Source organism: Dryobates pubescens, chromosome 16 (assembly GCF_014839835.1).
Source record: "Dryobates pubescens isolate bDryPub1 chromosome 16, bDryPub1.pri, whole genome shotgun sequence".
Lineage (NCBI taxonomy): Eukaryota > Metazoa > Chordata > Aves > Piciformes > Picidae > Dryobates > Dryobates pubescens.
Window position 1 is genome coordinate 22,359,329 of NC_071627.1, and position 131,939 is coordinate 22,491,267.

The 131,939-nt window shown below is 44.4% G+C and overlaps 5 protein-coding genes across 13 annotated transcripts; 2 read left to right on the forward strand and 3 right to left on the reverse strand.

The window, feature by feature from the left end:
• Nucleotides 1-454: 454 nt before the first annotated feature.
• CANX (calnexin) lies at nucleotides 455-20,376 on the reverse strand. Its single transcript, XM_054168316.1, has 16 exons — nucleotides 20,318-20,376; nucleotides 18,193-18,277; nucleotides 11,997-12,182; nucleotides 11,493-11,566; nucleotides 10,962-11,020; nucleotides 10,481-10,622; nucleotides 9,145-9,226; nucleotides 7,619-7,811; nucleotides 6,586-6,775; nucleotides 5,730-5,843; nucleotides 5,109-5,265; nucleotides 4,576-4,791; nucleotides 4,086-4,205; nucleotides 3,849-3,984; nucleotides 3,620-3,708; nucleotides 455-3,005 (listed from the first exon to the last, which is right to left on the reverse strand). Exons 3-16 carry the CDS (start codon nucleotides 12,177-12,179, stop codon nucleotides 2,952-2,954), a joined length of 1,809 nt encoding a protein of 602 aa, XP_054024291.1. The 5' UTR covers nucleotides 12,180-12,182; nucleotides 18,193-18,277; nucleotides 20,318-20,376; the 3' UTR covers nucleotides 455-2,951.
• An 18,409-nt stretch (nucleotides 20,377-38,785) lies between these two features.
• Nucleotides 38,786-48,159, forward strand: LOC104310331 (leukotriene C4 synthase). 2 transcript variants are annotated; one of them, XR_008462645.1, is made up of 6 exons: nucleotides 38,786-38,874; nucleotides 40,227-40,326; nucleotides 40,771-40,841; nucleotides 41,066-41,147; nucleotides 41,515-41,752; nucleotides 45,856-48,159. XR_008462645.1 is itself a non-coding variant. In XM_009911753.2 (5 exons), the coding sequence occupies exons 1-5, from the start codon at nucleotides 38,817-38,819 to the stop codon at nucleotides 41,639-41,641; spliced, it is 438 nt and encodes a 145-aa protein (XP_009910055.1). In that variant the 5' UTR covers nucleotides 38,786-38,816; the 3' UTR covers nucleotides 41,642-42,126. The 2 variants fall into 2 exon arrangements, 1 of the variants encoding a protein (XP_009910055.1); XM_009911753.2 differs by lacking the exon at nucleotides 45,856-48,159 and having other exon boundaries at nucleotides 41,515-42,126.
• A 3,055-nt stretch (nucleotides 48,160-51,214) lies between these two features.
• On the forward strand, nucleotides 51,215-68,109 carry HNRNPH1 (heterogeneous nuclear ribonucleoprotein H1). Of its 7 annotated transcripts, XM_054168673.1 has the most exons (15): nucleotides 51,215-51,337; nucleotides 51,902-52,012; nucleotides 59,368-59,427; nucleotides 60,428-60,565; nucleotides 61,360-61,515; nucleotides 61,715-61,858; nucleotides 63,344-63,482; nucleotides 64,492-64,670; nucleotides 64,897-64,968; nucleotides 65,048-65,181; nucleotides 65,335-65,470; nucleotides 65,597-65,680; nucleotides 65,817-65,867; nucleotides 66,944-67,036; nucleotides 67,593-68,109. In XM_054168673.1, exons 2-15 carry the CDS (start codon nucleotides 51,964-51,966, stop codon nucleotides 67,715-67,717), a joined length of 1,560 nt encoding a protein of 519 aa, XP_054024648.1. In that variant the 5' UTR covers nucleotides 51,215-51,337; nucleotides 51,902-51,963; the 3' UTR covers nucleotides 67,718-68,109. The 7 variants fall into 7 exon arrangements, with proteins under 7 accessions (XP_054024648.1, XP_054024649.1, XP_054024650.1 ...); XM_054168674.1 differs by lacking the exon at nucleotides 51,215-51,337 and having other exon boundaries at nucleotides 51,732-52,012; nucleotides 67,478-67,711; XM_054168675.1 differs by lacking the exon at nucleotides 51,215-51,337 and having other exon boundaries at nucleotides 51,732-52,012; nucleotides 67,490-67,711.
• On the reverse strand, nucleotides 54,196-58,511 carry LOC104309902 (deoxycytidine kinase 2). Its single transcript, XM_009911287.2, has 6 exons — nucleotides 58,412-58,511; nucleotides 57,377-57,492; nucleotides 56,781-56,974; nucleotides 56,408-56,555; nucleotides 55,779-55,894; nucleotides 54,196-54,310 (listed from the first exon to the last, which is right to left on the reverse strand). Exons 1-6 carry the CDS (start codon nucleotides 58,509-58,511, stop codon nucleotides 54,196-54,198), a joined length of 789 nt encoding a protein of 262 aa, XP_009909589.2.
• A 1,260-nt stretch (nucleotides 68,110-69,369) lies between the features above and the next one.
• RUFY1 (RUN and FYVE domain containing 1) lies at nucleotides 69,370-86,205 on the reverse strand. Of its 2 annotated transcripts, none has more exons than XM_009911275.2 (18): nucleotides 85,900-86,205; nucleotides 82,392-82,565; nucleotides 81,967-82,084; nucleotides 81,227-81,328; nucleotides 80,801-80,924; nucleotides 80,315-80,373; nucleotides 79,551-79,616; nucleotides 78,879-78,948; nucleotides 77,926-78,027; nucleotides 76,941-77,057; nucleotides 76,186-76,353; nucleotides 74,703-74,800; nucleotides 73,937-74,056; nucleotides 73,067-73,196; nucleotides 71,453-71,547; nucleotides 70,958-71,006; nucleotides 70,711-70,788; nucleotides 69,370-70,083 (listed from the first exon to the last, which is right to left on the reverse strand). In XM_009911275.2, the coding sequence occupies exons 1-18, from the start codon at nucleotides 86,165-86,167 to the stop codon at nucleotides 69,940-69,942; spliced, it is 2,082 nt and encodes a 693-aa protein (XP_009909577.2). In that variant the 5' UTR covers nucleotides 86,168-86,205; the 3' UTR covers nucleotides 69,370-69,939. The 2 variants fall into 2 exon arrangements, with proteins under 2 accessions (XP_009909577.2, XP_054024297.1); XM_054168322.1 differs by having other exon boundaries at nucleotides 85,949-86,152.
• Between the last annotated feature and the right edge of the window lie 45,734 nt (nucleotides 86,206-131,939).

Sequence of the window (131,939 nt, forward strand, 5' to 3'; positions counted from 1 at the left end):
AATCTTAAAACACAGACATTCACAATGCATTTTACGGGTCACAGCTTCAAGCTGTGGTTAATTCACCATTAGCCAGGCCCAGAAAGGCTAGATGGCACATCCACCAACACTTCTGGACCAGGCTAGTTGGTTAGCTGCATCTCCACTACCTCCCTTTATTGAGCATGACCTCTGGAAAATCCATTTTCTGCAGGTCTGCTGCCTTGTGTTTCAGACCCTGTCTGCACCCACTCCCCTAGCATTTTGGTTTGATTTGCCATCTCAGTCTAACCTTCCACCCACATCTCCAGACACAGCATGTTAAGTAGAGCACCCTTTTCAGAAGCTGCCACTCTTGGGTACACAGACACAAAAGGCCCAAATACACCTTCAAGTATTACTAACAGTTACCACCTAGTTCACAAGTTATAACCAGGCAGAGCTAGAGGATTAAACAAAAAGCTTCACTTATTTAGAAGCACTCAGGATAAGCAGATAGCTATTTTTCTTTTTCTCACCAGGACTTTGAAGATAAGAGTGATTGTGAGGTTAAACTGAGCCAACCCAAGTCAGAAAACAGGATAAAAAGTAACTTTGGAATTGTCTATCCATTTTGGAAAGCCTTCATTTATTGTAGTGATTATTTAAGAAGCATACACTATGGTATCAAAAAAAAGAAAAGCCATAACATGCAGACAGGAGACCTTTTCAGGAGATTTAGCAGAAGCAAATGTAAGTTTACAATTAGCTTTAATATAATACTATTTAAAAGCTGGTAGCAGATCTTAAGTTCACTTTTGATGCTTCGTATGAACATGAATTGTTTGGGAATTTAAGGCAACTTGCATATCAAGATTAAAAAAAACCATTGGATTAATAGATTGTGTTGTGCTCAAAATGAATTGAAACCATTTACATATACTTCATCTCAAAGGACTGAGTGTCATAAATAGCAGCTGCTCCTTGATAAAAATACAGTCCTGAGAACAAGCTAGTAGCAATGCTTAAGCTATGACATCTTCCATGTCAGAGTATAAGCTATTTTTGCAACAAGGAGCAGTATTTACCAGGTGTTCAACAGGCAAAGGCATTCTAAACATGCAATAGCTTCCAACAGAAGTCTGAAATTACTTCCAGTATCTTGCTTACAATAGTTTATTTGCACACTGCAGAAAGATCAAGAAATCCTGCTATGCACTTGTGATCACTAGTATTTCAAACACAACAACCAAAGGATACAACATAAAGACAGGCAGCAAAAGGTGTTTTACAAAAAAACCAACCCAAAAAAACAACCAACCCAAAAAACCAAAACAAACCCAAACCAAGTCTTTTAGTAATGGGTTAGATTGTTTGCAAAGGTAATTGGAACACTCATCCCTCCCCAACCCCTGGGAATTATTCCCCACGCTATACCTATGGCATGAGCAAGCAACACTGGAGTGTTTAAATTCAGTGCAAGAAGAGTTAATTTCAGGACATTTAATTTCACTCTAAAACAAAAGGCAAAAAAAAAAATTTCATCTATATAGACATCCAAATGCCAACATATTTGGTACAGTGTAATGGAGTTACATAGATTTCACCCTCAGAGGTATGCTCTTGTAGTGATGACCTGCATTCCACAAAAGAGGTGTTTGCAACAGGATAATATGGTAGACTCAACGCTTCCAAAAAAATTTATTCAGATGGAATTGGAACTCCCTAACATTCACAATATAATTGAGGATGCATTTGTTACATGAAGAGCAGATAAAAGACTTCAACAGTTTCACATACCAGTTAAGATACTTCACATGCTCCTTCCCTGCTTACAATACTGACATCTTGGTTGGTTCATTTTATTTCTCTTTAGGTTCCCTTCCCCCCCTTAAATACTCAGTTTAACTTGTCTACCTGACTACCTCCACCCATTTCTACATGAGTAGACATACAGTGATAACAGTGAGAGGATATGGGACACTGTTTGGACCCTGGAAAGGAGTAGGCCTAGCTATAAAAAAAAACAATTTGACAGTGAGCTGAACATGAAGCACTTCAGCAACTGAGGCAGAGCTGCACTCTGCAAAGGCTGTGCAGTCAGGGAAAGGAAAGCATCAGTGGCTGAACAGAAGGAAAAAGGGGAAGTAGTCTAACCCCCACCCCCATCCCAAACAACCCATTAGCTTTACAAAAAAGATCAAAACCCAAATTCATTGTCTGCAAGATCTGCAGGATTAAATGCCACATTAAGATGACCCACTCCAAACTCTAGATCGTGTGTCAACACTTAACAGGGCTTTAGCCATGCACAGGATGCATACTCTATAGACTAACCCACTCCTCCTCCACCCCTTCTTCCTCTTTCCCCTCCCCTCAGAAGAAATTTGATTGATTTGAGAGTTTCACTACTGGTTTCCCTATACATCCTCTGAGGAGAGAGGGGTTGTCAAAAACCCGTTGACAACTTTTCTTTAGGCAATTACCAAATTAAGGGATATAAAGACATTGGTGCATTTAGGAATTTACAGAGCTGTTTAAAAAAAAACAAACCAACACAAACTAGTTATAAAACTGCATTTTTATCACCTAGCACTTTCAAGATTGATGACTAGTTTTTCCACTAATTAATATATTAAATTAAGCCAAGGTCTGAGACTGGAAAAGTTCTACTCATCTACTTAAAAACAGAAAAGGATATTTAAAACCAAAAATGAAGAGGTTAGTTATGTTACATTCCAAAATCCACAGCCCATTGTATTAAATGCATTCTTTCTACAGGAATGATGCTCTTTAAAACAAACAATTGCCAATATTTTACTGCTAGACACTCCATTACATTGGATAGTGTGACTGGAACCTGTGGATGGTGAAAAATCTTGAGGTTTGTCCAAGTTTCAATGTAAGGTGTCCAAGGTCCTCTCCCAGAACCACATTTGAAGGAAAAAAAAAGGAAAAAAAAAAAATCAGATCAAGTTCTTATGACTTTGTTTTCAATCTTTCCTTGGCTTTCTGTTTCTGGGTGATCTATTCACAGTTTCCTCCTCCTGCAAGAAAAAAAAAAATCAAATAATCTGTGTAAGCAAAGAAAATTTAAGAGCACTCCCCCCAAAAAATAAATGAGCAAACCTACAGCAAAAAAAAAATCTACTTTCTGTTCAATGTTAGCATTTCATTTGTGAAAAGGACCTACTGCTGTTACTGCCCTTCCTTTCCAACATGGCAAACAAATCCTCCTGTTTTTACAGTGATGTACACTATTTGCTGAGTGGTCAACAGCTTCTGCAGTGAGAGCCCCTTTAACTTCAAGCAACACCCCACCCATTTTTAAGTCAGCCATTATGTCAGTGTGGAGCAGTTAAGAAGTCACATCCTGACTGAATACAAAGCTGAATGTTTGCCTTAAGATGATGTGTTCCACACAATCCCACTCCTCCCACAGCACAGAGCCGACAGCAGTCCCTTTAGCAAGGTGCCCAGCCTCTACTGAAGTTTGCCAGAGCAATTCCTATTCTGCAGGGTGGTTAAGTTTTCCGAAGTCCTGACACCAGGGTGAGTATCACATGAGTCAGGTTAACTTTTAACCATTCAGTAAGGTTTGTTCTGCAGGCCTTAAGGAAAAACACACACAACACTTTCCTCAAAGATTAAGTATTCTTACCTCTGATGCAGGTTTCCTGTCCTCATCCTCATCCTCTTCCTCCTCTTGACTAGCACTTCCTATATCAGCATCACTTCTCTGCTTCTCTTCTAAGAAGAAGAAGAAAATTCTCATTCTCACTTCTGACTTCCCCTCACTTCACCATTAGCTTTACTCCATGACTGCCAACCCTCCTGTTTCAGTCTGTCAAAGAGAACTCAAAACTCTTTCACAATTATCTGTTACCTACCTAGCTTTTCCTCATTTGCTTCCTCCTCATCCTCCTCTTCCTTGTCCCCTTTATCTCTTTCTTCCTCTTTGTCCTCATCCATCACATCAGGCTGAGGAGCATCAGTCTTTTTGTATTCTGCAGCACTTGGCTGTTTCTGAACACACACAGGTCAAAATCAGGCAGTTATTTGTAATAGGCATATTGTGCTGAAATCTTGTTTTAAACATTATACAAGTTACAGAAGGAAACAGGTACCTTCCCAGAACAGCAGAAGAGGACAACAAGGAACACCGGCAAAGCCACAGTAAGGATGTAGACTACCCAAAGCCAGGGACGCTCTTCAGCAGCTGCCATCATCTGGCCCACAACACCAGGCTGGAAGATAAAGAGAACTGTAAAATTTCATTCCATACAGCAAGCTGCAGCAGATAAGTTTATGCTACAGAATTTTCATACAGCCTTTTTGGGACTTTAAACATACATCAAAACCATTAAAGCCATCCTGCACAAGTTAATAATTAGGCTAAAGTTAGCAGAGTCCAATTGTCAAGAGCAAAAACCTCACAGAAAAGTAGTGAGTACTCATTGCTACCCAGAGCCACCATTACCAGATTATAATTAGGAATGGAGGTTTCAGTCTGGGTTAGAATAACCCCTCGCCTTGATACATATAGGTTTGTACTGATAACTGTAGGAAAGAACAACAACAATGTCAGAAATGCACAATCAAACCTTCATTACTCACCTCTGCAGCACCATCAGCTGCCTTTTTCAGTCCCCATCCATCACTGGCCCAATCATCAGCCACAGCTCTCTCAGTACAGATGATAAAGTTGTCAAAAAAGATGTCAGAAGTCATTGACCATAACTCAAGTCCCACAGCACTGAAGGGAGTCATCTTGAAAGGTTCCAAGTCCTCAAAGAAATCTGGGTTTGGGATCTTCCTAGGTTTCCATATACCCTAAGATAGACAAAAGGCATTTAGTCTCACCAGCTATAATACAGCTTTTAGTTCTCACCCCATTTTGAACAGAGACACCAACCCACCCCACTGAATTCCACTATCTATGGGTGCAGCTCGTCTCGTTTCGTGAATCAGTTTTCATTTACGCCACAAATAAGTGAGGCCAAGGAAGAAAGCACTTTGAATCTGTCCATGTGAAACCTTGCAGAGTCACAGCAGTGTTTGTACTCTTGAGTACCTCTGCTGAATCTAAATGTGCTTTTTGTAAACAAAAGGCTGCACTGGCCAGCAGTTCAAGCAATGAAAACACCAACCTGATAGTTCACATTATCAATCATAGGGGGCTTCCATTTGCCTTTGTAGTTTGGATTGTCAATCATTGGTCTTTGCCAGGTACCACAGCCAGGGGCTGTCTCACACTTAGGGTTTGCAATCTGAGGTGCCTCCCATTCGCCATCCATATCCTCATCCCTGGAAAGGGAAATTCCATTTAGAGTCTGCCCCTTCCCTTCATAGAGAGCAAGCACTGCCTGATTTCTGTAAACACTGAATTCCTAACATAACATGGAAATACTGAAACTTTGTAGAGCATAGGCCTAGAGATAAAGACACTGTAGGAGGAATGAGCATTTCAAGAAGCAGCTTGGAAGCACAGAAGCTCAATGAAAGTTGGTCCCTGGGCAACCTCCCCTGCCACCCCAAGCATGGTACAGCTGCAAGATGTCTATCCCTGTCCTGGTCAGGTTACAATCACACAAGAGCTGAAAAGTGAGTGGCTGAATGCAAGACAAGACTCCTCAGACGAGCTCATAACCTCTAGTTTGGAAGCAAGCTAGTCTGAACAAACAACTCTGTTGGTGAGCCCCAGCAAACTGGATATTCTCATACTTGTAAAGCCGTGCAATGTTGTCATTCACACCAGGCAGTAAGCTTACCAATCCTCAGGCTTCTCAGCATCAGGATCTGCTACGTATTCTGGTTCATCATCCAGCCAGCCCTCTGGTTTCACAGCATTTTCATCTGCTATCTTCGCAGGTGCATCCTCATCCCTTAAGAAAAGAATGTCATGTATTAACCCACAACATACAGAAGTTCTTCACCTCAAGGCATGATTCTACAGACACTGCATGAGCCCACTGATTCAGACCACCAGCTTCACTTCTTATAGGGTAAGCCTAACAACATCCTTTCAGGAGAGAACTGCCTTGTGATCCGTTACCTACATGTCTGCCTCGTGGCACAGTCATGGTGCCAACTGTAAGGTGGTACTTGTTATTTTTTAAAACCAACCTAGCAAGGGCATGTTACAGCAAATCTTTTATCTTAGTGATCACTGCAAAAACACATTTGAGCTTGAAATCGAGTCTGTGGATCACAAGGCACGGGTTCAAAGACAGAAACCCAGTTATCAGTTTTGATTTAGGATGTCACATGTCACATTTCAGTTACTTATAACTGTGCATTACACAATCAACTACAAGCATCTCCCAGTTACACCTTCTGCAGCTCAGCTTTTGATCTCATCAAGGATGAGGGCGTCATCTAGCACAGATACTGAAGTAAAAGCTTTCTGTGGCCAGAACAGTAACAAGAGCACTAAACACTAATTACCAGAGCACAGGGATCCTCTCTGCCTTTCTCTACCAAACTGCTGCTCAGATGCCTAAACTGGTTGTGTTCTGATTACAAGGCTAAGACTCAAAACCCTCTGTAAATATTATGAGGAAGATCTTGATCAAGGGCAAGCAATCAGGCTAAGGCATCCCTCAGTTCCACCCTCTAACATCTTACCAGTCATCCGGTTTAATAGCATCTGGGTCTGGGATTTTTGGTCTCTCATCCCAGTCCTCAGGCTTCTGGTCATTGGGGTCCTCAATCTCTCGGGGTGGATTCACAGGAGGAGACATATCATTCAGCAAATTTCCACTGTTGACAACATTCTGATCAACCAGTATTTCAAAACTATTATCAGGATTCAACACTGTAAGGAAAAAAGTTGATGTTGCCATTAGATACGACACAAAACACGCACCAGACAGTATCATGTACCCCACTGTACAGCAATCCAAACTACCACTTACTCAGTAACTGTTTTAAAGAATTAAGAACCCCTTACACCAAAGTATAATCAGCAGAGATGTACCACATCTCACCTTCTAAGAAAGAAGGCTCAGTGCAGGAATCCTACTTTTAAATATGCTAAAAGCACAAAAAGCAGCTTGTAGAGTGACTTACTAGTTACCACAGCAAGCTGACTTTGGTACAGCAAGTACTGCTCCAGAGTAAAGACTCTCTACTACCAACTCACAGGATTTTCATCTCGCTCATTTACTCATTCTTTAGAGCTAGAGATCCTCCCAAGTACTCACTGAAAGTATACCTGACTGCATATACTGTACTTCAAGAACCACAAGAGTTTGTCTGGTGGTAGGAAGTCAAGGGAAACCTAGAATAAGACTATCCCTCTAGGTCTAAAGCCCAGTATGCCCCAAATTACTAGAGGGTAACAGGTAAAAGTTTATAAATGTTGATAATTATTTTGGATATACTTTACATATCAAGTTGCTCATGATTGCTCTGAGATTAAGCCCTCCTTTAACTCTTCTGTTCAAGGTCTCATAACCTTTCCTACATGAATCAAGGCTTTCTACAAGGAAGAAGTAAGCCTTCATACAGAAAGGCCAAACGTTTGCATTCAGAGCTTTCAAGTGCTTCTTAGTTGTATGGTGTGTAGACACATACTTGTTCATCTGCCTCGTTTTATAAGCTTTTGATTCAGAACACACAGCAGTAGTTACTAACAAGCATAGTTAAGTCACCATACCCAGAGTATAAAGATGAGTCTTCTTGTCAGTGAAGTAAGTCTTCAGGTCTGCATCCGGGCGCTTGGCGTGCTTCTCCTCGTATTTGCCGGTCTTTGGGTTTTTGTGCCGGAAGATGAAGTGCAGTTTGTAGTCCTCCCCACATTTGTCAGGGCCAAACATGATGGTATATGGAGTTTTGTCATGGAACTGATCCTTTAAAAGCAATGCAAAACTTGTTATTTCAAAAATCAAATCAACTTCAATCACTGCCTAGCACAAGAGCTCCATTAGAAACTCTTCTGCAGGCTGGATATCAAGCCAGTGAAGTACCCACACTGCAGCTTGATGAATGCAAGCTTCTAGAGAAAACAGCAGAATTATTCCAGCCTACTTGATTTTGCACCTTTGGTCTCACCATTCCAGATGGGAACAACTATTTAAGTGTTATCAAAAATTAAACATTCTGTTGTTGCTTAACACTAAGTATATCTCTGCATTAAAGAGCTTTAAAAGCTATCAATATAGAAATATCAGGTACTGATAATCATGAACAAGTGATTTTCTTTCCAGTCCAGTGTGTTTCTTTCACACAAAGTGATAAGAAGCGTTAAAAAGTGAGGCCAAGTTGTATTTAGACACTTAACTAGTGCACTGCCTCAATGTGAGAGCTAGCTGGATATAACCTCACCACTGAGCTCTGCAAATGTCATTGTTCTTGCTGGTATTCTCTTACAATTCAATGCCTACATGAAACTGGCTGGACAATCAAGTAGTCATTTGAGTGTCCTTTTTTGACTTGAGTACTTTGCAATCTCTGCTAACCATACAACTCCAATGAGACTGCAGAAGGAAAGGATGGGTAACAAAGTTTAGGAAGATGGCTACAGAAAACTCATGGGCTACACAAGCCTATTCAAGGTAACTGAACAGTTAAGCATTGTTCAAATAAGCTAAACCATTTTGGGTAGATTTATCAATGAGAGGAGAGAAAATGAATCCTTAGGAGCTCTAGCATGGTCTTTCCCATTGAGCACACTTTTAAGACAATACATTCAAGAGACATTTCTGAAGCAAGTGGCTCTATAGAGCTGGCATGTGCAGCTGACATGCAAGGCTGTAACAGCCTACCCTCAAAACTTTTTAAAATATACCCAGTAAATCACAAGTGAGTTCACAGGTCAAAGATTAATGCAAGGTGTATTTTTGGTCATTTGCATTAGAAGATGCAACATGGTCTCTTCCTCTGGGCAACAGCTTCCCAAGGAGGTTTCTCTTGATGTACTCTCAAGATACTTCCTCTTCGGTCCTAGAATCTAGGGAAATCCAAAGTATTTCAGATTTTAGCAAAGGTCTAGAACTGCTCAACTACTAGGAAACTCCAAGAGTTTTTACTCAAGAAGCTAGAAACTGCTGAGTAAAAAGTCTTTAGAGGATCAAGCCCAAAATACATCCCACTGCCATCACTGAAGAGGTTTCTTCAGGAAGAAACAAAATGAAAAAACCCTTTGCTTTCACAGCTAGTACTCTAAGCAGCAGCTCTACTCACCAGGTTCAGTTCAGGGGTTTTGGAAAGCAATTTCACATAGGCCCCACCACACTCTATTCCATTTTGGAAGTTTACTTCATACCTAATTTTAGTTTTGGACAGAGAAGTGGAGAACACATTATGCATGAGGAAAAACTACACAAGTACAGTTTTCAAGTACAAATTGAGAGTGAGACTGGGTGGGGGTTTTCTTGTTTGCTTTAAATCACGAGCTCAGCTATTATTAAAAATACATGCTGCACTCTAAGAACTAAGCAAATATTCACATGGACCTGGGCAACAAGGAAACTTGACAGAAAAGATTAAAAGAGTTGAGTACTGGTCTAGAGTATTATGATCCAGAAGTAAAAGAGCAGGAAGAAAAAGCTTTCCTATGTACAAGACACTGCAAAAGAGATTAAGCAAGCCAATTATTTTCCTCACAACTACCATGGCAGACCGACAACTCAATCTGCAAGACTACCCAAGCAACAACTGGATCCTAGGAGAAGCCCCTTTAGGGTTATAAGCATACAACAGTATATTTAGGATGGCAAGGAGGCAGAAAAAGGCAGCCCATCTGTTAGGAATAGGGTAAGAACGCTTGATCTTCTCCCAATGCCAGCAGCTAGTGTAACGACCATTTGGATTTATTTTTAGCCTTTTATTTTGAGCCAAAACTAAATAGTCATGCAAAGCAAAGTGACCAATTCATTATCTTCTGTAAATACAAATTATCTTACTCTTTGTTTAAAACTGATAGAGTAGGCAATAATCTACAATTCAGCTGTTCTCACTGAATGACTTTTTTTCCCTTCAACTTGCTAGCCTAACACACAAGTAGATTCTACTACATCACTTGTGGCCAAACAGAGCTAATCAAGCTGTTCATCTTCCATGACAGATGGACTAACACAAAAGAATGAAACAAGTGCATCTTTACCACTCTGTCCACTCCACCTTGGAAACAGGGATGGTTTACTGCATAAGGAAGTGCACTGACCTACATACAGAACAGCTTTTCTCCAAAACAAGGACTTTCACAATTAGCAGTACAAAAGTCAGTTGCCTGACCTTGTTACTACAATTACATCAAGTGAATTGAAGTCCCAAGACAGGTTACCAGGTTCAGCCCTCGGACTACCACACTTTTCAGGCTTCAGAGGGACCCACAGCGTTCCTGCCTTCCCACTTTGGGAACATGGGCTGCTATTTTATTCTTAAACAGTGTAATAATAGGTTACAGTATCTTGTGTCACCTAGAGCCCAGTCAACAAAAGGTCAGTTTTGGAATTAACCTCAGCCTGCTACCATGTCACCCTTGAAATAACATAACACTAATTTATCCTTTACTTACTGTATAATAAGGGGTTTAGTATCAAATACAAAAGGCTTTGAAAGTTTGGATGAAATTGCATGATGCTTGGCTCGGGTTACCAGTACAAGCCCTTTGTCTCCTGGAAGCTTAGTGTCCTTCATGTCTTGGACTTCCCATTTACCTGGAAAGAAATTAACCAAGCACTATCATAACTTGTTCAAGACAAGTTTGTTTTTCCTAATTTTGAACAAGAGAGTCAAGTCTGAAGTAAGATCCTGCAGGGTAGCTTACCAGATTGCTGGTATAACACCCGTACTAAAAATGCTCTTCAAATGTCCAAGCGGATTTTGTCTAAACCAGAACTATACCTGACATTCTTAGCAAGGTATAAAACACTTCTCCCATTTTCTTCTGAGGATACAATTTTAACTAGGAAAGAAAATAAAGGCTTGCACCTCTTGTTCAGGTATGATAAAAGACATCAGAAGCATCTATCATCCAAAACCTGGGTTGGACTCACCATCGTATTTTGCAATCTCATCATCCGTATCATCTTTTTTCGCTCTGGAAAGGATCCACCTAGAAGACAGATATCCAACAGTTGAAAGAAACTTCCCCCTCCCCTCCACTACAAATTCTCTTGCTGTCCTATGACTACACCTCAGTGTATTGAGGAGCTCTATTCCCAAGCCTGCAAAGTTTTCTGCGTTTGCCACTTCCCACCCCCAAAGTAGCATCATGGTCTCAGTGTCTTACTCTGCTGGGAAGGACAAAATAAAGACAGACTTTAACACCCTTACATTACCTGAAGAAAATGGAAAGTCAGGTAAGGATTAAAACATTGTGCATATGGCTTAACAAGAACTTGAGGAAATAGCAGCTTAGCTCGACCCTTTAACAGCCACTCATACCTTCAGTGCTATAATCCTTGCCAATCACTGGCCTCTGATTCAGTTTCAAGTAACTCAGCCTCCAGTGAGGGTTGTGTTGCCTTTCAGCAAAATTTTACACTACTTGCTATATAGTGAATCATCCTTCAGATTATACTCACCCATCCAGAGTTCCTTTATCAAAGGACTCTGCAAAATACACCTCACCAGTTGGGACTGGGGGCCTGTAGGTAACCTATGGAGAAGAGAGGCATTTATGCACCTTCCAAGGCACATTCTCTAAAGAGGCACAGACATACCCAGCTCACAGTCCCATTACACACTCAAGCACATCTTACCTAAAACCCTTGCAGCATAAATACAGAAGTTACCTAAATAGTGCTGCCTGTGTAAAGCCATTCGATATAGTCTGGATCTAGCTAGAAACATCACTCATGACAATCACACCACAGATTTCAAGGGTGGACCTAAGTTTTCAGAAGTCCATGGGGCACATCAGAATAGAAACAAAGCAGCTGGGCTTAATTCCAAGCCCTATTCCCAGCTAGCATCTTTAATAGCATCTCAACAATATCTCGAGTGTTAGTGAAAACAACTCCAACCAAACTTGCATCAACCACAACACAAAAGGCAACTCAGTTTTTAAAAGTACTTCCATGCCAAACCTTTGGAGTTGGAGGAGGAGTGCTTGTTTCAGGTTTTGACTCTTCCACCTCCTCAATGCCATCATCCAAGTCATCCTCAATATCCAATACATCACCATCACTGTCATCATCCACATCATGAGCCTGGACAGCAAACATCCCAAGAGCGAGCAGGGTCACACAGAGTAGCCATTTCAGCTCCATGATCTGAGTAAAGACAAAGCAGAGAGGTCAAGCTGCATGCAGAGTGAAGCACTTAAGTGCCCAGTCATACCACTGAAAGAAAAGGGCAAATTTATCTTTACAGCTCATTTACTGCATCTGGCTGGTTAAGACAGCTCTAAAAACTGGAGAGGAATACAACAGAAAGTTAAGTATTCAACACAAGACAAGTGTGTGGAGGACCACATGTGCAAGCCCTGCAGATCCTGCTGCAGAAAGCATCAGTTTTGCTCTTACATGGCCACAGCCCATGAGCTGACCAGCAGAGACAGGTTCACAACACCACAACCTGTGCACCTGCAAAAGCCTAAACAGAAAAACTCTTTCCTGCTTATTAAGGACTTTAAATGCATGATGCAGAAACTGAAATGTCCATTCAGTCCAGGAGCTGAATGAAATACAAACAGCTAGTTCTAGCAAGTAGAGAGCAATCTATGGGGTAGGTAATCAGTCCTCTGTCTCCAAAATCATTGAAGTGTGGGATACTGGTGTTTATATTTAACAGTCCCCTTCCCCAGGTTTTATTTTGGAATTGCTGCCAACCCTCATTAACACTACTGGCAGGTGTTAAGGCTACTGAGATAGACCTAAGAGAAAATTCCTTACTATTTAATAAACAGTTGATCTGGTTCTCCTCTTTCAATCACCAATTTAACAAGATGACCAAGGAAAGTCTCTGTTAACAGAGGCTTTACAGAACTAAAACACCACACTAATTTTAAAAGGTGCCCAGCACATTGTCACATCTAATAAATGGTAAACCTTGGCAAGCCACAGCTCAGATCTTGTAAGTAAAATGGGTTTCAATTTCACTTTCTTGCCAGAAAAACTGTAAGATCACTGCACCTTTAGGTTGATGTAGAAGGCAACACTCCTAGCATGCTTGCTCAGTTATTTGCTCTACCACCCCACCCCCACAAAAACCCCACATAAACAACTTCTCTCTGCCCCTTTCTTGTCTTTCCTCCTCTGAATCACAGTCCAATTTTTTTTCCACAACCACCCTTGTAACAGACATCTTTTATTGAGAGCAAATCTAAACCCAAACATGCCTCCATCCCTTCCACTCTTCCCTCAGGCTGCAGCCCTGGAGACTTACAAATGTAATTCAAGCAGAGTTAACAGTGCCTGTAGGGGTGCAAGATCATGCTAGAAAACAAACTTCCAACCTCCCAAAGCATGTTTAGGCAACTAAAAATTCACAGTCTTAAAGGCTTATCAGCACTATCCAATATCCTAAACCTACCCTGCACACCAGATCTCCTGTTCTTAGATTATTCTTTAACTTGCTTCTAATGACAGAGGAGATGTTTTATAGCTACAATAAAATTGTATTTTAAAGACCTGTGATGAGGTCATGTCCAGCTTGTCACTACAGCAACATGCAACTGCAGCCAGTTTTCTAACAATAGTGATGGCCTTGAGGATTATGGTCTAAATGCATGTTCACAACCCAACTCCCTCCCCCCAGCTCAGGCAACTGCACTGAAACACCCCTGAGCCAAGAGGACACCATTCACCATGTGAGCTGACAAACACTTTCAAACGTTGTTACATGAGCAAAGCTTGTTTGCTTTATGCACAGTGCACAGCCAAAATTGAAAACACCTACAGGCCTTGTAGCACCTCACAGCTCTAATGTGGGAACCACAATACACAACCAAGTAATGGAAACTGTCAAGCAAACATCGGTACCCTTGGAAAGTTCAAGTTCCTCTTGCACAGATAGCACGTTCTCTGAATAGATTCATGCCCACCAGCATCAAAACACCACAGAAAACAACTATGGGAAACCTCATTTGGAAAAGTGATCTTTAGAGCTCTGGATGTGTCCTGTGTGACTAAAGCCAACTACAGATGAGCTGGCACAAAGCCACCTTTCCATGAGAAGGGATTAATTTTACCTTACCAAGAGGGCCTCACTAAATACTACTTTAGCAGAGCTAAATTCATGGAGACTTTACCCCCAGCTTTCTAAGTTCTTTCAGCTTATATATATTGGCCACTGGAATGTGCTGCCCAGGGAGGTGGTGGAGTCACCATCACTGGAGGTGTTTAGGAAGAGACTGGATGGGCTGCTTGGTGCCATGGTTTAGTTGATTAGATGGGGTTGGGTGAGAGGTTGGACTTGATGATCTCAAAGGTCTCCTCCAACCTGGTTAATTCTATTCTATATTGTTCAGATGGAATGACCACATCATGATTTGAAAAGTTATGAGGAAATTAATCTTAAAATACAGAAAGGTTAAGAATAATTCAATTCTCCAAAGAGGAAGGAGTTTCTGCACACCACCTGCCCAGCCTGAGAAAAGGATATTAATGATTTAGCATGCAAGTAATCCCTTAAGCAACCTCACCACTAGCCAACCAGCAATAGTTCCGGTGAAAGAATTAAATCATCCCCCTAATGTTCATGCCAGTACCAGTGCCACATGTAATAATTACCTGCTTCACAATCCCACTCCAACCACAACCCTTGGGAAGTATTTGTCAGAAGCCAATGGGCTTTGGCAAGTTCTAGCACCTAAGTGGCAAAGCTGCACAGCCTCATGCTACAGGCCAGGCTGCTCCAGAAGCGCTTCCCATAAAGCACCCCAGTGAAACTAAACAACTCAACCAGTGACTCATACAGAAAGGGCAGAAGCTCTGCCACTCTGCACATCTGTGCTCCTGATACAGCCATGGGCATCTATCATGCAGGTCTGCATTTATCACTTCATGCTCTGTCTTAATATGAGGACACACTGACCCTCCAGTCCAGGGTAGAAATACTACTGGTTTAAGCTCCCAAGACAATTTCTTTTTCTCTCCAAAAGCAAGCTAAAATCACAGAGAAGCTAATCCAGTTTCATGTCCTCATCTCTTTATAACCATTGGCAAGCTGCATTTACAGGTTTACATCCCCACAGAAAGCTGTTTAGAACACCTCCTACATATTAAATCAGTCCCCAAATTTAACACAAGCCACCATTCGTACACCTCAAATACAGACTGGTAGCATCTCCTGCAATGGCCAGTGGCCCTGTCAAGCTCCTTACTCTGTTCATCTGCAACAACACACAAACTACCTCAATTATAGGAAGAGACACTTTTCTCAGAAGAGCTATTTAGATGAAGCACACAGGGTTTTTTTAATATTTAAAAAGCTACTTCTGTCCATAATGGATGCTCTGCTACAGGGGAACATTTCAGCCTCACTTCACACAGTCCTTAGGGACACAACATAAACATGGTTATGCTCTAGTAAATTAGATTATTCCTAAAGATAAAAAGGGAGGGGAGGAGAGACAAGAACCTCAGATTCCATACAAGAGGCATAAACCAGTTTTTCAGTGGAGCTTGAAGTTGCTACCAACTACAGGTGTTCAATTAGTCACCTACCATGCAGCCTAACCTCCAGACACAGCCACCCACTCTGTTATGATCAGATATCTCCTTTGAAGTGTCCTATTTCCAAGTAAGTATCAGCATCAGCCATTTCTGATTCTGCCTTCACTTCCCTTCTTTAGGTTTAACTGTGTAAGATTTCTGAAAGTTAGCATATTTTGGATCATGCAATTGCCAAAAGCCTTTAACAAAGGAACCCTTTCATAATAGGAGAGAGCTTGCAAAGTCTCCACTCCAGTGTAACCCACATTTTCTCCATAACACTTACAGCTGATATTTAAGCACTGTTCACCTGAATGTCAAAACACTGAAGCATTTTCCCCTGGAATTTACAGGGCCTATAGCAGAGCACTGAAAATAGACACCTGCAAGAGCCACACTTCTAGTTTAATTTTACTAAGTAAAAACTAACTCAGATTGGAATGAGGTTTAGAGATAGGGTCAGCTTCTTGCTACAGGAGTGGAACTCTTAAAATGAAGGGCTAAGTGATTGCTACATTTGGATTTCAAGGCTTTCAAGAAGTCATGCATCTTCAGAAATGTGTTTTTATTTACACTGGGAATAAAAGGGAAAGGTGGCTCATTTTTGGCCTGACACTGGAAACATTTGACCCATACAGCAGATAGTTGCTACCATTCTCCAACATACATGTCCTGGGGATGGACAGACAGTGGAAGGGCCTGCACAAAGGATGTGTAACTTCTTTGCTATCACACTTCCAGAATGTACTATTTAGAAGGTAACTTTGCTGTCAGGTCAAATAAAGCCTGCAAAACCAGTTTAATCATCTCCTTGGTTACTAATCTAATTGAGTGGTTCATCAAGCCAGTCCTTAACACTGCATATTTCAGAATGTATAACTACACTTGAATTGCTACTGGCTATCTAGTTTACTGCCTTTTTTCCCTTTAAGAATTAACAGTAAGATTAAATGTGTCTTACTAGAAGTCACTTAGTATGCACTACACCTCAATTTCACTGAAAGAGTATCAGTGGTTTCTACTCCAGCAGCATCTGAAGTAACAGATGAATGACTTAAGTATAGGAAGAGCAAAATTTGCTAGCAAAGTCCTGTGTTCCAAATACTGGATTGCAGTGTAATACTTACAGTGGAAGTACACCAGTAAAAACAAGCACAATGCACTGTCATTCGAGGCAAGAATCAGGAAAGGAAAATTTAGACAAAAGAAAATTCATCAGAAATGCAAGGAGACAAGAACAGAAAGGCTGAGACACAGATACCTATTTTTCCTCTCAAATGAGATTCTGGTTTCTGAACAAAGGCTTAGCTACCATACTTGCTAGTCCACTGGCTTCTTAAAGTCAGAACGACTGAAGAGCAAAGGAAATCTCGTCTGTATCTCACAATCCCTCCACCTTCCACATCCTGGCTCCTCTGTGGTGCCAGGGTAACTGTTTACACAGCCCCATGATGAACTAGCAGCTGGTTTAAGATGGCTCAAAATCCTTCTGCTGTGTTATTTTAACCCTGAATCAATACCCCAATCCAATCCAGCATGCAAAGGCAAAAGGAGCTGTAGCAGGACAAGTGAAAGTACTGACAGAATGTAAGTAGCCAAGGATAAAGGAAATAAAGCTGTTGGCAGCAGAGTCAGCTTAACGTCAATTTCAAGTGCATCCATCACCTGTGCTTTTCTGAGGCACCAACCTGGTTTAAGGCACGCTTGGGAGACTGACACTATGGCAAAGCTGAACAACTGTGTGGCCAAACACTACAATATCATCAACCATTACATTACCTCACCAACCTTCCAAGGACAGATTCAAATTATGTTCTTCTACATGCAACAATTTTTATGATGCAGCCAACACTTTACCCCCTTAAATGCTTCATTTTGCAGCTAGAGAACTTCCAGTGCTGTGGAGATTGTGCTTTTAATGTCATAACTTGATCAGCAGATACAGCTAAACAGAACTGCCTGGTTTACAAAAGACCAGTGGCAGGAACTCTGTACAGAGTTTGTTTGTCCCCCTTCTTTTTTCCACAGATGAGAGGGTGGCTTGCACAGACTGCTACACAAGATTTGAGGGAATTCTCCTGGAAAGGATTAACCAAACCTCTCCTGGAGAGCTCGACAGCCCCACAGAAAAAGCTGCCTTCTGTTTGGGTTGTAAGGAGTACAAATGAGGCAAGAGATTAGGTGTGAAAGGGGACAGCAACAAAGCTTGTTTTTAATAAGCATTTCAAATATGCCAGTTCCTAAAAATAATGTCCAAGAGTGTAGAAAAAGTAAGGGAGAAAACACCATGTACTGTTTGTCAGCAAAGAGATCATCCCCACAGAACTGGAAGTCCTTGGAGGGCAAAGACAGAACTGCAAGGCTTTTTGACCATAAAACAGATGGTCTGCTAAGGGAAATGATTTTAGGTGGGGGAGATCTGGAGGTGCCCCAAGTTCTTTCAGACCATCATGTTTAAAAACCAGTTCAAGTTTGCCCTGCCACAGAATTGATTCCAGCAAGAACAGGCTGTCATCACGATTACTACTTGGGGCAGAAAACTGAAAGGCCAGAGATGGCAGTGAAAAACAAGGCCAAGCACCAAGTCAGAGCATATGCTCAGTAAAGCATTTATACATCTACTTACAGGGAAGTGCTGCAGCACATCAAATGAGAGGGCAATCTAACGGAAGCTGTAAGTTCTCTTACTCTTTAGCATTAGGCTTCCCTTCCTAAGGCAAGGAAATAGGAGGGCAGTTAATACCAGGAAGCAGTTTACATCTTACACAGCTTGTGATGTTGGCTGTGAATTGTGCAACCATTCCTTTCATACTACTTAATTTTTAAAACTGGAAATACTAAGACTTAATATAAGCAAAGTTTACCCCAAAGCTTTTCCTAGTTTTAAGGGGTTTGGATAAGCCTATGAATCATGGCCAAACCAACTGTGAAAAGGTTTTGAAGTGACTTCAAGTCCAGAACCCAGACTGACATATTTCAACCTGTATTTAAGCAATATCTTATCTCTTATCTTATGATTATAGTTTCATTATCTCCCTGAAATATTTTAGCCACAACCCAAACCACAGTGGGAAATGTGTCTCATAAAACCTGTGTGTTGGCTGTACTTAACACCTAACATTCACAGTATCACAGTATAACTAAGGTTGGAAGAGACCCCAAGGATCATTGAGTCCAACCTGTCTCCACAGACCTCATGACTAGACCATGGCACCAAGCCCTCCTCTTGAACACCTCCTGGGACAGTGACTCCACCACCTCCCTGGGCAGCACATTCCAATGACGAATGACTCGCTCAGTGAAGAACTTTCTCCTCACCTCGAGTCTAAACCTCCCCTGGTGCAGCTTGAGACTGTGTCCCCTTGTTCTGGTGCTGGTTGCCTGGGAGAAGAGACCACTCTACATAGAGTTCCAGAGAGTCTTCTACACTGCTCTACAGAAAGACTGCAGCATTAATTTCATTAACACTAATAAAGTCTGGACTTTTACCATTGCTACTATTAACAGACATCTGCTTTCCTTCACAACCAAACCACCTGCAGCATTTCTCTTTCTACAGCCTAGAAAGTTCTCAACCACAAAACTGTCTGTGAAAGTTCACTCTTCAGAGGCAGCACAGCCAAGAAAGCAGTAGGCCGTGCATGCTTTAACTCCAAGGAGGGGTTTTGTTTTGAAAGCACACATGCCATCCTCAGCCTAAAAATGAGAACCAAGGTGTCATACGGGTAGAATTAGACGACTTCTGGAGATCCTTTCCAAGCTGAACTATCCTATGACTCTATGATATGTTATTTTGAAGACACTCAACATCAATGATATCTGGGTGGTAAATACCAAAGCATGTGTTTTAAGTTCCCAAAATTCTCAGACCTTGCTGCAGCAGTCTCTTCGTCTGTACTTCACCTTTGGCCTCCCTCGCTGTCCGATTACCACATCTTCCCCACCTGTTGGGCCCTCAGTTCTGTGACTTCACCTCCCCCTTCCAGAGGCTTCTAATTCCCCTCACACAACCCCAACCAGGCCGCACGCTATGTTTCTCCCACCCACCGCCTCCCTTAGCTCCGCTCTGCGGGGCTTCCTACTCATGGCGAGCATTTTTAGGTGGCTCAAGACTACTTCCACACGATAGCGGCCGACATTAGAACAGGCACACAGACAAACCCCAAATCACACACCAAGCCATACCCATCTCCTCCCTCCTCCTCAGAAGCCGCTCCTCGACCCACCCTATCAAGGAAGAGAGCAACCAAGCACCCCATCGGTCCCGCTCCAGTTGCGGCCATGCCACAAGCCGCTGCCCAGCCCTGAGGTCCCAGAACTTACTAGAAGACCCGCCGCTCCTCACCAGGCCTTAAAGAGGCCTACAGGGGCCCAGCGGGCGCTGGCGGCGCCTTGCGATAGCCCCTGGCCGCCCCCAGCTGCAGGGCCTCCACAGGCACGGCCGTCTTCTTGCAGCGGCTGCAGGGGGTCCCCACCTCCCCCTGCCTCCGGGGTACCCGCTGCCCTCCCCGACCCACGGCGCACGCAGGGGGTCCCCGCCGCCCACCATACTCGAGGCCGAGCAGCACCCCACCGAGCCCGGCCCGCCGCGGGGCTCCCCAGCAGGCCCAGATCCCCCGGACTGCCCCCCGCCGCCTCACCCCGCCAATCCCCCAGCATGCCCTGCGGGTGGGCCTGCTCCTCACTCTCCCACCGCAACGGTCGCAAAGCTGCCTCAGTTGGACGGCAAAGGGGAGAAAAGCTGCACTCACCCTCCGCAGCGCTGCAGCCCCCGCCGCCCCCAGCCTCCCCTCCGCGGCCCTCACCTCCGTCACGTGTGCGCGCACCCAGCGGCGCCGCCACCCGCCTATCTACTGCGCGCCAGCCCCACCCCCGGCCCACCTCGCGTCTCCTTTCTCATTGGCGGAAAGCATGCGCGCCCGCCCCCTCCGACGCGCATTTCGTGCTTTCACTGGCTGACTTCGCCGCCGCTCAGCGATCAGCCCGCCCCAAAACACGCCCCAACGGCGCTGCCCTTCGTGGAGCGCTGTTATTGGTTGGTGGGCTTGCAGGAAGTGCTGGGTGATTGGTTAACTGAGGGGAGCCGTTGAGAGGTGGGTGGGGATTCAGCGGGTCTGGGTCCCCGGGCGCTGCGGTGGCTGACAAGGCGGTGTGGCCGCCGGCTGCTCGGCGGGAGGGCTTAAGGCGGCGTCCCTCTCACTATTACCTTACGGTCTCGCCTCCACTGCTTCACAGTCATCTCTCCTCCTTCGGCTCACGCCGTTTTCTTCGCGGTGACGGCGGAGCCTCAAGCGGCCCCGGTGCTGAGGAAGGGCTGAAGGGGGCTTTCGTCCCACTGCTGCTGCAGGCTTTGAGGCGAGGCCCCAGGGGGTGGACTTGCTTCAGCCCGCGTAGCGGAGGAGCCCTGGGTCTGCCCGTGCAGCTGGAGGTGCCGGGGGGCGTTCACCCAGGAAGTCTGTCCGGGGAGGCACTGCCTGTCCCAGTGCTTGAGCACCATGATAGTATTAAACAGCACAGTCACCTCTGCGTCTGTTTTCTCATTCCTGAGGCCCTTGGGGTTTTCACATTTCCCTGCCTGTTCGGAAATTCAGCATATCCGGTGGTTTTTGCTCAGGTACAAGCAGAGGGTGAAGAACACTCTTGAGAACTGGCATGCTCTAATGTGCGTAGATCATGGCAGTGCTGTTCAGTCAGGCGTTTATTTAAAGGCCTTGTGTAATAGGAGCTTTAAGCCATGCTGGATTTCCAAAATTAACAATGTATTTCTGAAGAGGTGAAATACTCTGTAAATGCTCAACCCCTAGAACTCAGAACCTAAGTACAGAGAAAGCAGAAATAACTGTCCCTGCTGGACTGACTGGTAAGGAGAGGGCAAAGCAGGTAATTCTTTGCATGGGACAGCGCAGATGTCAGAGCAAGATAAAACTTCAGGAGTCTGCATCTCCTGCTGCTCACATGGCAATGAAAAAGGCCCCACACTAGGGAAAGCAGACTTCTGTTACCCTATCAGTATTACCACTTTCAAGCTGTATCTCAGCTGCTCCAGCTGGGAACGGTTCTATGGAAATCTGTATCTGAGCTACCCAGTTTAAAAGCCAGCTCCTGTGTGGTCTGTGGGCTGCAGCCTGTTCCAGCAGATAGGAGGTATTGTGTAGGAATACCAAATTCAGTTTGCTAAGAGGGGTAGGAAGAAGTGGTCTGGGTTGAGGTTTGTTTGGGGGTTTGGTTGGTTGGTTGGGTTTTTTTGTACACACAAATCTGTTTTGAGTTGATGCAATGAGTCAGCAATATAAGTCTCCCCACAGAAAATTCCACCGTGTTGGAACAATGCAAGCAGGGCCTCAGCATTCAGATCTAAGGCTCAGCATAAATGAAATCACCAAAACCCTGTTTACACTGAAGTTTAGAATCAAACACAAGCTGGCTCTTAAACCTCCCTGTTGACTGAGCTACACCCAGGTCTGAACAGAAGATGCAGAAAGACAGGCAGGGAAACAGCCACAAAAAGGCAGCACAGGAGATACCAAGAAATAAATAGGAAACTAAATAAATAAGCAACTAACAAGCCATGGAGGAGTACTTTAAAGGGTAACAAAGCAGTATCATTTAGTAGGCTCCTTCCTCAATCTAGGAAAAATCCATTTTTCCACCAAATATCTCTCAACCTCCTCTTTTGAAACAGATTATCAACTCCAACATAACTCACAGGACAGCACAATACTACTGCTGCAGTCACACAAGCACCAGGAAGTCAAATACAGACACACACACACACACACATGCCTGTCACATACTTCCCCTTTCTCTCCCACCCTTTCCCAAAAAAGAAGACATTCCTTCCTTTTACAACCTGCTGAATCATGGCACAGGCAGGCAGCCTTGAAAGCTGCTCCTGCCTGTGCTGCTTTGTCATTGAGGGCAACAGAACAGCCTAAGTTTAAAAGAAAAGAAAATAGAAGCTGCTAAAAGCATATCCTACACTGTCATAGTCAAGATGTTTGAACTTAGATAAAAGGACTACAAAATCAACAGGAGAGAGAGAGATAATCCAGAAAGGGGGAAAAAATGAAAAGGATAAAGGGAACAGAAGAAACATGCACAGAGATTTAACTGCCTTGGCAGCCAAGGAGGTGATATTTTTAGACAGAACTACAGGGCAGGGACGATGAAAGAAAGAGGGGACACCAGATACCAACAAGGCAAACGTGACATTGTCAAGGAAAAGCAGGCAGGTGTGCTCAGGCTTTGCTGCAGGAGCTTTGCCTCCTTTCACTGATAAACACTTGGGGAACGCTCTGTTCTCCCAGTTTGGCATCAAATTGTGGAAAGGCAGAAAGTGGGCAGTGTGGTGAGGCTGGCAGAGCCTGATCATGCAGAACCATGAGGTGAGAGGCAGTCCTGAGTCTGTAAGTGAACAGCTTTGAATAATTGTATCTTGGGGAAACTTTTCTTGCCCTGTCTGATACTGGACAGAGGAACTTCCAGTGCTTTCAGGTGGTATTTTTCCATTCTTAATTCCCTCTAACCTCAATCTATGAAGAATTCCTCCTCCTTTAATCCCTGCAGGGCACTGCCACTTTGCTAGTGCTCTCCTTGCATTTCAAGCACTAGTAGTAGATCTTTACAGGCTCATTCTCCTCTGGAAAACTGGCAAGAAGTGAGTGGAAAATCAGGCCGGTCAGAGTGGCAGGACATTAGTGACACCACACTGGCAGATAGCAGGCAGTCAAGGCAGATGACCAGCGGGAGAATGCTGACTTTTGCTCTTTCAAACTTTGAACTGCAGGAGGGAAGGCAAGCTCACATCTCTGTATGGGGCAATGTCCATGTGCCCTGCTATGCTTTTCATGGAGTACACATTTCTTTACAGTGACATCTCTGGAGAGCATGCCTGTGGAAAGATACACTGACCTTCTTCAAATGGGGGCTGGGGCTAAGTGTCTAAAGGAAATGATAAAATTCTGCTGTTTTCAAAGCTGTAAAAAGTGTTATGAATTGGTTGTAATAAGAAGAGGCAGATACCTAGGGGGGAACAAAAAAGCACCAGAGAAGCATAAGCAGAACAGTAGAGATGGGTGGGAGATGGGGAGACACAGTTCTGTGGTGGAAGAAGATTCATCCACCTGATACCATTTGCACAAGCTGGGAAGTGCCCCTGGCAACAGGAACTTTGCAGAGAACTTCTGGGACCTAGAAGCTCAGGCTTACCTAAGACAATAGGTGCAAGTTGTGTCTGGACATAAGCTAGGGAAAGCCTGATGGTTTCTGTGGGTTGTACACAACTTTTGTGGCTCCCTTAGGCATCGCACCAGTTTGCTGGGCATTGTTTGGTTCCCACTGCACCCATTTCCATCAGTTCTTTCACAGACCAGATGCAGGTTTGCTTGAAAGTGGCCTTTAAATGCCCTCACAATTATGCCCTCCCTGAGGGTCTTGCACTTGAGGCATTTTTATCTTCATCACATGCAACAGGACTTGGCCATCAGATGGATTAAAATTGTGCAGTTGTTCCCTCACTTAGGGCAGTGCAGATCACCCTTCAGATGTAAACACAGCATCACCCAACCAGCTAAATAAAGGCTTGCCAGCAACAGCCACATGCTTCTACCACCTTAGCAGCCTGAGCACATCAGCAAGGCCCTAAGTGTTTTGCAAAGGACAAAACTTTAGTTCCACCCAGCTGTCTGAGAGCCGGGCACAGAGGGCTGTTGTGAGTGTTATCAGCAGTGAGGCCAACAGAGAGAATGTTGTGCTGAGACAGTCCTTCTGCTTTAGCTCACACGTTTCAGATCAGCTGGGGTCAATGCTGACTGACAACAGCTGCTCTCCCCCAGCTGCTCATGGCTCCATGCTAACTCCTCCATGACCAGCATCAGTACCACCTTGCATGTGCCCGCACAGGGGCTGACTAGCTCAGGGCTTGCTTGGTTGTTTAGTTGTTTGAAAGCTGTTGTCATGCCAAAGAAGCTTTTGTTTGGTTGTTTGTTTTGAAGAACAAACAAACATTTTCAGGTTTCCAAACCTCTAAAGTTTTGACAGACTGATTGGCTGTGATTAATGGCAACCAAAATGGCATTAAAATGCAGAATACCAGAGGAAGAAAGGAAAGAGAGAAGTGGGTTTATTATTTAGGGGGAAAGAGTGGCAGAATAATGTCCAGACTGGCTCTACAAAGGAAGGAAGGCAGGATATCACTTCTTCCATGCCAACTTGCTTACTTCAGGCCATGGTGAGGTCCTGGGCAATCTTAACCCAATCCTGCCCAGGAGGACTCCACTCATGAGTGCCTCCAGCCCTGCATAAGAAGCCAGGCAGCTGGAGCCAGTGCAACCCTGGGGTAACTGGGCAAGCTCCAACAGTGTCCCCCTCGGCAGCTGCCTGCCTTCCCCACAGCCTCCTCTTCTTTAAAAACAGCCCAAAACCGTGGTAGAGCAGCTGCATTCCTGACATGCCATGTAAACAGCACAAGGCCAACTTGCACCCGGCATCCTAATCCCAATTTGCTGAAGTCAATAAACAGGGAATTAGCAGCACTTAACTCGCTGACCTCTCCAGAGCCACTCTCCTGCTTACAGCCATTAGGTCCTGAAGCTGAAGGGGCTGGATCGAAGGAGACAAACATTTCAGTCATTCTAGTGGGTCTTTGTCTGTGTTTAACCAAGAAACCCTCTGCACTCTCTTCTTTGAAGGAAGACAGAAACCAAGGTGTGGTTGGTGCTCTGAATGCTGTCTTCTGAGCCTTATTTTTTTACATTTCTCTGCCGTTTTCACTTAAATCTCCTACGTGGACTCACACTGAGCACATGTATTACCAGCCTGCCACCCTCCATCCAGCTTCCTCCTTTGTGCTCATGTGGCTGGAGCCAGACCCCTGTCCCAGCTGAAACCACACCAGCTACAACACACATGGCTGGATCTCAGATGGATTAGCAGGACTGGCCTCTTTAGGAGCAGCACAGGTGTAGGTATGCTTGAAGAACTTGTGGAATTGAATCTCTGACACCCAGTGTAATTACTGATGGTAGGTTTGTGCTGAAATACTCCACTATCAGTCAGAATGGCTGAGGTGGGACATACATCCTACTCAGTTGCCCTTGCAGTGGAACATCACGTTCTGGTGGATGGCTCAGGTGGAAAATTGAGTTTGGCAATCTCTTAAAATGCCATCAAGGTGCTCTGTAAGTCAGTGGCATGGAGGAAATGATTGCTTCTGAGAAACAACCCTCACAGGGCAAAACTCTTCCTAGAAGCAGCATGCACGAGATGCGAGGAGGAGCAGATGCCCACAGGGAGGGTCACAGCACTGCTGTACTGTGGCCAGGGTGGCTGCCACCGCCCCACAGGAATTTCATGTGCACTCCACTGTGTCTCTAATCACCACTCAGTCATACACTGGAGCTGCAGGGCAGAGTGACTTTGCACTTTCAGCTTCTCCTCCAAAAACAACAGTGCTGGAGAAACCCTGCTCAAAGGGGTGGTCCATGTCAGGGGTGGTCCATGCCTGTGCTCACCCCAGGAAGGGCCAAGTTTGTGTGTGCTGAGGATTTATGTCCATTTCCCAGTTAGATGTAATTTTGTCATTAATCAGGTAAAAATATTGCCCTATAAATGGAAATTACTTGAGAGCCATTTCTTGGTGCCTGCTGACAAACCCACCAGAGTCCCTGCAGAAGCTGTGATCATCATCAGCTCCAGTCCTTGCACCTCCCCTTGGCCTGGCCAGTGATGCTCCCTCCCGGCTGGCTTGCTGGGACTGATTTCAAGTCTCTGAACCGCAGTGGTGTCTGCATTTCCTTCCACTGCTTGTGGTGTTCCCTGACCTAACCATGCCTGGCAGGAAGGTGACCTGTGCAGCTGCAGAGGTGTTTTGCCTGTTTTGCCCCAGAGAGTGCCTGGAAGATCTCCAGCATGTTCATCCCAGGCTGAATCCCTCCCTTTGCAGGCAAGACACCTCTTGCTGTGCTGGGGAGGCTGCTGTGCTCCCAGCTAAAGCATGGCTGATGTATTTGCTGTCCTGTGGCTGCTTCTGCATTCCAGCTCCTGGAGACACCACACCACCCCCCACCACCCCCCCCCCACTTCCCATTTTGATGGTTTTATTTTCCTGTCTTGTGCAGCTTTTATTCAGAAAAAAGAGGCCGATGCACATTTATTTTCCACAGCAAAAGCTAACGAGACTTTCACTGTAAGCTGCGGTCTCATGGCCTCTCCTAAGGACTGCAAAGGGGCTGAACTAGAGGACTACAAGCAGGGACAGAGGAAGAAGAGGCTCCTCCTGCTGTTTCTCCCAGAGAAAGGTCCCGATGGACACCCACTGCTCGCATACGCAGCTCCTCACTGCCTTCTGCTGGCAAAAATGCATCGAAATCTCCCTCCCCGCCTGGGCTTCTCCCAAGCCGGCGCCAAACACTTGCGCTGGGTGTGTGGTTTGTGGCCCTGCCTCACACCCTTCCTGGCATCGCCTGGTCCTCCCCTCCCTGCAGAGCTGCTCTGAAATGCCTCTTCTATTCTGCACTCAAAGGCTCATTCTGTGCCAGAAAGCAAGGTGTGGAACAAACAAACTCTCTGTTCCTAAGGGTCCAACTCTGCCTCTGGGGGTGAGATGTGTCTCCAACATTTCCTTGCCTCAAAAGGGCTCTCATGTCCTGGCAGCTCTTTGCCAAAATCCCCAAGGAAGCACAGCCATCTCCGAGGCTCTCTGTTGCTCCAGCTGCCCAGCAGTAGCTGCTTGGGAATGGAGCATGTATTTCTATCCCTGGTTGCTGGGAGCAAAGCATCCAGGAATGAAGGGTTTATAGGATTTGTTGCTGCTTGTGTTTGTGATACTCATCTCCTAGGAAAGGATTAGCTGCTGGGTCTGGAGGTGGTCCTGTGTCTGCCTGGCCTCTGAAGTCCAGCAGGAACAAAGGGTGTGCTGCGGACTTTGTCACCACTGGAGCAACCAGCTGCCAAGCTGTGCTGTAACCAGGAATGGCAGTGAAGTCAGCACAGCTGTGGAAGCAGGGCAAAGAGGAGGACCACAGCCATCCCCTACTTCCAGATCATTGCGTGGAGTTGTGTGCAGTGAAAGCCACCTCGACAGGTCTAACCTGGTGATCTGCTGTAGGTTTCTGTGGTAATATGCTGCTTTTTCCTGCATTGCTGTGGCTGGCAAAACCCAGTTAACATTATGGTGCTGAATGTATTCCCTCTCTCGTTTGAATGGGTACAGAAGAAAATTTCCTTTCATTCACTTGCTCTTGTCAGCCTGAGCTCTTGCCTGAAAGCACCTGGTGGTGGGCAAAAGGCATGCACCCTGGAGAGGTACTGGGGATTCCTCTTATGAGAATCTCTGTATTGTAGCTGAGCCAACTGCTCCCAAAAGCTCCCTCAAGCATAGGGTGAACCTGAGACACAGCCTGCAGTGCCCATCTTGTCTTTGCAGACATCTGAAAACCCTTTGGATAAGCAAAGGCTGTCCACATGGGCAAGTGCCCATGAGCGCTCTGCAGTCCTCCCCCCGCATCAGCCTGAGGGCTCTGCTTTGGAGCTGCTTGTGCATGACAAAGTGAAGATGAGGGACATGATGACTGTGTTTTCCCTTTTATTAACACCACACATTTCTACCCCTTCTGACTAAGACCAAAGGAATAGTAGAGCCTGTCCTCTAGGCACTGAGTTTGTGTCTTGCTGCCGTTGCTGTTGATTATGAGGGAAGGAAAGGAAACGATGTTCACTGTTACTCAGACACCAAACAACGTTTTCTAAAGCAGATCTAGGCAAGAGCATGTCAGGTAAAGAACAGGTAGGCAAGAATCTGGAATCCACTGGGGTTTTTTTTCTGGTTTGGAGTAAGAAGAGTGATTAGCATGACCCTAAGGGTGTAGTGTTCTTGCTGTTCTTTACAGTCCTGAGCTCAGATTCACCCAAGTTTTCAATGAAGCCCTCTGGAAAGCTGGAGATTGTTAGAAACCCCTGAACATAGCTGTTCCAGTAATGTTTCCAGGGAAAATGGTGAGTCACAGATTGAAAAGCAGCACTGTGGCTGTGTGCACCGAGCGTGCAGAATTCTCTACAGAGTTAGAAGATGCAGCAGCTTTCTAATGTGAAAACCAAGAGAGTGTGGAGGTGGGGATTTATCTCAGAACTGGCTAGCTATTACAAAATCAAACAGAAGTGGGGAGATGAGAGGCTTCCTCCGATGTACAGGCTGATAGGAAAATGAAGGTAGTATAGAGTCAGTCACAGAAAATGTCTGCTGGGCACAAGGGAAGGAGTGGTTAAGGTTACACAAGGGAAACATGACCACCTTTGCTCTCATTTTCAAGTCAAATAGTTCAGAGCTAGATCTTATCACTCAAGACTTGAATTAATCATGGGGTGAGTACTATAAGTGGAAGAAATAGATCAAATTATAAAGGCAAGCTGCTACCAAGCTCAGTGGAAACTCGAAAGAATGGGGAGGAATGAAGAGAGAGATGTGAGTAAGACTAATAAAAATATCAGCTGTGCCTCAGGGAATGTTGCTGTTCTCAGTCACAAATTTCAGAATCCAGAAGTGCTGCTTTAGTTTTCCATCAAGTAACCAGGCTAGGTAAGAGCTTAAATTCTTTCTGAGGGTGCTAGCCCTGCTGAGATTGAAGAGGCTTGCAGCTGAACTGCCCCCTTGGGCCTCTGAATTGTAACTGCCTGGTGCATATCAGACAAACTCACTCTTCTGGTTTTACATTTCCAAGTCATTCCTTTCATTTATTCTGAACGTTTCCCCCACTAGACTATTTTTGCAAGTGTCTGTATGTGGAACTGAAATCAGTTCTGACTTACTTCATAAGAGCACATCATTAGCTTCCTGTCTTATTTTGGGACGTTATAATCTAAGGCTTTATCTTGTGAACAGGCACATTTTCAATCTGTCCATCAGCTCAGGGACAAGAGTCTTTCCTTTTGCTCCCCAAGATATAAGTGGACTGAGCTGCAAGCTTTCTGTAATCCCAGGCACACTTTTGTCAAAGGCTTTTTTTTTTCCCCCTTCTGGTACCTTTGCACAAGGTAGGAAAAAGAATCAAAGAGATCCTCCTCTCTTTATGAATATAAAGATGTACATCTGAGGCACAGAAAAATCCCCAGAGGAAATATAACATGAAACCTGTTTCTAATTCTGTTTTCACAGAATCACTGAGGTTGGAACAGGCCACTGAGATCATCAAGTGCAGCCCATGACCTAACACCACTATGCTGACCAGACCTTGTCATGTTTAGTTTATAACTGATTAGTAAGCCAAGGTACTTTACAACTCTTCATAGGTTATTTTATACACACAGAGAGGTGTATATGTATTTAAACCCCCTGTAACTATATGTATAATAGAAGTCTACTAAAAATATACCTAATGGAAAGTCCTTTATGTATACAGTTGGTTATGGAGCCATATCTTTAGGGTTAAGAAGATCAAGAAGGTACAAGAAATGTTAAGTACCAGAAGACTTGTTCATTAGAAGACTTTGGGAGGAATTTGAACTCAATTTCACTGGAGAGAAAAAAAAAACCCCAAACCAAGAGTGTTCTGCAGACAGCAGGTGACTGTGTTAATTAATGGTAAATATTGAACTTCTGGAAATTACAGGAGGTGATATTTCTGTTTGCTTTAGTGATAACCTAAACGCTGGTCCCTGATAAGTCCTGTGCCAAAGCCACCTCCTACTTCAACAGAAACTAAATGTTACAGAAACAAATAGCATTCTAATCAAACCTCCCACAAAAACTTGAATTAAGGATAGCTCTTTAAGGACTTTATTGTCTCTTGACATCTACCCTGCTATTTATCAGACTAAATAAAAGGCTTTTCCTTGCAGCACAGTCTGTTGGCATTTCTTTATAGAAAAGGTGAGGCTGATCTTTAAAGTCAGTGTAAGATAAATGCCCTTGCAGGTGAGAATCAGAGTTCTCCTCCAAACAGGCTTTTCCAAGTGGAGGGTCAGGCTGAAGTCGCAGCTCTCTCACTGACCTTCCCTGGCTCCGAAGAGGTTTCACTTGGCTGGTTGGCCACAGCCAGTCCCAGAGGCTCTCTGGTTTGTTTTGTAACTCTCACTTCTCATCTTGCCTGCACTAGAAAGTCTGGCAGTCAGGCAGCTGTAAACTGCAAGCAATTACTGATTTGGTGATGAATTAAAAATCCTATTTGGCTTCCTTGGCCCAGGCAATGCCCTTATAGCATTGGATTAGAGCAGCAAACGATGAGTAGCCATATGGGTTATTGCTAATTCTCTTTCTGTGGTACATGGCTTAGTGAATATCTTCTAAACAGATTGTGAGACACCAGTGTTCTTCTTGGGCAATTGCAGGAATTTGAGATTGAGCTCCCATAAATCCCTTTCTTATATAATCTGCTTTTATTTTTAATATCTAGTGTCGTTTTCCTGCTGCCAAATGCTTAGTTGTCCCTCATGCCAGAGCTCTTTTGCCCACCCAAAAGGCAAAGCAAATTATTCTTTGCTATTTGCAGAACTATAGTGGCAGTGGAAAAAAAGTAAGAGAGGTGACCAGGGGTTGAAGACAGCGAATAAAGAGGGCATAGCATCTGCTTGGGATCTCTGCAGGTGCTAAGCAAAAAGACTAATTTGTGATGTACAACTGCCATCACTAGCACTGATGTCACAGCTTTCAAACACCAAAGACCACGCTCCTCTGTGCTGTCTTCAACTCTGCCTTGCCACAGCAGACCCCAGATAAAAGCCTGCTCCGTGCAGGGGTAGGGGATGAATGCTGTCCTGCAGACAGAGCACTGACTTGGGCATTGAGAATGTGCCTAATGGAAGTGGCTACTGTCAAGACATGCAAAGTTATTGGGCAGCATCCCAGTTCTGTGCTGTGTGGAGCTGATAGATGGGTGCTGGAAAATGGGTTTCCTCAAGTGTGGTGCAACAGGCAGCAGGATCCACATCCCAGTTCTGTCCATCTTGCTCATTGCCATCACAGGCACAAATTGAAGAGAGTATGTCTACATGGTTTGCAGACAATCTAGTTAAAGCATGATGGCTTGTGAGGGATTTGTATCTCTAAGAAAGCAAGTTTTCCTTAAACACTGAATGCACCTCACTGGAAGAGGGCAGTGAAATTGTGTCAGGGGACTGGAAGCTGTGAGATATTTCTCATGTAAGGGTTACAAGAAATCATCAGATTACAGCAGGTTTTCTCTGCCTTTTCCCCCAGCAGAGCTCTAACCAGAAGCTCAACAACTGCCTAGTGCCATTCAATACATCCTCTTCTTGTCAGAGCACTTACAGACACCCCCTCCAGGTTTTGGGAGGCAGACAGCCTGCAAAGTAACATCACTTCAATTGCCAGTTCAGCCTCCCAGTGATTAAAAGCAAGGTTGTGCAGTCGAGTTTGGTGGTCAGCACTGTTTCTAGTCGTTCTATTCCTTTACACAGTTGCATCATGCAACCATTTCACACCCTGAAAATAAACCCAGCTGCTTTTAAAGCAATTCCTTTGTCCTGTTGTGGGATTGGTGACTGCTCTGGGACTGCTGAGAGGCAATTTCTCACCTTTTGCAGAAGCTCCCTGTTCACAACAGGCTCATCAGCTGCTTCTCAAGGCCTATGGGAAGAGCAAGATTTCCTAACTTATAGCCCCTGTCTGTCTTTCTGTCCATTGATGACTTCCCATGACACAGCCCCTACCTGCCTATCTCTGTGAGAGAGCAGCCTATTATCAGGCTGAAGTTGCTCAGAAGGTGTTGGAAGAAGGCTGATGCCAGGGATGGGTGCCTGGTCCCAATGGAACCTCCAGAATTGCTCTTGGCTCAGCTTTGCAAGCCAGGAATGGTGACAGGAAGGGAAATGCTCAGGAGGAGCTTCCATTTCTGGTACCTTGGATGATGCCTCCAACTTGGGACACTGAGAGTAGGAGTTACCTGCTCTTGCTGGTGCAGAGCAGAGCTAGCTCAGCCTTCATGTAGCATCAGGACTCTTTGTGCAGCCAGAGGAGTTGTGCTCCTGTGGCACCTCTCCCCAGGGACTGTCCTTGTCCCTGCTCTCCCTGTAGCTGCCACCACTGTTGAGCACACCCAGGTCAGCCTGACCTCTGCCAAGCTCTGGCACACAAAGGCTGCAAGAAGTAGCAGCCAGTAACCAGAAACTCATCCACTCCCAGACTCCTGTCTTGCCCCTGTGACCTGTGGCTGCTGCTCTCTCCCTGATCCTGTGCCAGCAGAAGTGACGGCGGCCAGCTCTGTTTAACTTCTTTGGAGACAGGAGTAGGGACAGAACTTGGTCTGTTCCTCTGGGCTTAGCTGTTTACATGACCTGGGCAGCCTCTCCACACTGCTTGTGCTGCACTTGGAGCCTCGCAGCTGCAGCACGGTGTATGTGTCCCTTGCTGGCAGCATCCCATCCCACATCCCAGCTCTATTCCATGCCCAGTTGTGCCATCCCCTTGGGCACATCACTCTGGGCATCTTCTGGGAGTAGGAGAGTGAAAGAGATCAAAGAACAACAGTCCAAATGCTGACCTGCTGTCATCTGCAGCATCTGCCTTTGGCTCCTTCCAAAAAAATGTCTTTCAAAATCCTTTAACACCACTGACGTCAGAGGAGCTTTACAGAAACATCTGTCTGGCTCCCAGCACATCTGGCTGCACTGGCTCCACCACCTTCTGCCCTCTCACAAGCTCTTTCACGGGTCTTGTCCCTTGTCCCACGCTGATGGCTGGAGACTCTTTGGTCTCACTTTGTGCTGTGTCCCAGGGTCATGGATGAGGTGACACAGGGCAGGATGCTCAGCAGGATGTGGGTCCTACCAGGCACAGTCCTGCAGCCCCAAGGAGACTCGAGCTGCTCTGATAAAGGCTACAAGGACCCACAGAGCTCAGAGATGGCCATAGCAGCCCAGTGTGATGAGTGTCATCTGAGGAAGCCAAGCTCAGGATTAAGTCAAATGGCTGAGTGCAAAGGGACATGGCAAAAACTGAATGCAAGGGCTTGAGGTTAAATGCAGCTCCTGGCCAAATAAGGAAGTCCCCACAGAGCATTTTTGCAGCTCAGACATCTTTCCAGCCGTGTAGTCCCTGCTTACAGAGCTGGCCCCCCAACACAGACAGCCCATCCTGCATCTCTGTCCACATCACACTGCCTCCCACAGGTCTCCCCCTAGACCACCTCCCTTGTCTTCCTGAAACTCCTTCTTTCTCCTAACCCCTCATGGGAGAGGACTTTGGTGTGGAAAGTCACCATAGCAGCAGATGGAGCACTGCCCTTCCGGCTGTCATATCCCTGCAGCAACACATCCCCAGTTCAGGAAAATTCCCCCCACTCTTCCCCTGGGCCTGGCCATGCCAAGGGTCTCTCCTTCACAGGAATGCCAATCTCTCCCCTGGAAAATGTGATCTTAGAGCTGCCCTTGATCAGCCTGCCCTTGATGCCCAGCCCAGCTCTGTCCCAGAACTGGGTAGGGCTGGCTGTAATCTGTCCTTCTGGCCCAAACAAGAGAGAAAAGCTTACCAGCTCTATTTCTTCACCCCTGTAATTTAGGAAAAGGGAAGCTGAACTCCATGACCACTCTTTAGTCTTTGATGTTTTCCAGTGTGCTCTGCAGCCTTGCAATTTTTTCCCCCCTGCATCATTATAGGATAATACTAAGTGCATGTTAATGTAAGAGCTGCCAAAGATGTTTGAAAGGCTTGTTTGTCCCTCTGCAAAGGGAAATCCTCCCCCTCCCTGCCATATGCACTTATTGCTCCCAGAGCTCCATTCTTCTCTGTGCAGTTGCCTTTCTGGCACTGTTCTTTTTTGTTTATTTGCTATTTCTGACATTCTGCTGAAAGGGGAGTAGGCAAATTGGCAAAACACATGGCAAGGAGTTTCCTTGTGTGACAACACCACCAGCCAAGGCAGGACAGCAGAGAGACTTCATTTGCCTGCTTAATATTTTAAACAGCTGTTGGCCCTAGAAGGGGCAGTATTCATGTGCATGTATCAGTGCCTTTTGGTGGTGGGTTGAGGGGAGAATTTTGGCATTGCTTTCACACTGATGTGCCCTCTGCTCAGATTTGATGTGCAGACAGACAAAGCTCACCAATCTCCTTCAGAAGAAAGGTTTAAATAAATTATCCACAGTATCCCTAACTAAATGATTACTGATTACACACACACATATACTCATCTATGTTGTTTCCCAAAGCCTCACATTCATCTTGCTCTTTGAAAATGGCTTTGAATGTTTTCCCCATGTGATCTTTGAAGTGAAGCCCTTCACCTTTACAGAGATAAGCACTGTCAACAGGAGCTCCTGGCCAAGGTGCTCACCTCACAGTGTCATTCAAGCAGAGGGTGAAAGCAGACCAAAGAAGATCAGTTTGGCCCTTAGAAGTGTTGCTGTAACTAATCAGAAGGACATGGACCTGTTGGAGTGGGTCCAGAGGAGGGTCATGAAGATGATTTAGGGGCTTCAGCACCTCTCCTATGAAGACAGACTGAGAGAGTTGGAGTTGCTCAGCCTGGAGAAGAGAAGGCTTCAGGGAGACCTTAGAGCTGCCTTCCAGTACTTGAAGGGGGCCTATAGGAAATATGGGAAGAAACTTTTTACAAGGCACAAGAGGTGATGCCTTGACAGAGAAAGAGGGTAGATTTAGAATACATGTAAGGAAGAAGTTCTTCACTGTGAGGGTGGTGAGGCACTGGAAGAGGTTGCCCAGAAATGTTGTAGATGCTCTAATCCTGGAAACATTCAAGGCCAGGCTGGATGGAACTTCGAGCAAGCTGGTCAAGTGGAAGGTGTCCCTGCTTGTAGCAAGGGGAGTCCCTTCCAACTCAAACCACTCTATGATTCTATGACTTGAGAACATTTACATGACCTCTTTGACATGCCATGAGTATGGCCATCTCAGGAACATCCATCTGAAATCTGTGTGGGTGAACAGGCTAACATTCACCCCCAATATACACCGAGTTTGAACTCCGAGGGATGCTTCACGTAATGCCAGCCTGGATGTTACTGACAAAACTAATCACCTACTATTTTAGTGTCTGAAAGAAGGAGCCCCTGGATAGATGCACATTTTAGGAAGACATGGTAATTGCTATGCATGGTTATTGCAAAATGCAGATCCCAGGACACATTTCAAAATGCTCAGCAGATCTGAGCCCTCTTGTGCCTTGCTGGGAACCCTGGTGGAAACCACAGAGCAGAAACTGCCTGCAGCTGGCCCAGCTTCCTAGGAAAGGCCACATATGGCAACTGTGTTCTCATAAGGGGAGAACTATTCATGAATTGTCCTTTGCTTGCCATGTTTTCAGGCTATCCTTCCTCTAAAAACTGTACAATCCAAGAATTCGAGGAAAATCTAAACACATGGTCCAAGTTAACTGGAGTGTCTGCAGGCATGGGAGGACAGGAAAGCGTGCCCCACCAGCCCAGCCTGAAGGAGCTGCTAGTTGAACAGATGGAGGTGCTCGGGACTGAGCTCTCTTTTGTTCTCTTGAACTAGAAAAACTCTTTTTCCTCTGTGTGGCTTTTAATTCTTTGGAACAAATCCCCTCTCTTTTTTGCCACATGGCTGTTAGAAAGGCACTGACTGTTCTCCCACGCTGCTCCACAGTCATGGGTTTGGATGTGCACAGTAGCTGCAGAAGAATTTGAAGGGAGTGGAAGCACAAGCTTTCCTCAACTAGATTAGAAAAGTCTTCCTTATTTCTACAACACGATCGGAAGGACCAGCTGCCTCCATGCCTCACAGCAGAAACGTAAGTTGCTCAGCTGCCAAGTGTTCCCTCTTCCACTATCAGAAAGCCCTTGGCTTCTTGTAGCCTAATGAAATAAATTTCTAGGGGGGTGTTATTGCCTATAATGCTGCTGGACTCATTGCTGTTGGCTTCTCCATGCCCCACTGCTCCTGGGAAGTGATAGACACTGCAGACACTGTGGCTGCTTAAACCTCCCTCGAGCCTTTTCTGTTGCTTATTTTTCTTCTCAATATTATTTTGAATCCCAATCAGTGTTGCAGTCCAGTTCATGGTGCAGCCCTACAGTGGTAGTTAGGAGGCAGAAAGAATTAATGGCTGTGGGAAGAGGTGGCAGAAGCAACCCTGGGCACAGAGAAATGCCTCTAGTGATGACTCAGTGGGAGGTGTGAGGCAGCTGGACCATGGCACAGGGCCACATTCACACAGTGTAACTCAGATAGCAGAGTACATGCTGGGGAGCACAGAAGGGGACAGCATTTTGTTAGCTCTCACTCAGCAAATCCATCCTGATGAGTCTGGGGCCACATAACTTGTCTTTGCTTAGAAGGAATTCAGGCTGCATCAGCCTTGGACAGTGAAGTTTTGCAATATTTAATTCTGTGTCTTTGCAGGCTGTCCACTAGTGGCAGTCCCATCATCAAAGAGCATTTGCTGCTGGGAGGAGACTACCTGTGTCTGCTTCTTGCAGACACCAAGTGAGAACAGAAAATAAAGTGAGTTCTGTCGCTGACAAACAGGGACAAGAGAACCACTGTGCCCTTCAGGAGGTAAAGATAGCTTGAAAAACTATGGAGGAGCGAGGAGGAGAGGAGAGACATCTGTGCTTGCTTGTTCATTCATGTTTCTACCAGCTTTTATTATATTTAGACTACACAAGCTGCTACTAGAAATATTTTGCATCTAACAATGATTTGTGGAGCAGGAATGCTCTATGGCAACCTTCACAGCTCCTCCTGGCCCAGGTCTTTTTACACACATTCGACACTTTTGATGCAGGTCTCCTGCACTGTCATCAGACAGAGATGGAACCTTGGATCCTCTTTTGTTCAGTTCTTTTGCTTTATATTTTCTTTGTCTAGCAGGCTGTAACCAGACAGGAGCAGAGGGAAATCAAATGTCATCAAGCACCGCAAGACCTCTGCCCTTTCTGAGCTGACACAGGGAGATCCTTCATTGCTTTGACAGCTAAATGGGAGAAAAGGAAACACAATGTTCCTCCTGTTTCTAAGCAGTCACTGGAATGAAAAAGGAACAATTCTGAGAGGAAAGAATTCATGTTAGAGCTGGTGCTTGAAAAATAGTGGTGTCTGTGTTTGGCATTTGGAGAAATACTAAGCGGGGACATATAGCTTCTTTGGGTGCCTTTATCCCTCAGAGACAGGCAGAAAACCAGAACCAGCTTATTGCTTCTTAGAAAGTCTATCAAGGATGTCAGGTATACAATGTAATTTCTATAAACTGCTTTAATCTGGTCTTATTTTCTATAACAGTGACGTTTAATGATCATTTTGTATTAACCTGCTTTCCTCTGTCCCTGGTCTGAAGGGAAAATTCTTCTAATGGAGAGGAAGGAAACAAAGCCGGCATCCTCATTAGCTTGCAGCCATGCTCAGCTCTTGCTCTCGGACAGGAATTAGCTGAGCAGGCCTCTCCTGACATACGAAAACATTCCTGATGCATTGTGCAGGTTTTTAGCCACAGAGAACTCTCTCTGGTGTTTACAACGAGAGCTCATCTGGCCGAGGATTGATCAGAAGCCTCAGATGCATGGCTCCCAGTCTTTGCAGTACAAAGGCTGGCTATGAAATCCATTTGATATCTGACAGTCATTCTGCAGGACCCATCCCCAAATGAAAGATTGCCACACAAGACAGATCTGTACCTTTTATACTTTGTCACATCCTGTCTTACAGCTGTGGTGGGTTTTTCACTCAGAGGCTGCCCCACTGCTGTGGCTGTAAGTTGTGCTCCATGCCCAGCTCACGCTCCCCAGGCTTGGTGCACGCAGAGCTGCAGACCATGAAATGCTGCCTGTCCTGATGCTGGAATGGTGCAGAGCAGCTCCAACAAGCCTGTGGGTTCTCCTGCGGCATCAGCAAGAGGAACATGCCTCATCCTTCCTTAGGAGTGGGTTTTAAACCAGATGCCCCCAGGGGGGCATTGATGGGCTATTGAGATTTGTTCAGCTTCCAGTTCCCCTCTCTTATCTCTCACATTAGCTCTCTGCTAGCATGTAAGAGATGTTTCCCAGTTCCTCGTAACTCGTTCCTGGAAAAGGGAGGGTGGGAACAGAAATATTCCATCAGACCTCTCTCCCCGGCCTTACGTTTCCGCAGTGCACACGGCAATGGGCAAGCCAGACTCCTCCCGGTTAGAAGCATGACATAGTGATCTTAGAAGCAGGTCTGTTCGAGTAGAGCAGACCTGTGCTGCCAGCTACACTGCTGACTGCCACATGAGCAAGGACAACACCAGGCCAGAGGAGCTTCTGATCAGGAAATTAACTTTTCTAGGGTCTGGAAGAGGCGATATGTTGGATCAGATTCATCTGCTGGCTGCTGTGACAGTCCTGGGAGTCCTGGAGCAAGGTAGGGACCGTGGGGCACACATGCCCAGATACTTGCTGGGTCGATCTATAGTACCGCCACTGATTTCATTTTGCCTCTGTATTTCATTTCTGCTGCTGGACTTCTACTTCTCTGCTTTTCAGCCAGTGGACCGATACTTTGTCAGTGTTCTGAAAAGTATTCAACAAAAGGTGTTTCCCAGGCACCTACCTCCAGAGTTTGGAAATTTTTTGGTAGATCTTCTCTGCAAACATGTAGAATTTCTTTCTTTGATAAATATGTTTACAGCAGTCCCTGAGGTTAAGCATTAGCATATGAGAGGAAAAGCCCTGATGGAGGAAATACTTTGTTGATGTTGAGTTGCTGGAAGGTGTCCAGAGAAGGGCAACAAAGCTGGGGAGGGGTTTGGAGCACAGCCCTGTGAGGAGAGGCTGAGGGAGCTGGGGTTGCTTAGCCGGGAGAGGAGGAGGCTCAGGGGAGACCTTATTGCCATCCACAAGTACCTGAAGGGAGGTTGTAGCCAGGTGGGGGTTGGTCTCTTCTTCCAGGTAACCAGCCAATATTTTCAACCAGGTGGCCAGCCAAATGGCCACTGTATGCTCTTGGGTGCAACTGTAAACTTACTTTCACTACAGTCTCAAACTGCACCAGGGGAGGTTTAGGCTGGATGTTAGGAAGTAGTTCTTCATAGAAAGAGAGATTGGCCATTGGAATGTGCTGCCCAGGGAGGTGGTGGAGTCACCATCACTGGAGGTGTTTAGGAAGAGACTGGATGGGCTGCTTGGTGCCATGGTTTAGTTGATGAGATGGTGTTGGGTGATAGGTTGGACTTGATGATCTCAAAGGTCTTTTTCCAACCTGGTTAATTCTATTCAAAGAGCACTGTGGCATGGCTAGGTGGAAGAACGGGCTGCTGTGGGTCACACTGAACACCTCCCAGCCACGGTTCCATATTGCATGGCAATTTAATTCAATGTCTGGCTGGCTTATCTGAGGCATCAGTTCCCTCCCTACTCAGCTATCAGGATTTAGAAGGGGGGAAAAAATAGAGATTGAAAACAAAAATTAAAATGGGCAGTAACAAAGTGCATCTGAACTGTGCAGAAGCTTCTAAAGGTAATTGATGGTCTGTTAATTAGGCAAGAGAGAAAGCAGGTACAGGACTGCGTGCTCCTCACTTCACTGTTGCACTGAGTCGTTCCTTTTCCTTGCCTCAAACTTGATCTGTGATTTTCATCCAGCTTTTCCTGATATGGGGGTTACAAGTTTAGGAGGAGACAACAGATCTTTTGCCCTTGCCTCTGACAGTCTCCTGACCCCACCGTACCCAGCCAGAGCACTGACTACTGCTACTTATTTCTCTTTTGCTGCAGCCTACTTCTTCCTCCAGGTGATCTATGCCAGGAGAGCATTTGGCATTTCTCCTCCAAAGATCTCAGGCCCACCTGAATTTGAGAGGGTCTTTCGAGCACAGTAAGAAACTCCTCTTAAAAGATACTTTCCAGATCTCACATCTAACGGCACTGACCCTCCCCTGCTTTGCTGTGTATTCCTCAGGACTGTGATTCAGGAGTTATTGACCTTCCTCAGGGTGAAGTTAATGGGTTTAAGAGTGAGCATCAGACTGTGTTTGCTCACAAGTCCTAAACACACCAACTATTACCGAGAGAAACCTGTAATGGTTTGATCCCAGCCAGCAATGATTTCTTGCGCCCTGCAATCCCTATTCCTTCCACTGTGATTCTTGTGAATAAAAGTGGGATGGGAACTGCAGGGAAAGGTGCAAGCCTGGAGGCTCTTTATGGTGACATCAGCTCTAAAAAGCAGCAGTCTCCAACCTCTGGAAGCTGCATGGGGAAGTGGAAAAGGAAGACCTTCCTCCTTTCGCTTGCTTATGAGCTTTCTCTTTCCTGCCAGGGTGAACTCCTCTGAGTATTTTCCCATTTTCCTGGCACTTTTGTGGCAGGCTGGACTCTTCTTCCATCAAGGTGAGAGTGCCCATGACCCGATTTGTCACTGGATCTGTTCCTCTGAGTGCTACCTCAATTCTCATGTCCTTCTGAACAATAAATGAGGCAGTAATTCTGTCTCTGATGGGGGGGTAGAGCCAGGAGGACAGAGCCTTTATTCCTTCACCTTGGGCTACCTGCTTGGCTCAAAGTAGCTCTAAAAGGCCTTTGGAGATGGTCACTGTGATGTCTCTCAACTACAGGTCTGGCTGCAGCCTTGGGTCTGCTCTATCTCTGCAGCCGCTATTGTTACTTTATGGGATACAGGACATCGTCCTCAGAAAGGTAAACACCTCTGCCAGAATGGAGCACCTGCTAGCCCCTGGAGCTTTCCATCTGGGAACATAAGGTGCTTTGGGGAAGCTTAGGGCTCCCTCCGGCTCCTCCGGGGTCCCTGCATGACCCAGCCTTGCCAAGTTCTCTCCAGGGCAGGGGTACAGGGCTGGGGCCAGATATATGGGTAGAGGGCACGGCCTGGGCTGCCCTGAGTACTTGCACCTGCTCCCTTGAGGCAGAAGCTGGGCACGGGTCCCAAGCAGGGGACAGGGAACAGCCAGGGGCTGCCTTTCCACCTCCCTTCCAGGAAGGGAGGGACCATTCCCGGACAGGAGAAGAGATGCTCATTCTGAGCAGGCTCCCTCTCTCCCACCAGGCTTGCCCCGATGTACTTCAGCGCTGGAGTTCTCTGGATCCTCCTCGCAGCGGCAGCCCTGGGCATCTCGCGTTTCTTCCTCTCTCACTACGTGGGACTGGACGTGCTCCAGCTTCTCACAGTGTGACCTGCTCCTCTGTCCCTCAGGGGTGTCCTCACCTTCAAGTCCTGCTCCCTTCTACCCACAGGAACAGACTGGCTGTAGCTAATACAGCACCAGTGACAAATCCACCCTCATGTGAGTTTTTAACACCTCCCTCCTCACTGCCCAGCACCAGCACAAACTGCTGACCTCTTCAGGAGGCATTTTTTCCCCCATGGCATTCTGTGTGCCAAGTGATCCATATCTGGCAGCTCCATGGTCATGCCTAATGTGGAAACAAGGAGAATTTTAGGAAAACAAGACATATCAAGGCAAACTCATCTGAGTCTGAGCTCCCTAGTGAGCTGCTGCAGGGAACTGCCATGTGTTCCCCTTCCTCCAGCAGCTCTGCCTTCGGCCCAGGCACCAAACCAGGGTTCGTGCCAGTTTTCCGAGGCTCACACCTAAGAAAGGCATTTGTTTGAAAACAGATGTGAGCTGTGGCATAACAAAGGAGGCAAGGTACAGAAAGGAGCATGCCACCAACGTGTGGTCTGAAAGCCTATTGGTGCCCTTGTAATGGCTGTTAGCCATCGCCCGTGGGTGATATCATAAATCAGACTGCACAAATCAGAGCCACTCCTGCATGTGTAACTTTGGATACTGCTGAGCAACAACGTGCACAAATAGAAGGGCACTGAGCCTGCAGTGCTGGGTGTCTCCCTGTGGGTCTGCAGGTGGCACAGAACAAAATCCTGGGTGTCTGAGTGCAAGGCAGCTGCCTCAGTTTCCCTGACGTGCAGTGCAATGCAGCCTCTGGCCCTCCATCCCACAGGAGGAGAGTTGTGAGTAGGGATAAGCTGATTGTCAGAGCTGCCAGGCTCCTGGATTGGGGCTGAGCTGCTCAGCACCAAAGAGTGGTCCCCACTGGGTAGTTTGCCCAGTGGTCAGGTCTGCCTCCAGGCATGGCTCTGCTGTGGCAGGAGGGGCTGGGTTTTCACAGCGCTGATGATCTTGGCTGTTGGTCTGTTTATTTTTGAGACACATCTTGGGAAACACCATCAGTTCTCTGTGCCATCATCACACAGGGATTTCACACTAACCCTGGAGAGCAAAAATAACTCCATTGCCATGCTGCCTATCTAAACTGTTGCCCCCAAACCGGGCACATGACCAGTCAAATCTCCTTGTTCCTTACTTCAAGGTCCATTTGTTTCTTTTTTTTTCCCCCTCTCTGTTTTGAAAGGCTCTGCTGTCTTCTGCAGAATTCTTTAGCCTCTTATCTCTTCCCAATGCCTGGTCTTGTGAAATGTATCATTTTGTTTTAATTTATAACCTTTCATCATAACCACATTTTAAAGCCTGCTGTCTTCCTCTCTCTTCCCCAGCAGCAGGCATATCTAGATTGTGTAAACAAAAGGCAGGGGCTGGGGTGGGAGGTGGGTTGGTGTGTGTGTGTGTGTGGAAGAAGTGATTAATTTTTAACGTTGTTTTATTTCCTTTCTTACATTCTAAACCGGCTTATTCAGCAAAGCCCCCAGTCTGTGTCCCTTTTGGCCCCTTCCTGGAGTCATGCTGCCATGTTGAAGTTGGCAAACACTGCAGGGAAAGGCTTAAATCCAAACAAAAATAAGGGTACAGCACTTGCTTCTGCAAAGTTGTCAGCGCATTGAGGCCCCATCCTCACAGCAACCCCCGGGGTGCCACAGCAAGATAAGCAACAAAATAATTTGTTTTCCAGCAGCTTTGGTGAAACATTTTGGAAAAGGCTGAGCATTGTTTAATCCAGTCTGTGCCTTAGCAAGGCCAGGGAAGAACAGACAGGCCAGCTGCTCCCTGAGAGGTTTTACTCTAACCTTCACATCCACACGTCCCACCACCTCCTGAAGTGAATTTTCAGTCCTCGTGCTTTTACCAGCATAACCAGTCAGCTCCCAGAGGGTTAATACAAAAAGACTAGTTGGCTCTCTGTGAAAACCTTGCTGTCTTAGGTTAGTCCAAGGGGATGCTCACCGTATCTGTAGACACAACCTCCATTTTCTACACTGCAACCACTTTTTAAAGCCCACAGTACTGCCCTGGAGTCACTGCCCACCTCAGCCCTTATTTGTCTCAGCTCTGTGTGTGACAGGGCTGCAGAATGACTCAGAGGGGAGAAGTTAATGATTCAGCAGTGAGGCTCTGGCAGACTAGCTTCTCCCCCTGGATGCAAAGGACCATTAAAAGTCCTGGTGCAGTACAGCCAGGCTCTGGCCTTAGCTGCCCGCTGTTGCTAGTTCTGCCAGAGAAAAAACACCTGGCACGTCAGCCCCCTTCAAACAACTGTCAGAGGGGTCATTTCAGGTGCCTCTGCAGGAGGAAAGCTCCCCTTTCACCCAGGGATGCTATCATTACTCTAATACTTCATAGCTGGAGCTCTAGTTGGAGATGTCCCTGCTTACAGCAGGGAGGTTGGACTAGGCGACCTTTAAAGCTCCCTTCCAACCCAAACCATTCTACAATTCTACAATGGAAGAAAATCACTTTGCACTGGACCACGGTTCAGTGATGCAGTCGATGCTTTCAGGATGCTGCTGGCACACCACATGCACTGGTACCATATGATACCTCTTTGACTACCTGTCAGTTGCTGCAGAGATGCTGGGGAGCCAGCTTTGGACTAACAGCCTGTGTGCTGGGTGGGACAGGGTCTGCCCCTTCCACCCCAGGGTAACGTGAGCTGCAGTTTGACGGCAGCCCACTGCTCCTGATGCACCGCTGGCGGCAGAACAGCAGCTTCCAATGGCCGGAGAGGTTGAGGCCCTTCCCCAGCCCCCGCAAACCCGGCAGCAAGCCCTGCGCGCCCCACGCCGCTTCCCTTCGCTGGCTTCGGCTCCCACCGCTCGGTAGAGGGCGCCCGTGCGACGCCGCTGCCGCTGGCGGGGACTGGCGGCGGAGAGGCAGCAGCACCGGGGCGATCGGCAGCTGTCTGAGGGGGGCTGGCAGCTCGGAGCTGTGCCAGTAGCATCGCGCACCGCACCCAAAGTGGCCAGGGCACCCCCGGCTGCACCCGAAGGCAGCGGTCGCGCAGGCTGCCTGCACGCAGTGCCGTGCTTCGTGCCACTCTTGCACAAAACTTCCTGTTTCAAGCTTCGTCTGTGCTGGGCCAGGCTTTGGTGTTAAAATTATTGGGGTGGGGGAGCCCTGGAGCCCCACAGAGGTCTCCTGGAGGCGCCTTACAACAGACACAAGAGCCTCCTGCAAGCGCTTCACGGATTCCCGAGCTCCTTGCTGCACCCTCCCCTTACAGCCAACAGTTCAGTGTCAGCAACGGGGAGGGGAAAAAAAATGTTTGCTGTGAGATATTTGAAAGCAAATCCACTCTGTTACTACCATAGTCTCCCAGGCAAGGCAGCCAGCTGGACAGGAGGCCAGCAGAGAGCAAAGGAAACCTTCAGAATCAGCGAGAACTTTTTTATCACAACAAACATGGAGGCTGAACTTGTAAACAAGCCTCTGTGCCCTGACAGGGCTTGGTCCAATGTCAGCAAACAAGTCAGAATGAAACTGCACAGCTCTGTCCCGCTGGTGGAGCAGCTGCCACCCACTGCAGGGATCAGCCACTGCTGCAGGCATTCCCCTTCCTGTGTTGCTGGCAGGAACCCAGGCAGGTGCCCGTAAGGCTTTTGTACCACGTCACAGAATTTTGTGGCTTATTTTTATCTTGAAAACCTCAAGGGCACCCATGTGTACTTTCCTCCCTGTCATGTAGGACATCTGCAGAGACAGGTCTGGTGCACTGACAGCTGCAGATTTACAGGTGGCTCCTAGCACCAAAACACTGTGCCCTGGGACTGGGGGAAAAATACATTCAGGCACAGGAACCCAAGCACCTCAGGAATCACAGCACCCCACTCCCTCCAGGGCACAGCTTGGTGGGGCGGGTGAAGCATGCCCTTGAATTTCCCTGGGAAAGCAGCACTGCTAACTTTCTTCAGGGGTGTGCTTGGAAGAGGAGGGGAAGGGCCTATGAGGCTGAAAGAGGAGGCTGCAGCTGGTGGTCCTGACTGTGTAGTACTGGCATGTCACCCAGGTTTCCATAGCACCAGCATCCATAACACAGGGCCAAGGGGAGGGAAAGAAGTAGGTCAGACTGGGCTAACAATACCGAGTCGAGTCGTGTCATCTCAGCCTGATTTGGGGAAGGGGGAGGGGGAGGTGTGGGGGGGAAGGAAACCACAAAGTATTCATAGCTTGAGTAATGCGTTTCTTTCCCTCAGAAAAATAAAGAGCATTTAAAGCCACCGCTGTGCAGTACTGAGAAACTAGCACCCACCTCCTGCCCATCTGACCAGAGACTACAAGGGAATTCAAATGCTAATGTGGAGCCAGACTGCTCAATGAGTCTTTATTTCTGCAGCAGCTCCAGGATCAGAGCTCTGGGGAAGCAGCCGGCTGGAGCTGTGAGATTAGTCTGCAGACAGTACTATGAGGACGCTTTCCTTTCCTCACTCCGTTCCTCATCCCGATTTTGTAACTCCTTGTCGTAGTTTTACTTCTTTACATTCGAGGGACTTCAAGAGCAAGGAAAAAGAAAGGCACACTGGAGTTTTGTAACTGAAACAAGCTCGGTAGTGACCCATTTTATGTGCTGAGTCTGCGGAGGCCTCACTGTCAACCCAACAGTGTTTTGGGGATTGCCTGTGCACACCGCGGTCGTTTTGGATGATGTGTTTGTCACTGCCAGAACTGAGGATGTTGTGTGCAGTAGGATCCAGAACTCTCTTGATCTGAGTAAATGTATGGACACACACATCTGCTGGGTATGCAACAGAGCAAGATCAGAGGAAGGAGGAGTGCTTTGATTGGGGTGAATTTGAGGGTGCGGGTGCAAGAGCACTACCCTCACAGGAGAGATGCAGATGGGCTGTGAATGACCCATGCCATACCTGCAGTTTGAGAGCAGTGTGTTTGGTTTGAACACAACGACATCGCACTAGAGATGCAGCTGAGGTGTGTTTTAAACAGGCCTGTGAGAGCAGGACCATTGCCTGCAGGCAAATACTCTCTTTACATTACCACAGTAAAAACCATTGCTGGGTTAGATAGTGAGGTGAAATGCAAGCAAAACCAAAGCTATCTGACACTTTTTATGTTAGCAGGTCGAGACAGGGAGGCCAGGAAAATCCGTGCTCTGAGGTTACAAGGTTCACCTTCATCAGTTTTATACCTCCAAGCAAAAAACACTTATAAGAGAGCAGCAAGAATTAATCTTTCCCCTAGTGAGGGTGGAGCCACAATATGTACAAGGTGAACAGGGTTTAATGTGCCCTTTTGTGAATGCTCCCCCCTCCAAATGAAAACTTAACACGTTTGCTGTGATTGCTTAGGAAAGCCCATGCCCTGCTCTAGCCCCTGGCTCTGTGTTTAGGGACTTCCAGGGTCTAAGAGCTAAATGTAACATTTTGGTAGGAAGAACAAAAGTAGGGTCAGCATTCAGGAGGACTCATAGAGCACGTTCAGACTGAGAAAATAAAAGAGGATCTGTGTTGCGTTGCTTTGACATTGAACTACTTGAGAAGAGAAAGCTGGGTGACCCCAAACAGCTATAGCAATGTTACCTGCAAAGGGTGGAAGTCAAGGATCATGATGTCAGCAAGGACGAAAACAGCGAGCAACCTGCAGTTGGTGAGCGCTTAAAATAGGCTCCCTCTCATCAACACGGGTGGCTAGAGTAACAAGAGCTCAGGCATTGTGTAATCTGCCTTGATACAGATACTGCAGCACACTCTTGGAAGAATGGATTTGGTCACCCCACTGTGAAGTATTTACAGCTTTACAGCTCTTTCTGCTTATGGGAGGGTGCAAGGAAATGCAGACAAGGCTTGTGGCAAAGGATGCCAATGGACACTTGCCCACCCTTCTCCTGGCAGGTACACCGCTGAACTGCCAAAGAGCTGTAAATGTTCTGCCTGAGTGAAGCAGAGCAGCTTGATGAGCTCAGTACAGCACTGCATGGCCAGATGGCTTCTGGATCAGAGCTGACTCATGCCCACCTAGCTCAGAGTCAGGCTAAACATGCAGATACCTAAAATATGCTGGTAGAAGACACCTCGTCTGCTGCTGTGATTGCAGTCACAGCAAGGGAGCTAGCTGTGTCGGTAAAAAGAAAAGGTGTTCTGCCAACTGCCAGCATTACAATGCTGCAAAACTGAAATGGTAACAGGCCTGAGTTACACTAATGAGCATCACAGAGGTGAACTCCCAACTGAGCCCCGAGGGGGTGTGATCACTGAGGAAACAGAACAGAGCCAATCCTTCCATTTCCTTTTGACAAAGGATGGTGAGCATAAGCTGTGGGTAAGCTGGTGGTACAAAGGGGTGGGTGACCCATTCGAACTGGAGAGCAGTGGTCTCGAAGGAAGGACCTGGGTATTTGCTTTTCACTACAGCAGTGCTGTCAGCCTCTCCAGTTGGTTTTCAGGTGGGCTTGGCTTCTTAGTGAACTACATTTTAGGAAAGCTGGAAATGTGAGCTCTGCAGAGTCTCTGCTGCAGACCACCATGTTCAGAGTAATGAACAAAGTTAGGAAGGGGAAAAAAAAAAAAAGGGGTAAAAAGAACTAAAATAAAGAAATGAAGAGTAACCAAAAAGTCTCTTAAACTGCCCAAAGCAAAAGTGGGAGAGAGACTGCATTAGCAAAGCTGTGAATTGGCAGCATTAGCAGATGATGAATGTGGCCACGTTATCTAATATGGTGGAACACACATCATGCATATTTAATAGCGTTTTTTAGCTCGTGTTTGTCACAATGGCCAGCTAGAGGCTGTTTCTGAAGCCATGAGTAGGGACAGAAAGGTTATCATTGAATTCCAGGGCTTCTGACTGGAGGTCACACACACAGAGGAGATACCTCCTTGGTTAGTGTGTAAGACTTCCATGCATTCCCTGTTTTAAGTAATAAATCAAACCAGCTGCTAGCAGTGTTTGATGAGAGTCAGTCGGGTTTGTAGATTAACTATAAGATCCTGAATTATAGATGCTTATATGCAAATGCAAGAAACATGAAGCATGCAGCTGAAACATGACAGATGAAGATTATGATGGAGGTAGAACATCTACCTAGGAAAGAGAGAAAGGGAAGGCACATACAGCCATAAGCTCAGGATGAGTGAGTTCTGCCAGCTGTTCAGAGCAGGCAGTTAATATCTGCTTACTATTTTCTTCTCCATGAATTGGCAGTGCTGATCCATAAAAGATTTGTTTGTTGTTTTGGTTTGTTTGTTTTGCATTGCAATAATATCCCCCAAACCTACTCAGAAAACAGCTTCTGTACCACTTCCAGACACACCAAGTGTCTCCACATACTTAGATGACTATAAACCCCTGGAAACAGAGCTGCAGATTTTCTCCATTGTTTTGTTGCCCAGGAAAGAACCATAAGCAAGGTAACAAATAGAGATTTATGACTGGTACCAAACAGAAATGCCCTGAGCAGGTAGTAGGCTTCAGGGAAAAGCTTTACTTTGGTCCATCTTAACACTTCCCATGTCTACTCAGCCCTGTGCATCTCTCCATAGGTGGGACTGCTGTTCATGCTGTGCTGGTGCAGGTCTCTGTTCCCGGCACCATTCACTATGAACTCTGAGGGATGTTGCACAGACGTGTTACTATCTGGCAGATAATTTCTCCAGTAGATTTACACCCAGGAGGCCTCTTTGCCCAGTTTCTCCCAGATGGAATACAAAATTCATCAGGATGACCTTGGCTGGGATTACAGCCCTCCCCAGGCTGATGTGAACAAGGTGAAATTTATCTTCTGGCTATGCAAGTAGGAAAAGGAGAGCAGCTCCTGTTCCCTGCAGTCTGGAAGGTGGGTGTGTCTTTCCCTTTGCAGGAACAGACCAGTGAAATCCTCAAGTAGAACAAAGCCCTTTTGGAGAAAAAACACTGTACCTGAAGCTGCAGCATGTTGCCAGACACACTACAGATCAGCAGTGTCTGCTGGGAAGGAAGGTACAGGTATCAGGCTGGCACCATAGAACAGAAAAGCCAGGTAATGATGATGTCTAAGTCTTAGAAGACATCACAGAAGCAAGGCCTGGGAGTTTACATGTATAAAATATAATTGTTTCCTTGCTCAATAAACATTTAAGAATCCTGTATGGATGCTTGCAGCAAGTTTTTTGTCCCCATCTCTTTCTTTGCAAGAGCTCACACAGCATGGGACTACGCAAACTTGCAAAAGCAATTATCTGAGATGGCCTCTGAGGCAAAGGGCTGCTGCTGTTAATAACAGCTCCACTTGAATTGTTAATTATTTTGGTCTTTCAAACACCACATATATATTGACTCATTATGACTCTTCTGACAACTATTTATGTCTTTGCCCCTGCTGTTCAGTCATGTTCTTCCCCTACAAGTGGCTGCACCTAACTTCCTGTTGGCTGTGTCACATTTCAGGGCAGGCAGGTATTTTGCCTATGCTTAAAAGCAATCACATATTTGCAAAGAAGTCATATGACCTTCCTGCCAGCACTGGGTGAATGTGTGCAGCAGAATTTCTTGCCAGTGTGTACATAGGATGATTTTAATTTCCTAGGAGACCTCTAATGAGAAAACTTGTGTCAGAAAGCTGTTTGAGTACAATAAACATTCAATCAAGATGTATTTGGCAAATGAGGTTTTTATTTATTACTGGAAATTATAGAACAAGAAATCAGCCACTCCAAAACCATCAAGTCACATGGATCATGATGTGTAAACAGAAAACTGACTTCCATCATTATTCAAATGAGTAACAGGGACTAAAAAGACCAATCAGACTAACAAAATGACACATAGTGAACGTACCCCAGTGTATAATTATTAATATACATTACAGGGAGGCAAAAATTGTCACTAACTCACTGTTAGGCTTCAGTAAAGATTAGCAGAAGGATCTTCTTTACACTGGCTACTCAGAAATAAAGCTGTGAACAGATGCCACACCTCCAGAGTCCTAAGGTCACCACTTATCTTTTTAATCGCACTGACTCCCTTACACCTATTTTAATCTAGAGTTATTTTAGCTAATGATTCTTTCTAACACTATTTTGCAAAGGGAATTGGTCTGGTTAGACACAAAAGCAAACGGACTGCAGGGTGCAGAGGGCAGGTGGAAGAGCAGCCCTTTGTATCACCCTGCCAGATTACTGGTTGAGTTGTAGCTGGAGATACAGCAAATAAGCCTGCCTGTATCTGAGCCCAAATAAACTAACAAGTCACTCTCAAAACACGATCTGGAAAGGTCGGGGTTGGCCGCTTTTCAGCCGCTGCGGTTGCTCTCCCCATTGTTAGTGTTTCTGACTCCGGGCCTGTAAAAACCGTCATTTGGACGCAGCGTGGGCAGCCTGCCCAAGGCCTTTCCTCGCAGCCCAGGCCTCGGCCTGCCCGGCTGCCATCTCGGCATGGAGCCTTCCGCAGGCCGCGCCTCATCCCGCCCGGCAGTGCAGCGCCCCTCGCTCCTTCCTCTGCCGCCCTCGGGGCTATCAGCGCGGCCTAACATCCCTCCCTCAAGGCCTGCGGCCTGCACCTCCCCGTTCGAGCCCGACCAGGCCGCTCGGCACCCGCACTGGCAGAAGGGGGCCCGCGCCCCGTCGTGTCCCCCCCGCGCCGCGACGGGAGGCGGAGCCCAGCCCACCTGACGGCGACGGACGCTGCTGCAGTGCGCGGAGCCGTCGGTCCCCGCTCGTCACGGGAGCTCCGCAGCCTCAACCTGCCGTGAGCAGGGGTGCTGGGGGGTGGTGTGGTGTTCGAAAGGCGGGGAAGGGGAGCAATCGGCGCGGCAGGCGGGGAGGGACAAAGCCGCCGCCATGTTTGGGATTTGGGTAGAAAATCAGATAAGGCGGGCCCTAGAAAGGGGAACAGTGAGGGGTGTCAAACCCAGTGCAGGGGCATGTGGGGGGTAGTGTGTGCGTGCGTGTTAATTTCACCGCCCACCATAGCCATTGCGCGACCCCCCGGGGCGAGCACCCTCCTCACCCCCCCCTTACCCCCCCGCGTGGCTGCCGGACGTGACTGGTTGGTTTAATTTGTCACGCTGCCATTGGCTATCGGGCGCTGCGTGACGTCATGGCGCTGCGCAGCGCGGCCGCGCGGCTATTTATAGGAGCGGACGGGCGCTGCGCAGAAGGAACCAGCAGGCGGATTGGGCCTGAGCAGGCCGGTGTTTCTATCGCGCCTCATCCCCGTGGGAGCAGGGAAAAAACTGTCTGAAAGGCCTCGATCTGTCTTTGCTGGAGCGTCCCTTCAGTGGCCGCTGAGCTTTTGTTTCCATTTGTGCAGCGCCCGAGCGCCTCTACCGAGCTTTCTCTTCTCCCGGTCCCTGTGGGGAAGGCGCGGTCAAGATGGATCCTTGTCACACCGAAGAGACTGAGGGCGAGATCCCCGGCCTGGGTAAGGCTCGTTGGCGGTGAGGCGGGAGGAGGAGGTGGGGCGCTAGCGAGGAGGAAGGAAGCGCAGGGTGGGGGTGGGGTGGTTGGGTCGCAGCGGGTAGGGGAGGGGGAGGGGTGGCCGGTCCTGCCCGATCCGGGCCCCTGGCGCCGTTGAACCCCGGTTTTGGTGCCTGCCGGCCGCGGAAGCTGCAGTGCGGCCGCGGCCCCGGGCGAAGGCGGCCCTGGTGGCAGTAGGCCTAGGCCTAGCCCAGGTGGAGGCCTTGCGGCGCGGGCGCGTGCGTCGCTCCCCCACCCCTCCCCCCGCCTCTGCCGCGTGTGTCGTGGCGGCTGCGGCGCTCGGTGGAGCCGCGGGGTGGAGGCCGCGCTGTGAGAAGGCGGGAGCGGTCGTGGTAGTGTCCTGCCGTGGCGTCCGGTACGAGCGCTGGCGGCTCGCTCCCTGCCGTTACCCTGGCGGGAAGGGTCGAGGTGGCGGTGGGAGGCCGTAAACAAGATGTACATAAATTACAGTTTATTGCAGGTCTAACCTTTGGGACTGCAGTTACGTCTAGCGTATGCTAGCGTAAATCCTGTGAAAAGAGCCATTCAATAAAGCAGAAGTTGAAAGTAAAGGGTTTTGGACGCCATAACAGTCTCGTCTTAAAATGGTGAACTATGCCAGTTATTGCAAAACAACCCTGCCTCAGCGCCTGCTATCGTTACCGCCTGGCTTGTCAGCCCTTGATAACTAGTTAGCTCCTCCCTCGGTAAAGCCAGTTATTAGCATTAATTTAAAAATCTTTATTAAAGGGAAAATATACACACATAACATTTTCAAAGCACCTCGTATTGGTTTGTGTTAACAATACAGAAAATTACCAAAGTACCCTGGACAGGCAAGCAAAAATAAACCTCCTCGAACTCCATATTATGCATTTCATGCTTGTGAGTATTTTTATGCAGGTAGTTAAAACAAGTTGTTTATGAACACATTGATCGTTGAGCTGTCATGTTCTTAAGAAGCCAGGAAAGACTTCACCTGTGAAAACAAAACATATTTGCTGCATTAAAAAAAAAAAAAAGCTAAGTACTTAGTATTTTCCTTTCTTGGATCAATTGTTTGTTTTTTTTTACTGTACAGACTCCAGTGCTATTCTGTCTCTGCATGTAATACATGACCTGAAGTGCTTTTCAGTAAAACAGATGGCTGTAAGCTAAGAAATGAGTAACTTAGTTACTCAAAACAGTACTTCTGAAAGAGAGCTTTATAGTGCTACTGAACTGAAATAAGATGGCTTTTCCTTCATTTAGGTAGCTCCTTCTAGGAAGGGATGGACTGAAAGCTAAGCCAAAGACCTGATAGCACTTTCAGCATGGTGCTGTATCTGCTAACCCAAGCTGGAAGTAGAGCTGACCTCTTAGTTTACTAGATGGTAGAGGGAGCTTGGTAGAGAGAACACTGGGGGCTTTTCAGTGGGGCAGTTTGAAAGAAAGTTAAAAAGGAGGAGTGAGGAAAGAAATACTAGTCTCCCAAGTGAGTGCAGTAAGTAACACAGCTCTTCTTGGAGGGTTGGGGTGAGCCTCATGCCTTTTAAGTGTTAAAAATGTTGGTTTTTTTTTTTCTGTGGACTGGGTTAAAATGACTCCAAACAAAATTCCTTTGGGTGTTCCCTTCCCAGATCGTGCCTTTCCTTTGTAAACACCATTTGGTCTCAAATGACCTAATACCACCTTGTAGCCTGAAATGGCTCTTGACTCTTCAAACTCTGCTTACAGATACCACTTAATACATTTAGAACTACATACAAAGTTCAGTTATTTCTGCACTTGTCAGATGTGCTCTATTTTCTTCCAGCAGAGCCTAGATCCCCAGAACATGAAGGGGCATGGTGACTGCAGGATTTTTCAAAGGCTGTCATGGCTGGCACGAATTGGATAGTATCATTCTGTGAAATATTTAACAGTGTGGCAGTGCAGACCTGTCAGCAGTCTGACTGCTTCAGCTGCATCCCCCACAATTGCCCCTCTTTGAAACCACTGCACCCCTTTATCGTTGCCACTTTTTTTTTAAGGAAAACAGAAAAGCCTTTCTGCAGTCGTGTAGCTTCCTAAGCCTATGGAGACTGTACTAGCTCCAAACAAGAACTTAAGAATATAAATTGCTTTTCTTTTGCAGTCATAGTGTAAATTACCAGATGTGAGGAAATACTATTTAATACTTACCTTCCCAATCAGGTACTCTTGTTTAATCTTGTCATTCTTGAAATCTTCACTAACATCCAAAACCAGAATGGGAATATCTCTAAGGTTCTCAAAATCAACTCTGTTAAATGAAATGTGAGGGCTAGTGAGAATGGTGTAAAGTACTGTCTAAACCAATCCATCTCTTCAGTTGCTTTCCAAATCATCTTAAGTGTGTGGAGCAGCATTATTCACATGACCATACTCACCTGAGATCATCATGCTGATGCTTATGATTTGGGTATAAAGACCTTAATTGCTCTTGTGTAACCCAGTCAACATTGTATCACCCTTCAGTTTATCTCAAACTTGACGACCATTTTACTGTAGATGTGTGTGTAAAGATAGTTCATGCCTCTAACCTTGATTTCTTTCACTTAATTTTCTGTTGTGGAATCAATTTTCAGGAATGTGATACTGGTAAGAGGAAGTTTTTTTTTAAACCCATTTGTCCTGTCTCCCCCACCCTTTTCTAGTTAACAGTTAATCCATTTACTAAGATGCAGTTTTAAAGCTTCCTCAGTGGGGATGACCTCTTTAACAGGTTATAAGACTGGTATTTAAAATGGCTTGGAGATAAGCAAGACCATTTTGGCTACAGGTTAGGAGAAGATGAGAGCTGTCGTTGTGCTATTGGATGTAATGTTCTCAAAGCAGTACTGAAAAGCATTTCTAAAATGCAGAAAGGGTGTTGGTGTTTGCAAACTTAAAATGCTCCTATGAAAAACAGAGGAAATGCTTTCTCAGAAGTTTGGAATGAGTACACAATATAAACATTCCCAAGATTCCACAACAGGCAGTGCTTTCTTGTCTCCTCAGTATTTGGGTCATCCCATGTGAAACTGAGGATAATAGATGTGACTGATAATGTACTTATCCTGGAATTGTTGTACTTCCCATTCAGTAGATTAGTTCAGGTTCCTCTAGGGGAAAATTAAAAGAGGCTTCCACATTCAGAGATTTCTTAGATGGAAAAAGGCAGTAAGGAAGGTGGGAAGATAGGCAGAGATCACTTAGTCCTTGACTGGGTTTCTTGTCTGTAACAGTATCTGCTGAAAGCCTTTCCAATACTTCTTTATTTTGAAGTTAGGATTAATATTTAAACCTCGTTGAAATAGTCATCCTAGTTTAAAAGTAGTTGGGACCTTGCCCTCCCTTACATTGAAACGGGAAGCTGTTCAGTAGATAACTTCTGTGATTAGCCACTGAACACTTCTGTGTCCTATTCCTGTGGAATTCCAGATAACAGCTCCTAAGCTTTCTGGAGTTAGAACTCTATGTAGCTTTCTAGTTGAAGCTAATGTTTAACTGAGGCTTTAAATTAGGTGAATTCCATCTCTGAGCAATTTTTACTTTCCTGCCAAGAAGTCACCTTCCAATTGCATATAATTGTCTGTGCCAAGAAGCATGGAGTGGGTCTGAAGATAAGCCCTTCCCCCTTCCAACTGTGCCTCAGTGAAGATAAACTTAAACTTTAGTTTTATCCTTAATCAACTTTGGCATAAGGTAAGAGAAAAACCTTTGTAAGGCTACAGAAAATGGGTTCATACCTCATAGTCCTTTCGTGAAGCCAGGCTTCGTGTTTATAGTGGAGGTTTTCCAAATACTCAAGTTCAATTCCTTGCTCCTCTTCTCTACCCCTCAGCTGTAGCCTTTCCATGCATTTCTGGAAGACAAAAAGCCTGGACATTAATCATGTGCTGAAGGCTAAATCGGCTGAACAGATCAAGTGGTCCTTAAGTCAGGACTAATGCCAGACATTAGTGAGCATTAATTTTAAATGCTTGGCTGAACATAAATCTAGAAGACCTTTTCTTTAAAAAAAAAATAAAAATCACCTCTATGTAGAATTAGTAGCTGTTGGGGGGGGAAGACAACACCTTTAACTGTATGGGAAGGGAAGTCAAACTTTATTCAGAAATCCATTTATGCTTTGTCCCCTTACTGAGTGATGGGTGCTAGTGAGTGGCATTTGACGTGAGAATAGCTGCTCAGAAGGGACTGGTTTTAACTTGTCCCTGAAAAAAAAATCTGAATTTACAATAGGCTTCTCTTTATGCTGGGGGGGGGAGGGGGCAGCTGTTTCAGGTTAGCCATTGCCGTATTATGTCATAAAAACTTAGATTTTAATACCTTTTAAACTGCTGGAAACAAATGTAGCTGGAAATTGTGGACATACCTCAGGTGTGGTTCTTAGGTAGATCATGCCATCCAGTTCTATGTCTGATTCAAACTGGGTCAGAATCCATGTGTGCCAATCCTGATAAACAGCCCACTCTGTTTCATTAATATTTCCAGACTCAAACAGGTTAGAAGCAAATACATATCTGTAATGGAAGACATGAGTGTCATGTCAGGAATGACCAAAGCAAACTGTTAAAACACTCCTTACTAGAATCAGAATCATGGTATTGAAACATCTGTAAAATCTTAATACCCTCTGACTCTTACCTGTTGAATCAAATGTGCCCCTTACAGATTGTAGTTCAATAAAGTATAAAGACCCAGAGCTTTTAACGTGAATGCTCGTTGCACTATGAGTAATTAATTACCTGTCACTGTATACAGATCTCTCAAAAAATTGCACTGGATGTTCTGCTTCACGTAGCTTAGCTGAGACAGGTTTTAATTGTGCTCTTACACGGCTCATGCAAGCATAAGTTTGGAATGTGTAAGCCCATCTCGTGGGTTTATCATACAGCATTTTAAGTAGATTTCCTCCACTCTTCTGAGATGTTGAAAGTTCCTAGGGGACAAGAGAAAAACCTTAATACCAGCATATTTGTAGGCTTTTTTTTTTGTTAAACTTTGAGCATAGCAGAATTTTGGATTAAGAAAGAATTAGTGGCCTTTTATTTATGGTTTAGGAAAATGCTTAGGCATGGGAATGAAGGGATTTGTTTCCCAGGTGATAATAGTAGACTTTATAGCAGCTTCTTTAGAACAGATTGATCAGTTTCAGACTTCAATGTGATTCTTGTGGAGTAGAGGTGGTTATTTGGAATATACAGATACTAGTATCTTAAGTAGCATTTACAGTTGTTTGACCAACTGGTGTAATGACTCTGAAAACTCTAGACCCAGCTAATTTTTGGGATGACTTTCTGGCCATAGTTTCTTATGTGCTTCCCAAATCTGGTAGACCTACCTCATGCTCATCTTCAGCGGTCTGGATGTTGCACCACTTGGCGATGGGCTCAGGGATGACCTCCCACTCATCACTGTGTTTCTCTAGTAGCCTGACAAATGTTGACTTTCCTGCGGCTGGAGAAGATTTGAGAAGTTTACTGATAGTGCGTATTGAACTGTTCTTACGGATACACTGGCAGTTACGGAGTTGCTTCAGAGGATACAGTGGCAGTTGAGGGGTTTCTTTAGGAGCTGTAGGCAATGTTGCTGCGGTGTTTGAGAGACGCTGGGAGCGGGGCTAGGCGCTGGGGAAGGGTTGGAGGGGGTCGCCTGCGCGGTGCTAGCGCGCCTTCCGAGAACGCAGTTGTAATCTGTAGCGCCAGAAGGCCGTGCCTAGGCCGGGCGGCTGATAAGGAGCCGTCGGACGCAGCGCCTCCATTTTAGGAGCAGGCTGAGTCGGGGCGGGGCTGAGCGCGGCTTTGTTTGGGAGCCGGAGAAGGGGGAGGCTGCGGCGCTTGCGCGGCGCTGGGCTGAGCGGGAGATCCGCGGCGCGTGCGCGGCGCGGGCAGGAATCTGGCGCCGGCGGGCAAGTGTGTGGCGCAGGCGCGGGCTGGGTCCTGGTCTCGGTGCTAAGGGTCGTACGTTTCGCGGGCAGGGAGCCCGTCGGAGAGCCCGGCGGCTGGCCGAGGGAAGGACGTTCACCCCCATGGCCGCTAGCCGCCGACGGGGACGCTGCGTCCTCGCTGTAACGGGCAATTAGCGTGTCCGGCCTGGGTGCGCCAGGGGCGGTGGAGTTCCCCGTCCCTTATCCTGGTCGATCCCATCAATTCCTGAGCATTGCCAGGAGAGGATAAGCGCCAGCGGCGCTTCTCGTTCAACGAGATCTCCCTCCTCCCCCCCGTCTGCTTTTAGAACCGGTGAAAAAGGCTCCTCAGCTGCCCCGCTCCCGCAGCGTCCCTATCGCCGTCCCTGCCACTTCAGGGTGCTTCTGTCCCGGGGCCCCAACCGCCCACTCCGGCGTCCCTCTCGCTTCCCTCCCCGCCGCTGAGCTCACCGATGTTCCCCTCGATGGAAATCTTCTTAAGGCGTTTCTGGAAGCTAGAGTCGAGGGAGCTGACAAGGCCGCAGCAGTGCCGCTTTGCAGGGGTAGACATAGCAGCGGTGAGCAGGAGCAGACAGGGCCCCTTCGCCTGCTCCAGCCCATTTAAGTCTCCCGCCAGCTGGTGGGCGGGATGGACGTTCCCGCCACCACTCCCCGGGTGGAGGTGCTGCCCCCTCCCCCGCCGGCTGCAGAGTGCTCCTTTTGCCGCTCCTGCCTGGCCGGGGAGCGGGGCTGCTTTTGCCGAGCTGCTGCCTGTGGGGCTTTTTAAAATGGATGTTTAGCAAGTGAAATGAACCAGAGCTGCTTTGTTCAGGAAGTTACCGTAAAACGGTTCAACTTCTAAAAAAATTTGCATTAACGTAAACAGGTTTTCTGCTCTTTTTCAAAAAGTCTCCACCTTTAGGGGTGGGGGAGGTAGCTCTTAGTGGTCTGTATCGGTGTCTGTTAGAGGTTTTATATAGTTCTGTAAAGAATGAGGGTATGTAGGCCTGAAGGCAGTGAAATGGATCAGCCAGGGGCTGGCAGTGGTGGTATGCAGAGGAAACACGCAAGGGTTAGACGCTGTGCTGAGCAGCTTTGCTTCTGAGCTCCAAAATTCTTGGGACTGCCTGGGGCTTTTTGGAGTCTTTAACTCTCAGCGTGGCTCCCCTGTCGTTTGGGCAAGTTTGAGACACGTTCTTCCCAGGGTAAAGGGGATGGAGGATTCTTAGATTATACTTTTATGGGTACAACCCTCCGAGGTTGTGCAACCATAGTTACTCCTGTTGCCTGTGTAATAACGAGGCTCATGGTGAAATCTAGCTAGGTCTGGTGTGTTTGGAGGAGATGGGAGGGAGTTATATTTTCCTTTCTCTTATGATAATTGTGACCCATGTCTCTTCTTTCCCCATCTCCTATAAACACACCAGGCTTCAGTGACCGAAGCGAGCAGATTGTTTCACGTGGGGTAGCGTCAGCATTTGAAGCTGGTAAGTGCTAGTTCCCACACACCACTGTTCAGCTAGATCTCTCACTCCGTACAACGCGTGCCGTGATGCTGCTGCGCGGGGGGCGAGTGTCTGTAGCGGGGACACGGAGACAGAGAGGGGCTCGGGGAGGGGGAGAGCAGCGTGTGGGCTGCAGGGCACGCGCAGTACGGAGAGCGGCGCTGAGGCGCATGCGGCAGGCTCGGCCCGCGTTCTGGCGCGGCTTTGTTCGCAGAGGCAGGCAGGGCAGGCATGCGCCCACAGCAGCGGGGCTGGCGGGCAGGGGAACACTGTAGCCTAGCGAGGACGCATGCGCAACCTGGCGGGGGTGGCGAGGCAAGCGTTTGCGTGCGGGAGTGTCCCGGGGCAGCGGAGTGCAGTGGGCAGGCGCAGGCAGGGTCCGAGCCCGCCCGTGTTTGTGCGCATGCGCCCCGCGACTCGCTCTCAGCCACGCCGCAGCTCCTCGGCAGCCGGTCGGTGGCCGGGCAAGCCCGCGCTCTTCGGTGGCCGCACGCCACACGCCGCTCTCTGGCTGTCTGCGGGTGCTGTACGCGTCGGAGGGGACTGCGAGCCGTCGGGCCTGCCAGGGCGGTGTCTGGGATCGGGGTGCTTTGTGTGGCGGGAGGCCCGGCCCAGCGGAAGCGGGAGTACCCGCCGCCATTTCCTAGCGCGCTCTCGCCACAGGCTCGCCCGCTCGCTGCCGCCTGACTGGGACTAGGCGCTTTCTGGACAGCGGATCAGGCTCGGAGCCCTAGAACCACCGCGGAGCCCCACCATGTGTGCGTGCGGGGATGGGGGCTGGGCGCGGGCCGGGGGGCGGGCCGGGCCAGGCCAGGCCAGGCGTTCGCCGGGCGGGAGCGGCTCTGTGTGTGTGAGGCGGGCAGTGGTCCGAGGTAGAGGAGGCTCGGGGGAGGGTGGGCACAGGCCAGGGGGGGCCGCCGGGGGGTGTGGGTGGCGGCCGTACAGTGCGGTGCCTCAAAGGGCTTGTTTTCTTCTTCTCCAGCAACCACAGAAACTGAGACGGAGCAGAGCCTCACCCCCAATGTGATGCTTAACACGGAGAGCAGCGAGGGATATGTGGTAAAAGTCAGGGGGCTGCCTTGGTCCTGCTCCACTGAGGAGGTGCAGAGGTTTTTCTCCGGTAAGCAGATTTGTTTGAGGGGATAGGGGTCTGGGAGAAGGGCTGAACTCTTGTTGCTTCTAGGTTTCCCCTTTTTAAAGTGGGTGTTAAGTGACAGTGGTAATGTTGTACTAAACAGTTCCAGGAAGATTTCAAGGCACTTCATTAGCAAGTAAAGCTTGTGATACAACAAGTGCCACATCTAGGTGCTGATGTAGAAAGCTATGTTTTTGCTGTAAAGAGCTTAGTCGTGAGTTGGTGGGATAGCCACAACTGCCTTAGTTTCTTAGCCAGCCAGAAAAACAGAAGTTTCAATTCTAAAGAGCACTTCAAAATTCCTGCTTCATTTTGAACTAAATCAGTTCTTGATATTGTCTTAATAGGTTCTCTTTAAGTGGTTAATGGGTCATGTTCTTTTCTCGGATTATTACCTCCTGCAGCAATAAATAGTGGTTACAGGTACATGCTTTCTTCAGTAACTAGAGATGTTAAAGCTGCTTCAGGGGCTTGGTGTATTGAACTTGGTTCTGATTCAGTTCATTATGCTTATACTAATTACTATTGGTCCTTATTTCACTAAAGTCAGTTGAAGCAATTAAAACCACATCGTGAGGCAATAAAGATTTGAGAATAGTAAACCCCAAGATTTACCCTTAGTGTTTTGTTAACCTGAAATTTCCCAAGAAGAATAGTTTCATTTTTAGGTAGTCCTGCAGGTCAAGAACTTGGTAGTTGATTTTTTCCTTTTGACTGTCTGATGCTTCTGAAGTCTCAGTGGTCCTGTAATTAATTCTGTCCTTTCCGTTTCATTTCAGATTGCAAAATTCTGAATGGGGCTCTGGGTATCCGTTTCATCTACACGAGGGAGGGCAGACCAAGTGGAGAAGCATTTGCTGAACTTGAATCGGAGGAGGATGTGAAATTGGCACTGAAAAAAGACAGAGAAACAATGGGACACAGATATGTTGAAGGTTTGACTCAGTTGGTCTAGTAGCTGACTAAATGTGTTTGTGCTTGGTGGGTTTTAGGTTAATTCCTTTCTGTCTCTTTAAAATGCATGTGAAAGGACAAATGGACTTGTATTGCATACAAGTTGGCTAGTTTCAAGGCTAATGCCTTTTAAAACTGTTGCATATTCCAGAATGCATTAATTCTAAGTGCCTTTTACAGTTTTCAAGTCAAACAACGTTGAAATGGATTGGGTTCTGAAGCATACTGGTCCCAACAGCCCTGATACAGCTAATGATGGTTTTGTACGTCTTAGAGGACTCCCATTTGGCTGTAGTAAAGAAGAAATTGTGCAGTTTTTTTCAGGTATGTGGGATAAATGCAGTAGCTCTAGCACTATTGGTCTGTGCTAAAAAGAACAAACACAAACCCCCAAGTTATCACGGATTGCCCAGTAGTACTTCCTACAGTAAACTAATGAGTATTAAAAATAAGCAATTGTTCATTTATTATCTAGTCTGGAAGGATCAATTCCTAAAGTACTTCTGTATTAAATAGAGGGAACTCTAAAAAGCTGCTCTAATGTACACTTAGCAGGGCATACTGTTCCAAGTAAGGATAGCAGAAACCAAGTGTCTTGCTTTAAATGAGAGGTTAACAATTCAAATGGGAGGATATTTCCACCCACAGCCTTAGCTGGTTCACGCTGTTCAGTGAAGGATATAGAACACCCTTACTGCTGGGCTCAGTACATGGAGCAGGATCTGAGAAGGGCACACACCATGTCCATGGTTCCTTGTAAACAAAGATACAGTATTGAGTAAGATTCCAGGAAAAACCTCAACTTGCTGAAAGCTACCCAAGTACAGATTTTTTTCCCTTTGCTTCACGTTTTCTACCTTAAAAGTTTTTTGTTCTGTTTTGCCTTTTTTGTGGATGAAGAGATTGTCTTGTATTGACTCATTCTCACTTTTTTGCAGCTGTTGTATGTCTTAGGAACTGCATCACCATTCTAAATGCCTGAGGATGAAACTTGTTTATTTATTTAGGATTTAACTTGTCAGTATTTTAATAGTAGTAGATTTTTAAATGTGTTTAAAAGATAGCTTGAATGTTTTGCTATATCAAGATACAGTCAAGCTTACTGTTTTGTTATAAAATACCATAGAAATCTTCCCATTTTACAGCTTCAAAACTCGTATTTTTGTTTTCTGAATCAATAATGTGAACAAGAACAATTCCTAAGCATGTGCATTTTAAGTTGTTTTTTTTTAACATGGTTAAGTGATCAAGCTTTAAAAACTGTTTATGTGCTTAATATAAAAAATATGCCTCTTTTTGTTCAGAAACTAATACTTTTGAAATTAATTCATGATTTTTTCTTAAACACTCAAAAGATAAAAAGATTAATGCTGAAACTTGATACTTGCATAAGACTATTTTCTGATTGACTTCTAGTAAAAAATCTTGTTTTGTATATATATGAAGCTGTTTGATTTGCTGTGTTTGCAATTGTGTTGTTAAAAAGTTCGTACTTTGGCAGAATTGAAAAGGTTTGTAATAATAAGAAACTTCTTAACACACCCTGCATTCAGTGCCTTATCTGGGGACTTGTCCCTGACGCAGAACACTTCTGTGCTCTGCAGGGTGGGTTAAGAACACAAACTGAATGGTATGTGGTCGTGGATCTCTTTGTTGATGTGCTTTTTCTTCTAGTGTTCTAGAATCAACATACCATTCGCTTACAAGTGTTAACATTCTGGTGTATTTAAAGCTATAAGAAAAACTCATGACTGGGCTTGTGATGTTAATATTGCCCCCCTACTGGGGTTATTTGTCCTTGGGTTGAAGGGTTGGAAATCGTGCCAAATGGGATAACATTGCCGGTGGACTTCCAGGGGAGGAGTACGGGGGAGGCCTTCGTGCAGTTTGCTTCACAGGAAATAGCTGAAAAGGCTCTAAAGAAACACAAGGAAAGAATAGGGCACAGGTGGGGATGGATGGTTGGTTGGCTCTGTCACTTTTCTTATGGTAAACAATTAAATCCATATTCTCTCTTCTGAAAGTGTTAACGTTCAAAATGGAAACAGTATTTTGGTCTCGATAACTCGGTAATAAGCAAAGATACTGCTAATGTGCTTATGGCACAGACTGTTTGGATTGACCCAAAATGAAAGATGAAATTGGGCTAATCTTAAGCATGCTTTGTGGAATCTGGGTAATGAGGAGGAATGCAAAACTGATAGCTTGAAAGTGACAAAGTTGAGAGACTATGGCTTTAACTTCTCAAATAGCACCAATTATGCCTTTAGCTCTAAAGACATGCACAGTACTCTTGCTACCATAAGAAAATGTGATACTTTCTAAACTTGTTTTATAAGTTGAAATGTAACAAATTTTCTTACTGTATTAATCTTCAATGTAATAAGCATAGCTTTCAAGAAATTGTCACAAAGGGTTTTTATTCTATTTTACTTGTGACTATTTTCCATTGAAGCATGCACTTTTTGCCTATGCTGAATCGCTGAAGCGTAGGCGGGGTTCACTAGCACATGCAGAGCTTCTTGTAGCATCCTGGTGGGTTGAGGTCCTGGTGGAGGCCAGGTTTTTAACCCTCTCTGTACGTTGCCACATGAGCAAAACAGTGCCGAGTTGAGCGGACGTCAGTCCCTCCTACCTTTTTTTTTTGACTAACACTTTAAATTGGGGGGGAGGAGGGTGGGGAATCAATACTGCTCCCCCACCCTTAAGGTTGGGATACTGTGAAGTATAAGGAGCCTGTAAACCCTTCAGTAATTGTAATTTCTTGAAAATACTTTGATTTTTAAGTAATGTAGCGCTTATCATAGTATGTCATTGCCTACATAATGTAAAGAAACCTGGCTTAAACTAGACTGCCAGTTTCGAGGCTCTGACTAAATGGTTTGTTTTAATGTGAAGTTGTGAGGTGTTTGTGGAAGGAATTAAAGACTGACTCGTGTCTGTGGAAACACTTCTAGGTACATTGAGATCTTCAAGAGTAGTCGAGCAGAAGTGCGCACTCACTACGACCCTCCACGCAAGCTGCTGGCAATGCAGAGACCTGGTCCTTACGACAGACCTGGTCTTACGCGGGGATATAACAGTCTTGGTAGAGGAAGTAGCTTGGAGAGAATGAGGCGTGGAGCCTATGGAGGAGGTAAGTGGTACACCGAGTCCAAGAGGGAGCTGCTCATCTGAGAAGCAGCAACACTTGGACCTGGTAGTGTTTTCCCTGCTTTGTAACTGCTGGTTTGTATGTGTCCTCAAGGAGTTTTGTTTCTTCTAGAAGAAATGAAATTTTTCATGCTACTTGTCTGCAGTGTGTTGGTGCATATTTGTATCTTCTGTAGTTGAAATGAACATATTATCCAATCTATTTATAGGTTATGGAGGTTATGATGACTACAATGGGTATAATGATGGCTATGGTTTTGGTTCTGATAGATTTGGAAGAGGTAAGATTTCTCTAATAGGAATAGTAACTGAACTTACAATACGTCCCAAAAGAAACTAAAATACATCTGAAAGACCTAGAATGGACTCTTTTCTCTGCAGGAATGTCGGACCACAGATACGGCGACGGGACGTCCACCTTCCAGAGCACCACCGGCCACTGCGTCCACATGAGAGGTCTGCCTTACAGAGCCACGGAGAATGACATCTATAACGTGAGTTCACGTCTTGCATGTGTGGCTTTAAGACTGTGGTGGTGGTTGAACTGCACTGCAGTTCCTGTGTGCTCCTTTGGAGAGCAGCTTGCTGCAGGACTGAACGGTTGCATCGATGCCTTTTAATCTGTGTGATGACTATTTTGTATGTAGTTCTTCTCACCTCTGAACCCTGTAAGAGTACACATTGAGATCGGACCAGATGGCAGAGTAACCGGAGAGGCAGACGTTGAATTTGCTACTCATGAGGATGCAGTGGCTGCTATGTCCAAAGACAAGGCAAATATGCGTAAGTGTGACCCCTGGGGACAGCCCAGCTGCTGTTGTGGGACTGCCAGAGGTTTGATTGCAGCAGGGAGGCAAATTTTCTGGGTTTTGTGTGAAATGCTCTCATGGCCAAATTTTCTTCTTGCAGAACACAGATACGTAGAACTCTTCCTGAACTCTACAGCAGGAGGAAGCGGTGGTGCCTATGGCAGTCAAATGATGGGAGCAATGGGTATGTCTCAACAGTCTTCACTGCCCTTTTAAGCAAGCGCTTGACATTGAACAAAGCTGGCTGGTTTTATACAGCGCCGGCTTATTCTGTGCCTGGCATAAAAACTGAAATTCAACATTCTGTCTTAATCACACAGTCAAGGAATCGGAAGGGGTAGTCCAAGATTGGAACACTAGCACATTGCCAGGTATATGAACCTTTTGGGAATACATTTGAACGACTAACAGGGTGACTAAAGTGGTGCTGAATGTGGGAGGCGGGGTGGGATGAGTGGCTCCTGGGTGTGTGGTGGTGTGAGGTGGGCAATGCCTGTCCTTTATATTCTCTTATACCCCTCCCTTTTGGAAACCAGAACATAGTCTAGTGGTGGAGATTGTATCTGTAGCATGTGATCTATCATTTGAATCTGATCTTGGTAGCAAGGGGAAATAAACTTGGAATTTGAAGAAATGGACTTCTTCTCTAGCATGAAGTCCCAAATGGTTTGAAAAACGTAAACCGTGCTTGCAACAAGTCAAAATGACAGCTACTGGTGTCTTGATATGGCAGATACCCTTCTAACACCTGACTTGGCTGGTTTCTTGGGAATTCTGGCTACGGTGGGTTTTTTTGGGTGAGGGGGGTGTCTTTCAAGGGTGATGGGGTAGAGGATGCACTGCTGCTTTCATGTATAGAATTTCGATTACAAAATGTTTGCAATCTAATGCTGATGCTTTTTTAAGTTTTGTGGTAGTACAGACAGGTTATGAGGTGAAGAGCAGTTCCTAAGCTTAAGCAGAGTTCTCCTATATAATGCTGCTGTGATGCACAACCAGCCTGGAAGAAGCAAAAGTCTTGTCAGGACTGTACATAAGTGACTCCAGTTAGTGAGTGGGCAGGTCCCCTGAAGGGCTGTACTGTCATGGGTAGCAGTCCTGTGAGGTCACTTAAGCCAGGTGTAAGCCTCCTGGTGTGTCAACTTATAGAATAGCAGCTTGGTCCTGCTGCATGTAGTCCACAGAAACTGCGGAAGTGAACTGCTTCAGTAGATGCTTGAGTCATGAGCTCTTGTTGTCATCTGTGAAGCTGATACCTATTGAAGCTATGACTGTAGAAGTGTCATTAGCAACCTGCTTGTTTCCTTTGAGCTTGTTACCTTATGTACTTAGGAGGATAGTACCTGAGCAAGAGTGCTGGTGTGGGGGCTGTCAGGCAAAGGGTGGGTTTGATAATGAGCAGACTGTGATAGGAAAGCACTTAATGTTTTTATCCTTAACTTAAAAGGAAGCCAATCCAGTTATGGTGGTCCAGCTAACCAGCAGCTGAGTGGGGGCTATGGAGGAGGATATGGAGGTCAAAGCAGCATGAGTGGCTATGGTAAGAGCATTTCTTCGCTGGTTTTAGGTGGGCTAAGTGTAGCTGGCTTAGCATGTCTTAAGGTGCTGTTCTGAGGGATTGTGCTGCAGCCTGTGCAGCACAAGCCTTGACAGCTGCAGACTTGGCAACTGTGAATCTTAGAACTGGAGGGGAATAGATGCAAAGCAGCAGCTTGGGGCTGAGCAGGGGAAGCATGGGATGTTACTCTGACAAGGGTGGGAAATGCCAGTCTCCGGCCTTCCCTTACTCCAATCCCCTTTTTCTTGGCATGGTTTAAGTACCATGCTTACGGAGTACGGACGGGGGAAGGTGCGTGGGAGGCTGGGGCCCCTCCACTTCCGCAGAACGGAATTGAGAAGGGGGCAGGACAGAGCTGGCTCTTTACTTGAACAACCAATAAAGTTGCTTTTGGGTACGGAGCTCTAAACTGACACTTTGCAGTATTGGGCACAGTAGGCGGTATTTACGAGGTGGCCCAGCACGGACAGGCGCTGGGGGAAGGATGCTTCGAGTCGGCCTGAAGCAGCTGTGAACCTGCTGTCGGTTTTCCCCTCAGACCCCGGGAGCCAGGGCGCCTTGAACAACACCTACTACAACAGCGGGAACCGCGCGTCCATGGGAGTGAACGGCATGGGCGGCATGTCCAACATGTCCAACATGAGTGGTGGCTGGGGAATGTAACCGATCGCTGACTTTTGGTCACTTCTTTTTTTAAAAAACGAAAAAACAAAAAACTAAGTTTAACAGTTTTGCAATACGAGCTTGTGATTTATGCTTTACTGTAAGTGAAACTCCAGGATTGTTATTTTAAAACCTTTGGGGGTTGAGTATTTTTGAACCTATGGAAATTGGAACATTCATCTAGGATGTAATAACCCAGTTGAGTAAAGACTGACAACTGTTAAACAATTGGGAGCGTTTCTCTAGTTTTGTTGTAGGAGTGTATTTAAGCAGTAAGCGTATTTAGGTTAAAGCTGTTTGAATTACGTTAAATGTTGCTCTTCCTACCATACTACATCCGACACTGTTTTGGATCCATGTTGAAAGAGACATGCTTTTTTTTCTTTCTTTTTTTGTAAAGAAACAATATAGGAGCTGTGTCTGAAATTCCAAAAAGTGAACATTTGGCATGTTAGTTCTAGTTTCTTTCTTTTAATATCCTGTAAGGCACGTTAAAAGCTTTTTTTTTTCTAAGTTAATGGGGGAAACGTGTTGAGATGCAATACGGCTACTTTAGGAGTTTTGGTCTTGGTGTTCGTATAAAATTCTGAGGCCTTGATTTAATCTTTCCCTGTATTGTGATTTCCTTTTTAGGTGTATTGCGCTAAGTGAAACTTGTTAAATAAATCTTCCTTTTAAAAACTGGAACTCAGTCCTTCTTGACCTCCAGCTTCTGGGGTGTAGCTGCACCTGCAGAAGCCTTGCTGTGCTCCCATGTCCTCAGTGACCGTAGTGCTCTTAACATGCATCTGCCATGAGCCTTGTGACCGCTCCTAATGAGAATTCTTGCCTAAACGCTGGCCTTGTAGGATGTTAAAGTGACAGTGGTGTCTGGGGGGGCGGGGGGGGATCAGTGAAGAAAAGCAGCATCTGCTGCTCTGGGTGCCAGAGGTGCTGTGGTGTGACCGAGCCTCTTCAGAGTCTCAAAGCTGCAGCCTGGGGCTGATTGTACTTGTAGGCATCTCCTCCTTAGAGCTGAAGTGCTGCATCCATGGATTCTGCAGCTTAATGCAACCAACTTTCAATAAATTCAACTTGTCAAACACCCTGCCTAAAGATGTGGTTTTATAAGCAGCTTAGAGCTTTTTGGGGTTTGTACTGGTCTACATGAAGACAGAGGACACACTCAACATGCTCACCCCAAAGGCTGTTCCACATCACATGGCACTTGCCCCACACTGTGGGTGCTGTTGGGGTCACATGGCTGCCATTACCGGTGTGATGCGGTGTGCTCTGACACGGCAGTGGGGGTGGGCTTTGTGGTGGACTGACACTGCCCTAAACCTCTTCCAGGAGCCTCCCTCAGCCCAGAAAAAGCTTTGGGGGTGGGACAGGCAGAAAGCAGTGGGGGCAGTCCTCTGTTCAGGGTGGTTACAGCAGGCTCCTGTCACTGCCTGCTACTGCCTGGGGAACAATGGAAGCAGTTTGGATTTTCTCAGGCCTGTTACTGGAGAGTACATCCAGGGATCAGTTCTAGATGCATTTTGGTATCTTCAGCTTAAGCCTTTACTTGTGCATGGCCATACAAGAAAATTCCTTCCTGGGACCTGTGGGTGACAGCTGTTAAAAATGAGAACTTCAGCCTTGCTTTCAGTTTTTTGCAAAAGGCTTTACTGTGTTACCTACTGTAGTGTGGCTACAGCAACTTCCAGTACAAGTACAAGGTGTGGGGTTTGACTGCAGTGAACAGAAGGCACATTCATCTACACACATCATAAAGCTCTTCCTATAGACAATTCATAAATCCACTTTTCTCTGCCCTTGTAGCAAATACAAAGCTGTACACGAGCCAGAGAGACAAACGGCAGCTACAGTGAAGATCTGAGAGGACCTGAAGTTAATGTGCAGAAAGTGACATGGAGTGTGGTGAAATAAACAGAGAAATGCCATATACAAATTTTAATACAAATTACCTATAAAAAAATCAGAAAAGTGAATCTGCATTTTAGTTTCCAAGAGAACCTGAAGGGAAATTACAGCTGCTAGAAGAGTCTTCATTATTCCAGTTGGAGAACCATTAGTTTGCACAACCCCTACAAGTTACTCTACACTGCTCTGTCTTACAGTGGAAGCTATTGGACACCAGGCTGCCTGCTGCTGCACAAGCAGTGCCTGGGAGTCAGAATCAAAAAAAGAATGGCTACTTTCCAATGTTAAACGGTCCTGGCAGGGGCAGGAGAGCCTTAGGAGGAGTTGGACGAACAGCGCTGAAGGAGTAAAGTGTGACAAGTGTCACAGACGCGGACAGGCTTGGGGTACGATGGCAGCGCCAGCTCGTTGCTGGAACAAGTGTTGCAGAAGATGTCCCCGCAGTTCCTGCAGTGATGCTGCAAACAGAATAAGCACAGCTGCCTAAAAGTGAGCAACAGGAAAAGAACTCTGACCTTAGAAAAGCTTTCAGAGTCCATTAACGTCATCAGGCCCAGCCCTCCCAGCAGCACTTCCTCCTGCGTGCAGGACTGAATCCAAGCAGTGTGATCCCTGCCCTGCCCAGCCCAGCCGCCCTCCACAGCCAGGAGCTGGCAGGCAAAGCAAGCCTGACCAGGGGCTGGAGGACTCTGCAGCTCCCTTGATCACCACACAGCCATGCCCAGGCTTTCAGGAGAGCACATACAGTGTTGGCTCTGCGTGGAGAAAATCTGGTGTCTGGTTTGCAAGCAACCCTGAGCTGTCCCAAACTCCTGAGCAGGTCCCCGGCAGCAGTTCTCAGTGCGCACAGCTCAAGAGAGATGTGAGCCACAGCATGAGAGAACACAGCCCTCAACAGCTGCCTAGCAGGGAAGGCATCCACACAGAAGGACATTATTTTTAGGGTGGGAAATGCCAAATTTCTTCTCAGTTACCATGCCAACAAGATCTTGAAGCAGTGTCAGTCTTCCCTAACAAACTATGCAGCAGCAGAGTTTTTGTTTTCCATAAAAAAAGGGAAAAAGAATCCACTGAAGAGCACCAACCTTCCTTCTGGAGATGGAGAACTCCTTTTCACATTGCTTGCAGTGTGTTGCTTCATCATCCTTCAGCCAGGTATGACCCTAGAAAATTGACATGAAAACAACATTTTAGATACAAATAAACGTAGAGAATAGAATTCAAGGGCAGTATGCCAACTTTGTTGGTATTTTTCAAGAGCCATGGTGAAAGTTGAAGGTGAAATTGAATGAAATCCTATGTTTACTAAAATCCCCATGAGAGGGAGAGTACCTTTAGTGCTTTATTTACTTCCTTAATATCTTCCATCTTCAATTTTGATCTGGAAAAAAACAAAACAATATTCCCTCTGCATGACTTTATATTTACTTGTGTTCAGGTTTATCTGCTGCTCCACTGCCCAGCCACTGAATTGAAACTCTTAAATCTTCAGTCAGGTCCCTGTCCACCTCTGAACTGCCCAGGATCACCAGGAAGCTTTGGCACCTCAGGTCTGCTCCCATTCAGTACGTTGAGCAGAATGTGGGCAAAGCTCTGCTCTAAGACCTGAGCATTTACTGTGTCGTTTCCTATCTCAGCTGCTTACTCATACAAGGACCTTCCCTTGCTTTTTTTTCCTGGTGTTTAGTTTCCCATGCAGAGCAATTGCCTCCCAAAATTCCCATGTTTATGGATTTCTATAATAGAATTGATTTTGATATGTGCAGGAGTTTGATCCTCCACGCTCATGGTTCTGTCTCTCAAAAGAGTTCAGTGCGTGGAACTTACTGGCTGAGGTGCAGTCCCATTTCTTGAAGAGCTTGCTCCTGCTCTCCACAGACCTTCTCTAATTGCTGCTTCTCATCTTGCAGTTTTCTCAGTTCCTATAAAATCAAGGCCATAATCAAGTGTTTTGGTGTGCTAAGGCTGACCTAGATCAGCCTATCTAAGCTAGGCAGCAGTGCACCAGCTCCTTTACAAAGCGACTCATCTCCAAGGCTTGACTTTTAGAATTACATGAGTGAACTACCCATGGTTCAGCACAGCCAATGAACTCATGTAACCATGTTTACCAGAAAAAGGAAGGGTTTCATACTTAAAACACCCTTGAGCATAGCCAGAATGCAGCAGTCCTATGCCCACACATGACTACGCAGATACTGCTGTGTCCTCGATACCTGACTGCTGCATACACAGGCACAAATTCTCTTCAGGCTAACAAGAAAGTTCATGCTTAATAAATAAATTGCATGCATTTTTCTGAATGCTTGAAAACATGTTTACTACATACAGCTGAAAGACCTTGCAGTTCCTGAAAGCCCTGAACTTGCCATTTCCACCCTGAGCTGCAGTACCTCACCAGAGGACAGCTGATGAGTGCTTCATCCCCAGCCCTGCCACCTCAGCTGCAGCTGCTGACACATAGTGACTGGCCAGTGGGCCAGTGACTGGCTGGAAAGCAGCCCTGAGGAGAGAGACTTGGGGGTGCTGGGGGAGGAGAAGCTCAACAGGAGCTCTCAGTGTGCACTTGCAGCCCGGAAAGCCAACCAGATCCTGGGTGGCAGCAAGAGAAGTGTGGCCAGCAGGTCAAGGGAGGTGATTCTCCCCCTCTACTCAGCTCTGCTGAGACCCCACCTGGAGTACTGCCTCCAGGTCTGGAGCCCCTATTACAAGAGGGATATGGACATGCTGGAACGTGTCGAGAGAAGGGCCACGAGGAGGAGCAGAGGGCTGGAGCACCTCTCCTGTGAGGACAGACTGAAGGAGTTGGGGCTGTTCAGTCTGGAGAAGAGAAGGCTCCAAGGTGACCTAATTGTGGCCTTCCAGTATCTGAAGGGGGCTACAAGAAGGCTGGGGAGGGACTTCTCAGGATCTCAGGTAGTGATAAGACTAGGGGGAATGGAATGAAGCTGAATGTGGGGAAATTCAGGCTAGATGTGAGGAGGAAGTTCTTCCCCATGAGAGTGGTGAAGCCCTGGAATGGGGTTGCCCAGGGAGGTGGTTGGGGTGCCGTCCCTGGAGGTGTTTAAGACCAGGCTGGATGAGGCTCTGGCCAGCCTGATCTAGTGTGGGGTGTCCCTGCCCATGGCAGGGGGGTTGGAACTAGATGATCCTTGTGGTCCCTTCCACCCCTGACTGATACTATGATACTATGATAGTGGCTCAGCCCCCTGCAGCTGAGGGCAGGGCAGGTCCCCAGGACTGGCCAAGGAGGTTGCAAAGCTTTTTTTCCCCCCCCTTCTTGTTTTTTTCCCCCCTCAGCCCTGCATCAGCATTTCATGTGCAGGCTGCTGTGGTCAGCCAGTATGGTCCAGGAGAAGCACTCTGTTCCAGATGCAAACATTGCACTGTTTCTGAGTCGGCTCTAATCCTGCCCATGGGACACATTTGCACTCCACATACCTTTTTCAGTCCTTCCATTTGTTGCAGTTCTGTTCTGAGCAGCGTGGTAGCATCCTTCTCTTGGTGCAGTTCTTTTTGCAAAGATTGTCTCTGCTCCTTTTCAGATTTTAACTCCTTTTCCAGAGTAGAGCTATATAAAAATAATTCATTCTAAGAAACCCTATAGCAGAAAAAAATTCCTATGGCATTTGAGGCGAGCAACAGTATGAGACAAAAGAAGGCTAAAGCTAGAGTGGTGTGCTGGGAAAAGAAAGAACAGGGATGTCATGGCAGCAGACATCAAAAAATGCATTAGCACTTTCAGGTCAGAGAAAAGAAGCAGCAATGAATGGCTAAAAGATGAAGAAAAAAAACCAGCCAAAGAAACCCCAAGCCAAGACCCCAAACCAATCCCCACAAGTACCTATGTGTGTAAACCCTGAGACCTGAACAGCAAAAGAAACATTTTCTGTATTAGAAATCTTTAGAGGAATCCCTAAGAACACCAGAATGCTCCCAAAGGCCTCCCAAACCCCCAGTCTGTTTGGATGACAGGATGAGTAGCTGTGCTCAGCCTACAAGCATGGCTGTACCCGTGCCCTGATGCAGTGAACCAGCAACTGAAAGCTCCACTGTGAGTCAGCAAGGTCAGATCCCTACGGGCACTCTGCTCTCAACTGGAGTTTCTGGGACAAGCACTTCAAAATCCTCATGCTACCCACACTGTACAGAAGTGCTGTGCTCTCCTACAGCTTGCACACTGCTGTCAATAGTTGCTGAACCCCCCAGGATTCAAACCAACCCCTCTTCAGACCTGAGCACAAAAGGAGTAGAAAGCACTTTGAAAGGAAGCAGCAGAAGGGAAGGAAAAGCCCTGATTGGATTAAGTACCATTTGCTGTCCAGCTGGGACATCTGCTGCCGACAAGTGTCAAGCCTGCCAGCAAGCTCTTGCTTCATCTTGGTGCATCTTTCTTCTGCAGCCTGCCTTGCCTTTTCTGCATGCTGCAACCTACAAGGTAAGGAATGTTAGCTGTCAATTCACCTACCCCTCCTCATTTGGATGTTAGGACAAGTTCTTTACCATGAGGGTAGTGAAACACTGCAACAGGTTGCCCAGGGAGGTGGTTGGGGCCCCATCCCTGGAGATATTCAAGGTGAGGCTCAGTAAGACTCTGGGCAACCTGATCTAGTTGAGGATGTCCCTGCTGACTGCAGAGGCAGTTAGACTTGATTACCTTTGGAGGTCCCTTCCAACCCAGACCATTCTATGATTCTATGCTTCTGCTCTTTCACTGAACACAGTTTGAACCGAAAATGCTAGTGGGAAAAAACAGCCTAACAACAGCTTTTGAAAGCAACTGTTTCAGCACAAGCCCCAAAAGTGAGAGTCCTTAAACTAAAGTCAATGCATTTTTGACCAGCCTGCCTGTCTATGGAAACAGCCATGGCTTTGGAAGGGGTCAGTTGTGGGCATGTGTGTTTTCCTGGGAAAAGAGAGCAGGCAAGTACAGAGGGTGGAGAAAGGAAAAAGTACATTGTGCTGGCACACAGGCCCAAATGTCTACAGGAACTGTGTGGAAGGTCATCTTGTACAGGTTTCAGGTGGAAACTTTCTATTGACTTCAGTGTTGACTTTTGGATCTTGTAATTATTACCTCTCTTCCATTTGTTTCATAGAGGACATCATCTCATTTGTTTTTCCTTCAAAAGAGGATATTGCTTCTGTTTTCTGTTGTAATGAACACTCTGCATTCTGTAGGAGTGAGCAGATATTCCAGGTGAGACATTTAAGTTTTCTAAAGCACAAAGAGTTAAGTGTTTAACAACAGCCTGACACGAGATAAAGAATGCTTAGCTTGTAACAGGCCATGCCTGGGTCTAACTGGAATGTACAAACAAAATGCTGATAATACCAGAGCAGACACTTCTCAGCTTGTAAAGAGCTCAGGAATAAAACCCTTAACTGTACTAAGTTTTGACCCATGAGGTCAGCTATGAGACAAAAAAATCTCTTTAGAAATGAGCTTGAAGAAAGCAAATTGACAGGGTCAGAATATCCATGATGATTTGAATTTTGAAAGGCCTGGATAAAGCATGAACAGGAAACAGTCCATAAAAATTGAGACAAATCTCTTGTGGATTTCTGGCACCAAGTAAAGGAGGGGGGAGACCAATTAACCTCTCACTTCATTAACACAGGCATGCCCTGTATATTTTGTGTGAACATTACTACTCCATCACTTGCTTCTAGAAATACCTTCTTGGTATCTTTTTTGTACAACTGAAAAACAACCAATCAAGAGAAACCACCACAATGCAGCCAACCTACAAACCCCACAAAACCCCATCCCCCACCCTCTGCCCTACACCTGACAAAAAGGTTGGAGAAAGTAAACTCTAAAAGCTGCCAGGGTAAGGAAGAGACTGAGGAAGGAAGACAAGCCCAGAAAGCAGAATGTTTGTCATTTAATGTCTCTAACCATCTTGCATCCAGCGAGCCAGGTCTCATGCTAAAGGGAGTGTAGCACAGTACCTAAACCAGCAATGGTTTGGTAGCTGCAGAGGCCAGCCTGACCACAGAGTTCCTCCCTCCCCAAATCCAGGGTTGTCTCTCCTCTGGCTATAGCTCTCAGTTGACCGTCTGGGTACAGACTGGAGGAGACAGACAAAAGTAACCCAGAGTTTTCTTTGGATTACAGGCCTCCTGCTGGTTTCTGCAGTAAACATTTACCTATGGTACAGGTGAAAGGCTGGACAACACAGGTGGGAAAGAGAATCAAGACAGTGCCTGGCTGCAGAAAGTAATTTTATTTTTTAGACTAATAATTTAGTGTCTAGGACAGAGGACTCCTGCAAACACCTTCTGCCCTGTGACAGCTCTCCTTTTATCTCAGTGTTTGTTGTATGACCCTGAGGCACACATGCAGCACACTCAAGGAAACCTCCTTTTCTTCCAAACATACCCAGGATCATATCAATAATGAGGCATAAGAAAAAAAGAAATCAATTCCCTCCATCATTTTAAAACAGTCTTAAGAAAACTGTTGCATCTAAGCACTACTTCAGATGCATCCAAGTGCCTGTGCATCCCCAGTGCAAGACTGCAGCTGCTCTTTCTGTTCTCCACTAGGCACATACCTGAGATTTGTGAAACATCTGCAAGTTGATAGCCTTCACCTCTTCCAACTGCTGGCGAAGTGCAACTAAAGTGTCTTGCTTTTCATGGGTATCTTTTTCCAAAAGTTTCATGGCAATTTCCATTTCTGTTTTCATTCCAATTTGTAGCTCCAGCTCTTTCTCTAGTTCCTTACAAAGAGATTTCCTAGTTACTGCTATGTGGTCATATGTCAGGCATAAGCATTTCCAAACCCCACATAACCCCAGCACACAAACTATGTATTACCCTGAGATAATCCCAAGGTCTGATTTCACAGAACTAGGTTTCAAACAATACATTAAATTAGTAAGACCAAAGCACGATTTCAGCCTCACAGATAAGGGCAAGGGTGCAGGGCAAGGGTGCAGACCTACTGGCATCAAGTGTGGAGCTCAGTGTGTAACTCGGTAGCTTCACTGTGCAAGTGACTGCCGTGCATATACCAGGTTTCCCTCCTGTGGACATCTGCCTCTCTTTGTGGTTTGATCTTAGTCTCTGCTGTAATAATGCTGGTAGGTTCTTACACAGGGAAAGACCTTTTATTTTCAGCATTCCAAAAGCCCCACTTTCCAGGTCTTTACAGACACTAGTAATGACCAATATCCCTTGCAATTCCTCTATAAATTCTCGACAGCTACAAAAAGTGCACAGCATTCATCTTCGGCCTGCAGTGCTACCTCAAAGCATGCAGAATCCTGTATCTTTCATTTCATTTTCTACAGACAAGTTTCCTTACCATCCTTATCTTCTTTTCTTCTTTCAACTGCTTCCAAACATCACTGTACATTTCATCAAGACCCTGGCGTGACTGCTTGTAAGTATCCAATTCCACTTTTGTATCCTCTTTTGTTACCTGCAAGAAACAACAGCAAAAAAGCCACAGAGAATCACAAAGGTTGGAAAGGACCCTTAAGATCATTAAGTACAACCATCAACCCACAAGCACCATGCCCATTAAACCATGCCTTATGTTGGGTGTACACCTCCAGGGATGGTGACCCAAGCACCTCTCTGGGTATCCTGTTCCAATGCCTGACCACTCTTGCAGTAAAGAATTTTTTCTTAATATCCAATCTAAGCCTCCCCTGACACAACTTGAAGCCATTTTCTCTCATCCTACTGCTTGTCACTTAGGAGTAGAGACCAATTCCCACCTTACTACAACGTCCTTACAGTAGCTGTAGAGAGCACTGAGGTCTCCCCTCAGCCTCCTCTTCTCCAGACTAAACAACCCCAATTCCTTCAGCTGATCCTCATAAGATTTGTTCTCTAGATCCTTCAGCAGCTTTTCTGCCCTTGTCTGGACATGCTCTAGCAACTCAGTGTCCTTCTTGTAGTGAGGGGCCCAAAACTGAGCACAGCAAGATCACAAAGCTATGTATTTAAAGTGTTACTCCTCTTTTACAATTAATTAACTCTTATTTTCCAAGTAATAAGCTGGCAAATGCTATGAAGCCGAAATTTCAAAGAATACAGTAAAATTGAAAGAAACCATTCTAATACTTTAATTTCCCCCTTCTGCAAGCGTATCTTTGTGTGCAAGAGAAGAGCAAAATCTAACACCTGAGCGGCCTACACACAAACCCAGCGCTCTGCACAGCAGCAACGCTGAACTGTGCTTAGTGTTCCAGTCCACAGTGCTTTTGAGAGCCTGATTACAGCTGATCAAAACCAGATCACTTATTTGAGGCCTCCTCATCATCTTTCAGCAGGTGTCCCACCTCTACACTTTTCTCACTCCGTTCTCGAATCAATTCGTTTTGTTGCTTTAACTGCTGCTGCTCTTCCTGCAGTGCTCCGATCCGGTCGGTCGCCGCTGCAAGCTGTTTGTAAACAGAGCACAACTACACTCAATCACTGTGCAAGCAGGAAAGCACCTGGAGGAATTCTAAAGTTAGTAGCTCAGCCTTTGTAGGAGGTGCACTTCTCACTTCCCCTTTCACCCCCCAAGCTGCCTGGCCCTTTTGCAGCCACACTCACTGTACAGCCTCAATTATTAAGCCAAACATTTGTTCATTCTCACCAATGATTTTTAAATAGCAACTGTGCATGGGAATGCATCCTAAGTGTAACAGCCTAACATCCACCACCTGACTTGTGGTATGGACTGGAAGTCATCTAGCAAGTCAGGGCTGACATTCATTGGTAGAACCTTACAGCACTTTCCGGTGGAGATACCCCAAAAAGCACTGGACTACACAGATGCACTCTGAAACAAACAAACTAACATAAACCCAGCACCACCAAACCCCAACCAACCACTATCACCATCCCCTTTCAGTTCCCAGCTGGGGCAGATCTCCTAATGGAAGTGTGATTCTTTTCCTTCTCTTTTTCCAAGTTCTGAAAACCCCATGTGATAAAAAATACACACATGTGTGCAGAGAAGGAAGAGGGACAAGGCATATTCATTACAGGGAGCTATAATTACTTTTGGCTGCAGACACCAATGCAACTCAAGGAAACTCAGCTACCAAATAGGTGTCCAAAAGCATCTGAACAGCTGACATTAAAGTTTTCCACAGAGCTTTCCCCATGTGTCACCTCATGCCAGTCCTGCCTGTCCCCCACATTTCAGCTGTATCAACTCAAACATTTTAGGTCTAAGGTATATTCTTAGGGAGTTTGTGAGGAAAAAGAGCTAAGAGAGATATTTAACAGCTGAGACACGAACCTCTTCCTGGAGTTTTGAATTAGTCTTTTCTAAGCAGTCTATTTTGTTCTGAAGATCTGCAACTGTGCAACTGCAATAAGAAGAAAAGATGCAAAATAAAAGAAATGCCAATTTATTCCCATTCTCAACCACAATTTTATCATCTTGCATTTGTTAACATTGAAATACTTTGGTGAGCTGTCAAAAAACCCAGAGGAAGGAGAACTGTCCCTGTTTAGCACTGAGAGGACCATGCACTTCCCTACAGTTGGCAGCCCTATTCTGGCTGGGCTTTTGCAGTCTCAACACCTCTCATATTCAAAAGAGTAAGTGAGGCCTTCTCTTCCCACTGGGCAACCTATGGGGAAAGAACAAGAGACTCTTCCTCCAAAGAATAATTTCCAGATGCACTTGTAAGAGCTTTCTCATAAAAAAGAATCTCCACAATCTTCTGTTAATCACTAACAAGTCTCAAAAAGGGTAAACTATTATTGCACAGACTGGTTTTCTGCATTGCATACACCAGTAGAAAACTAAGATTGCAAAATTGAACCAAGATTTGGGGAAATAATGAGAAAAGGCATTTCAGCAGCAGACAAAAATCCACAAGATGGGCAGCAGAGACATTCAAAGCCATACCAGAAAAGCTACACAGGCCAAGCGTTTGTGCGTTAGGATAGAGGAAAATCCCACCTTAGATGTCGGTTAAGTTCTTCTACATAATGCTTCTGGTCAAGGACAGCTGTTATCCCTCCATCCCTAGTTGTAAAAGGGAGAATTTAGTGATCAAGCAGAAATCCCTTCGTCCTCAAGTGTTGCACTGGGGTTTTCAGCATGGACACAGACTGAGCTGAAACCTTTTCTCCATTTCTTATAAAAATACTTGTGCCTGAGCTGGACTGGAAGCACTATGGAGACAAACCACTTGTCCCCCCTGCTTCTCCTCTGCAGCTGAACAGTAAAGTGCTCTGAATTGACAGAAGCACACAAACCATGAAGGCCTCTCCATTTACTATGAGGATCCAAGATACAGTGATGCTCCCAGCTGCAGTCTCTACTTCACGTAAAATTGCTCTTTTTTTGTGTGTGTCTCACCCAGACAACTACTTCATTGCAAGTATTTCTGAAACAGTGCTTAGAAACAAAGCAGTAGGTGACCTGGCAGATCATGTCTCCCTCAAACCATCTGAAAAGGCCACCTAAAATTTTGGGTGCTTTTAATTTGGTTCCAGCTCTAGACATAAATTCTCCATGCTGCCCTGTTAAAACTGCCTTGGGCTCAACCTCTGAAAGCTAATACTTTTGTCTAGCTAACAAAATCTATTTTGGATTCTCTTTTTTTATTTTGGTTGATGAAAGGAGTTTGAAATAGCTGGCACTCATGTACTCCCCCAGACTGTCTGACAGGTCTGTTCTATTAAAAACATAATTTAGAAACACTACTTCACCATACATACTGTTTGCCATCACTGTCCTGTGTATCCTTAAGGTACAAGGAAAAATCAATCACTCCAACCTGAAAAAATATATTGAAGATATTAATTAACACACCTTTTCAATGCAATTCTGCATAGCAGCAGCATTACTTTATTTTGGAAACAGGTTAAAATCTGAAGTGTAAGTTTAGAGAGACAGGCAATACCTAGATGGTTCCTAGCTGAAGCAAATGTGCAAGTTAGTGCTTGTCATAAAAGCATCAAAATAACCATATTCAGTGTGCTCAGTTTCTAGCAGTTATTATTTTTGACAGCAGTTCTATAAACTGCTACTTCAGGAGATGGACACTGCCACACTTCTTTTGATTTGGGGTGGGAAACATGACAAACTTCAACACAGGACATTCTGGGCAGAATTCTGGACCCATCTCAGCAAAGCATTTATGGATGTGCTTCCTTCTACTAGAATCTTATACAAACTGATCTTATTTAACCTTTAATCTTCACCTGGGAATCCAAGTCTTCTCCTTTCAAGCAAAGGTTTGCATCAATAACATTCAGTCCAACTAGCAGACCCACAATGACTGCTCCTTCCTCCTCCATCATCAACGCATCAGGTTCATAAAATTCACTAGAAGAAATGTTGTAAGTGTCACTCTACATCAAACAATTCTCACTGGAACCATGCAAACAGCAGCATAGCCCTTACACAGCTCAGCTGATCAGCCCCTTCTCACTAATTCACTGCACAAGGCAGAAATGCACAACTCTCAGAGTCATTCCTCTGCAGTTTCACTGCAAAAGAAATGAACAGCTTGCTCCTCTGAAGGTTACAAGAACAAGCTTAAACTGGCCAGCTAATGGCCTCTTAATAGAGCAATGCAAGGTTCCAGTGATTCAGAGAGTACAATCTACATACAGCTGCACTGTTACCTTAATAGATGCTTATGGTCCAAGAGCACTTTCAGATAATCTGCCAGTTTCTTTTGCATGAGTGCTAGGTAAAGCCAAGCCCTTCCTCTTCCCACAGCAGTCCTAAAATGAAAAGTTGGTAAAAACAAAGTGTTTTATTACATAGCTTTGTACAATTCCAAATTCTCCCTTTACAAAAGGGGATGAAGGCTGTCATTTACTAAAAAAAACCCAAAACTTAAAATCAGTGGGGAAATTAAATCTCTCCAGAACACAGAAGCATTTAAGTATATCCCATTGCTTCAGCAAAGGGAAAGGAGATTGTGAAGTTTTCCTAACTTGGAAAGACATACATATTTTCAACTACCACTATAACCCAACTATTGATGCATCCTAGCACTCAAGCTAGTCTCTTTCCATAGTCCTGATTTACACATATACTAACACATGCACAAAATGATAGAAAGACAGAAAAGTGAGGGCAAGAGGAAGGAAAAAAAGTGTATGTGAAGACTTTATGGTTATCTTTAGCAAGGTTACAGAGGGTTCCAAACTCTGTTTTTAATCTGACAGCAACTGTTTGAGTCTGAAGCACTGAGCATTTTGGGATACCCTCATCTCCTGCAGAAGTCAATGCCTCCTACGCAATCTATTCTTCTCTTTGGGAACAAGATCTCTTTCAGAATGGCAGGGACACTACAGGAAGGATTTCTTTTCCCAGAAGTACAAACGAAATGCATCACCCCCAGCAATCAACTTACTTCAACTCTGGCAGATTTTTAACACTAGTTGCTATATCTGAGGCTTCAGGACAAAGTTTTTCCACCAGCTCCAAAGGACCAAAGAACGATTTGTTTTGTCCAATAAAAGTCTTCTTCACTAGAGGAATTATACAGAGATGTTTGTGAGGAAATGTGACAGGCTTCCAAATCCAGAATTACAAAATTTAGTCTACATTTTACACTGTCTTACCAGCTCCTAATATGTCAATGGAAAAGGGGTATTAAGAACACCCAGAGTATTTAGGAGGCACAAAATACAAGGTAACCATATAATTACATGTCATACTGACTAGCATCATACACCGTATGTGATTAAAGTCACACAGAAGCCAAACTGGAGACACGGCAAGACACGACACAGCCTCACTTAGCAGCCCCTCCTCGGCGGGGGAGCAAGTGCTCACCTTTCAGCCCATGCTTGAGGCAATGCTCCAGCACCACAAAGAACTGCTGCAAGGGAGGGAAGTCAGAGTCCAAGGTCCGGCCCAGGCTCAGGGCCGACTGGATCAGGATTTTGATACTGAGCTTCATCATGTTCATGAGGTTGGCACGCTCCTCCATGCTGTGGTACCGCGCACCTGGGCAGGGCCGCACACGGGTGGAGAAAGAAAAGCTGCTTTTAGAGACTCGCTCCTCCTGACCCCGCACAGCGCTGACAGGTTCGGTGATTCCCCGTCCTGGCCTCCATCTTGCGGAGGCCGAACGGCTTGAGAAAAGCTGGGTTTAAGACACGGGCGAATCCCCACGGCCGCACCGGATCGAGAGCTGACACCGGGGGCAGCGAGGCCGCTGGCAGCACCCGCTGCTTCCCGGGGGTTAGACACGGCAGCTGCCCTCAGGCCCAGCGCTGCCTCAGCGGCCGCGGGGCAGACTGTACCTGGGCTACGGCGGGCTGAGGGCAGCCCCCCGCGGCGGGCGGAGGAGACCCCCTCCGCGGCCGCGTTACCACGGCAACGGCGCACGCAGCGCCACCACCCCCCGGCCACTCTCGCGAGGCCCTGCGTGGCGAGGGCGGGCAGCGCCAGGCGCCATTTTAGAACGCGTTTGTGTGGCGTGGCGCCGGCAGCGTGCGGGGAGCGCAGGGCCCTTCCTCAGCGCCGCCTCTTAGCCGCACCGCCGGGCAGCTTCCGCTGCACCTCCCCGCCAAGGCGGGACAGGCTTCCCTCCTTCAAACGTGAAGGAGAGCGAGGCAAAACCAGGCTGTCATCATTCGCGTTCCCTTCAGCCCACAGCAGGGCCTGACAGATGCTGCCAATCGCTGACCGGTGGCCACCTAAGTGATGTTTTGAGCCAGCGCTGGGGCATTAGGAGAATCTGCTGTCATCTGTGGGTCAAACATGGTCGTACTCGCTTGCTGAAAGAGCAGTTGAAGAAAACCAGGTCCAATAGGTAGAGCCCCAGTCAGTCAAGTGCCACATTGTTAACACTGTCCCTAGCACCACCCTAAAGCCTCCTCAGTACTGACTTTCAGCGCTACCTTCCTTTTCGTGCACATAACGTTAACTGGCGATGAAAAATGAGCAAAACTCATATCAGAAGACTGGAAACTGTAATTCTAATCAATAACTAAAAAGCACAAAAAGTCCTGTCTTCTCAGTAGCCACTTGTATCTGACTATAGTCAATGTAGTGGATGCTTCAAAATTGCATATGCTGTCCTGAGACAGGATCAGAAGGGCTGCAGTATTTTGAATTTTGGTGTCAGTATTAGCAGGTTACACACCAGGAGCTGGAAGAAAAAACAGCTGACTGCAGAAACAGAAAAATGAGTGACTTTCTTTGGGCACTGGGATGTTTCTGTAGCAACACCACAACTTGTTTTGATGACCTAAACTCGGATTTTCACTCTATCAGGAGTGCAAACCTTGCTTGAGCTATGTGCATTGTCTACAAGACTGATTCAAAGCAAAACACAACAACCCCCCTGAGACTGTGAATGAATCATCCTTTATGGTCACAAATTTGAATTGAACAGTGTCTTAATAAGGGACTGTATTAAACAATTGTTTGAACAGTATTTTCAGACTGGTGTAAATTTACACACTTGAGTACATCTTTTGCAAGCTCTGTACAAGTTGGTACAGGCAGAATGGACAGGTATTAGACATGTTAACAAGCCAAGCCTCAAAGATGAGGAATCAAGTTGCCCAAGTGCAAAAGAGCACAGACGTTGTGCTGCAATCTTTAAGAATGCAGTCACACAGCCTCCTATCTCATTCAATTCAACAGGTTCGGTTTAACATCTTTTTGAAGCCCCATACCTTGTTTACTGCAATTACTCAGGGTGCTTTGAAGTGTGAAAACACTGAAGCAGGAAGAAAAGCTAAGAGTTCTCCATCTCTTGGACTTTAAGGCTGCAAGTCTTTCTTGATTTGTGCTTTTTAGGTTTGTAGCTCCCAGCCTTCTCTGCAAGGCAGGACATAACTTCTTCAATGGCAGACACTGACTCTATGATGTTCCTTGCTATAGAGCTGCATAGTGTGCTGCACAGATTGCAGCTGATCAACAAAGCTGAAGTAGCAGGCAGAGGTTAGAAAATCCCTGGGAAAAAAGGCTGGCAGCGGGAAACAAGTAGCTAGTTTTACACAAGTGGTCTTGCAGGCCTCAGCTTGTTTCTTAAAATACCTGTTTAAATTGAATTTCTAGTGAGTGCTTGGTAAAGAGGTAATCATGCATAGGCAGAACAGGTGATTTAATGCCTGTTCACATTTCATATGAGTTATGAACACATTTCTTATATGGAATTTTCCATAAAATTCAGCAACATACTATCCAAGTACTTTGAACAATTTGGGGATGTAGGGTTATATTCCCTAACTTCAAAGACAAGAAGCAGAAAGATTATGGTGCAAGTTCCACTAAGTATAGGAGCTCCATTTCAGACAAGAGCACAAGTGCTGCATGTTGAATTACATCTATTCAGAGCATTACTCCTGCCCTTTGTCAGGTTAGATCCCAGGTGCTCAAGGTGGGCTTCCAGCTAACAAATCTGTGAGAAGTTGGTGTGAGACTTAAGGGATGCAGGGAAAGACAAGAATCTAGACAGAAGGACAGAATCTTTGTCTGGGCAGAAGGAATCTTAGACTACACCACACTGAGGGTTTTTCCACAATTAAAAAAAGAAGAGTGTCCATCAGCAGTAACTTTTTTTCCACCATGTATTCACCCCCACACAACTTCAGTTTGAATACTTGATATCACTAAAAAAGTCAGCACCAGTTTGCAAAACAGCTCCATGGCTCCAAGACCATTCAAGTGCTAGTCCAAGGCCCTGGAGTATGAGACCCCAGGCCTCGCTACTGCTGCATTTGAATGGTTTTGTTTCCATGTTATGAATCTCACTGAGATTTAATTTCCACATGAATCCAACTAAAGCCCTTTTAATGCAGTTCTAAGAGACCTGTCCCACAAATCTGTATGGCTGCTATATGCATGGATACAAATCTCTAATAAAGCAGGCTGTGGTTAAATAGAAGGCATTTTTAGCACAGTTAAAAATTATTTCCTAACAAATCTGTGTCTTAGTTCACCTGGTCCCTTTCTGACATGGAAGCTATACAAGAAGCACAGTCTGAAGCTGCACACCTTGCAAGGATAATAAATTGCCTAGACCAGCCAGGCTGCTGCTAAGCTGAACTTGAAGGGAGAAAAGGAATTAGATAAAAGCTTACTGCATAAAAACTCAAGTAACTTTACTCCAAATATTAAGAGTTTAGGATTCTTACGATTCTATTAAGTTCTACATCTGTGCTGTTCGTATAACTTTGCTTAAATCAAACCCTGTAGCATCAGTTTTAAAGAAGATAAATTCCAAGTAATAGCCACGCATCACTGCCACTGCCCAACAACACTTACTGGAGCAAACTTATTGGCGCACCGTAAAAGCAAGTGTACTGAATAAGCGTCACCATACTTGTTTTTGCTGTGCTGTCATTGCTGACTGCTTTGGGTATGAATCCTACCAAAGATGCAGACTTCAGAGCGTTGCCGTAGCTCAGCGCTAAGTTTTCCGAGGCTTTCTTGGCCAGCGACAGGATAGGGGCAGACCATCTCCCTTCCTCCGGTTTCTCCTTTTCCTCGTTTTTCAACTCAGTCGTGCTAGGAATCAGGTTTTTGTCGATAATCTCGAAGTCTTCCTTTATTTCCGCGGCAGATGCGGTGCAGCTCTCCCCTTCAGCCATCTTTAGCGAGTCATATGACACCAGTCGTGAGCAATCGAGCCGCCCGCCCCGCGCCCTGCCCGCCGGCCGCGGCCGCGGGGGACGGCAGGGAGCCGGGGGAGGGCAGGGAGCCCGGGGAGGGCAGGGAGCCGGCAGCCGGCGGAGCCTTGCTGCGTGCAGGAGCAGGCTGTCAACGAGGCCTTCCGGCACAGCACGGGATAGTTTCCATGGTGTCCTCACTGGGAGACTGAAGGGGGCAGGGGTGGGGGACGGGACGAGGAAAGAGTTTACTGTAAACAAGTTACAGAATCATGGAACCATAGAATCATAGAATGTTAGGGGTTGGAAGGGACTTCCAAAGATAATCGGGTCCAATCCCTGTGCCAAAGCAGGATGATCTAGGGCAGGTCACACAGGAATGCATCCAGACGGGTTTTGAAAAGTCTCCAGAGAAGGAGACTTCACAACCGCTCTGGGTAGGCTGCTCCAGTGATCCATCACAGCAAAGAAGTTTCTGTTGAGGTGAAGCTTCCTGTGTTCCAGCTGGTGTTCCTTGTCCTGTTACTGGGCACCATGAAAATGAGATGACCACCTTCATCTTGACACCCACCCCTCAGATATTCAGAGTCATTAGTAAGATCCCCTCTAAGCCTTCTCTTTTCAAGACTAAATAACCCCAGGTCTCTCGGTCTTGCTTCAAAGGGATCCCGAGAATCATCAGGTCCAACAATAGGAGAGTTTAAATGAGATGGCTCAGCACCCTGTCAGGAGTACACTTTGCAGGTTTTCACTGCTGTGTTCCCAAATGTAATTTTCAGTTTGAAGATGTATAATATCAACATCTCAGTTTTAGACAGTTGTGACAACTTAAAAGAGATCTTTGTTACTCTGCCTATAATTCAAGCCACCATAACTTGATTTAAACGGTGGATTGGTGTGACAGGCTCACTCTTGTGACAAGTGCTTGCTTGCATCAGTGACATTACAAAATATATGTAGTCAATAAGGCTACTTCATTAATGCATTTGGCCCGTTGTTGGGTAGAAAAGATCTGTCATGAAAGAGAACTGAAATTGGCCTAGTATGAAAATTTGATCTTACTGGGTGTCTCTAGTATTGCTGTAGCCTACTGATGCATAGTATATTATCAGTTTTTCCATCCAGCAACTGAATGTTTGAAACACCTCTCTCATTTAGTCATGAGATAGTAGGTGATGCTGGGTTTTTTTGCTCTATAGAGGAAACAGGGGTTTGTTCTTGTTGTTGTTAAGAAATGGGAGAAAGACAAAGGAATTGAAGATAATTTTCAATACAATTTTCAATATCTTGAAGCAAAATCAGTCTTCAGGTCTGTATCTTGTTGTCCACCTATGAGCCACTTTAAGATACATTTTGTCTTACAGACTGAAAATTTAACAACTTTTATTTCACAAAGCACAGGGAAGCTCTCTGTGTGTGTGTATAGAATTTAGAGATCAGCAGCTTCTTATTCACCCATGATTCATAAGAGCTAAGCATAGGCTTGAAGCTACTTTTGCTCAAAGGTTCTAGTAATAAGTTTTACTCCATCTTGTGGTCTCCAGCAGTACTTGGTGGTGTTTATAAAGCAGTGTCTAAGAGCTTCGTAGGTTGCTATCTTCCAGCTGACTGCGTGAATATGCCTCACACTGGTTTTCTGCCTTTAATACTGTGTGGACAGTAAGTCAGGGTAATATTGGCTAGAGAAGCAAAGCAGAGTTCTAGAGCACTGAAATAATGTCTCTTTTTCAATACATCTGAAGAACAAGGTGTAAAAGTTTGGTGACTGAGAAAATAAGAGCAAACCCAGACTCCTATTTACCTTGAGAGGTACATTGCTCCCATTAGGTACTGATGCATCAGACTCACTTTTACAGCTTTTGAAGATACTTTACAGCCTTATAGCTGCTTTGTAAAAATATGAAGTAAGACCACACTGTAGTTTGTGATCATGTTTTTGTATGTTCCCATCAAAGAAACATTCAATTACTTTATTTCATGTGTCTGCTGAGATTAAATAGAAAAGTTTATCCTGTGCATAAGCAATTTGCTACAATTTTTTTGTTGTTGTTACACAGCCCTATGATTTAATTGTGTTTCATTTGATACTATTTGGTCAAAATTCTTTAAAAGTTGTGAAGTCAGCCACTGAATGCATTAAATACTCACTTTCCTGACACTTCTTGTATTCAAGCAAGTAAGAACTCTTGTAACGTTGTAAGTGAGCCCTAAGTTAAAGAGGATTGTTTTGTGTACAAAGTACAATTTTCTAAGAAGTGACTCTTTTGGGGAAGCCAAAAAGGATTTGGTTGTACAGGACATGGTTTTAAGTACACTAAAAAGATTTTTTTTTTCCTGTTACTCTGGTTTCAATTCACAGATTTTTCAGGCAGAGGCACTATGCATGAATAACACTGTTCCCTTTTAGCTTTGAGAGTAGGCTTAGTTTTATTTCTCTCTTTTGCAGATGATATTTCACCACTATAGTCTCTTTACAAACCACTAGTTCATCTCTTTCTACTCATGTGAGGATGAGCAGTGTTTTCTTTTGAAAGCCCACTATGGCTTGTCTAGCTCTGCCAGAATACATAAATGTTAATTCTGTGTAATCACAAGAGTAGAATTTTTGAGACTTAGAATTGTAAGGGCTCACTGAAAAGTAAGTCAGGGAACTAAGTGACTGCTTTTTCCTTTTAATAGAATCATAGAATTGTTAGGGTTGGAAGGGACCTCAAGGATCATCTAGTTCCAACCTCCCTGCCATGGGCAGGGTCACCTCACACTACATCAGGTTGCTCACAGCCACATCCAGCCTGGCCTTCAAAACCTCCAGGGATGAGGCTTCCACCGCCTCCCTGGGCAACCTGTGCCAGTGTCTCACAACCCTCATGGTGAGAAACTTCTAACATCCAATCTGAATCTACCCATTTCTAGTTTTTTCCCATTCCCCCCAGTCCTATCACTCCCTGACATCCTAAAAAGTACCTCCCCAGCTTTCTTGTAGCCCACTTCAGATACTGGAAGGCCACAATTAGGTCTCCTTGGAGCCTTCTCTTCTCCAGACTGAATAGCCCCAACTTCCTCAGTCTGTCCTCATAAGAGAGGTGCTCCAGCCCTCTAATCATCCTTGTGGCCCTTCTCTGGACACATCCCAGCACATCCAGATCCTTCATAGAAAGCAATATGATGCTTCTAAAGAAAAAGTATCATTATGAAGCTGTCTGAGCTGAGTGAAATTCAGTTCCTTTTTCATGCAGATCTTGCATGGCCTTCTTTGGTTTTACCATCCCTCCTCCTCTTTCTTCTTAAGGGGGAAAGAAGGAGGAATCACAACTGAAATATTGAAATAACGGCAAATTAAAAAATGTAGAAAAATATCAGTCCTGAAGGATTCCTACTTTAATCAGGAAACTGTACAAAAGCCTGCTAGGCAAAATGGAAAACAGATAATTTTAGAACAGGAGAAGCAATATTATTTCTGTTCAGTGATATTGAAAGGAATATCAATTTTCTTTCATGCGGTTGTGCTTAGCAAGACAGTTGATTTGGTTAATTCCTTCTCATGTCAGATTTATTGTGTTTTGAGATAATAATGTTTTAAGAAACCTTTTTTGACATTTAACATTTTAAGAGAGCCACACTTGAAATGTTTAAAATCATCAAAAATGCCACTGTGTGCCAAAGGGTGAGCTTTCATGATTAGCTGTCAGTTATACCTTGCATTCCTGTAACATCTCCAATCAGCAAAACAGGTTATGCTGCAAATGAGCTAGCCAAGTTTTTGACCTTTAAAAGGCTGGTAGTAATAAATACCAAGTGTAGCTGGAATAACATTAAAAAGCCCCCATTCCAGTGTGTCCTGTGTTTAACTGCAATATGTTTCACAGAGCAATACAAATCCCAGTGTTTAGCAAGAAGAATTCAGTGGTTGCTGAGTAGAGCTGGATCCACTTTGTGCTGGCATTCTGGCAATAAACTATCAAAACTCATCTTCCAGTGACTGCAGCAGCATCAAATACCAATAAAATGTTCCCTGCTTGCATTGTGCTATTCCCTCCCTCCCCATTCCTCACACCATTAAATCATCCTTCACTGGGGTAAGTGAATGCTGGTTGAGTAAAACCACTATTAGGAAATAAATAAACTCTTTTAATAGGAGTATAGTGGACTGAAACGTGGAATATCAGGAAGCAGGTAAAAACAACACATGGACTTTCCTTTTTGCCATTTAACGTTCTTTGCGAGTTCTGTAAACACAGGCAGCAAGCAGAACTTCCCACTAGGTGACACTACGGCACCGCTTCATTCGCAGAGCCGCATCCACCGTACAGCAAGTACACGCGGAGAAGAAATGCCACGTGAAGTACCCGGGGTAAACCAAACAGCTCACAAGGTGCCCCCTTCCCAGTCAGGCGCTGTAAAGGCCAGATTTTTGTGCCAGCCTTAAAAGACCACGTGGATTTTAGAGGCAGTCTGTAAGTGGTCTTCTGTTGGGAACAGAACTGAGCAACAGTGCAACAATACCTCTTTAAAAGCTTTGCTTTCTTGGAACAAAGTTTTTAAAAGAGACAAGCACCAAGCTCAGATGCTTACCTGAGCAAACTGTGAAGTTGTAGTGCTCTGTGATACAAGGCCCTCTAGGGAAAGGGAAGTAATTGCTTGGCCACCTTTTAAAGGAGATTCATTCATCTTGTGACAGTTGAATGTGTCCAGGAACATTCACAGAATCAAGGTTGGAAAAGACCTTTAAGATCATCAAGTCCAGCCTTTCACCCAACACTATCTAATCAACTAAACCATGGCACCAAGTGCCTCATCCAGATCTTCCCCTACTCAAATTTGGATCTGCTGCCCAGGTACTACGACCAGAGAACCACTCATAGCAGAGCAGTGCAGCTCTCCTGCTGGAAGAACTCTCTCTTCTTTTTACTGCTCCTTGTAACTCCTGCACTTGTGCCTGGAGAACAAAGGGTTTCCGTCTCACACTCAGATTGTCTCCATGCTCACACAGGGGAGACCACAGGGCTCATTGTGGCAAGGACTGTTCCTGCTTAGCTGTGGGAGAGTTCAACTCTGCTAGCTAAACCCATTGGCTCCTCTTCAGCCCAGCAGTGTTCTGGCTTCATACAGCCTGCTCTCAGAAGCAAGCCCCCTCCCCCACACACACGTGGGTGGGAAAACAACCCCCAAAAAACCCCTCCAAGCTGAGGTGGTAATGCTATACAATTATCTTAGCAGAAGGGGTGTGGGGTTTTTGTTTATCGAACTGAATGCTGGCCTAGCAAAATCATGCTTGGCTTTGTCAATAAATTATCTAACATCCAAGAGGAGTGGAACATCCTGGAAGTAGCCACATTAAGCATCTAGCAATCACTGAAAGTCAATACTTCCTATTTGGATATTATTTTAACCTCCATTCTTTCTCATCAAGACAGATTTCACCATCTGCCCCTTTTCCACCCCACCACCTCATTTTCTCCCTTTTTGCCCTCAAACCCACAGCACCTGGGCTCTGTTGGAGTCTCCTCCCACCCCAGGAGTGGCCACTTGGCCCTCCCACCCACTCCCCTATTTAATCCCCACCAGGGGAGGCAGCAGCCCTAAATCAAGCCCTTCGGGGCTGGAGGATCCTCCTCTCACCTCAGGTGAGTGCCCCTGGTGCACACTGGGTGATGGTGGTGGTGACAACAAAGGCCGGGGGGCCTGGTGGCCCCCCGGCTGTTAGGACTAAAACTGACGATTCCTCCAATCCCATCCATTCTCTAATGTCATCCTAGTTGTTAATGACCCCAGGGTTATTTAACAGTTCTAGAGTTTCATGTGGAATTATGAAAGGATCAATAGTTTACAAAAGATTTTGGTCTGCAAAAAGTTGTTGCCTAGTGTGCCAGGCACTTTGCAAGAGCTGGGAAGTTTGGATAAATGCTGTGATTTGGTCTAGTCTACAGAGTTGAAATCAGAGCACATCTGTACACATTTCATGACCAGTGTGGTTTTGGATTAGATTCTTCATGGTTTGTCTTTTGTTTTTTTCATTGCCTCTTGCTAGCTTTTTTTCCCCCCTCTGCTATTACATGCAAAGTACCACACATATCAGCTCATAGAGTATTTTGCTGCTCCAGTAAAAAAGGGGAGGGGGAAATCAGAAAAAGGACAGTAAGCTTCCTACGACATATTTAGGTGAAAAAGTTCTTCAATAGAAATACCCAGAGAAACTTTTCCATTTAAGATACTAAAGAGCACCTAGGTGCTTGTGTACAATTCTGGTGGCTCTGCAGTTGTGCACCTGAGGGCAGAATGTGTCTAAGTCTTCTCCACAAATAACTGAGGTCTTATAACTGAGTCACACCTATAAGATGCAGTAAACAAAGAGTTGGAAAACATTGCAACAGGTGCTCTGAGAAGTGCAGTCCCTGGATTTTTTTTTGCCTTTGATTTTCTCAGGTTTCTGACTGCTTTGTGAATGACACTGCATCCTGATTAGTAAGGTATCTAGAGAGCCTAAACCCAAAGTGATGTCAATAACACTTTAGCTAGACTTTTTGTTTTAAATAGAAGTAATACCCTCTCTCTCCCGCCCTTCCTTTCTTTCATCAGAGCTTTCATCCTTGCAAAGCTATAAGCAAGAGTTGGTTTGCCACACTTCAGAATCATTCCCAGACCCTCTGAACAGATAACCATTTTTTTTAATGGGGGAAAAAAAAAAACACTAGGAGTTTGAGAGATGTGCAAAAGCACCTTAATTATTGACAGAACCAAAGGGAAGCTTAAGCTTTTGGGTAATGCAATTGAGTAGCTCTGTTAGTTTCACTGTTTCTCTGTTGTCACTTCTCCTCACTTTACAAGTGAGGCTAATTTCTCTTAAGGTTTTCTATGCTTCAGGAGTAAAATGGAAACTTGAGTAGCCATGCATCTTGGATGTTAACAGTGAGATTACTTAGTGACCTCTCACCAACAATCCTTTGGAATTATCTTCGCTACTGCACTTGAGGGAATGAATCATGTGTAAGAATCTCACCTTTGGAAACAGAAGGGGAAAATCTAGGGCACTAGTGACTCAAGTGGTTTAAACTAATCTGAGCTGGGCCACTGGAGTGCTGCTGTTCTCCTTTTCCTCCAGCTGTGTGTTCCCATTTCCTTACAATAGCACTGCTCCCCATCTGACCCCCTGATAAGCCAATCAAAGGTAAAAAAAATGACAGGAAATTGAGGCTCTTCAGCAGCCTGAGGCTACCTAACTGCTGGTCGTCTTGTTTCTCTCTCTCGCCTCTGGACAAACCCTTTCCCCCATTCCCTTGGTCACTGGCTTGCTGAACCATTTCAACCCACAGAGCTGACAGAAAACTAATACAACAAAAATGAATAATTTTTCTGCTGATTTAATCCACTGAAAGAGCTCCTGTTTTCCAAATTGTGTGTTGGAAGAATTGCTCACTATAAAGATGTCCTGTTCAACCCCAGGTTTTCTGCCTGCATTCAGTTCTTCACAGAGACTCCACATGGCAGATGAGCAAAATGGATGACTGACGTACTACTGGAGTGCTTTATCTTCAACATCTTTCTTTCCATCTTTTGTCAGTCATAGGGGCTGCTGGTATCACACCAGGAGGAAATACATAGGGGAAAAAACCAACAAGACTAGAATCAGAAAAAATAGAATCATTGCCTTGGTGAATCCCAAAAGCTTTTAGTAACCAATGGATTAGGGATTTGGTGATTAGGAGTTGTATCTGAAGTAGCCATCTTTGGATGAAAAGGCTAAAGAGAAAATCTAGACTGAAGGCTTGTATTCCCAAAAGCAAAACCTCCCCAGAAGCCTTCAAGTGATTATTCTTTCAAATTTGTTCTCTTTAGATCCTCAATTTGTACTGTTCATGACTTACACTTCTTATCCTAAGTGCTGCTGATATTATCACATGAGTATATGTAACTTCCTTAAAGCCTTAAAAACGGAGCAACCAAGGGGGAGCATTAAAAATTATTCAGATAGGGGGAAAAAAAAATTAGAAGAGTCTAATAATGGCAAATACATTTAGTGTGCTACAGGTGGCATCAAGTAGGAGTGCATAGCGTGGCAGTTTTCTGTTGACACCTCACCTCATGTGATACAGAGCTCTTTAAACTGTCTCACATGATCAAGAGAGTTCCTTTTTTATACAGAAGACCTCTTGCTTAGGGGTGAACTTTAAAAGCAGGTAAAGATGAAAGTTACAGAATTTATCGAAGGGTGAGAGAGCCATCATTTATAATAACCAGGGTGGCAATAAAGAAGTCAGATAATGGCTGGAATGAAATGGAGAACATGAATCTTTTTAGGTGAACCTTGTGTAAAATTTTGAGCTGGGTGAAAGGAAGAGACCTCTAATTGAATTGCCACTTTGTGCAAGTGGGGAGATCAAGCCACCTCCGGTAGATGTCTGTGTTTTGTTAACAGAGTAGTAATTGGCACCCAGCTGTTAAGATACAATGTCTTGCCATCTTTCCTTTTCCTCTGTTCTGTTAATTCCAGAAGACTTTTACACATTGCCCTGACTGCTGCTTGGGAAAATGGTCTTAGTAACTGTAGCAAAATTTTACAGTACTGCATTTGAATAATCTCCCTCTTTTAAAAACCACACCCAACCCCTTATCTGAAGGTGGCCCTATTGCCTGAAACAAGGAATTAACATGCAAGGCCCTACAATTGTACTAAAAGGTGAAGTCAAATAGTTTTGTTGGGTTTCTAATAAACATAAACCAAACATGCTTATTTTAAATATATAATAAGAGCAATAAAAAAAAATCCTGTCATTCTCTGCCAATTACCATTTCAGGCTGTGATCTTGTCAAATTTCATGAGCTTCTGACTCCAGCACTGCCAGGATATGTTGGTATTGATTTCCCTTGAGTCAATGCTTTATAATGGTTTAGGGCATAAGGCCACCCAAGGCGCTAACTTTCACATAATACTCAGGCCCTACTTTGGTCTTTAATCACTTCAGGGTTGCCTGATGCAGTCTGTAAATAATGAAGGCAAAGGTCTCTTTTGTTTGACAGCATTGTATTGCTGTGCCTTGGAACTGGTGAAAAAGGATGGCATTTCTGGTGTGTCTTCAACTGTTCCAAATATGATGGTCCTTGCCAGTCAGGCATCTGCTACCAGGGTGAGCAAATCTCAGTTTTAATGTTGTTGTTGAAAAATCCAAAAGTGTTCTCAGGTAGAGGAGAAAATCTGGAAGTGCTGCTGAAAAAGCTGGTAAATGGGGTATGAAGGCACTCACAGCTGGCTACATTTTAGTTCTAAATTGGAAAGTCATTAAAGAGTGCATGGCATCAGAAAAACGGTTGGGCTTGATTTCTGGAGAAAATGTTATGTTTATATGCCAGACAAGTGCTGCCACAAGGAGCAGCTTTATGGCTAAGACACTGGAGAGACTTAGAAGATCTTTGTTCTAGTAGCTTATTTACATTCTAGTGGTTTATTTATGTCCTCACACTTCTATTGTTTATGATTCAGAGCTTTGCCTTAGTTTCTTCTTTTTCCTTCAAAACAGTTGGCTATCTTCCTTCATTTTGCCTACTCAGACTGCAGGCTGTTTGGAATGGGGACTTCTTATTGTATTCCTAAAGGCATATATCATGCCTGGCACAATGAGAGCTAATGTGGTTTGGATAAGGAGATATATATTTAATGCTACTGTTTAAAAAAATAGTTTAGTTGATTAGATAGTGTTGGGTCATAGGTTGGACTCGATGATCTCAAAGGTCTCTTCCAACCTGGTTAATTCTATTCTATATATTGTGAAGTGCTGCTGTTGGAACAGGTCTGCTTCCAGTTAAGTTTACTTGTATGTCTGGTGGGAGAGAAAATGTTTTGCAGTGAAAGCTATAAATTTTCATTAACAAAACCAGCTAAATTTGCCACAGGCTTCTAACTGCAGCTCATGACGTGTCTTTGAAAGTAAAGTATCTTAGTTATTAGTAGAAGGCTGAGCTGCATAATCTGTGCATGGGGAATGATGTTGGTATGATGGATCCCAAAATAAGAAAGAGGAAGGAAAGGAAAGACAATAAATTTTTTGGATATGAGAGAGGATTTGAAACCTATTTGAACTTTTTGGTAGTGCAGTTGTAGAGGCCTAGAACTGCATGAGAACAGAGGAAAGTTCTAACCTTTTCTCCTTCTATGACTGGCTTACATTTTTCTCAGCGTTGTGCCTATATTTTGTAAGACCTAGTTAAAGAGGAAAACCATTCTGATTCCTAATATAGACCTTGCCACAATTCTAGCTTAACTCCCCCCCCCCCCTTTTTTCCCCACCCCCAGGCTAGTCTCCTGTTATTGATGTACAAAAAGTAATGGAGCTGTGAATCTGGATGGCAAGGTAACTATTGTAAAAAATATTTTCTGATACTGCTCTCTGTTCTCTTGACTGTGACACTCTCTAGAACTTCCTGATTAGCCAACATTTTTTACAATTAAATTTTAAATCAGAATCAGAGCAGTGAGGTGTTCAAGTTCTGATTTTACTCGTTATGCAAAGTTTTTCTTCCAGGGCAGTTCTCAGATGCACTGAGCACAGAATCCAAAGGAAAATGCTTGCTCTGAAATTTATTGAAACCAGTCTTGAGGTAGGCTGGAGGTAGTGCCTAGATCTGAACCTTGGGCCTCAGAGTACTCTCTTCTCCATTCTGCTCCCTCCTTCATGTTCCCTGCAGGAGCAGAGTTGATGGAGAAGGAAACAAGCAACCATTATGTGACCAAGTGGTTTTTAGATCTTGCTAATCAAAATTTCAATCTCTGCAGTGAGTAATTGATAGAAGAGCTGAATCTATTGCAAGTAACATTAGTTTATACTTGTGAACAGGACAGGAGTCATACAGAGCTGTTAAGAATTTGCTTTGGGATGTTTCCTCAGGATAGGGAGCTGCTTCATGATCATACTTATAAGGCACATTGTTACTTTGAATAAAAGTTCCAGAAAACTTTTGTTGTCCAGGGCATATGTGGAGCACATAAACATTAGTAGTGGAAAAGTGGAATGTGGTCACATGTAAGATTTGCTGTTCCTAGAGACCTTAGGAAGCAGAGATACAACTAGGTCTGATAAGGAATTTTAAGAAACAAAAAATCCTCAAGTGTTTTGCTGGCTAGGTTTGTGGGAGTTCATATTTTGTATGAAACCTTGTGTTATGTCTGAGCCAGTGCAGTATCACAACCTCCAAGAGGGCAATGTTGCTTCTTACTCATTTTAACCCCTCATTTGCAGCACCGCCCTCTTTTGTGCAGCTCCTCCCTTCATCTTCCTTCTGTTGGCTCAGCTACTCATCTGCCACTACCGTGAGCTGATTCATCTGACCAAATGAGCAGAAAATGAACTCCTCCCACAACCCCTCAGTATTTTTCTGCTATTTTGGAGAGTTGAATGAAGTCACTGAGGGTCAGATGAGTGGCAGACTCAGTGCAAGGATGAAAACAAGTAATTTGGAGTGGAGCCCTGCAACACTTCATACATAGAATAAACCAGGTTGGAAGAGACCTTCAAGATCATCGCATCCAACCCACCTAAACAACTAAACCATGGCACCAAGCACCCCATTAAGTCTCTTCCTGAACACCTCTAATGATGGTGACTCCACCACCTCCCCGGGCAGCCCATTCCAATGGGCAATCACTCTCTGTGTAGAACTTCTTCCTAACATGCAACCTAAACCTCCCCTGGTGTAGCCTGAGACTGTGTCCTCTTGTTCTATTCAGTTGCAGGGGAGGAATTTTTGTTATTAAATAAAAAATCTAAGTACAATCACTTTTATTTTTAGTAAGGCTCTCCCTCTCACAGTTTAAAAACTGTTTTAATCTTCCCATGTGCATTGTTTCAAAAACACTGAAGATATGAACTAGCTGGAGTTCTACGTTTTTCTTCTCTGTTTCTTAGAAGATCATCAATACAGAAATCTAATCTCTGTGGAACGTGCAAGCTGGCAAACACATCTGTATTTGTTTCAGTCTGAGACAGCAACATTCCTTAGGTGGCACTTTAAGTGTATGCTGAAGGATATCTTTATTTCACTGATTTGAGTAATCTTGCTTAGGAATAAAATAAGCAGAACATGACCCTTGACAAAACACACACACAACTAGTCATCTGCAGAAATGCCTTGTTGCCAGTTTCTTGGTTAGTTGTCATTCTGCTTCACTGGTCATAACTGTTAACAAACTGGTTTGCACATCTGTCTGCACACAGACAAACTTGTCACTTTCCTTTGGCCGTGGTAGTTTCCTACCTGCTCTGCTGCAGAGCGATGAAAATTGGGCTGCTGTGAGAAACGTGGCACCAACACTCTGCTATGACTCAGCAGCTGGCAGGTCGCCCTACACATTTGCTGAGTAAGCTGTTATTCCTCTGTTTGCAACTCAGTGGCTTATGTTTTGTTGGAAGAATTACTACAGTGATGTGATAGGGTTTGTGCCTTCTTTTTAGTGCATTTCTCCTGCTTATCAATTTGCTCTTGTTCTAGCACGACCTAATGTAAGAATTGAAAAGCAGTGGTCTCTGTTTCAACACCTGGGAATCCCTCAGACACCTGTTTCTCTGAGGCTTTTCTGACTAAATACACTGCATCAGAAAGGACCAAAAAACCCTACAATGGTAGGATTTTTGAAGGTGATAATAGGGAATATTAGGAGATAGAAACTATGCCTTTATAGAAATAGGAGTTGCTGTACTGCATTTTTGTCTCAGACTTGCCAGACTTTTCAGTTTTAAAGTGGGCAAAATTCATTTTGTACCACTTGCAGAAACATTGTGTTGGAAAGTTGGAATTAAAATACAGATTTTACAAGGTTTTATATTTTTGTTTACCCTGATTTTAATTTGGAAATGTTGTAACAAGGCCTGGGATTGTCTTAAGGAGCTCAGGCTGCTGCTACCTCCACATTTGCAAAGAAACTTGGGAAAGCCAACCTAGGAAACCTTGTTTTAATGTAGTTCAGAGTATAGAGTTCATTACTGTCACTAAGACACTCAGATGTAGCTTGCCTTAAATGTCAGAAAATATTATTCAGGTGTGAAAGACACCAAAGATCACAGATAACTTCTATATTGAATCTTAATTAGCTGGGAGACCACATAAAACTCAGAAGCTTCTATGAACTAGGAAAACAACCCTGACATTCTCTGTTCGGCTCTGGGTATTTGTTGCTGACTTTGATCTCCAGTGAGAATCTCCAAAGAACTCCCTTAAAAATTGGTTTTACTTTCAAACTTTGCCTGTTAAGTCATTATTCCAAATAACTCTGGAGGGACTAGAACCTCATGAAAGGCACTTCATTTCCCATTAGGAGAGTTAGAGAGTAGGCGACAACATTGCATAAACCAAAGGTTGTTTCTTCTCTGCAGCTCAGTTTACTTAGTGTTAAATAAGAAACTGTAAGAAACTGCCTTGAAACTGCATCCTGGGTTTTGTTCATTTATTTTGTTTTTTAAACAATCAGCAGGGTTTGTGCAGGCCTCATTATGTTTAGAAAATATCCCAAGATATGTAAACAATATAATAGAGAGTTGTGAAATGGACTAATGCATTCATTATCCTTTGTTTGAGATAAGCCTACAGTCCAGGTTATAATTAATGGACTTATCTGGCAACTTGGCAAAGAAAGACAAACAAAAAAACCAAGCAGCTTTTTCTTCCAGCTTTTCTTCTTTGATATTTGTTCTTGGCAGGATTATTTCTAATTAGATTGTTCCTTTTCCTAATCTTAGAAGGGACACAGAGTGTGAGTGAACAAGCAGACTTTGTAGCTTGTGCATCTGAACTGCAGCTAATAAAGTGCAGACTCTCTTGCTGGAACTGTAGCTAAATTTATATTTTGAAGAAGTCCCCTGTCACAACTGATCACACAATTTCCCTTTGTTCTGTAAGGACATTATGGGAACAATCTGTGAAAGACTCTGCCTCAAACTTCAAATTATTTGGCCTTTTATTATGGTAAAGTTTATGAATGTACAGTGTGACCTTAAAGAAACTTGAGGAAGTCAGAACTCTGAGATGAGTTTAGCTTTTATTGGAGACAGACATGTTAAATGTTGTCACATATTTATGGTGAAATTTTATTGGCACCATGTCACCCTTGTTATATAAGAAAAAAATATCATTGGGATACCAAAATGTTTCTTTCTTCCTAACACTTCCAGTGCTGTGAAAACCAAAGCTGAAATTTCATATCGGAGAAGTTGGGAAGTAAGCTCATGTTCAAACACAAACCAAGCAACTCTAAGCTCCTTTTCTCACTTCTGCCTTAAATACCAAAACCTCATTGCTGGTATTTTCTAAGAAAATAACTACCCAAATCACTGAACTGGTGTAAAGGTTTGCATGAAGTACTGCAGAAAAATGTCCCAGGAAGCCTTTCTGAATACTGAGGTGAAGACCTCGTTGGCAGGTATTGTGTTGAAATTGTTATGCTAGGACAAACCTGATTAACATCTGTCAGATGCTGAGGGTGATACTTGGAGAGGATGAGATCAACTCACCATTATAAAGTGGATTAGTTAAGATTTTGGGTGGCTGTAGCATACAAAACTTGATGTGTTTGTGTTACTGAAGCTTATGTTTACCATGGTGCAGGAACAGGTGTAGCAGGTTTCATTCCATGCTGAACTGGCATTTTTATACAGAATGGAGCTGATGCAAACTTGTAATTCTCAGTCTGTAGGAAGTTCTGAATTCCATGTTTTGTTTGCTTCTCAGGATTGAAAGAAATGCACTTTCAAAAGCAATTTCATAATGCAACTTTGTTTAAAGGGACACATTGCTGACAGAAATTGTGTATCATAGTGCAACATCATTTTCCCAGCAGCTGCTTTGCTTCATTCCGGTGCATTCTTCAGATTTGTACCTGCATGTCCACTGTCCTTCAGGCAACAAAGGAATATCTTTGTCACAAAATGCACAGGACATTACCAATGCCCTTAGTTTTGCTTCTAAGGTTTAGCGACATGGTTGCAAAGAGTCCTTTTACCTTAGATTGTTTATCACTTTCCACTTTTTGGAGTGGAGATGCCAAATTCATTGCCCTTTTTTCCCCCAGTGTTTGCAGGACAAACACGTGGGAGTGTAAATCTTAGATCATGACCCCACTCTGATAGGTCTGCTCTAAAACTGAAAGAAAATAGATTTTGTCCCAGAACTCATCATCTCTTTGTGAACTTAGGCTGTGCTGTGGCATCAGTTTGACAGAGAATGGTCAGTCACACAGTTCCTGTTAGAGCTTAGCTGGGTTTATAGGCTATCAGTTTCTGTCTGGGCTCAGCTGTGTGTCTGCAAAGTCTACTGAAAACTGTTGTCCCCTGGTATTTCTCTGATATATTCTTATGTGCAGCTCTTCAGCAATTTGGACAGGGCTTGAAGCCCTGAATAACTGTGGTGGGGCAAGCAGAGATAAGTGTGAATGATCTGCATTTCACTCAGCTCAGAGCAAACACAGACTCGATACTGCAAAGGCCTTCAGAGAAGTGTAACATAACTGTTAATGACTTACAGAAAGCTTTGTTAATGGTTTCTCAGTTATCTGATTGCAGGAGATTCTGAAAGAAGGTAAGAAGTCACACTGTGTTTGCTGACCTCAGCTGTTTCCACTGTCAGGGGAAGGGGCAAGCAGAGAAGGTAGTAAGAGAAGACAGTTGGTTCTTGATCAGAAAATGAAATTGTGTGATAAATACTTTCTGTGATTTTACTTTCTGTATCTCTGTGTTACAGCTCAGTAGTTTCACTTGGCAGTGCATGGACTCTCCGTTTTCTGAGAACTATTCTAAGACTCAGTGAAAACAACCTGTTGTAGCCATGCTGAAACTCATTCTGCTGTAAAAACCATTGTAAGAAATAGATATTGCAGTGGTATTGGTGGGAAGAGGGGTGCTTGGATATTAGCAAAGAGGAGAATAGAAAAGGACAAGTACATGGCAGAGAAAGCTAAGAACAAGCTTGACAAGGACTTGGTAGTTCAAGTCTGAGAAAACCTCAGTGGCATAGGTAGTAACTCACTGACCTTGATCTGTTGGTTTCAGTTAAAAACCCACAAATAAAGCCTTTGGTAGACATGGCAGGACCAGATGACAGGGTGAAAGGAGAGTGAGCAACAGGAAGATGCCAGGTGTGTTCTCCACCTTTTTAGAATTTGAATACATTTCCTGCCAAACAGGACCTTTTGAATCTTAGTCTGAAAGCTAATATTCCATAAGTGATATTTGAGCCAGCTGTTCAAATGACCTTCAGCAGAAATGGTGGCTTTTAACACCTCATGGAAAGTCATACTCTTGTCCTTACTGCTGCCTTTGACTACTCATGGTTGGGGTTTCTTGTTTGTTTCATTTTGTTTTGCTGTTGTTGTTTCCCCCTGGCTCAGTTTTCTGCCACTGGCTGAACTGAATGAGCTGCTAAAGGGCTTAGAAATACACCCAAGCCAGCACCAGTGCACTGTTTAATCTTCCTACCACTGCAGCACTGGAATTTTGCAAGAATTCCCAAACAAACTTTCATAGACACATCTGAACTCTAAGTCTGAAGTGTAATTGAGGGTGTTTATTAAAGGAGCATGTGTATCTGCACTTATGGCTACCTGAGCTGCATGAAGGTCTGGCTGCAGACTGCAGAGCTGCAAACCAGTGTGGGGTGTTTGTACAGCTTTCTGACAGAATGGACCATTAGATATTTTCACTGTTTAACAAGAAGGATCAAACACCAATACTCAACAGTATAGATTACTCCCTATTGACTTTGATAAATACCAATATATTTTAATTTTCTTCAGGTAGGCTGTGCTTGCTGTCAGCCATAATATAACTAGAATCACCACTGTGCTTTCCAAGCAGGTATTTCCAGGACAGCTGCCTGTTTTATTGATACTTGGTAGAGCTAAACCATATTTCTCTCTCTAGTATTCTCTAATATGCCTCATCAGCAATCTCTGTTCTGTGGAAGTAATCAGGAGAAGGTAATAGAGATAGGTGTGTATATATATATAAAACCCATACATTATTATATAAAAATATAATAAGGTATATAATATTACATACCTTGCATTTCTGAACAACAACATTACACTGTCTAGAATCCTGTGGCATTAACTTTCTCTGAACCACCTCTATTATATATAAGATATATATATGTATAAAATTAATTTCTGCTTTTTCTTCTGTCTGTGACTGTCAAATCTTCCCTTCAAGAACAGATTATTGATCACTTTCTAGTGCCTTTAGTATTAGAGGGTGATGGAGCACTGGAACAGGCTGCCCAGAGAGGTTGTGGAATCTTCTTCCTTGGAGACTTCCAAAGCCAACCTGGACATGTTTCTGTGTGGCCTGCCCTAGGTGATCCTCTTTTGACAGGGGGGGTTGGACACCTTCCAGCCCCTAGCATTCTGGGATACCTTTATTTGAGCTTGCTGTTGGTGAAGAAGCCATCAAAAATAATCTTAGTAGATCTGGATAAAGCCTGTAGGTCACATGTTATTTTAGCTTTTTATCTTACTGAATTCAGGAGGTGAAAGTGACATAGAAATGAGAAGTCAGAAGGGGGAGAAGTGGATCAATATATTGCTAAATTCTTACCAAAATTCTCATGCTTAGGCTGTTCTGGGTGGTTTTATTTCAGCTTAACATTTGCTGAGTAAAAGTCATTGCCCTAGAGATGCAAGATTTATTGACACACAGAGATGAAAATGATTAGCTAAAAGGTTTCTGCATGAAGAGAATCAGAATCAGCTGAAACTCTACAGGGTGGCTCATATACAGGAGGCTGAGCTACTTCAAGTAAGTTATTAATGTTCGAAGCTGAAAGCTGAGCTTGTTAGTATTCTACCAATTGTTTTTTCTTTGCTTCCTTTGCAGGAACCCTACAGTTCTGAAATAAAGCTTTCATTTATAGAGCTATTTATATATTTGTATGTTCTGCACACACACTTTGCTTGTTAGAGTTCCTAAAGGCATTATTATCTTCTCATAGATTTATTTCTTAATTAAGTACATGTTCATTCATCTCAGATTCCAGCTCTTCAAGAACTGACTTTATGGAATGCTCCTGCAGTTCTGATACAGGAAAAGCTCTGTGGCAGTATATTCTGATTCATGAGGAACCATGATTGCTCATTTTCCTTTTGATTTCATATGCCACCATCCTGGCATACTGCTATATCATATTTAGCTCGTCAAACATCTGAAAGATGGTGGCATGGTTTGGCTTCCAGTGCACGCAAGCCTGCCAGAAGGATTAGGCAGAAATTCTACTTTTTTGGCCTACTGGTTGTGTTTTCAGACTTGAGTTTCTCTTGACAGAGTATAGCAAAGCCTGGCAAGTTTAATTGTCAGATCAAACTGAACTACAGTGTGGTTCAGTGTTCTCAGAAGTCAAATACAGAGACAAATTAATTACCTAACTAGGTGGCATTCAAAATAACTTACTGATCTTATGAATGCCACTCTTGCATCTCCAGCATCACTACACTTCCACCAATAAACTTCAGTAGGCCACATCTTTGCTTCCTTCATCATCCAGTTGCTGAATTGACAGTCTTCCTTACTCATGGTCCTGAAGGAAATCTGTGGTACCCTAGCATGCCAGCCCTGATGCTGCAAGGGTGCTGCCTCTTGTCACAGTGGCTGGGATAAGCACAGAAGCTGCTTGAAGCTGTGTTAGCATCCTGATGGTCCTCAGAATCAGAACTGGGTTTCAGGAAGGAGACATCTTGGTGTTCAGCTTGTCTTGACCAAAGGACAGGACTTTCTGTATCTTATTGCTTCTCATTATTAAATCTGGAATGTTCTAAGCACACCCAACTAAATAAAAAAAGATTAAATACAACTCACAAATCAGAGAAAATGAGATAAGAGATTACTGAACATCAGGCAAACCTGGAAGTATTGAATAATTATGGATATTGTTGCAGGAAATGTTGTATGAAATTTAATTCTAGGTTTCATGCAGCTTTTAAAGCTCTGAGCAGGTTTTCTTTTCAAATAGAAATGATTAAATATAATTTTTCAATACTTTTACATGATTAATGTAACAGGCTGATATTTCTTTGAGTACATCATAAATACCCTCCCCATTGCTGTGCTATATGTGGAGAGCTTTATTGCTGCAGCACTTTATGAAATTATTCTTTGGGAAATTATAGATAGTCAATGAATAATTCAAGGGAAAGAATAAAACAAAATCTAATAAACTCTGCGTGTGATTGAACTTTGACATTATTGCAGTAATGTGGATATACAAACCTCACTCCTCCTCTGGGAAAATGATTCAAGTAGAGCTTGATTTTGATAAGAAGAGACATTTTCACAGTTAACTTGTCTCTGAAGAAAAGTGACAAATGTTAACTCATCAGTAACCTGAACACCAATCAGACTTTCTTCTATGTCCAGAGAAGAGAAAAAGGTAAAACAGATAAATTGTTGAGGAGCTACTGGATTTTTTTTTTCCCCCCAGAGATTCCAATCACTGTAACAATTTCTGGGAGCTGAAAATGCTCCTCTGAATCAGAAAATTAAAAACCTTGAGGAAAGGCACATCTGACAGCATTATAACAAAATGTTTGTGCTAGGGACAAAGAAAACAAAGAAATACAGCAGCAGGTACAGTTGGAATGGGAAAAAGGAGCAGTGTCACTGCTAGAGGCAGCTCTACCATTTTCTCCTTTGGCTACTTTGCAGAAAGCACAGGAGTGAAGCAGAGGTGGCCACAACAATTAGGCAGTGGGGAGAATAGGGTGGTTTTGACCTGAGTGGGAGAAACTGGGGCACTGAGAGAAAGTGAGGTATCAAATCTGTGTTTTCCTTTGTGTGCACCTGCAACACCCAGTTTTCTGTCTATTCTAAACCACTGGGCTATGAAAAATAGTTCATAAACTCTCTAGTGGGTACTTTAGACTGGTATGATAAAGCCTCTGTTGTTAGCATCTTGTATAGCTCCTTGCAGGAGGATTAGGTAGCTAGAAGGTATGCTTGAGTGTATACCCCAAGCTTAGGAGCAGCCTTTATAACTTTGCAATCTCACAGTCATCAAGGCACAGGGAGCAGGGCAAGAGAGGAGCATTTCCTCCTCCAGGGTGTTAAAGCCTAGTTAGCACTGGCTGCTGCTCTGAACTGCCCTCAGGAGTTTGTGTTGTCTCCCTCCTAGCTGCACAGGTGTCCCATGGAGACTGACTCAGCTTAGTTATGCAAGCTCTGTCTCTGGAGACAGTTTTCAGGAAAAATCTCCATCAGTTCAATGGTCCTTGAATGTGGGGAAAGGGCAGAGTCAAAACCAAGCCCACCCTGTATTTCAAACAGCTACAGCAGCGCTCTCCCTGACAAAAACCCGAAGTCCTATGGCTCCCCTCTCAGCAATTTCCTGCAAATATGTCCAAGTTTTCTGTTCTGTTTGTTATATAACATGGCACCATCTCTTTGGTGGCTGTAAATCAGCCTAACACCATTGATTTCAGTAGGAGTATATGAATTTTCTCCTGCTGCTGGACTCAGGATTAACTTCAGTGGTTCCAGAGAGATTTATGTTATCTAGAGGTCTAATCCCCTGGTTTCAGTGGAGCTGTCCAGCTTACTCCAGGTGGAGAGCTGCTTAGCTCCTATTGCTGTTTCTTTCAAATTTGGTAAAAAAAATAAAGAAAAATCATAGGCTCAGGGCACAGAAGAAAAAGATGACCTAGTCATGTCAATGACTGCCATGGAGTTATCTTCAGATGTATTGATCTTTAGGTCTATGACTGACTCTCGCTTTCTCCTTACTGTAGATCCCCAGCTCTAAAGTTTGTCCTGAGCTCAAAGTAACTGAACAATCTGACTGAAGCTGTGCCAGAGCACTGTGATGCTGTTAAAGTCCCTCCAAGTGAGGACAGTTGACACAGTCCTCTGAAATTAATACAAATGAGAGTAGGATCAAGGCTTTTGCTGATTATATTCTGATCAGAGGGCTGGAGCACCTCTCCTGTGGGGACAGATCGAGGGGAGTTGGGGCAATTCAGTCTGGAGAAGAGAAGGCTCTGAGGAGACCTAATTGTGGCCTTCCAGTATCTGAAGGGGGCTACAATAAGGCTGGGGAGGGACTTTTTAGGGTGTCAGGGAGTGATAGGACTGGGGGAATGGAAAAAAAACTAGAAATGGGTAGATTCAAATTGGATGTTAGGAAGTTCTTCCCCATGAGGATGGTGAGACACTGGCACAGGTTGCCCAGGGAGGTGGTAGAAGCCTCATTCCTGGTTTCTAAGGCCAGGCTGGATGTGACTCTGGGCAATCTGCTCTAGTGTGAGGTGACCCTGCCCATGGCAGGGGGGTTGGAACTAGATGATCCTTGAGGTCCCTTCCAACCCTGACAATTCTATGAGTCTGTGATACTGTATTCCCTTTCATTAGAAATGGAAAATAAAACAAAAAGTGAATGGTGAAAAATCCTGTAAGTAGTACCCTCAATTATCCCCTCTTTGGGATTGCCTCCTGGTTTGTTGTGAAGCTCTAAAATGTTTCTTTTTAGTTTGTTTTCATGAGTAATCACAGTTTCACAAAGATGGAAATTTGTAAGTGTGTGGGAATTGACGTGCATGAATTTTTGTTCCTTCCCTTGTTCACTCTGAGGATCTGTATGCTGATGTATTTCTCTTGAATTCCTGCTTATTTCAGTAAGCTGAGGGAATTGTTGTGATTGTTATGAAAGGTCCTGGTATGTATGTAAATGAAATGCAGTGAAGTAGAAGGAAGAAACTAATTTGCTGTTGGAATTTGAGGATAAGTTATCTTGGCCAAAGCTTCTGGGTAAATATTACTTCATAGATCAGCCCTGCTTCCTTCTTGTCTTAATGGATTCTTGCATTGTAAATTTGTGTAAGGGAAATTGATTTGGAAGACCAGCATTAGTTTAATCACAGTCACCTTATAAGTTGCTGCAATATTTTCGGATACAAGAAGTGTAACATGAGCCCACCTCTTTTTTTTTTGAGGAGCCTAGGGCAGCAATTGTCCTTGTTGTCAATATATGATGACTGGATGTTTTAAGACTCCTCTCTGCAACAAAATTTTAGTTATTGTCTAGTCTAGACCTTCCTTTATCCTTAAAAAAAAAAAGCCAACAGTTCTTCCATTGTGTAGGGATAAGCAGCAAGAAATGGTGAACAGAGAGCATTCACCAGGCAACACTGCACGGGGATTGGGGTTACTTTAAAAGGGGGAAATTCTCTGCCATCATATCCAACTCAGCAGCACTGATAGTAGGTGTGGGTTAGATTGACAGCCTTCATAGAGACCACCTGAATATAATAATTAAAGTATCAAGTATATTTTAAATGAAAAATGATGTATGCATGGATCAAGGTCCTGAGTATGTGAAGGTACTTTTCATAATCAATCTCTTTCCTCCCTATTTTCTTCTTAATTCCTAGGAGGACACTGAGGCAGAGAAACCACAGGAGTTGGTTTGTGGGGTACCTGCCTATCAGGAAACTGACTTCAAGTTCCTTTTGCTAAGTCACCTAGTGTGCCATTTCTCAGAGTAGAACTAATTTGAATACTGAGAAAAAGACTTAAATATTTATTAGACATCTCTCTTAAAATGTTTAAATGAGCTCTTGAAATGATGTTGGCTCATGAGAGGTGGCTGATTACTGTTAACTCTAGTGAGCTATGATGGGTGAGGTAAAAGATCCAGGTTGAAAAGTGCAGCTATTTTTTCTCTCTCTTTATTTTGCTTGGAAGAATTTTACTTTGATAAACTGCTTACCGATATTCTGTTCTTTAGGTATAATATAGGGAAATGTGGATTTTTTTGTTGTGTGTCTGAGGAAAACTTGGGTTTTATGTGAATTCCTTTGATACTTGCAGTATATACAACACACAGTGGGATCAGTTATCAAAAAGGTGACTTTCTAATGTAAGTTAAAGGCTGAAATGATGAATTCCACATCTGTTAAATAGACTTAATTTCTGGTGACATTATAAACTGAAAAGGGCAACAAGCTCCTTTTTCATCACACGCAGAGCTCTCCAGAACAGATTACAATTCAGAATGTGTTCAGAATCGAAGGCAAAGCATCCCTCAGTCACTCTGGGCGATCTCAAGCATGCAAGTCACCCCTGTTAGGGGAATCTAGCAGATGTTTTAGGGTGCATTTTGACTCCCTTCTTGGAAGACCTTGTTGAACTGAGTTTTGCAATGGTAAAGATGGGCTCTTGGAGCGGATGATTGGATCAGCAGCTTTCTGTGGTAACATGAATTATGTGTTACTTGACAAAAGTTAGGCTCACGTTCTGATATGTGAATCCACTGCATGGCTGAACAATATGAACATGAAAACATTTATTAATCATAACCTGGCACTGAAGGACATAGTCAAAGTCTGAATTCCTTCTCTCACGCTGGGCTATGGAGTTACTGCTGGTGTAAAGTTTGAAGGAAGCATTGACAAGCCATAATTGAGTCCATTACTTTTTATGCTTCTGTGTCCAAGGTATAAGAAAAATGTGCAGAATCAAGTCTGAAATGAAGCCTTTTTAAAAGGGCCCTGCACAATGAAATACCTGCAGCTTTGCTACATTCTGTAATAATTACTTTGAAACATGACTTCCTTTAGGATTTCTTTTCATGGAAATCTGCCCCATCTGTTTCACAGACACTTCTCCCCCCCAGTCCATTTCCCTCCTTCCCTTCTCTCTGCAAGGAAGTGAAGCCAGAGTTACTGTTTCTGTTTTTCTGATGAGTCTGTTATGGAGCACGGGCAATATTTCCCCTTGGTTTTTATTGCTTACAAAAGATGAGATATATTGCACCTTTGCAGATGAAGTGAATTGGGAAGATAGTTTCTATAGCGGATTATTGTTATTATTATATGAATTTCTAAACTCTAATCCATGTGCTGCTGGTTAAAATACTTTGTCGTGGATAGACTTCCAAGCCTTTGGTTTTGTGATATTTTCAAAGAGATTACTGTTGTTGAAAAGCTTTCTAGCAAAAAAATACAGTTATGGAATAGGCTTAGGCCATTTGTTTATCTTGTGGTTTATATAATCTGCACCAACCCTGTTCTGCATTTTCAGAGTAGATTTTGTCTCCCCAAAAGAAACTGTTTGTTTTACGTGTGAGCCAGCTCCAGACTCAGAGCCACTGGAAATTAACAAGGTAGCATCTGTGAAACACCCAGACATCCTCTTCAGCACGCTGGTCTGAACTGATACTGTTTCTCTGAACTTGGGGAGACAGAGGTCAGGAAAACACGCTCGTAAAGGCACCACGCAATTACCTCTCCAGGGCTGTGCAGCCGAGAAGCGTAACAAGAATTTGCAGAATAAATGTTCTCTTTAATACATTCCTGCCAAGTAACAATACACTGCAAAACCAGGGCTGAGAAAAGCATAGAAAGAAGAGCTCTACTCACAGCAGCTTACTTTTCTGCGTTGTTATTTTGCAGATCTCTGACTTCATCTCAACAATTTTCCTCCGAGTTACAACATAACTCCACATCCTCACAATTCCTTTCCTAAACACCATCACTGCTTCCCATTCTGTGAAGTGCAGTTTGCTCTTGAGGTGTTTCTAAGGGCCCATTCACGGGCCTGGCATTGCTCTGAGAGAAAAATGACTTCAAGCTGCTTTGAAGATGGCAGGAAACCTCCCAACATTTCGACAACAAGGATGCCACAAAAATTCTAATAGCACTTAGAGGCATGAGCAGAGATCTTTGTGTCTTCTGAGAGGGGGAATATCATTAATGGGGAAATCTGAGGGGTCAGATATTTAGCCTGGTATTACTTTGATCATAGATTTTTCCTTAGGAAATGATTTTTTCCTTCCATTTCCCCCCCCCCCCCCCTCTCTTGAGGATATTAGTTCTGCCTTTCACCTTACACTTGTGCCTTGTAAATTTTAATTAAAAGCCCTTTTCCAGAATGGAAGGGAAATTATAAGTATGAAATGTTAATGAAATGCTTATTTTCATGAAATATTTATCCTTTTTCATTCTAGTCTACATTTTTCTTTGTCGTTTTGGAACAGCAGGTGCTTGAAGGGCTTTTGTTTTGTATTTTCAATGAAAGTTTGATGTTATTTGATGTAAATGGCTTCTGACAAGCTAAGGGTAGAGCTGGGTCATACCAAAGGTAGTCACCCAGAGGACAGTGTCTCTGAGAAGTGCTGTCAGGCTTGTTTCCCATGCAGCCAATCGTTTCATAGGCAAGATGGTATCACTCCAGTTTAATAAAATGAGTTTTACATCAGAGAAGCAACAAAGAGTCCTGCAGTGTTTGGCATTTACTTTTAGGACAGAAAGAAGAGTAATGCAGTTGCCTAATGTCTGTGTTGTTATCCCTAGGTGTCTAAGACTCAAACGTAGCAACAAGTTTTTTGCTTAGTCCTAATGATTCTGCTTCACCAGCACATTGATGAGCAGAAGCAAATGCCCTTCTGTTCAGGTGCACTTTTAGGAGTCCTAAAGAATTTATTTCTGAGAATGCCTCTCTTTTCTGTTTCCTGAGTAGGCTGCTAAAGTTGCAGGCAGTTAGAACTTTATAGCCCATTTTAAGTATCCACTTAATCATGTGTCTAGGAGGAGCAAGGAGGAGTTTTTACGTAGAACACAATGAAGCAAATGATTGAAGAGAGTCTCTCTCAGGCCAGCTGATGGGAACAGAGGCCTTGTGGCCAGCCCTACATGTTCAGTTCTACCCTCAGGGTTTGGGAACAGAAGTGCCTTTACTTATTTACTTATTTTGTCTTAAAGAAATCATTAGCACTAAAATCGACCGAGGCAGAAAATTCCTCTCCATGGGATTGAGTCACATGTTTTGAGTTGGTGTGATCAATGGAGATGCATAGGAGTGCATCTGCATGGGGACTGCAGCATGTTTGCAGTAAGACATCCTCAGAGCTGCTGACATCAAATGGCACTGCTTCCAAAATATGGTGTTTTATAAGCAGCCTTAAAATTGAGTTCTGGTGTGTGGCACTCTCTCCCCTTCAGACAGGTCTAGCTGCTCAGTTTTCAAAGCACTAAGTCTGATGCTGTCATGTATCTGTGTGCTGCTTTCTTAGGTCCTGTCATGCCTTCTGTCATCTGAACAGGCTCAGTCTCTCTTGCAGTTGTTCTCAGTAACATCCAACAGCCGTAGAAGAGATGGCTGAGTAAAGAGAGAGAAAATGAATTTTCTGTGGATTGGGTTTTTTTAATGTTCAGTGAGAAAGAACACTGTGGAACATGTAGCCAGAGTGACCTCAAAAATGACAAATTACAGTACTTGTCTTTTAACCAAAAAAGGGTTTGCTACTCTGAGCAGGAATAACTAAATGGGAAATGCACTTCTGTGGGACAAAACCAAAGGTGAGCTATGTATTGTCCAAGGTATTTTCTTCTGTGAGAGGATCAGATTTCCTCTGATTCAAGAGAAAGCATGGAAGTCTGAGCTCTTATCTAGTCCTCACTTTGGCAAGGATTCATCCAAGCCAGCGCCAGAATGAAAGTCTTCAGTCATGGGATTGCTCTCATATTTTCATCAAATGCTCTGTTTTCCCCCCTTATCCTATCATATCAAGACAGTGCTAACATCAATGCCATTTAATGAAGTGTGGTGCCAGCTTATTGGTTCCAAGCAATAACTTCTTGCTTAGCTCTGCCACACAAAGATTAATATTGGCATGATCACTTCATCTGATAATTATTTTTTAAGCTGTCCCTATTTTATGGACATTGTATGAATAAATTGTGTTTGTTCTTCTTCTTCTTCCCCTTGCAAGCACAGTTCCCTAATATTAAATCTTCCAACACCCTGCATCCTTTCTATCAGAGTGTGCTGTTGCTGAGCAACACCAGATTTGCTCTTTAAAATTATCCAGGTTTCTTTAGCCAGCTTTGTGAGTTGGTGCAGCAGGGAAGCAGTAATCTGTCTTAATGCTTTAAAAATACACCTGTATTTTGTTCAAACTGCTGATTAACATGTCTTAGTTTGGGGCCATCCTACATGGGCATGTGGCTATCCATGTCAAATAGTACAGTTTCACATCACTTTAGAATTCTGCTGTGGGGATTTTTGTAATTACATAAGGGTACTTGTGTAACATACATCAACTCCTTATACGTAGGTGCAAGAAGAGGGAAGAAGGAAAATGTACATGTGTTTAGGAAAGTTCTTATTAGAAGTATTTTGAATTGATTTTTTATTCCAAAAGCATATATATATATATATATTGCTGCCTTCGGAATGGTATGGGAGTGTGGGTTCTTTATAGTTGGAGCTTTAAGATGACTCACCCTTCTCCTTAGCCCTGCTAACCCTCAACTGCCTAGATATCCAGAAATTTGGCAAAAATATTCCTTTTGACCTTATAATGGAGTGCTGTAGGGATTAGGGGATTGGAGCACTGCCTTATGAGGAGAGGCTGAGGGACCTGGGGCTTTTCAGTCTGGAGAATAGAATAGAATAGACCAGACCAGGCTGGAAGAGACCTTCGAGATCATCGTGTCCAACCTATCATCCAACACCACCTAATCAACTAAACCGTGCAACCAAGCACCTTATCAAGTCTCCTCCTGAACACCTCCAATGATGGTGACCCCACCACCTCCCTGGGCAGCCCATTCCAATGGGCAATCACTCTCTCTGTGTAGAATTTCTTAGAAAGATAAAAAGATAGAAGTATACTTAAACATATTCATACAGCAAGTATTAAGAAAAGCAAGAAAAATACAGAGTGTTGTACCCAGGTAAACTGTGAGTCAGCATTCTCCCCACTAAAACTGATGGCCAAAAAAACCTGCTAGCTCTGGCTATGAAGATTCTTACAAACAGAGCATTAAGTGTATTTCTGACACTATCTTTACAGTCTGCCCCTTCTGGACTCCAAAACACCGTTACCAGAAACAATTCTTCCTTACCTAACTTTCCCTTTCTTGTTCAATTATTTCCTTTCCCAGTTTTCCAAAGTTTAGAGGGGATTTAATAAATGCTTATAAGCATCTGAGGACTGGGGGTCAGGAGGGAGGGGACAGGCTCTGCTCACTTGCTCCCTGTGATAGGACAAGGAGCTATGGATGTAAGCTGCAGCACAGGAGCTTCCACCCCAACACAAGGGGGAACTTCTTTACTGTGAGGGTCACAGAGCACTGAAACAGGCTCCCTAGAGAGGTTGTGGAGTTGTCTTCTCTGGAGACTTTCAAGGCCAGTCTGGATGCATTCCTCTGTGAGCTGAGTTAGATTGTATGGTCCTGCTCTGGCAGGGGGGTCAGACTCGATGATCTCTTTGGGTCCCTTCCAACCCCTGACACCCTGTGATTTTCCTGTCAATTAAATACTACTAACTCTTTCAGTGTGGGCTTTGACCACAGGACCATGTCAATCTCAAATGTTTTACTCTTCAGTGTCAATTTTTAATTATGACAGCAAAACCTTTTGCTTGTAATACTTCATTTCTTGAGCTGATCCTAGCAAGGATGTTGGCTGTTACTAGCAAGGTGACAGAAGGTATGTGTTAAGACTTGCACAGATGGTCAATGGGACTCCACTGACACTTTAATTCAGTGAAGGCTTATCTGAGCTCACAGTGTGGAGGTATCTTTAACTTCCCTGGACTTTAACAATCCTAGAGAATAAAGCATAAGCAAGAAAGAAAATTCTTCTTCACTGAACCAGTTTTTTTATAGGATTCAGCATGGCAGACTAGCTGCTGCAGGACAGTGGTAGGGATAGTTGAAGGAAGCATTTTCTTTGACTGTAATGTGAGCAGAATCAAAGTAATTTTAATGGCAATATTTGCTGATTTTGACAGAATGAATGATTTCTGGCAATTCTAGAACGACCTCTAGGAAATGGATTGTCTTTTGCTCTGATTCTGTTGAAAGCAGGCCCCTGTTGATTTTTATGTGAGCAAACGAGGGTTCTTTCTGGCTGGCAGAAGGGTTTTTCTGTTGTTCACCAGTGTTTGCAGTAGATGAGTTTTTCTTGTGGGTTAAATCCACTTGACCACTTGCATTTTCTCATTCATTTAGTTGGGAAAGGGGTGTAAGTGTTGCCAACAAAGAGTCAGTGGTTTCTGTGGTTATTCCTTTTCTAGGACATCAGGATACCAATGTATGTGTTACAATGCCACTAGAATCGAGTGACCTTGTCTGTGTAGTTTCTTAGGGATGAATCTTGAGCAGTCTGCCATGTTGGCACATTGCTGGAAAGCTGTTTACCAGGAGCTGTTCAGCAGAAAGCAAGGCTACCCTGATTTCAAACTGTTAATATAAGCAGTTGAGAGAACAAACCAGTGGCAATAATCTGGAAACTGGAGCTGCACTTCCAGGCATAGAAAGCAGAGACTGGTCTGCAGCTTCATAGTTGCTTTCAGCTAGTTTTCAACTCACAGTTACTATACAGAGCAGTATCTTCAGCCCCTGCATATGTTCACCATTCTGCAGTGTTAGTACTTGTAGAGCTCTGCAATGAGTTGGATCAGGGACCTAATTTGACTGAAAATGAATATTTGGGGGAGGTTTGCTGGGTTAGTGTGTAGTTCCATCAGTTCCCTTATCAGACTCATTGTGCAACCTTGGGAGAGCTAAAGCCAGCATTAGAGAGGCAATGAGAAGGAGTCATTTCATAGAGAGGGGAATTTAGAAGTACCTCATTCCACCAGCAGACTGGATTTATGCTGGATTAAAGCAGCTGTGTAACCATGGCCACAGATCTCATAGGACAGCTAAAGGGTTTTACAGGTGCTCTCTGTGCTTTTCTGTAAATACCTGCTTTGAAAAAGAACAGTGCTGCAAGAACCTCATGTGTGAACTTCTGCAGGTTTCTGGGACTTTTCCATTGTTTGTATGATAAAAGGAGTTCTGGAGAGACACCTTTGCCTAAACCAATTGCATAGCAATCAACTGAAAGTCTAAGTGGAAGCATCGTGCCTATTCTCCATCACAGCTTCCTTCTTATTGACTGACTCTCTTCTTCTGTGCTCAGGTCAATATAACAATCAGTGATCAGTTTTAAATTAAAAAGAGACAATATTCAGCCCCTAGAAGATGAAAGGGAGGAAGTGCTTGAATGCACATGCAGAACCCACAAAGCTAGAGGAAATGCTTTGGCAGCCATTGCAGAGGAGTCAAGAAAGCAGAACAGAGCAAATGATGATCAAAAACTGGTGATTATCATATTTGAAAGCTGTGAGAGCTCCTTGAAAATGTTGACCCAAGCAATGATTACACCTAAGAGAAACAAAAGGTAATTACTTAGGAGCTAATAAATCCAAGAAGGAAGACAAAAATAGTATCAGGGGAAAGTGTTAAAATGATGTGCAAAGGATGAAAAGATATTTTAAGTCCAGGTGTTCCTTTATTAATTTATGGAAAATGAGCTTGCTTTTGAATAGTACTTTGAAAGCTCTCCAAGGAGTAAAAAATAGCATTTTAAAATTCTGGAATTCTAATATAGCTGGGAGAAGTCTTCTTATTAATCAAGCCTCAGAAGGATGTTCTCAAATGCAACTTCATATTTCTCTTTAAGAATCTCATTTCCAGCGATGCTTGTAGAAAAACTTGTCTGCAATGAGGTTGCTGGTGTGCTTACACTGGGCTTTGTGCCACTGGCAGGTACTATCTCTGTGTGTGCTTCACTGTGGTCTGCTTGTGGCTATTTGTATTCACTTGTCTCCTGCCTCCTTGTGTGGGTGGGAATCTCTCTCTGGCCAGAGGTCATTTTTTTGATTCTGTGTTGCTACCCATGTCACAAGGCTGGGTCCTACTAGAATCCTGCTTAGTATCAGAACAAGGGTAATGCAATTCAAATGCCACTAAACTTTGACATCCTTCAGAGCCTTCTGACCTCTAACCTGTGCCCATTACAGGGAATTTCTGCTGCCATTTCTGCACTACATCTGGCTGCTTTGGACTCCTGACACTCACTGACCCAATTTATCAAAGGAACTGACAGTAATTCCAGTAAGTTGAACATCTAGTTGGAGAAGAGAGACAGAGAAGAGAACCATAAGGACTGAAAAAAGCATAAAGCAAATGAAAATAACTAAATGTTTATTACTGAAAGAAAAAAAACCAAACAACAAACAAACAAGCAAGCAAACAAACAACCCACTTAGACTTTTTTAAGTCAGCCTTGTCATAAGACATTAAGCATAAGCAAATGCTGCATGCTTGCCTGGATCACAGCAGAGAAGGAATAGCAAGGCATAAATCCATGTGGTGGACCTGAGAAGTTACAGCATGAAAGACAAAGTTTAGCATGATCTCCAGGCTCTAAAAAGCGTTTACAAGGCAACTTGTATTTAGTTTCCTTCTTACTAGAGCATGGAAGGTACTTGCACGTAGCCAACATCTCAATCAGCACCTTTCAAAAGGTGACATTTGTTTACGTTGTCACACTGTCAGCATACAAAGAGCTTCAAGCCCCTGGCCACTCAATTAACGATGTAGTGACTGGAAGAGTTAATAGGGAATGGAGGAAGGTGTTTTTTTTATAAAGGAGGCTGTTATTCTTTACTCAGTTGTTAAAGGAATTTGAAGCTTCTGGCATGCTAATGCCCATCCTTCAGCAGGTCAGAAGAGGAGGTCACAAGTTTTGTCTAGCGTGCTTCAAATCTTAGGAAATCAAATTGCATCCCTCAGCGAAGTGAACTTCCACTTAACTTGGCTCATATTGCAAAGCATTCAGGAGCACATTTTTTTCCCCAATTACATGAGAAGAAGCCAGCAATAGTTGTGAGTGATGAAGGACCTTTTTTTTTTTTCTTTTTTAATGATGTGCTTGATATTTCAGAATCCTTAATTTCAGTTTTTGAAAGTCACAAGTAGCTGCGGATGCCGCACATCGTTATCTAAAATAAACACTTCATGAGTTCCCTGAGCACATCCTGGAAGTAATGATCAGTTGCTGCCTAAAGAAGATAACAAACAACAAATATTGCACTGTGGAAAGGATGAAATTTTGCACTGAAGAGCTTGCCCTGTGCCTCTTTTAATTTGCACATTGTTCAGATGGTATCTAAAAGGATATTTATTTGTATGCCAGAAACTAAACTCATTAGAAAGCACCAGCACACAGACTGCTCGAGATGTGTGTTTATTTTCCAAAATCTCATTAAGCTCAGGTACTTCTTCTACATTTCCTTTCATAATAATGAAGCATGTGCAGAGTTTCTTTCTCCTAACACTGAACAAGGATTTAGAAAAAAAACCAAAAACAAACCCCTTGCTGAGAAATCTGTTAGGACAAATCTGCTTCCCCTTCTCCTGCCAAGGCCTCTCTTCAACACCTTGACTGGTCCCCCCTCTCCAGATGTAAGTAAAACTTCACAGTATCACAGTATTGCCAAGGTTGGAAGAGACCTCAAAGATCGAGTCCAACCTGTCATCACAAACCTCATGACTGGACCATGGCACCAAGTGCCACGTCCAATCTCCTCTTGAAGACCTCGAGGGATGGTGACTCCACCACCTCCCTGGGCAGCACATCCCAATGGCAAATGACTCTCTCACTGAACAACTTTCTCCTCACCTTGAGCCTGAACTTCCCCTGGCACAGCTTGAGACTGTGTCCCCTTGTTCTGGTGCTGGTTGCCTGGGAGAAGAGACCAACCCCCACCTGGCTACAACCACCTTTCAGGTAGTTGTAGAGGGCAATGAGGTCACCCCTGAGCCTCCTCTTCTCCAGACTAAACAATCCCAGCTCCCTCAGCCTCTCCTCTTAGGGCTTGTGCTCATGGCCTCTCACCAGCCTTGTTGCTCTTCTCTGGACACGTTCAAGTGTCTCAATGTCCTTCTTAAACTTGAACATGTTGCTAAAGTATTCATGACTAGTAGTTGGAAGGGAGCATGAGAAAGTATGCCAAATGCTTCAAAGTATACATTTGGTCTTTGTATTGGTTTGATAGAATCACAGAATTGTCAGGGCTGGAAGGGACGTCCAGGACCTAGTTCCAACCCCCCTGCCATGGGCAGGGACACTTCACACCACATCAGGCTGCTCAGAGCCACATCCAGCCTCGCCTTAAAAACCTCCAGGGATGGAGCTTCTATCACCTCCCTGGGCAACCTTTTCCCGTGTCTCAACACCCTCATGGGGAAGAACTTCTTCCTAACACCCAATCTGAATCTACCCACTTCTACTTTTGTTCCATTCGCCCTAGTCCTATCATTACCTGACAGTCTAAAAGGTCCCTCCCCAGCTTTCTCGTAGGCCCCTTTGAGATACTGGAAGGCCACAATTAGGTCTCTTCAGAGCCTTCTCTCTGACTGAATAGCCCCAACTCCCTCAGTCTGGCTCCATCTTAGTGTGAAGTGTTTGGTTTACAGAATTTGAAATGGCACTAGGTCACAGAAAGGCAGATTGACATTTGTTAGTTGTGTTCCTTCCTCAGGAGCATCACTTTTTCATTGCCCTGCCTGGGACCTGTGTGTATCCATATCTACTTAGTAGTGAACCTGTACCAGCAGTGCTCTGTTGCACTGCAGGTGCCTACAAGTAAGCCAGCTCTTAATTTCTTAGTATTGCCCTGAGCTGTTAGAGGTTCAGAGTTAAAGTTCAGGCCCCCAGATCTTCATAGTCTTATTTGGGAAAAGAGTCCTCACTGATACAGCAGTTCAGCTGAAAGTGGCAAAGCGAATGTCGCCCTGAGGAATGCTTCCAGGTTCTGTCCCTCAGTTTTTGCTGTTTATCTTTAGAAACGGTCAGACTTTTGTTAGTTTTAAACCTCCTACTTGTCAGTTAAAGTATGCTTGTTAATCATGCTCCCCTGGTTCAGTGAGAGGGAGTTTAAACTCTGTGTCTTTCGAAGTTGTTTCAAACTGGAACGACATTTTGAATTCCTACTGGTAGGAGTAATCAGGCTAAAGCCTGGCAAGTATCTGTTACAATTGTGAATAAGGATAAATAAAGAGAGCAAATTCCAAAAGATTGTTTCTTTTTCTCTTTCTCCTGAAAGAGTCTGTAATTTAATGCCAAGAACAACATCAAAGATGATAAAAAAGAGTGAGATTTACCCTCTCTGCTGACTTTGAGAGCCTTGTTAGTGTGACAGTAATATGTATTTTTGGCTTCTCGAATTGTCTGCAGAATCATCTTCGTGTTCATTTGTGATGGTCTTTTGAGCAGATGTTCAAAATAGAGATGTTTAATGGGAATGTGTGATCAATGCTCAGGTCCACCCAAAAAGTCCTGGAAGAAAAATCTATTGTCTGTTACTGTGATTAAAATATCTCTTTGAGTTCTAAGCAAGTTTGCCCAGCTCCCTATGACTCAGTGTTGGTTGCAGGGGGGAGAGTTGGGACTTGAGTAGCTGGAGTTGCACTTCTTTATTTTCATGGTTGCAATAAAACTTAAGTATTATTTCATAATTATGTGGGGATGAATTCAGCAGTAGGGTCTGAAGGCTAACAAAAATGTTAACTTTATAATCTTCCTGGAATTCCCATTTCCATATTCCAAGAACACTTAATCAGGACCATTATGGTAGTTCTTGATTCTCTTTTCCCAAGGGAAGTACCACTAGAAGAGAACAGAATAAACCAGGTTGGAAGAGACCTTTGAGATCATCGAGTCCAACCCATCATCCAGCTCCATCTAATCAACTAAACCATGGCACCAAGCACCCCATCAAGTCTCCTCCTAAACACCTCCAGTGATGGTGACTCCACCACCTCCCCAGGCAGCCCATTCCAATGGGCAATCACTCTCTCTATGAAGAATTTCTTCCTAACATCCAGCCTAAACCTCCCCTGGTGCAGCTTGAGACTGTGTCCTCTTGTTCTGGTGCTGGTTGCCTGGGAGAAGAGACCAACCCCCACCTGGCTACAACCTCCCTTCAGGTAGTTGTAGACAGCAATAAGGTCTCCCCTGAGCCTCCTCTTCTCCAGGCTAAACAACTCCAGCTCCCTCAGTCTCTCCTCACAGGGCTGTGCTCCAAACCCCTCCCCAGCTTTGTTGCCCTTCTCTGGACACTAGCTGCATCACCTTCTGAGAAGTGAGGGAAAGAGTTGTATCATTATGTAACAGCAATGTCCTTTGTTGTGACCAGCCCAGCATGTCTGCAGAGGTGATGGAAGTGTGCTTCAGCTGGTGAATTATACAGATGTGATGAGGCATCTGAAAATTAAGAGGTGAGGACTGCTCGTGTACCAGAGATGGCTCCTTCTCCTCTAGATTTTACTCCCTACTAGAATGAGAGTGACTTAATCAGCCTGTAATAAGGACTTGGTGTGCAGGGCTCACGACCTTTGCTTTAAAAAATGTTGCTGTCTTTGTAGTGATGAAGTATTCACTGCTGAGAAACAATCCTGAGCTTGATGATGAAACACTGCAAATGCCTAGCTGAGGCTGTATGTCTCTAAAGGTGGTGTTTTTTACAGCTGAATTATGTTATGCTCAAATACTCCCAGTTGGCCTAATTAAAACTGAGAAGCAGGTGAATGCCATATTTGCCATCCTCATGTTCTTGTACTCTTAACCTATGTGATGTGCATTTATGCTTCAGTAAAGTTCATTAAGGACCACGTAACTTCAAGATAAATGGCAGAAACGGGAATCACTGGATTATAAACCCATGACAGGGTTTTACAGGGGGTATAATGAAGTTCAGAGAACTACTTTGGGTAACTTTGGGTTTAATCCAAATAGTATCATAAAGCATTAAACAGTTCTTTATACTAACAAGTGTTGTACATGTGAGGGCCTGCATACAAACCACAGCAACCAGAGAATCCTTTTCTCAAGGCAGTGAGTGAACTGAAGAGAATCAGCAATCACCAGGTTTCATCAGTGGGATTGCTCTCAACTTTTAAGAGCAGTTTAGAGATTGGAAAGTTACCATCTCCTCTGGTATGTTTCCAGCTTGTGACCTCACAGAGACATTATTTAGATGTAGTTCTGTGACATCACAGGAGCAGCATGTTGATGCAGAGGTTGCTGTTGGTAGTGCTGTCTCATTTGATCTCCAGTGGAGGAAAAAGATTCTCATTCAGCCTTTCTCAGGGACTGATATATTTTAAAGTGAGGTACAGCAGCACTGAGCACAACAGCAGCAATTCTTAGACTGAAGGGGCCTGAGGAGGGCACAGTATAACACTACTATCAGATCTATGTCTACTCTTTTGCCCAGGAGGCATGACTTACAGGAAAGCCCATACTGGGGCCTTTCCAGAAGGGCAATGTCCTTGTCCTATTTTCAGTGCAGATGGCTGAATGCAGTAATCATTCTTCTTCTGTTTGGTTTGAAATTGGCTTTCACATTTCCAGTTTTGTGTTGGCTCTTACTGGGTGTGGGACACAAAACTTGAAGCTTCAATGTTCATTTTTGTTACATCCCCAGTTCTCCTCTAAGGCCAAATTTACATCTCCTGCTGAAAGTATAGCAAGTTCTGTCTTTCAAAGCTGGAAAAAACTCATGAGCTCACTAATTTCCTTCTTAATTACTGCCTCTCAGTTCTCAAACAGCCAGTTCATACAAGCCTGCTTTCCTGTTTCAGAGGAGTCAAGCTATGGGATTGTGCAGTCATTGGGAACAAGATGATTTCATTGTAGACAATGGATAGTTATCCAAGAATTAAATCATAGTGTTTAAGAGAGACACATTTTAAAGGTAATGTTTATTTCATGGCATCACAGAATATATAGAAATACATAGAATAAACCAGGTTGGAAGAGACCTTCAAGATCATCACGTCCAACCCATCAACCAATCCAACACCACCCAAATCACACAGAATAGTTGGGAGTGAAAGTGGCCTCTGGAGATCACCTAGTCCTACTCCCCTGCAGTTTGCCCAGGATTGCAGTGCCCAGGTGGGTTTTGATAGTCTCCAGAGAAGGAGACTCCACAATCTCTCTGTGCAGCCTGTTGCAGTGCTCTGCCACCCCCAGATGTCTTTGGCTAAGCAGTTTTCTTGATTGTAAGACCATCTACTCAATTGCTTACTGGACCTTTAAGAACAGATATTTGTCACATTCTGATAGAGATTCTTTATTTTTCTTGATTATTTTTCAATTTTCTACAGGACTTGTAGACCGCCAAAGTTTTTTTAATGATTTAAAGAATCCCTGCTATCCTTACCGCTTCTGAGGCTGTAAAATACTTCCTCATCTGTGTTCCGCACCTTCGTGGAAAGCAGCGGAGCAAATGGTTATGGCACAAGCAGGACAGTGACCTCTAATGGCAAATAAGCAACTCGCATGAAGAACTGCTGGGGCTTTTCTCATTATAACTGTAGCGAAGCTGCATTTTCGCTACCTTTCTGCAGGGCTCACAGCAAGCACAGGCAGAGCAGAAGTCACCCAAGGCAGCATGACAGTTAGGGGCAGAAAAGACAGCCCTGAACCACCTCCAGAGCACTGACAAGCTGGCTCTTGGTGCTGCCTGGGGAGAAGCCGGTGTATATGATACGGGCATTTCAGGTGTGAGAGCAGGAAACTGCTCTGAGAAACCTGTCACCCCAAGTTAGATCATTTCATCCCTTTGAATAGTGTCAGAAAAAGCCCAGTTTGCTCCCTTTCCAGATCTCTGGATAGTTATTTCCTCCATTCATCCCCTTCCTGGGAAGGATGTGACTTGGTCACTCTCCTTTCAGATGTCAGTATTTCTTGCTTGCATTGCTGTGCTGAGAAGCCCTGGCCCAGTTTTGTCTATACTAAAGAGGCACTGCAGGTATTTTACAGGAGCAGGTATTGTTCAGAGAACAGCTGGGAAACGTGAGACAGACATTGATCTGCCTGATGCCAGAGAGAGACAAGTTGGGAAATGGAGCTCTGAGAGCCTTCCTCTTCTTTTTTCCCCCTTTCTTTCTTTCTCTTTTTTCTTCCCTGGTTAAACATGGCAAAACTTTTACCCTTCCTTGTGCAAAAGTCTTGGCTAACACAAATTCAGCTCTGAATACAAGTAGAGAAATAATAGGTTGGTGACAATTTTGAGCTTCATATGTAATATTTCCCCTTAGTCCTTATAATACTAAGCAACATTGCAAGGTTATCTATTGCTGTTTGAATTGGGGTAATGCTCTTATGGTAGATCACAGACAGATGTACTGCATATGGATCTTTCAGCACCGATCGCAGCCTGGTGCAGACACTATTCAGCAATGCCAGCACTAACATGGTGTATAATCATCAACTCGAGATGAGAAACAGTTGTTGAGGTGGAATCAGATCAAAGTAAAGCAGCACATTACTTCTCCAGTGTAATCCTTTGCTTTCTGGGCAGCAGCATTTGAATTTTTCACTTGTAGCTGTGTGGGAAACTGGAAACAGTTTGGCCAGGAAATTTCCCAGAACCCCTTCAACAAGACTGCTTTGCTCTTCAACTTCTTTGGTGAAACTTACACTGTCTCTCAGGAATTTCTTCTTTTATTTATTGCTTTTTTTTTCTTTTTGGCTGCAATTCACATCTTAATTACTCTTACAGTTGGTAGAGACTTTGCTTTGCCACTTGGTGTATTGCACAGATATAGGCTGCAGATTTTGAAGGCTCTGGGGAAGGCAGTTTTCCCCCTTGCCCCCTCCCTTATTTTCAAGATCGCTGTAATTTTGTGTGTTTCAGGGTTTGGGCTTTTTATTTTCATACTGTTACAATCTGGTTTGCTTTGATTTAATACCAGGAAGACAGCTGTGACAAGAATATCAGTGCTGACACCTGATTCCATCAACAAGGTTTTCAAAGTCAATCAAAAAGAAGAAAAAAATAATCTCAAACCCGTCCCTAAATTATTGATTCTGTGCTGAAGTCAGAAGGGTTTTATTACTCCAAATTCTTTTGCAATACTTCATCTAGAAGATTTCTAGCTTTCTGGGTCAAAATCTTACCAAAAAAAAAAAATTTATTTGAGCCTTAATTTAAAAATGGATCTCAAAGAACAGACTGTTTCCTTCACACATTGCTGTGTAGCTAAGCCACTGGGAACAAGTCAAATGCTTGCAGTAGTATTTAAGGATGATATCTTAAATATAAATAAGGAATATAGATGCATTAGGAACTGATAATCAGTAGACTGGAGAATCTTAATCAAAATAGCTAAATTTCGATAGATTTTGTTTTTCCTTTTCCCCTGCAGTAACAATAGCAAAGGTGCAGCTCAATGTTGCCTACCAAAAAGAAGAGACTATGGTGAGACCCTACCTTGAGTACTGCGTCCAGCTCTGGAGGCCCTATTACAAGAAAGATATGGATGTGCTGGAAGGTGTCCAGAAAAGGCCTGGAGCATCTCTCCTATGGAGACAGACTGAGAGAGTTGGGGTTGTTCAGTCTGGAGAGGAGAAGGCTCCAAGGAGACCTAATTGTGGCCTTCCAGTATCTGAAGAGGGCTACAAGAAAGCCGGGGAGGGACTTTTTAGGATGTCATGCAGTGATAGGACTACAGGGAATCAAGCAAAAGTAGAAGTGGGTAGATTCAGATTGGATATTGGGAAGAAGTTCTTCCCTATGAGGGTGGTGAGATACTGGAACAGGTTGCCCAGGGAGATGGTAGAAGACTCATCCCTGGAAGGTTTTAAGGCAAGGCTGGATGTGGCTCTGAGCAACCTGATGTAGTGTGAGGTGTCCCTGCCCATGGCTCTGGGGTTGGAACTGGATGATCCTTGAGGTCCCTTCCAACTCTAACAATTCTATGATTCTATGAAATAATCTGTGCCATTCCAGATCAGAAGTATTCTGTTCAGCTGATTAAAAAGGAATGCTGAAGTGTGGTGTAAGATTCTGAAGGATGGGACCAAAATATAAAGTTCATATTTAACTTCATGTTTAGTTCACATTTAAGCAGTCTAACTCTTCCAGTTTGGAGGAGTCTGGATGCACAGCCATCTTCTCCTAAACATTCTGGCCATGGAGATAAGTGTCTTCTTACTGCTGATTTTGGGTTAGCCTTGTTTGATTTAGAATAGAATAGACCAGACCGGGTTGGAAGAGACCTTCAAGATCATCGTGTCCAACCCCTCAACCAATCCAACCCACCTAAACAACTAACCCATGGCACCACCCCCCTGTCTTATTCCTTTTTCTCCTGAGGTGTTCTGTTTGAGACTAGAGCTACAAAGACATTCCTGCTCTAAAATGATTTCCTATATTTTTGTTCCTGTTTTCCTTGTTGGTTCTGTTTTATGTCCATGTTTTCATGATTCTTTTACTGCCACAGACTTGATAATTGATTGATTAATTTCACCTTTGAGGTGTTCACGAGTGTAAAATTTACTGCTGCAAAGGGCTGGTGATTTAAACTCTCTGCATTTAGAGTCTTTCCTCCAGATTAGCTGCTCTTACATTTGAGAGTAATCTGAAAGCAGTTACTTGAAATTATTCTGGAAGTTTAACAGTGATTAAATTTGTTTTCATGATAGGAACATAGCATGAACCAAAAGGAGCAAATAAAAGGAATCCTAGATTATTGGAGAAGGTAGAGGCACTGAAGCAGGGGGTTGGTGGATGGTGTTTTGGGGAGCAATGCTGGGTTTATTTTTTAAGACTGAGTTTATACAGCTTTAAACTGATGCATTCTGCAGGACTGTAGCTGATTCGTAACAGCAGCCAGAGGGGAAGGGAGCAGAGCTGATGACTTCCTAAATATATTTCTTGGTTAAGGCAGAGGGTGAATTTTTTTAAAGAGTTGTAGGGTGGCAGGGAATATATTATAGATGCACTGAGTGTTGGCCATTGGAGCAGAAGGGATGGGTAAAACCACATTTTTCAACTGTTGCAGTAGAGTTCAAAGCAATTGCTGAATTGCCTGTGATAGAGACGATGAAAAATGTATTTTATTGCTCCTTCCTGGTAGCTAGAGTACTTCTTTTGGTCAAAAAGATTACAACCCACTTGAGGCTAACTTTATAAACTGAGATTTAAGTTGAGGAAGCACAAGCAGTGCTCTATGGGCCCTCCTTGTCCTTGGTATAAGCAATATATATTGAGCTAAAGTGGTTATCTGTGAGTTTTCCAATGTACATGAACAGGATCACTTGGGGATAGAATTAAAGGTATTGAATAAGATAATTAAGTCTCACAAATATTATTTTTTCCCCCTGAAAACAACAGGAAGACTTAATTTAACAAACAGGCACCTTGTGACAGTTCCCCACTCTTAAAAATATCCAATTATTGTTTCATAATCCTGGGAAAAAAATTGCAAAAGGTTATAGTGTCAGAAAGTTAAGTGGAGTTTGAACTTAAACATGAGCAATTACATTGGCTGCTCTACTACAGGCAGTAAAAGAAGACAGAAATGTTTACTCTTGCTCAGCTGTTGCAATCCACTTCCTTATAATATTCTGTTCTTTTTTGCATGCAGGGTTCCATTTTGTATAATATGTATGTGTTACATATAAATCAACTGTAATAAACATGGGGCTATTGGAAAGCAATACAGGCATTTCCATGGTGCTGTTTCTGTCAGTTCACATTCAGTATTTCCTGCTTTCTGGTTGGAATACAGGGTGGACTTCAAAAGCACTTGCTGGATTGGATTGTTTCATAGAATCACAGAATTATAGAGTCATAGAATGGTCTGGGTTGGAAGGGACCTCCAAAGGTCATCCAGTCCAACCCTCTCTGCAGCCAGCAGAGGCATCCTCAGCTAGATCAGGAGCCCCACCTTGAATATCTGTCTCCAGGGATGGGGCCTCAACTATCTCCCTGAGCGACCTGTTTCAGTGTTCCACTACCCTCATGGTGCAGAACCTGTTCCTAACATCCAATTTAAATCCTCTCTTCTCTAGTTTGAAGCCATTGCCCCCCATCCTATCACTGCAGGCCTTTGTAATCAGTCTCTCTCCAACCTTGCTACTGTGTGGAACGTTTTGTGTAGAATGGTGGGACGCGGCCTCGGTATTAAGAATGTGACCCACATTCCCAGCTGCCCACAGGTCCCATCTGTTGTCAAAGCACATGAGTTTGGGACCTGAATTTTCACAGGAGGTATCTTCTCCAAGAAAGTTTTAAAAACTAAGAAATGTCATGACTTTACAGAATCACAGAATCACCCAGGTTGGAAGAGACCTCAAAGATCATCAGGTCCAACCTGTCACCACAGACCCCATGACTAAACCATGGCACCAAGTGCCACGTCCAATGCCCTCTTGAACACCTCCAGGGATGGTGACTCCTCCATTTAAAAGTGTGTTTGTAGCCATTGAATTATACATAGAATACATAGAATAAACCAGGTTGGAAGAGACCTTCAAGATCACCGCGTCCAACCCATCAACCAATCAAACACCACCCAAACAACTAGCCCACGGCACAAATTGGACACACAAGAATATTCTGCAGCATAACTTCAGCTTCTGAGTTCTTGAATTTGAAAGTCTTCTATACTGCAAGCATGAATATGCACTATGTAAGACAGAGAAAATTAACCTGTGATCAAACTTTTTTGTGGCTTGTACCTTGAACCACAGAGTCTGAAAACAGCATAAACTTTCTGTGTGAAAGGAGACAGTTCAGATTTAGGACACTAACCACTTGGAGGCTTAAATAGTCTAGATGCTATGAAATTCTGCAATTAACCTTAAAATCTGCCTCTGCAGAACTGCAGATTAATCAGCCTTATATCTCAATCAACCATGAACAAGTGATACAGAGCACTGAGCAAAAGAACAGGAGATTTCAGCACAGCAATGGGTTGGATTCTTAGTGTATCTATAACAGGAGTTTTAATCCCCTAATTGCTCTGTGTCACAAGCTTGAATCTCTAGGTCATAGTAAATGATCCCCAAGAAATTCTTAATCTGCTCAAAACCCATATCAAAAAAAGAGGGATGAAGGTGTCTTGTTTGATAAGTATATATTCTTTAGAAGCACTTCTTATTTAACTACATAAAGGAGATATTATAATGGGTTGGGTTGGAAGAAAAATCTGTCAAAAGCACTCAGACAGGTTTTGATTTTTTTTTTTTTATGGGTATGAGCTTCAGAACTTCATCTGGAACTGAAAAAGGAACTTGACTTGCTGTATCATGGAATAGTTACACATGCCACATTGTCCCCACCTCAGTCGTTACTGAGAAAATTAGCACCGAATCACAAAGGAGCCAATGATTGTTTTGTTCAGGAATTGCTCTAGTCACAGGAGTTCAAGAAGGATGACTGAGGAGGTTTGGAAAGGTCTTTCTCATTGTGCCCATTCTGTGGTTTAAAAGTTTGCTATAAATGTGCTGAGAGTAATGAGGCTAACAGGCCAAAGTTTAAGTTTTTCCATTAATGACAGCGAGGTGTCACTTAGCATGAAGTAAATATACACCACAAAGGACAACAGTACAGGAGGCATTGACATGATTCTGCCTGAAGTAAAGTGCTGACAGAGATGTCCCTCCCAGTCTGTTCTGTGCATTTCTGTGCAGATAAGACAATCTGAAGTGAAGTGTTGCAACTTGAGTGCACATATAATGGCATTCTGTGCGTGGCAGAGATCTTCTACCAGTTCCCCCAGTGGCTGGCAAAATACACCCTTTAGGAGAAAGCAAAGGTGTCCAGCAAGGTAAATACAGGAGTCTGCTTCTGGCCTGCCCCTTCTCTTAGTATCTCTGAAAGCCCCCTAGAAAAAAAAACACAAAACAAAACACAAGAACCAGAAATCCAAACAGGTTGAGAAATGCAATTGACAAAACAGGGGAAAGATTTCTTTTTAAAGCAAAAATAATTTCCAGGAAACCATCACAGGAGCTCCAGTTTAAAATATCTGCAGTCAATAATTGCACTTTGATATGCCATAACTTTAACATTTTATTGACTTTGAAGGTGATGCACCTGAAGATTACCATTGTCCAGCACATCATGTCCACTGTGGCTCTGAAGTCAATCAAGTCTGAATTTGTACACCTCATGTTAAAGGATAAGTGTGATGTGATGTGACTGCTTTTCTGCCTTCTTGAAATGATCAGATTTATTAGGACTGGGTAAGCTCTTATGTTCAGTCTGCTCACACTAGCTGTCCTTCCACTTTCATACTTAGCTGCCATTAACATTAATGGGAGGTGTGCTCAGAGAGAAGAAATTAAATGTCTTCTTCTTCTTGCATCTGGTAGACAGCTGTATTTGAAAGCACACCATGCAGGAGAGGGAGTAAAGAATAGTGCCTCCATTTACATCCTGACTTCTGCTATAATAAATACAGGTTAGGGACTAAAGTATTACAATATCCAACTACTGCTGAAAATTTCACAGCTCAAACCCCTGGCCAGCATGTTTGACAGAAATGAGCTGTATAGTATCCCCAAACTACTATTTTGTGTTCTGTATGCAAATTACTGTTCAAAACTCACTGTGGACAAATTCAAAGAGTGTATGGCAGCTTGGGAACATCTTAACCATAAAACCAGGCAGAGTTAGTCTGGGAGAAGGTGCTCTTTCCCTAATCTGTGCATATTTGTGATGAATCCATGGGGTTCCTAGGTTGTTTTTTTCTGAAAGTGAGGCAGCAGCAGCATTTTCATAACCCACCTCCCTACTCAAGGATCTGAAATTACTTTGGTGTTACAGAATAGAATAGCATAAACCAGGTTGGAAGATACCTTCAAGATCATCGTGTCCAACCCACCTAAACAACTAACCCATGGCACCAAGCACCCCATCAAGTCTCCTCCTGAACACCTCCAATGATGGTGACCCCACCACCTCCCCAGGCAGCCCATTCCAATGGGCAATCACTCTGTGTAGAACTTCTTCCTGACATCCAGCCTAAACCTCCCCTGGTGCAGCCTGTGACTGTGTTATTAAGCTTTGCCTCTGACAACATTAGATTCATAGCACCAGAGATCAAACCTGCTGGTTCACAGAGGAAAACGGCTTAAGCAGTGAGTTGGTGATATCATAAACTTGGTTTAGCAACTTTGTCTGTATCCATATCCATGCCAACACCTATTTTAGGACCAAACACATAATACAGGTCATGATACAACAGGGTGATCTAGGACCCTCTGAAGTTAGTGTTTACTAATGGTGTTGGTGGATCCAAAGTTTCAGTCAGGGTGTATTTTCCTGAGCAGATTCAGGTGATCATTGAATTGCAACTAATCTGTCTTACTCTTCACCCAGCCCAGGACATAAGGTGGGACAGCACTTTTCAGTGGCAATGCAGTTTTAGATTGGCTTCAATTATGAAACCACATCCTTACACAGCAACAACAGTGTTACAGGGAGGTATAAAGCAATTTATTGCATTGCCATAGGAATGAGCAAGTTCTTTTGTTCAATAAAGATACCCAACCTGATTTTACCCAAGCACATATCTTTCTATGACCTGCAGTCTGCCATTCACTGCAGGACAGCTACAGCAACATTTCCAACATCCCAGGCAGTATGGATGTAGAGTTAAACTTGACTTTAACATGAAAGACCCCAATATCTGATTAACCCCAAGTAATCCTTTTTCTTTCAACTCCTCACTCAGATTAATATGTGTGAGTTCCCTCACAGAATTACTTCTACATTTTTCCACCTGTGGATACCATTTTCTTCTGTTTTCCTTTGGAGAGATAAGCTCATTTGGTGTCTGCATTTGCAGGATGCACAGGTGCTCCTCAGCATTGTTCAGCTTTTGCATGGTTTTGAAGCCTTGCCAATTCACAGGTGGGCAGCCAGACTTTTACTTCTGACAGCAGTCACATTGTGCTGGCTAGCTGGCTGTGATCTTTTTGCAGATGATAGTATACAAAGATCAATCCAAACGAGAAGGTGGGCACTGATCAGTCCTCTGAGTGGCATGTGGTTGGTTTTGCTTTTCAGCTCAAATGGCCTGGTGGTCCCCTGCCGCAGCACAGCCGCAGATATGGCATCTGCGTTACGTAGCGAGTTTGTCACTTTGAATTCT

Coding starts and splice junctions, on each gene's coding strand:
- RUFY1 (XM_009911275.2), bottom strand. CDS start 86,167: ATGGCTGAAGGGGAGAGCTGCACCGCATCTGCCGCGGAAATAAAGGAA. Junction 71,548..73,066: donor AAATGGAAGGACTGAAAAAG/GTATGTGGAGTG, acceptor TTGATTTTATAG/GAACTGAGAAAACTGCAAGA. Junction 70,789..70,957: donor AAGTAAATAAAGCACTAAAG/GTACTCTCCCTC, acceptor TCAATTTTCTAG/GGTCATACCTGGCTGAAGGA.
- HNRNPH1 (XM_054168673.1), top strand. CDS start 51,964: ATGGATCCTTGTCACACCGAAGAGACTGAGGGCGAGATCCCCGGCCTG. Junction 60,566..61,359: donor GGTGCAGAGGTTTTTCTCCG/GTAAGCAGATTT, acceptor GTTTCATTTCAG/ATTGCAAAATTCTGAATGGG. Junction 63,483..64,491: donor AAGGAAAGAATAGGGCACAG/GTGGGGATGGAT, acceptor AAACACTTCTAG/GTACATTGAGATCTTCAAGA.
- LOC104310331 (XM_009911753.2), top strand. CDS start 38,817: ATGTTGGATCAGATTCATCTGCTGGCTGCTGTGACAGTCCTGGGAGTC. Junction 40,842..41,065: donor TGGACTCTTCTTCCATCAAG/GTGAGAGTGCCC, acceptor TCTCAACTACAG/GTCTGGCTGCAGCCTTGGGT. Junction 41,148..41,514: donor AGGACATCGTCCTCAGAAAG/GTAAACACCTCT, acceptor CTCTCCCACCAG/GCTTGCCCCGATGTACTTCA.
- CANX (XM_054168316.1), bottom strand. CDS start 12,179: ATGGAGCTGAAATGGCTACTCTGTGTGACCCTGCTCGCTCTTGGGATG. Junction 11,021..11,492: donor GATAAAGGAACTCTGGATGG/GTGAGTATAATC, acceptor TCTGTCTTCTAG/GTGGATCCTTTCCAGAGCGA. Junction 7,812..9,144: donor AAACCCCTGAACTGAACCTG/GTGAGTAGAGCT, acceptor TTGCTTTTAAAG/GATCAGTTCCATGACAAAAC.
- LOC104309902 (XM_009911287.2), bottom strand. CDS start 58,511: ATGTCTACCCCTGCAAAGCGGCACTGCTGCGGCCTTGTCAGCTCCCTC. Junction 56,975..57,376: donor CCGCTGAAGATGAGCATGAG/GTAGGTCTACCA, acceptor CTTGTCCCCTAG/GAACTTTCAACATCTCAGAA. Junction 54,311..55,778: donor CTTCACGAAAGGACTATGAG/GTATGAACCCAT, acceptor TTCATTTAACAG/AGTTGATTTTGAGAACCTTA.